A 144,179-nucleotide genomic window follows, 5' to 3' on the forward strand; every position below is an offset into this window, starting at 1 on the left:
AGAATGCCCCACACCAAAATGACAAAGAGAAGCACTAACACAGTCAACAAAACCCACAACACCTGATGCACAGACAGAGAATACATATACCCCCACCCACATAACACCATTGGCATGCACACCTATTAGCCATGTCCCATGTCTGTTAGAAGTGCACAATCATGCATGCATCTGATTGTAATTCGAAATGGTTTTCAGTACATATCTATGAATCAGTGCCATGGACATAATGGTATTATTGCATTGTAACACAATAATGACACATAGACCAGTTCCACTTGTGTTAGTTGTACTAAAACGGTCAGAGGTCATGTTGGCTGTGAATGGGCCATGTCAAAGCCACTGCACACCACATACGCATCGCACATTCTCACAATGTGCATTTCTGAAAATAGGACATATGCTAGCCTAACTGCATTTTGCATGCACATTTTTGTTTTCTTAAGTGAACACTAAACAGCATGTACCAACATGATATGGGCCGAAATATGACATTGTACACTTTCTGTTGCTCCTGTGCAGGTAATGCTGGTAATCCCCTGATGCCATGGTTGATGACCCCTGTGAGGCAACCACACAACCTTCATGAGCAGGCATACAGCCATGCCCATGTACATACTCGGTGCAAAATACAACAGAAATTTGGCCTGTTAAAGGTGAGGTTCCGCTGCCTGAGCAGATCTGGGGGATCACTAATGTACAGCCCTGCAGAGGTGGGAAATATCGTCCTTGCCTATGCCATGTTGCACAATGTGAGTATCAGGCGCAAAGTCCCACTGCCCCCCGACATGGACATGCACACAGCAGTGGCAGAGGAGAACAGTGATGAGGAGCTGCCAATTGCACAGCGCTGTGATGGCATGGACGGACGTGTCGCACAAGATTAACTTATACACCAATACTTCTGATCACCTGACAGACACGTGGCACAGGCCAACTAGCGCACTGGGCACTACACATTAATAAAATCACTCACTTACACTTCAGTCATGATTTACACTTCAGACCATCTCCCTCCCCTCCCTTACCTCCCTACCCTCACCTTCCCCTTCCCTCCTCCTACTCCCCTTCACCCCTTCGCCCCCACCCCGCCCTATTCCACTACTCTCCCTATTCCCCTCAGTTAACTGCTCTTCTTGCTGTTTTGTTGATTGATTCATAGTGTTATTTGCTTCTACCGTTACTGTTTATGTTTATGTATTAAGTTGTTCAATTGTACAGCGCTTTGGTGTAAAGTGCTTTATAAACCAATAAATACAAATACAAATTTGTTTGCTACACCAACTGTAATTTGTGCTATGAAAATATATGCAAATGTGTAACAGGTGAACTCGCTAAACTATCCCCCCCAACTATCCCTCCCCAACTATCTCTCCCCACTCCCCCTCCCCAATTATCTCTCCCCACTCCCCCTCCGCAAATATCCCTCCCCACTCCCCCTCCCCAACTGTCTCTAGGCAACTCCTGTCATGTTTGGCAATGTTTTTTTGCACGAGTCACAGACAGGGCACAAGTGTCTACATGGCCTATTTTCTTCCCCTTTTTGAGTGGGGTGTGCTGCTGTGTTCTGAGCCTGACGGCCGCATGAAACGCTACCTTGGGCTGCTCTGCACCAAACTCACAGGTGTTGTGCTTGTCGATGGTGCAGGGGGGGTGCCATGGCAGTCGGTCCAGGAAAGCCTGGAGTAGCATAGCTATTGCCTCTGCGATGGATGACATCACACTGTACCCTGCTTGACATCTGCAAGATGGCATGCGTACAGTGATCAAATGCATGTGTATTACAGCATCCATTGGCCTGGATGCTCTCACACATGTGCTGCACCTCCTGAAGGTGCTGCTGCACCAGGGATGTCAGGGCATCCTGCCATTTTTCCATCCTGGTGAGCCATCCATCAATATCCCTCACACTAAGAAAGGGGGGACTCATTGCTAATTGGGCCCAAGGGGCTGAATAGCAAGGGCTCCTCAATGCTGTGGTCGGTGCTATCTCCAGTTTCCACAGCACCGTCATCACCTGTGTCCTCTCCAATGCAAGCATGTGCACGGCCTTGTGGCTGTGGTGGTGGTGGCGGCACTGCAGCATCTGGGACTGCCAGGGTCGTTGCAGCTTGTGGGGCCTGAGAGGGCTGTGCAGGTGGCACCACTGTGGCCTGAGGCAGCTGTGCTGGTGGAACCACTGCAGCCTGAGGTGGCTGTGCTGGTGGCACCACTGCAGCCTGAGGCGGCTGTGCTGGTGGCACCACCAGGGCCTGAGGTTGATCGACAGATGCAGCTAGGGTTGCAGTTGCAGTTGTGCCTGTAGAGGCTGTGGAGTCCTGAGTTGAGGTGGTGGTGGTGGTCCTTGGGTTCCTCAGCGTCGACGCCTGGTGCCCCTTGAGGTGCTGGTATGGGCATCCTCATTGTCAGATGATGTGCTTGAGGGAGTCAGAAAGGCAGGTCGTCAGTGATGTGTGTGGATTGATGAGGCAGAGATTAATGTTTTGGCTTTTGAATGACAGTGCTGAGTCAGGGACATGGCGGGGGACATGGCATGGTGCACACATGCTTGTGTCATGCATACTGTGCAGGTGGATGTGTGATGTACATACATGGTGTGTGGTGTGCTGGCAATTGCTGGCTAGGGTGTTAGGGGTGTGCCACACATGCTGTGTGATGTTGTGTTGGGGAGGGTTGTGCCATGGATGGGGTCGCCATGCGCCTGCTGTCTGTAGCACTTACAGGGATAGATGGCAATTTGTGCTCATTGGTCGGGCTGACTGGGACGAGGGAGTCGCATGTTTCCTTGGTGTGTAACGCTAGTCATTTGTGGGTGGTGAAGGTGCTTGGCACTGACGTGACTTTGTGCCAGGGCTAGCACGGCGGACCCACAGCAATATTGATGTGGCAGATGGATGTGTGTCTCAGTTGCAGCAGGAGCATGTTCTGTTGGCGATACAGGGTGCCTGTGCTATGTTCTATGTGTATTTTGGGCATGAGTGAGGTTTTGGGTGAAGGTGTTTGTTGTTGTGTGCACCCGGGTTGCAGGTCAGGGAGGCGGGGGGCGGAAGGGCTGTATTGGTGTTGTGCATGGAACACTTGACATATTTTGCTGCTGTAGTGGATGCAGGCTTGACAGGGAGGTTGATGTGACATTGGGGTTAAGTGTACTCACCAGCCTCCTCAGATGTCATGGCTCCGACCTCCACAGCACTTGCCCCTATTATAGCCTCGAGGTGCAGCACACTACTGCACGTCTCATCCTAGGGCTGCAGGTGGATAGGGGATGCACTGCCACCACCTGTGGCCATACCCTGCCTGCGCTGGGCCACCAGGAGGCTGCGCACCCTCAAGCGTGGTCACCTCAACTCTTGTGGCAGTCACGCACAGTGTGGGTGGTTGTTCCAACTGCTGTCACTTTCTGGGCAACCTCCTCCCAGATGGTCTTCTTACACAGCTGGGCCTGCCGGCGTTGGTCGGTGGAGAAGAGTTCATCTGCATGTTGGACAATGGTGTCCACCTACATGTTGAGCTCCGCCTTGCAGAAGCGTATCTTGCGCCTCCGGGTTGCACAGACTCTTGATGCCATGTTTTTTTAATAGATTCTGTGCTCAGGATTTTGGTCTGTAGCCTGTGCTCTCAGGATTTCAATGGATTGTGTTTTAGTAATGGCCGCCGGTCATTTTCCTGTTCCGGCGATCACTGTATTTCTGGTCACGGTAATTGCAGCACCGTTGTTACCGGTGCCGGTGGTCAGAGGAACGTGATGCTGGAATCAGAGTTACCAGCACCGATGACACCAGTGTTGGCATTTTGGAGGGGTGGGGAGTTGTTGGAATTACCGGCATGCCGGTGCCAATGTTTCCCGAATGCCGGAATGAGCGTGCACGCCAACACAGAATCATCCGGTGTTTCCGGCATCATGGGTTGACGGACACGGCGGCACCGGCATGCCAGTAATTGGGATCTTTTACCGGCATACTTGTAACGAGGCCCTATATCATTTGTGTACTTTCCAAGCCAGTTCTACAAAACCAGTATTATTTTAGATCATGACAGTCAAAAACATTGACAAATAATTTCGGCATACTCTATGATAAGAACTGTGAAACAATGCATTAAGTGTAGGAAGTGCAGATTCAGGCAAATCCCAATTTCACCTCTCATGTGTGTGATCCTGGGCATCTGATTTAATCTTGTGGTGTCTAACTTGTCAACCTTACCATTCTCTAAAGATTCGAAATTGTTAGCCGCTAAGAGTAGGTACAGTTTGGTTCACGAAATGTAGAAAGGTAGAGTTTGCTTCACCAAAGAGAATGACGTGGCCCATATGGTGTCCGATTCTAGCAGTAAATTGATAACTATACAATTACACCTCATTACAGACACAAGGAATTGCTGACCCCTCACAGTTCAAACCTGACCATGACCAATGGTGATCTATGCTGCCTGCAGAACCCCTTACATTGCACCTTTTCTGGGGTATGGCAGTGGAGGATGGACACCAGGACCCCCGCTCCTGGTATATTGTAAACCTCCATGCTTAATGCACTGCTGACAGGCCTTTCTAGTGAGCCTCGCTATTAATTAATCTTTTATAACGCACTTGATCCTTCAAAGAACTGAAGGACTCAAAAAAAGAAATTGTGGGTGCACGACCCCCTGGACATGAGGCTGCGGCCCCCTAGGGGGGGTCATGCCCGCAGTTTGAATACTGCTGCCCTAAGGCATAGGGACTCACCTTAACCTATGCAGCTAGTTACCTTGAGCCGCATGAACTTAAATCTCTCCAAGTTAAAAATAGTGGGTTTTGGCAATGGTGGCTCTAAATACACATGGTCAATTAAAATGTTAAAATTGAGGAAGTGAACCCTTACTGTTATTGGCCCACTGTGTTCTCAAGTAACTGTTCTTTCTTAATATGGTGGGAAAAAAGGCTCCGAGGAGGCCTGGGTGGCCTGTCCAGGTTTTATCACAAGTTCGGCAGCTGCCAGCTTGACAAATGTATCCAGGTGATGGAAGCCGAAGTCTATTCAGCAGTCCTGTATAGTTGTGAAATCTGGGGGCACACGCATTGTGTGTACTGAGGAAGATGCTGGGTCTTGGTCCGGGTGCCTCAAGCGAAGCGCGCCATATGGAGGGGGGGGCACCCCATGTATGAGGCGACGTGTGAACAGAAATGTTTAGAATGCTTCTGGAAAGTATCCACAGAGACCCCAGGACACCTTAATATTATGAATGCTATGGGGGTGATGGAGCCCCAGTTCCCCAAGTACATTATCCATGGTTTAGCAAGTGTTCCGCCCTGTGTCAGCGTTGCAGAGTCCACTTTATACAGCTTAGGAAGGGAGCTAGAAATAAGTTAGATTTCAAAAAAGAGGGCCAAAGTGCTAGAATATGACCAAGCCATGAGCTGTGTTGCCAAGTTCAGCCCCCTGAAAAAGCCGCCGCCCGTAGTTTCGCCCCTGTAGGAAATGTAGTAAGTTATATAAGATCTCCCGAACAGAGGCTAATTATTTCAGTGGCAAGACTTAATATTTTACCTTTAAGGGATTGCATGCCTTGGCTGTTTAGAAATGGGACATGCTCCTGTGGCTATGGGGCTGATGAAGACCTATGCCATTTTCTGTTGATCTGCAAACTGTTCATGGATTTAAGGAGGCAGTGGCTGCATAGGCATTCTATATATCCTAATATTAGAGCAGTTTCCGATGCAGTCTTTTATGTTGTGTTGTAAAGATAGTTGCTTCATTTTTGACCTTTATGAATATGCGAAAGCCTCTTTTAAAAGTTTGTGTAGACAAGTTTGACTAAGGTTTTAGTAAATGTTTTATTTCTATTTAAGACTGGTGAGCTGATTTTAATTCTGTTCTTAAGTCACACATGCTTTATTTTTTGTATTTGTTTATTATTTATATCGAGCACCGAACCCTAAGGCAACTGGGCGCTTAAGAGAAGTTACATACATGGTGAGGCAATGAACATTGAAGGCAAATCTAGAGACAGAGATTGGGACCCTGGTTACAGGTGGGTAAGAAAACCGGAGACATTGTACAAAAGCATATGTAAACAGTGGTCTGATAAACATAACTGTATCATCTTAATGTACAGGCTTTATATCTACTTAATATAGTTGTGTGTATAATTGTGTAGTTGTGGCTTATTGACACTGTTTTTATGTAAATGGTGTAAAGCTGAATACAAATAATCTGTCTGTCTCCTAAGAGTGATTACTTTTTCAGGGTATGCTCTTCAAAAACTCTCACTTAGGGTCTAACTAGCTTTAGTGTTGCCCTATGTATAATAATAGTGACTTTGATATATTGCAGACCACAAAGTATTTTTCTTCTTCACTGTCTAACATCAAAATCACTTTAAAACCATAGCTATATTGTAATCTCAGTCTATGTTAGCATACATGCATCTTTCCGGTGGTTTCTAATATATACCCACTATCTAAGCTATGCAATGGTATTGTGTACCTTTGCCATTGCTTCCAAGTTGTCTTCATGCTTGAGCACTTTTACATTCTGCTAATGAGTCCCCTGTCTATGTTGGGTTATATATATCTTTTTTCATACGACCACTGATCTATGCCTTGCACCTGAAATTACTTCCATCTACTGACTTCTATTTTTAGGTTTGGCCATTAGATGGTGGTAAAGCACCACCTACAAACTAAAACGATTGAATTGGAGTACAGCAGGAAAAGCGATGGGATGTGAGGAGAGATGCACAGCCTGTGGGTGTTTGGATTTTTACCAACCCATTGTCTGCCCTTGGCCAGGCTAATCCATACAGCCACCCACCGGCCCCTCCCAGCCCACAACCCATCCTCCTAGGATCTCTTTGAGCTAGCTTTATTAAGCAGTAACATCAAACCTTCCCCTGCCAGTGTTCTTGCTAAATAGTCCTCCGAGAGTTAACGGCTTAATTGCAGTTGTCAGTGTGGTGCTGGTGCAATACACTTGTCTTGCCAAGTGTGCCTTCATACACTTGATTTATAAGCAGGAAGCATGTCCTTGCTCTTAAGGCCTGTTAAAAAAAGCTTTGGCAAAGCCAACAGTTTTGGCTTGTGTGTAGTTATTCTAACATCACTGCTATGAAAAGCCCAGGACTCTCACCATGTCCCACCTGTGTGCATCTATGGCCAGGTGGTTCGATTATTCCAATGCGTGACAAATGTCTATCTCACGGCTACACAATAGCCAAAAATGTTGGTTCTGTATATGCTTGTTAAAATGTGTCCTGTACCTTTGTCGTGGGCTGCTGATGTTTCCCTTGAAATGACACTTGTTTATTATTCTGATTCCAGCACGTCTGAAGAGGGTAAGGGACTGGAAGGGAGTACTTTGCCTATTTAAATTGCTGCAGGCAACATCTGCTATGCTGACGACACTCAGTTCTCCTTTAAGCTTCACTCCTCTTCCTCCTCTTCCTCCTCTCCTTCCTCTCTCATTCCTGACTGTCTGTCTGTTATTCAGGCACGGTGTGCTTCTAATGATCTCTGCCTTAATGCCAGTAAGACTGAGATCCTTCTCATTGGGACTCCTAGACCCTTGTTCCACCCTACTCTATGTCTGCCCTCCTTTAGCCCTCTCCCCTCACCCTCCTGTGAGGCAAAAAACCTGGGTGTCATCTTTGAGTCCTCGCTCTCCTTCTCATCTCACATCACTGACCTTGTTAAGAAATCTGCCTTTCAGCTTCACCTCCTCAGAGGCATTCTTGCTTAACTCACCTTCCGCCAGAAACTCAATTTCTCCAGAGCTCTGGTTCTCTAGGCTTGACTAGTGCAGCAGCCTCCTCCTTAATTTTCCTTTTTCCTCCATCCGCCCTCTTCGACTAATCCATACTAGGACTGAAAGACATATCGACAGCACCTGTAAAATGCACTGCGGGGCGAACCCAGAAGGTGTGCCTGCCATCGACATCCCTGATTGGTTAGCTTGTAGCCGAACACCTGGGCTTACTTGAAGTAGGCATTGTCCTCTGGCGAAGGCCACTGAGAAAGTCTGAGGCTTGGTTGGGCCTGGCAAGCGGTCCGACATACGTCCTTCCTTCCTTGCATCTTGGTATACATTACTATACCCTGACATTCCTAACCTAAATCATTCCTGTTTTCACATCAGAAATGGTAGTCACCCATCGACCACCCAGGATGATGCCCCAAGCCCCAGTTTTTTTTCTTTGACTATCCTCATTTGGCTGTAACTGCAGTCGGTGCCTTCGCCCTCGCCGACGTATCGCCCAGCAAACTGCACGCATTTTACCACACGACATCAAAAACAAACCAACAACACATAAACGGCACCAATAGCACACAAGGTCTTGCCCCCGTCCAATACTTACACCAAAGCTCAGTACACAGTTTATACCGAACTGAAGCCGCCAACAGCACACCACCTCTCTTACTCTCCTACTCCATTTTCTCCCGACTAACACAACCCGCACGCCTTCTTGTTTTTATCAGATCCGCCAGGGTGCCTGGGGACCAACTCCGTTGGTGACTGTGTGCAATACAAATACCTTTAACATTGACTTTCAACCTATAGCTCGAACAGCTGATGAAGTCCCCCGCCTCGTGGGGTGAGGCTTTCCTGATTTGTGCCAGGCTATCTTCATTGAATCACTGCTCCCCTTTTGACTGTTGGGTTCCCAACCGCTCCCCCCCCATGTTCAATTCGAACCCGGTGGACGGGGTTCACTGTTTAAACTTGTACTTGCTAATTTATAGTGTACATGTCTCTGTAACTGCCTGCGATGACTTGGCGGGGTAGCAGTTATTCACACTGAGCGCGTCCCGCTGGTTCTAACCGCAGGCCCTCCCTTTCATATTCCCTGTAACCATACTTCTGTGTATCTTGCACACCTGGCCTAAGCCTGTACATCTGACCCACATGAACCTATTCCCAGCTACTAGGGCCATTGCATTGGCTGTTGAATGAGAGATTCTCTGTGTCTGCTCTAGTTGTAAGTGGCTACACTTTCATTGTCCCACGCCTGCAATTCCTCATTTCACCTGCCCTTCTCTCCAGCCCTGCACTGCTGATGTACTGCCTGCATCACCGAATCTCAAGTATCCTTGATTCCTTAGCCTGCATGGTTGTGGTATTGCCTTTTAACACCAAATCTATTGATTTTAACACCTATCGTACGTAACATTGACATCCCAGCCTATTGCTGCTGCATTGCTTGCAACACTATGATTACCATCACATATGTTAACTACTTCGCCTATCGGCTCACCGGATGTAGCCCCCGCACCATGAGGTGAGGCTTTACCAGAATGTGCAATCATGTGTTTATTGACTGTTTTGCATGCCTGTACACCAGTTGTAGCTCCTGCGCCATGAGGTGAGACTTTACTGGATTGTGCACTCATCCACTGTATGCTGTAATTTGTTATGCTTGGTCCTGCACTATGTCAACTGTGCTTTTGAACTTGTACTGTAACTCTTTAACTAGTGCCTAGATGCCTCAGGGTTTTGTGTGCTGCTATAAATGTAAACATAATAAAAGAAATCCTTGGCCTCAAGCCCAGGGACCGCATCTCCCCAGCACTAACATCTCTGCTGTGGCTGCAAGGATCAAATGCCAGACCCTCTGCATGATCCACAAGGCTTTCTGTGGCCTCGGACCACACTACACCCACTTCTCTCTCTCTAAATACCTCCCTGCTAGAATTCTTTGGTCTTCAAGCTCTAACTCTCTGCAAGTCAGACGCTTCTCTAAGCAGAGAGTGGGTGATAGATCTCTTTCTTCGGCAAGAGACTCCCTCTGGAATGGCCTTCCTGCCCCTCTATGTCTTAAGCTGGATCTCCTTAAATTCAAGAAGCTTCACAAGACCTTGCTTATCCTCTCCTCCTTCGCCCTCCCGTGCTAGTTCCACTTGCCTCTATGTCTGGTGGGCTGTATCCCTCATGAGCCTTATTGTGGCAGGCCCTCCTTCAACCAGCCTCCCCCTTCCCCTTTATCAGCACTTGCCCCTGCCCCAACCAGCCTACTGAGCCTTGTCCACCCCCCCTCCCTCGCAATAGTTTACCACTATCCCTTTTGCCTAAGCACTTGGCCTACTGGGCCTCCCTTAGAACTTGCCCAGTCTCTTGGCTCCCCTCGCCCTTGCACTCCGCCCTCTTCCCCTTTCCCTGCACTTCCTGTTATGCACTTGCATGATCTGAATGTCACAAGGCATTGGAGGACTGTTACTGTTATTTTCTCCCCTGAGTGATGTTGCGGAGCTCCGTTGTTGCGGAAGCTCAGCTGGGGCCTGGGCCTGCCTAGGCCTAAGGTTGGAACGCAGCGCTGCAGAAAAGACAGAACCACTCGGTTCACTGCATAAACCCGAAATGGCACCAGTTCCGGCGATTCCTTTATTTCCTGGCTCCCGCCCACTGACACGTGACCGGCTATTCCCCGGCACGTGACATCACATTCCTCCCAAACTTAGAATGCTTTTCTCTAGGTCATAAACAATAACATATAAACAGGTACACTCCATTCCAGGCTGTTAGGATCACGCTCTAGGCATGGTCAATCGCTAATAGATTCCTTCTACAACATAGCCTTGGAGGCGGGATGACAGTTGCAGCTTTTCCCTCAGATGGTATTGGGGATGAGTCCTCTCAGCTTCCTCTGCTGGTGGGGTCTCTGGCCTGGCCTCACTCGCATACAATGTCAGTGTTCCGGGTTCGTAGGGAGTATCGTGAGCTTCGGGTGGCTCAGTGTCATTTTGTCAGATGGCCGATCAGTGTTCTTCCCTCAGGGTCTTTGGGCTTTCCCCCCACATGGCGGCCGGGACCTTCCGGAAGTGCGATATGTTCCTGGTCACCGTTTCACTACCTCTAGTGGCTGTGATCATGCTGTGGTTTGCGGCACTGACTGTCCAGGGCCTGAACTCGAAGTGTAGAGACATCTTCTTGGGCGGGGCCCAGGTCTTGACAAGTACTGTGTCCCCTGGCAGCAGTTCCCGATGGCTGGCACGTCGAGTCTGACTTTCTTGTTCGTTCCACTTGATTCGTCTTGCCTCTATGGCGGGGACGTCGGGATCGGGTGCTATCCAGTCGGTGGATGGGGAGCTCAGCTTGTATTGGCACTCCGAACATGAGGGCCGCAGGACTGATCCCTGTCGATGAGTGCGGGGCTGGCGATGAGTCCTCAGAAACCGGTATACTGCGCTCAGCCAGGACTGGCCTTGCTCTTTTGCAATGCGGATTACCTTGTTGAGCGATCCCATGAATGGCTCGGCATCGCCGTTTGCTTGTGGCCATCTTGCGGTGATCCTTTTGTATTTTACGTTGAGGTTTTGGAAAAACTGTCATAGTTCTTAACTGGTGAACGGTGGGTCATTGTCACTCTTGATTTTGGACGGGATGCCGTGTATTGTGAATATCTTTTCTAGTGCTAGAGTCATTGTCTCTGCGTTTGTGGATGCGACGTGTTTGACCTTGGGGTATCGGCTGAACTTGTCCACCAGGACTAATAGGTAGCCCTCCCCTGCGATGGTGCAGTAGTCTATGCTGACGGATTCCCACCGTTTGTTGCTCCTCGGGGCGCTGATCATGGGTTACGGGCTCTCAGCTCGCCTGGTGGCTTGGCAGGCTGCGCAGGATCCTATGAGGTCCACAACTCGCTGTTGCATGTGGGGCATCTACATCCGGGACTGCAAGTAGGATGTTGTCTTTATGATTCCTTGGTGTCCACTGTGGGCAAGCTTGAGGCTACTTTCTTTGAGCGCTGTTGGTAGCACAATTCAGTATCCTTTAAGTATCAACCCGTTCGGGGGCTACGATGAGTTTGTGGTGGATTCCGAGGATAGCTTGCACCTTCTCCTGAGCGGACTTTGTGCGTTGGGCCATGGATGTTAGGAAGTTCTTCCAGTTTCCAGATTGTATCGCAAGTGTTGTGTGAGTGAGGATAGCATCAGCTTCAGTCTCGTCGGCTAATTCCTGTAGTGTGAGGGCTCGCCACCGGGCACATGCGACTACGTGACACATGTGTTCATCGGTCTCTGTCACGTGTTGTTCCTGCTGGTCTTTAGCGGGCCGCGGGTGGCGGGACAGATAATCTGCTGGGTTGTCTCCCCCTGCCCGGTACTCCACTTCTATGTTGTAGTGCTGGAGTTGTAGCATCCATTTTTTAATGCGTGCCGGGGTGTGTGGTGCTGAGCCCTTGAAAATTGGAATGAGTGGTTTATGGCCCGAAAATAATTTCGCTTGCTTACACAGGAGATATACTTTGAAATGTCTGCACCCCAAGAGGATTGCGAGGGCTTCTTTCTCTATGCGCGCGTAGTTTTGTTCAGTTTTGGTCAGCGCGCGACTGGCAAATGCGATAGGGTGTATGTTGCCTTCTTTGTCGATTTGGGTCAGCACTGCCCCTAAGCCTGCTGGGCTAGCGTAGACCAGGAGTTTTGTGTGTCTTTCAATGTCAAAGAACGCCATGGTCGTGGAGGCAGACAGCGAGTCCTTGATTAGTTGGAAGGCTTGTTGGTGGGTGGGTGACCACTCCCACTTCTGGTCCTTTTTCATGAGTTAGCGGAGGGGGCTTGTTATGGTGGCGAGATCTGGGATGAATCTCCTCAGGCCGAGGTGGGAGGAGAAGGTGGTGATGTATCTCGACTCCTTTGCCAGTTTGAGTTGGTGGTATCCTGACCTGAGGTCCAGCTTGCTGAATATTGGCGCCCCTGTCAGATTAACAATGAGCTCATCTATGGTCGGCATGATATGTTGTTCCCTTCCGATGGCTGCATTGGGGAGTGTCATATCGATGCAGATACGTACTGCGTTGGGCTGTTTGGGTTTTTGCGCCACTAGCATGGGTGACACCCACGGGGATGGCCAAAGAAGTCTTCTCTATTATTCCTGCTTTTTCAAGCTTCTCTTGCTCCTTTTTACGGCCTCCCTCATGTGGAATGGTACTCTGCGATGACGCACTGCTTTCGGTTCAATGGTAGGGTCAATGTGTAAATTGATGGACCTGCCTTTCAGGCAGCCGATTCCCTGGAATATTTTTTGATTAAGTCATTGATTTCTACGTGTTGAATGCTGAATGCAAATTGTACTAGCTGCAGTTTTTCAGCTGTTTTGCAGCTTAGCAGGGTCTCGCAGCCGGCATCGACTACATAGATCCTAGCTCTGCACGTGGTGTTGTTGTGTGACAGGTTTGATCTGAATGATCCTTGCACCGGCAGAGGTTTCTTGCAGCCGTAGGTATATAATCTGACTTCTGTCTTGGAGTCTCAGCTTCGGGTGAAGTTTGTCAAATGCAGTTATTGTCATGACGTTGACTGTTGCATCGGTGTTGATAACTACTATTATGGGCTTTCCATCTGATACAACTGTGCAGGACGGTCTTTTCTGTTGCTTGGATCTCCTGGGTTCCACTGCTGATATGAGATGTATCCGGCGTACTCTCTTGCTGGGCTTCCTTTGCCTCTCTTTTTCCCCATCTATCGGGGGGATGTGCTGTCCTCAATCTCTTCACTTTCGCTCATATCCGGTGACCTCTGTGTGTGGTCTACTGCTCTTGCTTTTCCCCTCCTGCTTGGTTGACAAGAGGTTTCTCGAGGAGCAAACTTCTTTCTGTTTTCTTGTGGTCGTTGCAGTGGTTGTTCTCGGTCTCCTCTGCTTGGTGGGTGCAGGCAGACTGCTGCATAGTGGTTGAGGCGCTTGCACTTGCGTCAGGATGACCCCCATGCAGGACATATTTCTCCTCTGTGCCATGGGCCGCCGCACCACTTGCATGAGTCCTCTCGTCCTTGGGCATTTGAGGCTTGGAGGGGTTTGTCCCTCTGTCTCCTGGTTCTCGTGTGTTTTGACGCCTTGAGACAGCTGCAACTTCCTCTGTCTTTCTGGGCTTGTCTAGTGGTAGCCGTTGGATATCGGCCTCAAGAACTGCCACCTGGTCATCTGTGCTTTCACGAAGACGCCCCATCTCGAGGATGCAGGATAGTGATATGTTCTTTTCTGACTGGATAGCCCTCCTTAGCTTTTCTGATGAGATCCGTTGATTATTTGGAGGCGGATAGCGAATTCCTTGTTGGGGAACTCGCACCCGACTGCCATCTCTCTTAGGCAGGCATGGAAATTGTCCACTGTCTCACTCTCCCGCTGCCTGGCCATACAGAAGTGGAATCGTTCATAGTCGGGATTGAGGTCAGGTCTGAAGTTGTTTGTAAGCGCATTCTTGGCGGCGTTGTAATCATTTGCGTCCCCGTTGTTTGGGATGGCGTTGAATAGCCGTAGTGCCGCTGCTCCTATGTTGAGAAGGAGGAAGGTGCATTTTTTCCTGTCTGCAGTGATTTCTCTGGCATTGAGGTGCATCTCAAATTGTTCTAGCCAGATGCCCCAGCAAATGGCTGCCCGTGTGGTGAATGGGTCGAAGGGCACCATGAAAGTGGTGAGTGCCGGGTCTAGGTGTTCTGGATTGATGCTTTTTCTCACAGATGGGCTTGCACTCACCCTTGAGGGGCTTGTGTTTGTGCTCGACATGGCTGGTGTTGTGAGGAGGGCTGCGGTTTGTGCATGTGAAGTGTTGTCCCTTGTTGGTGCAGGTGCGAACATGTGCTACTGGTGGTGCTGCACGCATGGATGTTGCATTCTTTTCCCTTGGTGGGTGTGCCCCTTGGGTGCACTGACAGAGGACCCCTGCCACTGTGTTTTGCTGGGGGTGGAGGAAGTCACTCAGCGGTATACACAATGGTCATTGTTTGGTTCCATGAAGCGTGTGCTGTAGTAGGCTTTAGGGCGTTGAAAACGCTGTGTGTGAATGGTTGTATGAGCGGGTTTGGTATTCTGCCTCCGGAGCGTTCGAAACTCCAGTGCGCAATGTTGTTGGGAGGCTGGGACTCGTGAAACGTTGGGGGTGTGAAAGCGAGGCTCCTGCTTCCGCATCCATTCATACGCGATGTCAATCGAGTGCGGGAGCTTCCTTCAGAACGTTGGGGGCACGAAAAAAACGAGGCTCGCTATCCTGTATGAGGCGTATGCTGGAGATCTGCGTAAGAGACCCGTAAGCTGGTGTGCTGGAAAAGTGAGGAGCGGAATGTTCGTTCTGATATTGGCCCTCTTGAAATGCAGCGCTCAGGTAAGTGTGCGATTGGCAGGAGATTCACACCTCTCCATGAGAGTGTAAAAGTTTATGCCTGGGCGCATGGGTTCGGTGCCGCCTCATCGCCAGTGTGATGTTGCGGAGCTCCGTTGTTGTGGAAGCTCAGTTGGGGCCTGGGCCTGACTAGGCCTAAGGTTGGAATGCAGCACTGCAAAAAGACAGGACCACGCAGTTCGCTGCATAAACCAGGACTGGCGCCAAAACGCCAGTTCTGGTGATTCCTTTATTTCCTTGCTCCCACCCCCTGACACGTGACCGGCTATTCCCCGGCATGTGACATCACACCCTGTAACACCCCCACCCCCAACGTGTCTGGTGGCGCCTGGAAACACTTTTTCATACAAAGGCTCAATAAATAAATACATAAAATATTAAGTTATGGGTTGTGATCGCATTGAAGGCAGGGGGTTGGGGCATTACGAGAGATTCTGCATCCCTTCATTTCTTTGGTTAGGGAGGGAGGGTAACATTGTCTTGCCCGGGGCCCAACATTTCTTAAGATGGCCCTGGGTGGTTTTCTATTTTGTAACACTTTTCAACCTGCAGAAATCGGCCTCCTCCTCAGTCACTGGCACATGGTGCTCGCGATGCAAAAGATTTTTTTTTCTTCTTTTTCTAAATATCTTTAAATCCATCCGCAGTCTTGATCCAAACTATCTTGTCGAATGCATCGCTCTACTCCCCGGCCCAAACCTATCTGTCACCTGGCTCCCCCGTTTTAGAACCTCCTCCCATTTTTGCTCCTTTACTTTGCTGGCCCCACTCCACTGGAATACGTTCTCAGAAATGAAAGCCAGTTCATTAGTGGAACACTTCAAAGCAAGACTCAGCTTTGACCTGATAGAGTCTAAAATAGGCCCTGCTATGCACCAGCCTACACAATTCGAGGCTCTGCCTAATCCACTCCTCGCGAGATCATGTGTACATTGCCACCATGCGTTACGGGACCTTGCCCCTCTTGTGTCAGTTTATTTATGTCATGTTCCCCTGTCCATGTTCTCGGTATTGTTTAAAAAATATACCTGCTTTACATTCAGTACTGCATACATTATTGCTAAGGCGCCCTACACAGGAATGGCTCGTCCCGCTTGTTGGTTAATATGTACGTAATTGACAGTCGAAATGACACCCCAAAGCTCAAATAAATCCCAATAAATTCAACAATGGAGCTGAAACAGCTTCTTTCGAAGGGATTGATTCCTCCGACGTATTCCACATCTATGACAGGTAATCACCACAGCTGTGCTGCTTACCTGTCATAGATGTGGAATAAGTCGTCAGAACATCCCATCGAAAAACGTTACCAGGTAAGAAAGTAACTTGTTCTTTGGTATCACGTCAAAAAAAACGAATGGCAAAACAAAGAGGGCAAAACACTGCATTTTTGTAATCTAATTTGTTGGTATTTTATCACATTTTTACAAATTAAATAGATGGGGGTTGGGTTATGGAATGAAAAGTTACTAAAAGAAATAAAAAGGAAAAATAAGTTAAAAAAACGAAAAAAAGTTTTCGAAATTAAAAGGAAAAAATAGTAGGCTTGGGCCTCGTTTTTTGACGTTATTTTAACTTAGATCCCTTCTATTAGCTCCAAAAATCTAACAAAGTAAATAATACAGATTGCAGTTTACAAAAAGCCAAATACAGGTCTGCATACATGTTATAAGCATCACTATGGTTCATGTTGTTTGCATTTGTACCACATCTGCGGCACTGCATAATATCAATAAACATTACACATTATTTCACATTGCAGCACAGAAACCTCCAATACCAACATCAGACTTGTTGACAATCGCTATGACAACGAGGCGGATACCAGGCATGAAATCCTGCATACCACCACACAAATTAAATATGTCCCAATTAAAAATGGCGCCGACACAAAAAGTAGCATTAACCTTGTGCACATTTACAGAGATAAATGGCAACATCCGTCGAGAGACCTTTCTGCTCTCCATAGTGTTACCGGGGCTGCTACTTATGGTATGGCAGCAACGGGAGACAGTGGAGTTGAGGGCATTGAACCGGATAAAAGTATGGTGTATGCAGTGCTTTAAGTGGGCTGGGGCTAGCTGGGGCCGAGCCCCAGCAGTCTCCAGAAAAGGCTCCCGAGCCGGGGCCCTGCCGGGGCCCACCCCCGACTAGCCCCAGCCATGCTGACTGCTGAGGCAGCCTGTGTAGCGGCTGCACGGTTACACAAGCTGCCTGCAGGTGTCACCTTTTCTTTTTTTCTAAACCAAAGTGAGGACACCTGCAAGCAGGAGGTGCAACCGTGCAGTGCGGGCTGCCTGATAGCTCTGTTCTCTGAAACAGGAGGAGGGCTGGACTTGCCAGCCCTCCTTTTGTTTCTGAGTAAATAGCCATCACCCAGCATGAAACCCATGGGCTCCTCACACTGGCTGATGGCCATTTACTCAGAAACAAAAGGAGAACTGGGCAGTCCAGCCCTCCGGCTGTTTCAGAGTACAGAGCAATCAGGAGAAGGCAGCACTTTCATTCAAGGAGCCCATGTCAAAGCATTACACCACGTGGCTCCTTGCATGAAAAGGCTGCCTGCTGAGTGTGAGCTGGGCACACTGGTGTCACTTCTTTGACGCAATGCCAGTGTGCTGCAGCTGCGCTTCTTTTAGCAGCCCCCACCCCTTAGGCGAGGGGGGGGGTTCTCGACAGGGGGCATGGCCTAAGCACACATATACATAGGCCCCACCCCTTAATGAGAGCCCCCCTCAATTTCTAATCCCACTTAAAGCACTGGGTGTATGCACTGATTCTGTGCCTCGTCCAGAATCAGGTCCTGAATCCATAGAACAGTTAGTCTCCAATTGCACTGATGGGAACACGAACATTCACACTTCTGTGGAAATCTTTCTCATCAATGCAATTTTCCATTTTACCACAAGGCCGATTCTGAGGTGCGTGCAAACGTAAGAAAGTGTTCTTCCATGACGGAGGAACACTTTACTTACAAACACTATATTCTGATAAAGAATGTGGTGCAGCGACATGAAACAAAAAATCTGAAAAGGGCAGGGAAACTCTAGCCTCTGGACCAGAGTATTACAATTGCATAGAACAACAGAAAAAGATTGTCCAGAGAAACAAATCAATTTGAAAAAATGTGTATCAAAATTTATTGAAAGTGATACCAACAATTTAAACAATGGTGAGTCAATCACAAATAATTAAACACTGATCACTTTAATACAGCAAAACAGCAGCAACCGTATGCCTAAAGTCGGCTAAAACATTGTCACACATACTTGCCATTCATAGTGCACTCATTCAAACCCAACTCAACATACCGTGACATACATCCAAAAGCTTATAAGACAAAAGAATCATGCTAAAAACCTGTGGGGAGAAGGAATTCATGACTGGTCCCCATCAAACAGACATCATTTTTATATTGATAATCAATAGAATGAATTAATAAATAATCTATTGTCAAGGTGGATTGGAAGGAAAAGTGCAAAAGATCACATCCCTGTAGGATTTATCTCTCGACCGGTTTCGACGTGTAGTGGTAGTAAACACAACGTCTTCCTCAGGAGGTGGGTGTTACCATTCTGATGAATGCCAAATTGCTATGGTGGCCGTAACGAAGTGATATGGTCAGTCACGGTGGGGGAAGCCAGGACCAAATCCTAACCTAAAAAGGCACCCTATTGAATTAGGGAAAGCCAAAGTTGCAGATGTTGGAAGTTGGGAAAGCAGCACAGCTCAACCCGAAACACCAGTGTCGTCTGTAGATCACTCCATCAAACAATTATCCATCTCTGTCAAGTGGATAATAGAGGTCAAAAAGGTTGACTCCTCGAACCGAAATAGATTTCCTCACTCGAAACGCCACGCATGCGTGTAGGCAGTCTGCACAAAAGAGGCTGGCTCAGCTTTTGCATGTCCCTGATTTATGGCTTGACAACAGCGCTGGCAACCATCAGGAATGCAGGGCAGCCACGTGGGCGGGATTCTCCTCCGTGTCTTAGCAGAAATGTAGTTAAAATACGGCACCTTTGAGGAGCCATTAAACTCCACTGAACGCTTTTTCCCATTATAATATACCATTTCTTAGACTGCAGCACCACTTTTCTAGTTTAATGAAAGTTTAAGAAAACGTTCCCAAATTGGAAAAGTGACAGTTTTTTAAGATATGCTCGCAATGTTTCCCTCACAAATAGTGATTTAAGCTGCTTTTTCTGCTGGAAAGCACAACATCTGCGCTCCAATACTTCCTACTTCAGCATGGTGGTAGTATTTCCACCCTCTTTTGATCATGAGCTCAGAATCTCCTGAATGGTAAAACAGCTGTTCAAACAGGTGAAATTGCTTGAATGCCAAACCGTGTAAATGACACCTGCTGTTATCAATTGCAGGAGGCATCTACAATGTATTCCTTCAGAATCCGTCTGCTTTTAGGAGGAAGATTCCTTACGAATCTATTGGTTTTTCGACATCTGTTGCGTAACACCCAAATGCTTGTGCAGGTGGAGCATAAATGGACTGCAAGAATGTGCACACTCTTCTGTGCCCTCACTTCACCTGCAAACAAATGATGAACATTGCACAAATCAAAAGCAAAGGTGTTCAGACAGGAATTCAACTTAATGCCTGTCTTTAGCACATTTTTTCCCAATGCCTGTTGACCTGAATGTTATTGACTGAACCATTATTTCACACTGTAAACAGAATCAGCACCTGGATGTAAAGTTAAAGGAGAGTCATTTTCCAGATGAAGTGGATTGTAAAAAGTGTAGGAAAACACTATTTGTACCTCTTATTATGTTCCGCATGATGTCCCTGCGTTTGTCAGGCGGTGTTGGGGAGTTGGGCAGATATACCTTGTCCACCTCTATTTCCCACTCCACCGGCCAAATGATGCTCATCAACGACCACCAACATGGACGTTGATGCTGACAGTAATACAATGGATTCCTATGGAATTCGCCTGGCAAAAGAAGACTGATTCCATAGGAATCCATTATAAAAAAGCCTCCTGCAATCGTTAATTGAGAGGCATTTACATTTTTCCAACAATATATGATATGATAGTTTATTTATATAGCGCCTATACACAATGTATTTCAAAGCGCTTCAAGGCAAGGGAGGGAACAAGGGAAAATACAGTGACATTCTTACAGGCCATGAACAGTAAGGATGTGAAATTAACTATCGTACTCGGCCTGATGACATTTCAGATAGTGCAAGAGCTAAGACATAGATAAGTAAGGGAGGGGGAGAGTGGGAAGGAAATGGAAACAGACAGGCGACTATCGTACTGGGCCTGGTGACATTTCTGGTAGAGCCGGAGAAAAACAAAAGGTGAGGAAGAGGGGTGCAGAAAGGTAGGGGAGGAACAAAACAAGCGACTATCATACTAGACCTGATGACATTTTTGGTAGAGCCGGAGGAAAAAAAGTGAGGGAGAGGGGTGCAGAAAGGGAGGGGAGGAACAAAACAAGCGACTGGAGGGAGGGGGGGAACAACTAAAAGGAGGGGGGGGGAGACAGACGAGGTTGCTATCATAATATTTACAGGGAAAATTCTGATAGAGTAAGTGCACAGAAGAAAGTAAGGGAAGGAGAGGAGGACATAGGAAAAGGGAGAAAGGGAGAGGAGGAGAGAACAGAGCAGTCAAAAAGAGTGGAGAAGCAAGAGGGCAGAGCCAAGACAATTGCAGAAGTCAGTAGTAACACATAATGTTGCAAGCCAGCATACAAGATGAAGATGGGAACACACAGTGAATCAATGAAGTCCATAAAAGTCAAATTGAGCATTGGCCACAAGACGGTGATGGTGAAACCAAAATGTATCAGGACAGACTCCTGCAGAAGTAGGCTGGAGGGGGGGAAGGGGATCAGGGTAGAAGTATCGAGCAAAACAACCAACACCTGTGTGCGAGAAGGGTGGGGGGCACAAGGGAACATCACAGGGGGACGACAGGGGGTGGGGATGGCCTGTGGGGACAGAGGGAGTAAACACATGTTGGTGCATGCTTACCTGCTGTCTAAGCAGGGGGTCGGGCCCTGGGTCCTCCTGGTCCGAACAGGCCCAAACAGGAATTGCCCTTTTCTTCCTCAGCCAGGTCCAAACAGGAATTACCCTTTTCTTCCTCAGCCAGGTCCAAACAGGAATTGCCCTTTTCTTCCTCAGCCAGGTCCAAACAGGAATTGCCCTTTTCTTCCTCAGCCAGGTCCAAACAGGAATTGCCCTTTTCTTCGTCAGCCAGGTCCAAACAGGACGCCTTCTAACGCCCGGGCGAAAGATGCCCTTGATCTAAGAGTTAAGAGCAGGAAGGAAGAGGCAGGGCTAAGAAGGTGGGCGGTGCTTAGACCAGGTGACCTAGATCCACTTACACCTGCTCCCCATCTGCAATGGGAAAGCGGCTGGAGGGCTCCTTAAGTAGGGAAAAAGAGCAGCAACCACGAAGGCACCAGGTGGGCGGGGCTTACTAAGTGGGGGAAAAGTGCGGCAACCTGGAAGGCACCAGGTGGGCAGGGCTTAGGCCAGGTGACCTAGATCCACCTGCTCCCCATCTGCCTTCCCATAGTTCAAAAGTGAAGAGTAAAGGGGATTTTTCCTATGCTCTACTCTTCATTTTTCCAAAAAGTAGTGAAAAAGTAAAATATCAAGCAGAGCTGGCCTTTTGCACTTTTGTGAAAATGGTCCCCTTTGTGCAATTTAAATTTTGACGTAACCAGCCTAAAAAGAAGACGTTTATTGTCCTCAACAAAGGGAGGGACTTATAACTCTGTTTTAAGCGTGCACAGTCGGGGGCTCACACATTAAAGAAATCATTATCTCCAGAGCTGCCATCTGCTTTTTATCACTGCCAAGGAAAGGAAATTAAATGGAACTAAATTGAGCAAGGCCGATTTACAAGGATGGGCAAAGTTGGAGAGCATCTTGGCAGGACCTGGTCCAGTCTCTGCCAAAACATGATTGAGGGAAGCAGCAGGAGATGATGCCACAAGGTTCCCAAGGATGTGAATGTTATTGCAAGGTCGAAGGGCACGCATGAAGACTAAAGAAATCATCCTGGACGAGCAGAGTGATTTATGTTTTCTCAAATATATTATGCACACTGAATTGTATCCAACCACTTGCAAGATTTGTGGGTGCCCACTTGATGCTGAGAATGTGTTTTTAGACAGTGGAAAACGAGTAATTAGGACCCCGAATCTAGATTGGAACTTTAAACCTTCCTATTGGTCACTCAAATGTTTACCCACAATGCACTTCAGTTGGGCGGTATCCCAGCCGGGATACCGCCCAACTTTATTTGTGTTAGAGTCCACCCGTCCGGCGGTATTACCGCCGATCACGGGTTGGGCACTAACCTTTACTCCCCATTGGGCCAATTGGACCCAATGGGGAATTTTCGGCGCAATTATCAAGCAGTAATACCACTGAAAATGGGCATTTTTCCGGCGTGTTTACCCTCATCTCTGAGCTGGTGGTAAACACGCCAGACTCGAGATTGGGTGGACCCTTAAAAGCAGCAGTAACACCTTTACATTTGCATTTAAGGGCTGCAGCCCTACTCGTGATGACGGCTTGTGACTTTTTCTCACATTTGACAGCTGGGGTTGGAAGGTCACTCTTCTTGAGTTTTTATAGGCTGTGTGCTGATAGTGCTTTTGGTGGGAGGTTGTGTGCTCCCAAATAATGTAGTTATTCTTTGCCCAGATTCCCTTTCTTCAGGAATTATCGGATGTCCGGAACAACATGGGGAACACTCAGAGTACCCTTTTGCTCACATTACCTTATGTTATAGGCTCTTACAGAGCACTAAGATCCTAAAGGCATTGGAGCAGTAATAGCAGATTAGAGCCATCACTGAGCAACAATACTTTAGCACTGGCATGAAAATGTGATGCTGGCTTTGTTAGATTACTACATTTTTGTACTACACCGAATCACCACCATAGTAGTTTCAAAGCACCACTCCTAGTACATGGCTTTTATTATGCACCTGCTTGGGAAAGTCAGGCCTTAGACTGCTGGGAAGGAGAGCAAGAGTGAATTAGGGGAGGACAAGGGAGGAAGGAAGTTGCTGACGCAGAGAATGAGTAATGCCGCAGGGAAATGCTTTGGATTGATATGGATGTATATTTGTCCACTATATAGGCACAATCTTCTAGAGAGATAAGGCATATACAAGTATATGTTCTCTTAATATATGCATTATATGAAGAGCCAGCAATGAGACGCGGACAGAGAGGACTCCTTGTTTTTGGTTATAAACTTTTGTTCAAATCAAGAAGAGGTTGGAAAAGGCCTCACTATCCCTAAGCTAGGAGGTATTTCCCTACCTCAACCAAAAACTAAGGGGTCTGTCCTTTGTCAAGATGTCCAAAGCAAAATATGTCCTGTGCTTATAACCCTATTCTGGCCCTCACACTCTAAATGAACACTAAGGTGCAAATGATATTGTGCCTCATTATAAGTCTGCCGGTCTGGAAACAACGAGTTCTGCAAGCGGGTGCTTTTCAGCCTGCCAGGTCTGACCTGGTGGGCGGAACGGCATCCGCGCGCGGCACTCAATGGTGCCGGTGCATCCGGCCTCCCCATTCCCATTGAGTCCAATGGGACTCGAATGGGAATGGGGAGTAATATTTTCCAGCCCCCGGGAATGGGCAATTACCGGGTCCACCAGGGCTGTAATGCCCCGGTAATTGCCCATTCCCAGGCACCGGAAAATTCATGACTCCGGCGGCAGCCGTGCCGGGCTACCGCCAGAGTCATAATGAGGCCCTATGATTCGCAAAGAAGTAACAAGGACTAACTCTGACTTAATCCTGACATACTGTTGTAAATAGACTCTCTCCAGGTTTGAGTCAAGAAAGTCCGTTACTGCCGGCTATTTCTTTGTATATCAGGCCCTTTTTTTTGTTATTTGCATTCTCCCTTTCACAGGTGCCTAGATAGACCGCCTCTGAATATGAGTCAATTGCCTTGGATCTGCTTCACCTTTTAAAATGCTCCCAAACGAGCTGCCACTGAAGACGGTCGTCTATTTGACAACAAAAGAACTGCAACATTTTTTTTTTCATTTTTGTTCTCTTTTTTTTTTTGTAACTGTAAGAAGCACAGATGTATTAATAGATGGAAACATTTGAACATCGCTTTTAAAAGTTATGAATCATTTCACTTCCCACACACACAGTCAGTAGGGACACCGTGCACTTCGTACAATAACAAGATTACTCGCAGTGTGTGAGATCAAAACTAAATAGATTTATTTTGCAGATTTCAGAAAGGAAGGACGAAATAGTACTTTAAAACAAGGGCATTTTACTCTCTGGGATTTTATTGCGGGCAAAAGGAGCCCTCGACCCCTGGCGGCCCGAATCTCTGCAGGAGAGAAGGCGAACCCATGACTCAGACTAGCAAAAGTCAGAAAAATACTTATTACAGCGGTTCTAAGGAAGTGAGTGCAAAGTGCGGCCTCACCCTTTTTGCTCGAGGATACTTTTCCTAGAATGGAAAAAAATGGAAATCCCTAACAGTGGTCAACATTTCCAGATACTTAATCCTCCTCCATACGTGTGTGGGGACGAGTAGATATTTTGAGGGGCGGATAGTTCAGAGATGGACTTAGCGTCAGATGTTCAATTGGTTAAATAGTTTGTGTTTTTTCAAGTGGGAAACTGGGATCCGAACCAGTGGCAGATTTTAGGCAAAGAGCCCTGTTTGCAAAAATGACAGAGCCCTGTTTGTAAAAATTACAGAGGACACCAGGTGGGCGGGTAATGGAGGTGGAGCCTAGAGTGGGCAGAGTTGCACAATGAGGAACTTTAGAGAAACATTTTGAATTTTTTTAAGTTGTCTTTTTTAACAGTTTTCTGTGTTTTGTGGTCTGGCTCTAGCTAGAGACAGCTGGGCCTCCTCGCCAGGTTTTGCTGTCAATGGTGATACGATTGAATGATGAAGCCTGAACCTAATGTTGGAAATGATAGGGTCCAAGGCAATGGGCAATAACTTGGGCAACAGGAAGTGATATCACAGGAGGTGATATCACAGGATCATTCCTAAAGCATGCAGAACCATTTTGTGCATGTCCCTGGTGTTCTTACCCCACACATCTATACCAAGTTGGCAGCTAAACAAGCCCAGTTCGGGACAGGAATACGGCTTGACATTTCTCCTCTGAAGCAGGGTCAGCTGTCCAAAGTACAAAGCGCGCCCAGGTTCAGCATTGTGTCACCTCATTTCAAAAAACCGATTAGAGGTTGATGACCCAAACACAGGTGTACCTGGGTAAGGTCTGTTGTCCCTTAGAATGTGCAATTGGTAGGTGATAATAAATGGCCGGGGAGTATAATGCTGCATGCTGTGTAAAATAGTGGCCCTCATTCCGAGGTTCCGCTATTAGCGCCATGACTAGCACCACTACCGGTACCGCCACCGACTTGGTGGTATGGGGATTTACCAGTCTATTCCGACCTATGCCGGACCGGTAAGTCCCCATTTGAAAAGACATTCCCCATTCCCATTTGAGCCCCCATAGGGCTCAATGGGAAAGGGGAAGGCGTCAATAACTGTACCGCAATTTGCGGTACCGTTATAGACCCCGGTATCCCTTTGCGGGTCCCGTCCATAACCCCTGGTAAAACCAGGCATTAAGGGAGGGACCCGCAAAGGGATTACCGGCACCGGTGTCATTACCGGTGCCCGGTATCCCTTTGCGCCCAGGTCGTAATGAGCCACAATGTCTCAAGCTGATTACATTATATTGAATTCTTTCACTGTGAATACATTTTTTTAAATGAAATGATATTGTTATTAGGTCCACTTTCCTTTGCAGCCTGCTACTGCAATCATGCATTCAGGGTGGCAAATATAAAGCTAAACATGTCTTTTTACTTGACCTATTTCTATAACAATGTATAAAATATCAGTTTGGTTCCTTATGTGTATTGTGCACTTTTCAAGTCATTGATAGAAAAACTAATTGTTTTGTTTTTGGAAATGCAACCTTAAAAAATATTTGTGGGAGAGCCACCAGGGGTGCTGAGATGTTGTGAAGCATCTTCGTCGGTCTCCTCCTCTGGGTCAGACTAAAAGGGACTGAGTCTCCTCCAGACCCCCAGGAACGGGGACCTAGCCCCCCCTGAGGTCATCTGAATCAACGGGGCACCGAAGGAATCCACTCCGACTTCTCGAGGTTCTGTGGATTCAGAGATACGAGCATCTGGAGAAAAAAAAGGAGGCAGAGTCCCCCAGCGCTTCTCTCTCTGCTCGGCGGCCCTGCCAGAGCCTGCCCGTGCACCCCGAGGACTGGAAAGGCTCTCCGCCCCTTACTGCTGCTGTGCTGCAGTGCCTCCTCTCTACACAAGGCCCAGAGTTGGGCACGAGTGCCCGGTGCGTCTCCCCCCGAGCCCAGCCTCAGTGGACCGCTCGCCGCATGTCCATCCCCTGTGCTGGCAACGGTAGGCCCCGGGCTGCGAGACGACCTGCCGGGATCTTCCAGAGAAGTAGCGGGTGAGGAGGAACTGCCCGCGGAGAGGAGCAGAGCTGGAGCGCTCCTCTGGTCCGCCCCTGCCACCCCCAGCTGGCCCCTACGACTCCCCCTCCCCCAGGGAGGGAGCACCGGCCCCAAAAAGACAACAACAAAAAAGTGACGGCGGCTTGGGGGGCTACAGGAGGGTGCGCAGTCCGATTACCCCCCACTTGCCTAATACCTCTTGCTGAGGGAGCCCTGGGGCCTGTACTTTGAAAGCACCCCTCGCAGCCTGGGGGTGCTCTGTTCCTCCTTGAATTGCGGACCGGATCCAGGCCGCTTCTCACCCCTTCAAACAGGCCACAGATACGGGAATATACTTGGTGGGAACCCGCACTCAAGACTTCTATGCCATCTGCCCGCAGTGCGCCACTGCCCCGTGGTGACAACCCACGCCCTGGCGACGCAGAGCAACCTGAATTCCTACTTTGGAGCACAGAAGCGCACATGAACCGCATTGACCCGTCGCTGGGGAGCCCGCCCCAACTGCTTCTCCCCCAACCTCTGCTCCTGTGGCCTTCTGCTCGCTGCACCTTTGCAGAGCTCTCTAGCTGCATCCTGTGAAGTGCCTATCTAGTCCCTGGACCCCATGCTATGGGGCTCGCTTTTGCTCCTCTACAGTGGTAGGTCACTTTCAACGGCACCATCCCACTGGGCCTGGCACGCCTGCTATCAAATCCACGTGTCTTTGCAACAACTGTCCTCTGCCCGGTGCAGCCCGCAACGGACAGAGGGTTTTGCCTTCCATGAGGATTGTTCTTAGAGCAAGAGGAGGCCTGCCCCCCCCCGGCAACCTGTGGTAGGGATACTCCACCCCCACTGTACACTTCTGATTGGGGACAGGTGTGATCTCTTTGCCATTCTCCGTCCGAGGGGAATGGGAAGGGGTATGTTAACTGCTGCAACAATCGCCTGACCGCAAGACACCAGGTGTGACTTCCCCAGTCACCTCAACTTCTGCGCCTGGCTGAGATCGATGGTTGGTCCCCCCAGAGGATCCCTCAACACCTCACTGCCACATTCACTAGCGGTCTCGGTGTCCTCTTCCTGACATAATGCACAAGCTACCTGGAATAAGCCCTGGTGCCGGCGGTGTCTTCATGGACTAGGCTGAATCCCACCAAATATTTCAGCACATGCCAGCTTTTCGCCCTCTGTCCTCCAACATGTCCGCCCGATGCAATCAGAACCACTGGATACTAACTCCGTTTCTAAAGGTATGGCAGTATTGGGGGAGGAAATCCGTGGATTCAGAGCGGACATTGGCAAAAGGCTAGACATCCTGGATAAGAAAGTGGACACCATGGTTGACCGAGTTCAGGCTCTGGAAGCAAATGCCTCCTTAGACCTCCTTGAGACTCAGATTGATATGCGCCTTGCCTAATTGGAAAGGAGAGAAGAGAAGTGCACTCGAAAGTTAGATGACTTAGATAACAGGGAGCGCCGATGTAACCTGAGATTCCTTGGCTTTCCAGAACAAGAAGGCGAGAAACTCTTCGAGGGAAGGCAATACCAATGAACCGACGATCGACAGAGCGCATAAGGCGGAGGCCTCCAGTAGGGACCCCAGATCTGTTTTGGTGAGGTTCCACTATTTTTCTGAAAAGAACAAGATCCTGGAACTCTCACGGAGGAAGAGCCCAATCAATTGGGAAAGTGCACAAATCTCGATATACCAGGACTTGTCGGCCTTCACCCTGGCAAGACGTTGGCTTTGTGCCTCCCCTGACAGAGATGCTTCAATCCAAGGCTGTGAGATACAGGTGGGGATATCCTTTTTCGCTCTCATTTGATCTTGAAGGCTACAAATACGCCCTGGTCATAGAGGACGACATACATAGTTTCCCAGGAACTCTTGGGTGAAGCCTCCACAGAGGCGGCACGAGCTGAGTGGGGGAAAGAGCTAAGCGGCCCCAAAAGGCCAAGGACTTCATTGAGAGACGCAGGGTTTGTGGTAACAAAGTTCAGAAGGGCCGCCCCAGCCTCCCTCAGATCCTCCAATGCCTGACGAGAACCTAAGCTTGTCCTGAGTTGATTTGCTGGGTTGGAGGGTTCCGGTTTGGATTCGCACAACGGTGGCCCCTTGTGGGGTCTTCCAGATCTTGTCTATCTTTGCTTCTGTTAGTGTGGAAATGAATATGTCGATAGGCCCCTCTCGTACGCTGGGGAGGTGAATGGCTATGCTTGATGTTTTAGTTTAAGGGGGGGCTCTCGAAATCACTATGCAGTGTTTGAAAGCCCGGAGGGGGTAGGCAATGGTGGCCTGGCCCAGCAGCAACCTTTATGCCACAGACAGTCCAGGAGCTCAGTGGGGGAGGAGGGTGTTAGAGGGGCTATGTTCAGCTTTGTTCTTAGTTACTGTGTTTTTCTACTACCAAGCGATGATCGGAATTGCAAGTGGATAGGTTCTTTTATGTGTAGCCGCTGCTTATGGAGGCAAAGCGGGGAAGTAGGTACAATGTGCACCCCGAGAGGAGTTTTAAGAGATTCTCACTCCCCTAATGGATGACACAAACCATACACTGATGCTGGGGTCATTAAACATGCAGGGTTTAAACTCTCCTAATAAAAGATCACTGGTGATGAGGGAGTTTAACAGGCTCCAGTTGCACTTCCTTTTCCTCCAGGAGACGCACTGGGTAAAGGGGGAAAGAACCAGTGCTCAAGGCGAAATCCACACAATACACGTTTCATACTTAACAAAAAAACAAGGAGTAGCGCTCCTAGTATCTCCCAAGGCCCACTGCACTGACTCTGAAGGGTGTTATATTATGGTTAAGGGGGAAGTGAGAGGCAGTATGCTAACAGCAGTGTCTATCTATGACCCAAACGAGGATCAAGATCCCTTTTTTTATTTTTTTATTGTTGCATTGTTAGTTTACATAAAACCTTATACAACATTTCGCACACAATACAAATATACAATTCATTTTATAAAACAGCATATAAAATATACAAAAATTTCATCAAAATCACAAACATTATCATAAAATTTTCATAAAATATCTCTCCCAGCCCTTTATTAGTATTGTAATTATATTCCTTTTCTTTTCCATTTTCTTTCCATTCCTGTTATTCCTCTGTAGCAACCTTACACATGAAGTTCCTTTTTTCCAATTCCTCCGTTATATTTTGGAGCATTAGATTTAATGCAAGAATTAAAGAAATATTTACACCCCACATACAGCGGCTCCAAAACAAATGGATAGACATTTCAAGATCCCTGTTAAATCTGTCTTTAAGATAGAGCGCTCGTTTAGACTCGAAATGGGTACATGTTAAGACAAGGTGCTTGAGAGTTTCTAACATGTCAGTTCCTCCACAGAAGCGACATGTGAAGCTGATTTGATCTTGATTAGGCACCTCTTCTTTATGTCCTCAGTGCCGAATCCTTTCTAAAGTTGGCATCTGATTGAGTCTAAAGCGCATAAATGTTAATCTCGCCCTATAACAAGAGCATCTTTGTATATAAAGGGGAATACATTCCATTGCGTGTCCAAAATTAGCATACGCCTTGTAGGAAGAGTAAGACTCTACGCCATTTACTGTGTCCACCCAATCGGTCTTAAATAAAAGTCTCTTGACTAATCCCGGTCGTTGTACAAGATCTTCTAAACAAAGACCTAGAGTATCTAATAGAAGATTCATTTTGTCACAGAATCCTCTAATGGATTTTACTGACCTGGATTTAGCGACCTTATTTAACAACTCATATACGGTGTTTGCTGGTGGATCATTCATCTTTCTAAACAAGGATAATTGTCTCCACAAGTATCTTGCTTTGAGTGAAATAAGACATAACTCTTGGCGGATAATGGCGTTGGGGACTGCCATGGATAGGCCCAATACTTCTTTCCACATTTTCCCCTGAACCACATTCAGGTATGAGCTCATATCATGGGTACAAATGGCCAGACCATACAAAAGAACCGGCTCACCTTTCGCAAGATAAAAACGTCTGATCGATAGGAGCGAACATTTACATACCCTAACCTTCAAAAATTTCATTTGAATCATTAGTTTAGACGCTTTTTCTACTAGGCTCAGTTTCCACATCTTAAGGCTAGATTTGTTAGTAAAGTTATAGCCTAGATATGTTATGGCCTGGACCTGTTCCACCCAATCATCTCCCATCTTCCAAATATATGATTTGATAGTTCTTTTCTTAGTGACCACAATCATTCGAGATTTAGATGCATTAGGGGAGAGATTGTTCACCATTGCATACTGAAAGAAAATATCCATCTTTCTCCGAAGGCCACGTGGAGTGCGGTCAAATAGAATAAAATCATCAGCAAAGGCCATCCATTGAATAGCCAAACTCCCCAACCTAACCGGCGCAATGGAAGGACCCTGCCACATGTCCTCCACATCGCTTACGTATAGGTTGAAGAGCGTGGGTGCAAGGGAACAGCCCTGCTTGACCCCAACTTTAGTGTCAATGGCATCGGATAGCAAGCCTTCCTGAGTTAAACGAACCCTGACCGAGGTGTTCCTATGCAACAGAGCCAAGAGTTGGACAATCTTTCGCGGAAAGTTCATTGCTAACATTTTAGTCCACAATCTTGCTCTGATTACCCTGTCAAAGGCATTGGAAAGGTCTAAAGACGCCATAAAGACTTCACCCATGTTAGATTGATGGACTGTATCTCTTAAATGGGCCAAAATATAACCATTCAAGTCGGTTCCCAACCCCTCTCTAAAGCCAACCTGAAATTTACTAAAGCAAGCATTCCTCTTAATCACTTTATTAAGATCCCTTGAAAGTAGAATACCGAAGACCTTACTAGCTGCATCTAAAAGTGCTATGGGTCTATAATTCTGGGGGTTGAGGACATCACCTTTTTTTAAATATTGGTACAATAATACTTTGAGCCCAGGATTTAGGGATGATATGATTTTTGAAGATATCATCAAATATGGGTTTGAGCAACTCAGCCCACATTTCAGTGGCCGCCTTTATGACGAATGGAGGGATGCCATCGGGGCCCGGCACTCTAGATGGTTTAAGTTTATTAATGACCCACATGATATCTTCAATATCCCACAAGCAATCACCCACCACTGGAGGACCTAAGTCCACATCCTGTTCCCTAGAGAAGGCTGAAGGCAATGAACATTTTCCTTGTAATAGGAGCACCACGCCTTTGCTTGGATAGGGCAATCAAGTCTATCTTTTGCCAGTGTGAGTGCATTGTTGACAGTAGCCCAAAATTTAACATCTATACCCTTGCAGAGATTATACATCATCAATTGGTGTACTTCGAGATATTGATCCATTCTCAGGGACTTAATCAATTTTTTGTGTTTCAAGAAAAAATGTTTCTTCCTAAACTGTAATTCAGAAAAGGATATGGGTAAGTTCTTTAGAATTTTTAAAGCCCTATATTTGATACGCTTGGATTTTTGGATTCTGGAGTCACCAACCTTCCCCCTAGACTTCAGCACCTCCATATTGCCTGTCCTACTGATTTTATAAACACATGACAATATAATATTATAGTAGTAAGATCCCCCCAATACGATGTCCTCTTCCCTACTAATTCGATGCGACAATAGGGTCAGGTTCTCCAAAACCAAGGTATTGAATTTCATAATCGTTTTCTTATTCCATACAATCCTTCTCCCATCATTTGCCGCCTTTAAGCCCAAAAACATAGGATTAATGTGATTACCACAATTAGGAATTGATAAAGAAAAGCATAGGAGAATGTGATCACCCAACTCTACCTCCATGAGTGTCAATTGTCCACATGCTTGCTTCCAGCTATTGGATACATAGAAAACATGAATTCTGGAGCTGTTACTTCCACTTTTCCAGGTATATTTGGGTAAATTCCAATCTGAGGCATGGTCTAAGAGCCCCAAATCCCAATGGTCAAGGAACTTATCCCACCATATACCTCTCTTAAGACTAGGGTGAAGCAGTTTAGGGATCACCCCTCTTTCATTTAACATAGAGCCCTCAGCACAGGCCGAATTAAAATCACCTCCCAAGATAATGCGAGTTCCAAACCCCCTCTCAAACCAACCTCCCAGAATTTCTCCAAGAGAGTCTTCCACTGTATCGATGCTCACTTTTAGTGGATTCCAATATAAGTTCAACAGGAGGATTGGATCTACATTATTTTCTGACGATAGGACAATATCCAGAAGACAATCACTCCTAAAAATAACATTGCCATGAAACCCCAAATTACGATCAATAGCAATAATCAAACCGCCACTAGGCCGACCAGCAAGCCCCCTAGATGCTAAAGAAGAGAAGGTATAGAATCCTTCGATATACGTATCAGACAACATCATGGTTTCCTGGAAAAAATTGATATGGGGACAGGTGTAAGTTTCACCTTTAGTCAAAAATGTGTTCAAGTGTAGTCCCCCACATGAATTCCAGGAAATATCATCAATATTAGAGCTATTAGGAGCACCCCTTACCTTGTGTAAGGGTCTCTAAAGTGTTGAGCACTGGTTGCAACTATGACCAATCTTGACCACTATTAAGAAGGCTGGAAATTAAAACCATCCCTGGATCTGAATTTTCTGATTTTTTGTTACCCAATTGTGCGATTTGTTGCGTTTGGATGTTAATCGATTCCTTATATTGAAGGAAATGATTGGCCTCTTTGTCATCTGCTAATGTAGATAGATCATATCCCAAAGAATTAAGATTTTTTTCTTGTGCCCGCACCATGTCTGCCACCATCACCGAGTAAAAGCAACTTACCATGCGATGATTATTATGATTGGGTAAAGAGATAGCATCTATATCATCTGTTGTTATAGCCCGCAGTAAAGGAATTTTTTTGAATAGATTTAAAAGATGTGTTCTATTTAAACTAGCCTGTTTTATTATTATTAATCCAACCCAGAATCTTCCCTGTATGGATCTTTGAAAGGGGCTGGCCCTAAGTAGATTGCTTCTTTGTATTATCGACAAAAGGTTTGGCCAATACATTTCCTTGAAAGTCCTGGATTTTAGAAGACTGAATATCTAGGGGGCTTTCCCCTATATTATTAGTAGTACAACCACTCCCACTCTCAACCATGGCAATCGGCCCATTAAGGGAGGGCTTGTTGGAATATACTATCGTCGTTATAACTTGGGCCGCAGGGAGAAGTTTAATTTGTTGTGTGCCTATAGATGTTCTGCCATGTTTGGTACTGGTTATTTTACCAAAGGCTGTCATCTTAGTTTGTTTAGTTTGGGGGCGATCTTGCCCAATTTTCAGTAAATTACTCTCATCCATGTTAGGGTTGGTGTTTTTTTTCTCCCCCAGCTGAAGAGCCTTTGTTAGAGACCTCCCCCCCACACTTTACCCTCTTCCCTGTTAGGGCCATTCGCTACCCCACTATCATCACACTCTTCTTGAACAGGAATATATCTAATTGTGTTAAGATTAGATTTTCTGCCTTTAATTTTAGTATTAGGCATATTTTTAGTTTTTTTGAGCATCCTAACCTGTTTTTTTGCTTTTTTACGTCTATACACTGGAGATTGGGGTACCTCATTAATATCTTAGTCCGAATTGTTAACAGGACCTATTTCGTCAGGATTTGTCATTCCACCTGTTTCTAATGCTGGGTCTACTAGTTTTTTCTCTATATGTTTTGTCTTTTGTTTACATTTTTACCTCTTTTTAGGTGGAGTTAGTTGGATAATTATCGCATCTTCACTGCTGATATTCAAGCATTCCCCCTCCTTAGATAATTCACTCCCGTGCTCTTGGGCACTAGAGTTTTCCAAAACCTGTTCTTGATTAAGCCCCTCTGTTGCTCTTACAATAGCGTCCAAAAGGACAGAAGGACTATCTGGACAGCTAAATTCATTTCCATATTTATTATTATTGGATTTTTTACCTCCTTGGTCAAGGAGGTCTGGGTCCACTATCCCTTTATCTGAAGAGGTTGGCCGATCCACTGAAAGCATAATTTCCAACAAAGTGGTGATTTTTGCATCCATAGTTGTTAACCTTATATCTTGTTCCTCTCTATATTTATCATATATATTCTGTTCTTTAATATTGTGATCATTATGGGTCTTACCCTCCACTCGGCCCTCCAAAAATGCCAAGCGAGTGACTAATTGTTTAAAGGCAGCTTGTTGGCCTACCATGGAGCCACCTAGCATCTCTTGGGACTCACCCATAGTTTTCAGAGCCACATTTAAACTAACATGTAGGTTAGATAGGAGGGGTAGGAGATAATCTCCTCTATCCTCCCTACCCGAACAGGGTATTTCGTATTTGTCCTTAGCTACAGAATGACTTTCCAATATTGTTTGATGGGGTTCAGTGGCACTATCCACTGTTCTAGGTCGATGGTACCCTTCCTTATCCGTTTGAGTACAAGCTGTCTTCCTATGTATAAAAGTTTTTGGTGTCTCTAATGCCGGTCTAGTGGGGGTTAGATGCTTGCCCTCTTGTTGTTTCCCCATCATAGTAGTACCTCTAGTAGTACCACTCGGCGCCCCCTCAGATAGTCTCCTCACATCTTTACCCTTGGATAGAAATCTCCCTGTCGGTATCTTCAAATCAATAATTTCTTTGAGCAAGTCACCCGTAGCATCTGCCATAAGCAGAAAGGAATCGCCCAAATCGCCCCCCCCCCCCCGATAGGTAGATTAAGATTATGATTAGAACAGACAGGTGTCCCTTTAAATTGTTCTCCCCAATTGGCATGCTTAGACTGGGGAGGGCTAGTAGCACATTGCATCTTATCCTGTTCACCCCTCCCAAAAATAAACACTGCTGGCGAGATATGAGTAGAATGCTTAGTGCCAAATGGGTATTTACCCTTATTATTTCCCATTATATTCAATTTGGATAAATTTGAGCAGTTAATTTCCCCAGCTTGCATTTTTCCACTTAAATACATCTTCTGAAGTGGAGTGGATGCATGAAAACGGACCACCCTTTTAGTACCAAATAGACTTTGTTCAAGACATTCTTCATCCGTAAGTTCCTGTCTAGGATCCAGCATATCCCTATGAGCCCCAGAGGCCCTATATCTAATATGTCTAGATTTCCCCCCATAGGAGCTTGAACCTCCAAAGCTGCAGAATCAATAATGGATGGTCCTTCCACACTCACTTCAGGTGTGTGATTTGACTTTTCATCATTAATTTCAGCAGATAAATTAGAAGCAACCTTATTTTCCATATGATCTATATTAACAGGCGCCTCACAATGTATCGGAGAGCCCAATTGAACTTCTACTATCTTCTAACGTTCCAAACAAACAAGCGGTCCTTCAGAGGGCAGCAAAATATGCCGCTCGAGCGGCAGGACCTTCAATAAATGAAGGAAACGTGTCACATGATCAGTCACGTGTCCTTGTCAGGCTCTGCCTCTTCCAGGAAGCGAGGACAACCACAGCAAGAGCTCTTGAATGCTCGCAGTGCTGTGCAATGATGCAAAAGGAAGGTAACGTTCCAAACAAACAAGCGGTCCTTCAGAGGGCAGCAAAATACGCCGCTCTAGCGGCTGGACCTTCAATAAATGAAGGAAGCGTGTCACGTGATCAGTCACGTGTCCTTGTCAGGCTCTGCCTCCTCGAGGAAGCGAGGACAACCACAGCAAGAGCTCTTGAACGCTCGCAGTGCTGTGCAACGATGCAAAATGAAGGTAACGTTCCAAACAAACAAGCAGTCCTACAGAGGGCCGCAAAATACCTCAGGATCCCTTTTGGGAAGAAATAAAAATAAAAATGATAGTCTTTACGAAGGCACCCTACTGGTGGCTGGCGACTTTAACATGGTTCTCAACCCCGAGAGCGACAGAAGGTCAGCAAACCCGCATACGGAGACCCATGCACAGAGGAAGGTGGCTGCCACTTTCCAAATGGTTAATGAGGAACTAGGTCTCTCTGACTCACATACAACGCAGCAGGGCCACAACCCCTTCTCCACATTCTTCTCCAAACCACATGCAACATTCTCCAGGATAGATTATATTCTGGTGGACACCTCGCTTCGGGAACGAATCTTTGACTTTAACGTTGAGCCTATCCCGTGGTTGGACCATGACTTGGTCAGAACCAGTATAGGAGTCACTCCGCGCCCCTCTGACAGATCGCGTTGGTCGTGTAACAACCTCCTGCTGCAGGATAAAGAGCTCTCCCAGAGTCTCCTGTCTGCCATAAAAGAGTATTTTGCAGTTAACAACAACGGGAAGGTGGGCATAATGGGGGTCTGGGACGTGTTTAATGTTTATTGTTATTATGTTATGCTTTTTAAACCCAATAAACAGAGTTATAAAAAAAAGAAAAAAAAGCTACAATCAGGGGTGTCCTTAAAGGGATGGGCTCGAGGAGGAAGAGAGAACGAGAAAGAGAGGAGAAACGATTAAGAGAGAAAATAGACGCTATCTGGCAGGGGGGGATTAAAATCCCGAATGTTCCCGGTCAAATGGGCAGAGCTCCAACAGCTTAATGCTAAACTGGCAGCTCTCCTGTGGGGTCAGACAGAAAGGAAACTTGCCTTTTTAAAACAAAGGTATATGGAAAAGGGGGAAAAGGCGGATAAGATACTTGCTTGGAGGCTGAGGGAACTTAGAAACAGCAGGAGGGTGGACCCTCTCTGCTCCCCTGAAGGAGAGAAATGCATAAGTGATGCCTCGATAGCAGAACAGTTCTGGCAGTACTACGAGCGGCTATATACATCGGAATATTCTGGGGGTGGGACTGATGTTGACCTTTTCTTGAACTCCCCATTACTCCCCAAGAAATAATAGACACCATTGGCATCCTGAAAGGAGGCACTACACCGGGGGATGATGGTTTCACGGTTTGCTTCTACAAGTCCTTCCATTCCACCCTGGCCCTGTTTATGGCCAAACTATTCAACGCTGCTCTTGAAACAGGATCCCTCCCCAATCCATGATGTTAGGCCTTATCATGGTTATACCTAAAGAAGGGAAATACCCTACTCAGTGCCAATCCTATTGCCCCATTTCCCATCTAAACACAGATGTCAAGATCCTGGCGAAGCTCCTCGCCAACAGGTTAGCCAAACATCTTCACTCCCCGGTGCATGGTGACCAGGTCGGATTTATCCCTGGCAGACAAGGGTCAGATAATATAAGAAAGACCCTTGACCTCATGCACGAATCTTCAAACCAGGACTTGGAGGCCTATTTGTTTTCGTTAGATTCGGAAAAGGCCTTCGACCGAGTCGAATGGCCCTGCATGTGCAAGATCCTCCAAAAGATGGGACTGGGTCATACATTCTGTGGGTGGATTGCAGCATTATATAATGGCTCATCAGCGAGAATATCGGTGAACGGCGGTGTCTCAACACCCCTAAGCCTCTCCAGAGGTACCCGACAGGGGTGTCCCATCACTACTCTTTTATACGCCTTGGCGATGGAGCTTCTAGCCATTGCAATCAGGCTAAATCAGAAAATCACTGGAGTTTGTTGTGGAGACCACGACTTTAAACTATCACTTTTTGTCGACAATATATGACCAATCTGTGTGACTCCCTCCCGAACCTTCTTGATTTAATTTGCACCTTTGGAATTTTTTCTGGTCTCAAGATTAATCTGTCCAAGTCATGCATAATGCCCATGGGTGGGAAGGTCCAAGAATTTAGGGGGAAAAAGAACTGGGGGGAATGAGAATCGAGCGTAAAACCACCCCTTACTTGGGGATATCCCTCCCTAGCAACCTAGGAGCCTTATTTGAATTGAACTTCTCCCCGGTCCTGGCAAAGATAAGAAGAGATCTCTTACAATGGGCCCCTCTCACTCTTTAATGGTTTGGCCGCATGGTCATGATCAAAATTAATATTTCACCCTGTCTCCTCTACCTCTTCTCTGCCTTCCCTACTGTCATTCCAGAAGCTTTCTTCACGACACTGCATGGCCTGGTCCAATGCTTCATTTGGAAGGGGAAAAAGCCACGGGTTAAGCATTCAACCTTGACTCTACCAAAATCCTTTGGAGGTTTTGGGCTCCCTGACTTTAGGCAATACCACAAGGCAGCCCAGCTCAGGGTAATGTTGGAGCACATGAGGGATGATATGGGCACTTATTGGACTTATATCGAGGACACTCACACCCACCCCAAGAAAGTCAGGGATCTCCTATGGGCCCCCATTAAGACCCTCCCAGCCCACCTCAAGACACACCAAACCTTGGCCGTGCTTTGGGCCTCCTGGAAAAATGCTAAGGAAAACAAAATCCTATTCTCCTGGCCGTCCTCCTTAACCTCCCTATGAGTTTCCCCTTTCGATCTGGGCAACAAGGGCCTACGAGACACCCAGTCATGGTCGGATATGGGTCTGGAGAGAGCCGCCCAATCATTCTGCCAGAATGCCTTCATTGAATATGATCAATTAGCTGAAGCTATGGGGGATAAACCACGCACAGTATTTGAATATCTTGGCCTCAAAGGGATCCTTACTAACCCCAAATGGTGTTCTGACTTGGCCCGTCCCCTCAAACCATTTGAGAAAATTATGGTGGTATCAACTACGAGGAAGGGGTCTCTCTAAGATCTGCAGAGTTCTTATTATAGCGAACCTAGAGGGTAGACAAACTTTTAGATGCTTCTGCGAGGAGAGATTGGGGATGGTTCTCGGGGAGGCAACATGGGGGGGGTGGTTTATAAAACCCTCTTTTGAGGGACTTTGTATACGTCGGCGATGGAGCATAACTTTAAGATTCAACACAACTGACATCTTCCCCCAGTTAGGCTCTCAATGATTATTTGGGGGGACGTCTCCTCTTTGTCCTAGGGAGTGTGCACAGCGTGGAACTTGGTATCACATGTGGTGGGGTTGTCCGTCTACTGGTCTGAGCTTTTGAGTTGGATTAAGGACATTGGGCCTCATTACACGGTAGGCGGAGGACCAAGGTGCTATTAGCACCTTGGTCCATGCCGGTAAAATACCGGCACCGCCTCGGAGGAAAGGGGAATTACCGCCCTATTCCAAGGTTGGCGGGGCGGTAATTCCCCCTTCCCCCATTGCCCTTCCCCATTCCCATTTTTGCCCCATAGGGCTCTATGGGAAATGGGAAGGTGCTAATTACGGTGCCGCAAATTGCGGTACCGTAATTAGCACCCTGGTCCCTTTGCAGGTTGGTTTTTAACGCCTGCTAAACAGCAGGCGTTAAAGTACCAACCCGCAAAGGGACCTCGTAGTAAGGCGGTAAGGGTTTACTGGTACCGGTGCCCTTACCGGTACCGCTAAACCCTTACCGGCGTCCGTGTAATGAGGCCCATTGTGTGCGCCATGCCCTCCCTGCATCACCTTGAACTCCTCCTGGGCACTCCTGCCCCTGATGCCGAGGTGAGGGCCTTTCCGAAGATGATTGAGGCAATGCTGAGAGCCGGAAGACTGGCCCTCGCCCAAAAATGGAAACACCCCTCTACCCCGACCAAAGCGGAGTGGCTCACTAAGTTATGGGCCATTTTTACATATGAGAAAAACTCCACAATCACCCATAACAAAATTGACTCCTTCTTGTTGAACTGGACGGTGGTCCTCTTGAGCGAGGAATGGGGTGCTTTGAGACTTTAATGCCTTGCCCCTGTAGGAGCCACCGTGCGTCTTTAACATCTGGAGACCTGTACCTACCTTGGTTGTACTTGTCGACCTCAACACGTCAGTCATGAGTGATTAACATGCCTCATTGTTTCGATGTTACTTGTCCCCAACAAATGGTTGGGCTTGGTAGTGTTAAAAGCAGGAGGAGGGGAGGGGTTGGGGAGACAAGGCTCAGCATTTTTCTTCTGTATTTCGAATTGTTGATAAAAGGGTCTCCCTGCTAATCTTTGTAGTTGTCAAAAAGTTTAATAAAAACAAAGTGGAAAAAAAATATTTGTCTCCCATCACTAGGAAGACATGTAGTCAAGTGCTTAAATCATTGCCTTTGCCCAAATACTGATGTGACCACTTTCGCGAAATGTGTGATCCTGGGCAAATAATGTTATCTCACTGTGCCTGATCAGCTCAAATTGGGTGTCACTAGAAGTGATTTAGTTTGCAATTTTCGCTATGAAGAAAAAAAACTCATGGTTTACTAAACTATTGAGTTGATGCAAATTAATAGTGCATGTTTATATATTGCACAGCAAATGATTCTCTTGGATTACATGTGAAAACCTCTTTTAATGTCTTTACCAATGGCGTCCTAGAGTAAGACTAATGCCACTGGATGCAATGTTATTTACTGTGATGTCGCTTCTGACCATGTCAATCCATATTGTGCAAATTAGGGTTCTGCTTATCTTTTGCTGGACAGGTCCGGAAGAAAAGTTAGAACCTATCAGTGCCTTGCATGCCTAACAGTCCCACAGTGTTGTGATTTGTTGCTCTGTGTATGTGTTCGGGAGCCCTACAGAAGTGGGAGGGCCCAAGCAGCTGTCCCTATTGTCTTTTGTGCATGTTAAAGGCTGCTGTTTTGCTGGCTGCTGTCACCTTAACTGAAGACTTTAAATGTTAAATGTGCGCTTTGCAGCAGTTACAGACTATTTGCCCTTTACTCTGGTTTCATGTGCATTAGCACCTTTCTGACAGAGCCATCACTAACTTTTCAGTGCAGTTTAGTGTTTCAGCTCCCCTCCTTCTGCCTGGCCCATGAGATTCAACAGCATTCCTTTGTATCCATTCTTATTTAAGCAACCCAAGGGTGCTACAGGCTGTGCCCAGCACCACTGACTGTAGGCAAGGGGGTCCCAATCATATTGAAATGGGCCCCCATGAACCGTGACAAATGTTTAGCCATGTCCTGTGAGCGAGCGCTAAGGCTGCTCTTTGTTATTCGACTGTGCCTGACTGCCAGCAAGCAGGGATGAGTGCATGTGTATTGTGCCTGGTGTCAGGAGATTGGCAAGGTGTCGGACCAGGACAAGGCAGAGCACGCTCGCCCTTTGGCTGTCATCCGAGTGCTAAATCTGCCTCTGATCCGAACCCAGCAAGTTAGAAGCAGTTCAGGACGACTTGAACATGGATAGGATGCCTGTGAAATCTGATAGTATTGCTCTCTGCAGGAAACATTAAAATGCAACTTTTTAATTTTAAAGGGTTTGTGTCTTTTATACTATGCACCCATCTCCCCCACACCCTTTTGGTCCGGTTTCCACAGTAAATAATTTCAATTTCCAGCACTCGGAAGGCGGGATTCAGTAGGAGTATGGGAGAGGAAACCCAGCACCCATGAAGAGGAAAAAGGAGAGTGGAAGAGAATAAGGCAAAAAAAAAAAAAGAATTTGGCGGAAACGGTCAGGAAAAACATAGATATTTGTATCCTCCTGGGACCCAAATTGTCTGACCCATGCACCTAATTGTAGAAAATAATGCCTCACTTCAACCGACTTTGAAGATCTCAACAGTGCACCAGGCACTGCATGTCTTTGGTGAACTGATAGAACAAGCTCAGTCGAGACATGGTGATGAGGGGCGACTCCAAACTGTGGTGAATGCCTGATTTCCCCCACCAATATGCTTTTTCCTTGAGTATTTAGCAGTCATCAGTACAACCTAACATAACTAATTCAACATAATCTCAGCCAGCCAGTGGCAGAAGATACAAGAAGGGGTCTCTTTGCAATAATGATGATGGAACCTTTAATACTCTTTAATTAACTAGGTGGCCATAGTTCATACTTTAAGAGTACTTTAAACATTTTTAAAAGTTTTTAAAATTGTACTAAAAATGTGGAAAGGTTTGTATTAACCAAAAACACAATTTAAAAAAGAGTACTTTAACACACGAACGCTGGGAACATCCTCTTTGTTGTTCCCTCAACAGACCTATGGACATCTCATATGGCCTCGGCTCTCTTTCCTATCTCTTCCCATCCTATCAATTGTGGCACTCAGTGGGAGGTTCTCTTGGCCTCCTTCCACTACTCTAAGACCATCATTATTGTCTATCTGAATGGTGCTGTCTTGTTCCAGGGCCCTCAGCCCAATCTCCTCCTTTTTGATAGGTGTCTTCCCCGTCTTATCAACCTCCTTCCTTCTCCTGCTACTCCTACTAGCACCTCGCTGGCTCCTCTGCCACCTCCTTCTTCTGCCGCCACCCTGGCACCTTCCTCCTCCTCTCTGGCTACTATGCCACCTCAGACTACCACCTCTGCCCTCTCTCATATCCCTCTATCACTTCTGCTGGGTATACCTCTAGGCTGTGCCCCACCCTGGAAGTCTTTCAAATTTGGCAATCTGCTCCACATAGATACTTTTAACTCTCGCTTTGCTGTCAAACACTCCTCTGACATCTGCCACCTCCTCGAAGAACTTGACCTTGATGTCCTCGCTCTCACCGAGACATGGCTCACGGCCAGCTCTGTCACAAGTTTTGACACTCTCACCATTGATGGCTACAACATCCTCTCCGAGCTAAGAACCAACCGACCCAGAGGGGGAGTAGCTCTTATCTTTCCGGAGTGGTTCCCTGCATCTGTTATTCCTGCGCAGGCCTACTCCTCATTTGAATGCCTCCCCTGCAGGCTCTCTATCTCTTCTGGAATCTCTCTGACTGTCACCACCATCTACAGGAAACCTGGCCAGGTTGCCCTCTTCCTCTCAGAGTGGGCTGACCTCTCCTCTTCTCTCCTTGTCTCTACCTCTCACCTTCTCCTACTCAGAGACCTCAATATCCACCTGGATGCTTCTAATCCCTCCTCTGGGCTCTTCCCAAACCTCTGCAACACTCTCTCTCTATTCTACCCTCCTGTCCGACACACTCTGCCAGACCCACCTTGAATGTTCTCATCTCCTCAGACATCCCCCTCTCTAACCCTCTAATCACTCCTCTCGTTTGGACTGACCACTTTCTGCTTTCCAAACAAATTCTCAGTCCCGCAGGCAAAGCCAACCCCAGCACTGCCAGCTACCTTCTCAGTCATTCGGCCCATGAAGGCCTTTGCCTCTACTTTCTTTGCTCTTTCTACTGCTGCGGCTGACAAACACTCTGACACAGCCCTCTCTAACCTGCATCTTTCTATCTCCAAAACTCTTGCCCCTTTCATGAGAATCCATCTGAACCCTCACCGCCCTGAAACCCAAGTGCAGCGTGGCTGAGAGGAAGTGGAGGGCTTCGGGCGCATCCTCTGACAAACTAGCCTGCTGCCTGCACCAAAGGCAATACAGACTCTCTATCCTGTCCAAGAAGAGAGTCCACATCCAAGTCTGTGTCGCTGTGGCCTCTAACAACACTGTCAAACTCTTTAAAAGCTGAAAGGGTTTGGCCAATCCTTCTGCCATTTCTACCTCTCCTGTTCCCTCCAGGCCCTCTGTATGGCTCTGGCTTCTCACTTCACCAATAAAACTCAGGACATCCTCTCCCCGCTCTCCTCTTCCTCTCCCTCTCCCTCTCATGGACCCCCTCTCCCCCTCCTCCTCCTTTCTCCTCTTTCTCTCTAACAACACCTGACAAGGTTTCTAGACAAGTCCGATTTATGAAAGTGATGTCCAAACAGGTGCTCCCTTGCTCCTCCGGAACCATCAAGGACCACTTCGCCACCCTAGCTCCAGCCTTGGTCGATTTATGCAATCACTCCTTTGCCACTGGATCTTTCCCCACTCTCCTCAAGCACTCCCTTGTGTACTCCCTCCTTAAAAAGCCTTCTGCCAATCCTACTTGTCAGGTAAATCTATCACCCAATCTCTATCACTCCTTTCCTGGGCAAACTCCTGGAAAAGCTGGCCATCACCCAGGTTACTCTCCACACTGAATCTGTTGGTTGTCTCCATGACCCTCAGTCTGGCTTCAGACCAGCCAGAGGCACAGAAACTGCTGTCCTGAACACCAGCGAAGATCTGCTCTCTAATCTTGACTCGAGCCTTTCTTCTGTCCTTGTCCTCCTAGACCTTTCCTCTGCTTTTGACGCAGTTAACCACTACATCCTGATCAAGTGACTCTGTGAGAACCTGGGAATCACCGATCAGGCCCTGGAGTGGTGGCCCTCTTTCCTCCTGGACCGACCCTCACAGGTCCAACTTGGGTCCTTTCTCTCCACCACCTCTTTCTCCACATGCAGTGTTTCCCAAGGCTCAAACCTCTCATCCTGGCTCTTCATTGTCTACTTGGCCCCTTTGGCCCACATGATCTCTACCTTCTCCTCTAACTTTCAGTGCTGCTCGGATGACACTCATCTCTCTTTCAGGACCCCCTCAGCTTTCTCTGCTCTCTCTCTCAATCGTAACTGTCTATCCGCAATTCAGGATTGGTGCACCACCAATGACCTCAGCCAAAATGTGACTAAGACAGAGATCCTTTTCTTTGGGACTCCTGCTCCCGCTTTCCCTTTCTCGCTCTGGCTGCCCTCCTTGGGTCCTCTTCCTTCACATTCTTGTGAGGCAAAAAACCTTGGTGTCATCTTTGACTCCACCCTCTCCTTCTCTCTGCACATCACAGAACTTACCAAGAAGGCCCACTACCAGCTGCACCTCCTCAGAGGTATTCTTCCTTTTCTCACTTTCCCCTAGAAGCTCACTGTCTCTAGAGCCCTGGTTCTCGCTAGGCTGGACCACTACAACAGTCTCTTTCTCCATCTGTCTTCTTCTACTCTCCGCCCTCTGCAACTAATCCAGAACAGGACTGCAAGACTTATCTTTGGCCTCAAGCCCAGGGACCATTTCTCTGCAGCTCTGAAATCACTCCACTGGCTCCCGCGGGCTGCAAGGATCCAGTTCAAGACCCTCTGCATCGTCCACAAGGCTTTCTGAGGCCAGCGCCTGCACTACACACAACTCTCTCTTCCAAATCACTTTCCTTCTCAAGCCCTTTGCTCAGCTACCTCCAACTCTCTGAGGGCCAGACGCTTCTCCAGGCAGAGAGTGGGGTAGGGGGTAGATCTCTCTCCTCTGCAGGTGCCTCCCTCTGGAATGGCCTCCCTGCCCCTCTCAAACTTGAGCCGGACCACCTGAATTTCTCGAAGCAGTTCAAGACCTTCCTTTCTTTCTCTGCTTTCTCTCTCTCCCTCCCCTGCTGACCTACCTGTCTGCGTCACCAACTGGTTGCATGGCTACACGCAGAGTCCCACTGAGTATAAGGCTCCTCCGTGATCAGTCTCCCCTGCACTGCCTCTGGGCCTTACATGCACTTAGGGGCTGTAACTGTAACCCCTAGAGTCCCCTTCCTCCTTGCACTCACCCAGAACTGCGCTGTCCTGGCTGCACTTACTCAGATCAATGCTGCCCTAATTGCACCCCCGGCCCAGGCCCTTCCCCCTCTCAGTTCCCCCAGCACTTTGCGTTGTCGCACTTGCACAATTTGTATGACACAAAGCCTAGTAAGATCGGTTGTCTTGTCCTCCATCTGTCTTCCCTCTCCTCCCTTGCCTTGTCGCGCCTAGAAACACTTGCGTACAGGCGCATTATAAATTACATATCATATCATTATCATTTAATTATGTACTTTATAAACTGAATGGTCTCAACGCAGTAGTAGTAGGTGGTGTTACTCAACAGTACGTATTATATCTACCCTGACTGTGCACATACCCAATAATTCTGCTCACCTGCCTGCAGGTTGTTTTAGAGAGTGCTCCAGTGGATGTATTAAGTGAAGTTGTCTGTAGGGTGACCAGATGTCCTGGTTTTGCTTAGACTGGTACCTCTGTACTGAAAGTTTTTCTTATTTAAACACCCTATCCCCATTTTGGAGATAGGTAGGGTGACACTGCCGGTTTTTAATGGCCAACAATTATAAACTAAATAAGAATGATTGGATGTTCTGAATTTTGTCTCCTCAGAATGGGCTCAAACCCCAAACCTCCAACCTTCCAGGAACCAGCCGTATGCATTAACTGCTTGCGCTACAACAGAGGAAGGGTGAGAAACATGTACATTTTGTATTTTTTATTGTGACAATGGTTTAAACAAGTAAACCTTACACAAAGTTGATACACAATATAACCAAGTAAAGTAGAGATATAGAATACATTAATAAAGTGCAAATGCTAGTATAAATAGTGCATAATACTAGAACATGGAAATCCACAAAGACTTTTACAATAAAATGTAATATTTAAGATTCAAATTTCATCCTAACTTTTTATAGTGCTAAGATTCATTCTATATAAAAAATGTAAACTTCAATTGTTAGTCGGGTTTTATTTCCACTAGACAAGAGTAGCAAAAATTCGGGCACCAACAACCATTCATCTGAACTAACGAAGGTCCTAAAAAAATTAACTCGTAAATTGCTCAATATCGGACACTGGATTTAGAAGTGTTCTCAGGATTGGGGGGTGTCCAATTGACCACAGAAACAACTAAGATTTTCCTGTGTTGATAAGTTGGAGCACTGGGCCAAAATGTCTCCCATAGGAATGAGGTTCAATCTAAATCACAGTAATTGTAACCTACAGTATGCGTTTGCAAATTCGATCAGATATAATTATAATTATCTATAAATATCTTGTCAGAATGCCCACAGGTTTATCAAGTCTTGGAATATGTCTGTAATTTGTATAAAGCCTATTGATTTCAATTGTGTCGCATCAATCTGTTATATAAAGCTTTTTAAAAAATTATATAGGATTGCAGACTAATGTGTCGGCAGATTCATAAATACTCTGTAAAATAGTTTAGCTCTTTATCATAAAATTATGTACAGTACCAGCTTTTCATTTTTAGAATACTATTTTTAAAATCACAGAACAACGAGTTATGAGGTGGAACCAGAAATGATCTATAAAAAGAGGAAATGTTCCAATTCAGCCATCCAATAAGTGATATTAGACCTAATTCATAACAAATAATCAAAATCAAACACTTTTTGGTAGGGCGAGAGACTTGTTCCAGATTTTACTTTAACGTTTTAACAGGAATGGGCCCGAAGATTGATGGCAAGATTCCACCATAAAGGAGTGAAGGTACTTTTTTTTTTTTTTAAATTATAATTCATGAGCGGGATGATTGAGAATTGGCAATACACTTTATTTATCCAAGTTATCTAAGAAAAGTAAACAGTAACTTTCACATGTAGCCTTTGCAAGATGACTTTTTTACATGGTGAGGAGTCAAGAAAAAACCCCACATACTTTAATTGTGTGACATGGTCTAGTGTTGTTGTACCAATTTTCCAAGTATATTTATAAGGCATAGTGGACCTACCCTGAAATCGTTTTGTTCACATTTAAAGTTAGATTATTGGTATTTGAAAATAAAATAGTGCCATTAGTAAGGCGCTGTAGACCCAATTTTCTATGATCCAGTAAAATTACATCATCGGCGTATGCTAGCCAATGGATTTTAAATTCACTGAGCTTGGGAGCGGCAAAAGGAGAAGGAGCAAACATTGTCTCCCATGCCGGGCATGTATAAATTAAAAAGACAGAAACCTAGCACACATCAATGTCTAAGGCCTCTAAATGTTGGAAACTTGAGAGAGGGTGCCTTGTAGATCCAGCCTTACTTGTCCGTATGTAAATGGATTCACATGGTCAGCTGTGGTTTGGGAATAGACCAGCCGGCTAATTTTTGCCCTAGTACATTTCTATTGACTGTGTTGAAAGCTAAAGAAATGTCAATGCCGGCTGCATATATAGGAGGGGTACCTTTGCACCAAACCTTATGGTGAATTCAGTCCATAATGAACCCATTTAGGGATGTAATGATCCTTTTCCTGAAGCCAGTTTGGAATTTACTCAGACGGCCGTAGCCACCACCCATTGCTTTAGTTCGTGTAATATTAATGATGCAAACATTTTGCTTTCCGCATCAAAGAGAGCAATGGGTCGGTATTTTGCAGGGTTCAGACAATCCCCTTTATTGCATATCGGAAATTATGAAAGAAAGCTTCCTGGAATTAGGGGTGGATTGGAATAAAATTATATTTTTCAAGAACAAGTAACGTATTGCAGGCCATTGATCTGGTTGGCTTTTTAGAACATAATTACTTAGGCCATTAGGATCAGGGGTCCTGGAATTCAATGCTTTTTTAAATAAAGAATTACACATCAACCAAAATGAAATCCATTTCCCATGTTGGTGAATAATCACAGGGGCAATCAGATATTGACGAGTTATGAAGCGATAAAAAACACGATCCCCACCTTTCTTCAGATTCTGGATTTCATCGAGGATCAGTCTGTTTAGTAGAGATAACTATAGTCCAAGAATTGAGAGTGTGTTTAGTAGTCACAGTTTCTAGAATTGGCTCCCCGTACTTTTGTAAAAGCAAATGCTGGTGACTTTGATGCAACTGTTTGTAATGCTGACGAGAGAGACAAATTTGTTCCACCTTCGCTGAATCATAGCAGTCTAATTTATTAATTAGTTTCGGGTGTGCTCTTAGTTCACGTTTCCTGAGCGGAGCTTTGTGATTATAAGCATGCGCCTTGGACTTCAGAGTGAGTCTCTTCCTATTATTAGTAAAATGATCATGAATACAAGTTGGAAAATGAACAGGAGTAAGAATATATTTTTTTCTGGAGCCTTGTACTCTCAAAGATAAACCAATGTGCATGTTCTAGAGGTAAATGTTGCTGATCCTGCAAGCAAGTTCGTTTCTTGGTGTTCTCAATGAATAATGCTCCTTATAATTTAGGTGAGCAAGACACCCCTGTTCAACTAACCTTATACTATACTCTTTCATTGTACTTACCATGTCTGCAACCTCACCTAAATGCCCAGGGCTTTGCATGCTTCTACAAATGTAAAATTAAAATCATTAAAAACAATTAACTGTGAAATTTCCCCAAAGTTCAAAAGGTTTTGGAGTTAAAAAAATGTAGTCAACACAGGACTCAAGGTGTTGATTACTCTAAGAGTTTTTTCTAGGTGTATCTCCTGATACATTCCTATTATTCAGCTGGAGGTGCCATACCAACATTAAATCTAACCACTTTTTCCCATTTCTATATTTATCAGTTGGTGAATATAGAGGTCAATGGGGCTGTGCAACATTCTCTTCTGATGCGGCTCTACAGTCAGAGTTCAAGTCCCATGCAATTAAAAATGTCTGGATTCTCAAGGTGTTTGCCATATTGCTCCAAGATAGAGCCTATCGAAAACAGAAAAGAATCTATTATGGTAATCAATGGGTTCCATTAAAGATGAGGAGAGATTTCACAAAGGTACCGTACAGTGTTACTTTTATTGCAAGAATTCTATATACTGAGTCTGAAATGATGTGTTTAACCAAATCAGATGTATGGTTTTAAAACAATTTTTATTAACCTTTTGTTGCAACAATTACATGAGGAAGTTAGTCACTTCATAAAACTGGACAGATGCAAGAAACTTCCCAGCACTGCATGTATGTACAATCTGAACACCGCACAACCACAAACAGTGGCTTTGTGTTCCGTCCAAACCTTCAAGTTCCATGAAGTATATATTACATTACTCTGCAGAAAATCAGGTCTGTTTATTGCAATAATTAGACTGCTTCATGGGCGGCCACCACTATAACAGGTCGTAAATTGTTGAATGATTTGATATCCATCCAATACCACCGGGGAACAAATTCATGAGTCCTGTAAAATCAAAATTGTGTGTTTTTGAGATATTGACAGAGTTCTACATTTCTATAAAGTTTATTGAGATCTCTCGAATTCCATGACAGAATAGTGAATTTGCGATACACTTCTGTTACCTAGAGGCCGGTTCCTTTGTCCACCAGCCAGTTCTCCTTGGAAGAAAGGGCAGTTGCTAGCCATGACCAGTCATCCAAGGTAATACCAACATTAAGTGGGCCGTTTATTATTTGTACCAAGCGTTTAGTGTGAGCATCGTTCGAACATCGCATCTAAGATTTCCTCCCCATCACCATACAAGACTCCTTTTTTAAATTGGGGGACTTGATTACAACTTGATGTCGTATTACAGCCCTGAGGTGAAAGGTCATAACCCATTTGTCAATTCAGATTAATGTAAAAGCATTTTAGACACCATTTTGGTGTCTACAATATCTGTTCTATTGCGATCAATGAAATAAACCAGTTCAATATCTTTTGACATTAACAGAAGTAAGCAAGGAATTTCATGAAAAAGTTTAAGGATTTTTGAACCTTTTAAAATATAATGTTTGTAGATGGAAGTACAAATTCAAATATCAATTTATCGGAATAAGAAGTGGTGTACTGCAAATAAAGACTTATCATGTGACTCCGAATTTCAAGAGTTAAAATTAGATTGCATAGGTATAGATAAGTTGGAGGAGGGCAGCAGTTCTCCCGCAATGAGAGTGAATCAGTTTGACATTTGACAGCCTTTACAATCCTGGTACCCTCCATCGATTTAGGCAACGGTAGAGTTGGTGGCAGTAGACAGCTGACCATATTCAAATCGAAGTGTCCACTGTTGAGGCATTAGACAAACATATTTGTCACTTGACTAGTGTGGGTGACTAGGGCCCACTCCTCCAGCCTTATTAGATATTTTCTGGGATGGAACAGAAATCTCTTTGACAATGTTGTCGATTCAGATAGTTCTATTGATGAGTTGGCCTGTGCTGCTTCTTCAGTCGGATGCAGACAACAAAGAAACATCCTAGAATGTCTTTTGTTAAAGCCTGCTTCCTTCTATTTATTGATTTTTCAGAGTGGTTCCCTTTTCACTCTGCAGGTACATTCTCAGTTGGGGTGCTGATGATGGGGATGTCATCCATTGCCACATTAGCATTAGTTTTGTTGAGTAAGCACAGGACTCTGAGGCTTAGTATCCTTGGAATGATCATGATGAAGTTTAAGCTGGATTCAAGCATTTCCACTTACAATTTGATCTCACTCACATTGCATGTGATTTTAACTCCAAACTGATACTGTCATATAAGTTGACAAAAGGGCTTAAAACCATGTTTAGCGCTGAAATTGATGGGGGCAGTATGTTTCACTTGTCTGGTGCAATTGAGAATGATGAGAAGAAATACAAGTCGACAAGTCACTGACAGGCATAGCCCTGGATTCACCACAATCTAACAGTTAAGATAAGTTGTCTAAGAAGGAGGCCAACTGTGGGTCTCACTCAGATCTGACATGCCCGTTAAGATTTGGATATGATGAACTATTATCATTCATCCGATCTAAGTCCAAGAGGCTTCCATCATTAATATAGTTAGAGACACTGGTAGTAGAAACGTGTTGTGCTTTTGGTACAATCCTTGCCCTAGTACTTGGGCCTAGTAGTTGAAATAAATCCTTGATTTTTGCGGGAGACTACATTAGGGACCGCGCTTGCAACTTTTGGAATTATTAAAGATGTAGATGGAGCCGAAGATGTAAATGTTTCAACAGCCTCGGATGGTATTGGCCTCACTGGAGAAGTCCGGATTGGACTAATCAAAGCAACAACAATTGGAACCGTGTCAGGGATTTCCGTTAGGTATGGCTCGGGAGATAATACGGCAGGACCGGAGATAAAACGACAGGACTGATTGAGCGTTGTAGAAAGGGAGGACTGCTGGTTAAATGAGAATCGGCGTGAACAGTAGATTGTTGAATAGGCTACATGCTCGTTATAAATATGTTCATGATACAGCTTGCTAAGGAGCTTTACTCCGTAAGTCATACATCTCGACTAAATGAACGAGATAGGCAGATATAATAGTAGTGTAAGGAGAGATCACTCGCCACTTTATGGCTACCACAAACGGCCAATAACTGCAGACGCTCTGCAGCAATCTGCTGTGCTCACGCTATCACGCTGGGCCTCATCACGAGTTGGGCGGTAACGGCGGCCCTATTAGCACTGGCGTTAATAGCCCTACCGCCAAACCCGCCGGCGCTAATAGCGCCGGATCACGGGTTTTGCGGAACGGGTATTGCCCATTCCCCACTGAGCCCATTCGGGAATTCCCCATTCCCCATTGGGCTCAATGGGGAATTCTCGCGCTGTAACCACCGGCGGATTTCCCTCCGGTGGTAAGAGCGTGAAATTTTGGCAGATTTCCCCCCAGCTTAGAGCTGGGGGGAAATCTGCCAAGCCTGTGATGTGGCGGACCCTTAAATGCAGTGGTAATAGCGCTACCGCCGCATTTAAGGGTTACCGCCAAACTTGTGATGAGGCCTGCTGTCTTAATTCCAAAGCACGTCACGTTGAAAGCAGCCCCTCTGAAACTCACCACAACAAAGATCTGTGGACCGTCGGAGAACCAACACTGCCAATAACTGCAGACACTCTGCAGCACTCCTCTGTGCTCCATGCTATCACACAGTCTTTCTCCCAAAACGGGTCATGTTAAAAGCAGCCCCTCTGAAACAGCATATTGCCACAACAAAGATCCGGGACTATCAGAGAATCAACACTGCCAATAACTGCAGACACTCTGCAGCACTCCTCTGTGCTCCATGCTATTACGCAGTCTTTCTCCCAAAGCGGGTCACGTTAAAAGCAGCCTCTCTGAAACAGCATCTTGCCACAACAAAGATCCGGGACTGTCAGAGATTCAACACTGCTAATAACTGCAGACACTCTGCTGCACTCCGCCATGTGAATAGCAAAGCATGTCATGCCAAACAGAGCAACAGCTCCTTTGTTATTTTGGCATGTTTTTTTAAATTAAAAGCGTTAGGGGCGGGGGCTAGGTCAGGCTAAGGGGGAGAAGAGAGAGGTGAGTGGGTTAGCTCTTTTATATGCTTGGCTGTCCAGGTTGAATACTTAGTGCTGTTACAAATGTTTAGGTCTACTGAAATTTGGTGCAGGAGCACAGTCATTACCCCAGCTGTAAAGTTAAAGGGGCCTTAACAGGGGAACTTGAGCAAAAGTGAAGATAACATATGTGACGAGATCCACTGCTTGGCTATAGGTGTTGTCAGTGCTTTGATGGTAAGAGCCAGGGATCCCCCTATGCTCCAGGATGGTGGCCTGGAGAAGCTATTTTTGGGATTCCGTCAGACTGTGCACTGTGGCCTGTTTGCTTAGCAAGGGAGAGTCACATGAACATGACTAATCCCACAATCCCCTGGTCCCATGACCAGTCCACTAGAACAGACTCTTTGGGCCACATTATGAGTGCAGTGGTAACCCTGACAGTGTTATCGGCAGGTTGCCCTTGGACTCGTAATATTTTACCAGCGCCTGACTTCCCGGTGCCATCGGGCTATGTAAGATTCCCATAGGACTCTATGGGAATCGGGACTCAGAAGCACCGGCACTGTTGCTAACGGTGCCGGTGCTTCTATGAATGGTCTGCCTAACACGGCTGCACGGCCCCGGCAGGGTCAGACCTGTTGGGCATAGCGGTCACGGCAGGCAGACACATAGTTTGCCGGTCCAGAAACAAGAGTGCCAGTGAGCTTACCGGCACCCTTGTTTCTGGACTGGCAAACCTATAATGAGGCCCTTTGACTCCTTAGTAACTAAACCCCTTTAGGTTTTAGGTTAGGGCACAGAGGTACCTTGATGCCCCTCTGAAAAATGTACCTGCCAGCTTTAAGTGGGGAGAAAATGCTCGTGGACACCAACACTCTCTGGCAGCATCCCCAATGCCTCCCACGGATTTGTCTATGCTGTGCAGGCTCCAGAGTCCAGCTGCTTCATCCACAAACTTACAATCACAAACAACCAAGAAGTTCAGGTGCTGCGAGATCCACAAACCTGACACTGCATCCAACAGTTGCAGAAGGCCCAAATGCTTTCCCAATAACCAGACAAAAACAATCCTGGCCTCAAAATGCCCGCAGCAGCACACAGATGCCCCAGGAGAATATTACATTGACATACCTCTACCATAACATTACTTGTTTAATAGAGCACCCGTTCACCCTCAGAGGAGCATCTTGGTGCTATTGACAGATAACAGATATTTATTGTTGCCCAACTTAATGGTACTCATTTTATCTACTTGGGATTGATGAAGGGCTGAGTGGACCTGCTCTATCATTAATCACAAGAGACTGCAATATTCAGGCATGCAGGGCAGATTAAACTGGTTGAATAGAAATAGATATGGCCGCCCCTTACTTATAGCCTCTACCTCACTAGGCCCTAGAGGAAGGTATTATAAAATAGGCAGTCACAACAAGTCCCCGCCCCTACCCTCCTTGTGAAAGCCAAGGGGAGTGGAATCGACCCTATAAAAAGCCCAGGTGGGGGGTTTCAGGCAAGAGGATGGATGGCATTTGGAGGGAGTTAGTGGGTGGATGGAGGATGTGGCACAGAGAGTGGAGGAGGAGATTGGAGGAGAAAAGAATTATAAAGGAGGAAGTGTGCAGAATGAGAGCGTGAGAAAGAATTGGAAGAGGTTGGGGAGCGGCGGAAGGAAGAGATAAAGAGGTGTTGGGGAGGTGTGGATGGGGCATCTTTGTGTCCTCTGACAACTAGTTTTAGTCCAGAGCCCATAGTTTTTGAAAGAAGAGTTTTGGTTGAATTAGAAGCATTCGAAATAAAAAGCAAAAAAGAAAATGTATTAAAAAATCGATCGAATAAAGAATGGAAAGCGGTACAATCATTGAAGGATAACAAGACCATAGTGATTAGAAAGGCTGATAAAGGAGAGGTGTACATTACAGAATATGACCGCCAATTGAGTGACAGTTCCTTCTACCAAGTAATCGATCTAGACCCCACTGAAAGGTTACAATCTATTATAAATATGAAAGTGGAGAAAGCAAGTGAACGGCAGTGGATAACAAAAAGGGAAGCAGAATATCTGATCACAACAAATACAATAGTACCCAAATTCTACACGTTACCTAAGGTTCATAAAACCTTTGACAACCCTCCTGGGAGACAGATCAATTTTGAATTCGGTTCTTTTGAATTTTTTGTGTACAAAATATGTGTAATTAGGTATTTTTGTCAGTTGTATCTTGAAAAATGAATTGGAGTTTTACTGTAATTAGGACAATGCTTTTTTGTATATTAATAAATCCTCAATTGAGATTGTGTATAGCGAGTGAATTGAATTCTTTTGCTCTCTACATTAATTATTCCTTAGGCTGGCGTGATATCCTGTGAAAGTGAATTTCTACACCCCATTCCCCCACCCGCCCCGGTCTTTATATTTTGCATGTTGTGCTTGTTATAACCTGGGTCGACCGGAGAGCGTTTAGTCCTAGTGTCCCTAATTTCTTAAGAAGGAGGTTGCGGGACATCAGAAGATAGGTGGTAAGAGGTGCTGGAGCAGACTGGAAGAGTTTTGAGGGGTGTCGTTGTAGAGCTGATTTTAGAAAGTGGTGGCTTCTTTGAGGTGGCTGGGAGACATCAGGTGAGGAAGGGTGTACAGCTTTTGGAGGGAGCTGGAAAGTTATTGGAGGAGGTTGGGAAAGATCAAAAGGACGTTGGGGAATGATTGGAGGTGGTGAGGAAATATCAGCAGTGGAAACAGATATGGAGGAGGAGTGGTGGAGAGAAACCAAGGTGAAGCAGGGGTGGTGGGGACAAAGGAAGTGTGCTGAGCAAGTGTGAACATGGAACTCAGAAAGTATGGTACTAGGTTAGGGAGAACCCCCGATCTAAAGGAGTGAATCCCAAGGAGGGTGGGGGAACAAGTACTGGCATGGCGGTGAGGAGGGTAGGCTGGATCGTGGGCCAGATCTACTTGCAGGAATTATTTCTTAAGTAGAGGAACTCTGAATCATCTGACCTAATCATCTGAAGAGCTTGCACACTTCCACTTGTAAACAGTAGGTTTTCTGGACAACTGGGTGGAAAACACCGGTGGCCATGCTGTCTGGGTGGAGAGGGTGAAAAGCTTGTAAGAACTATAAATTAGATGAGCAGTCCAGGAGCATTCTAACCAGAGACTGAAACCTGTTGGGAGGGAAAAGCATGGTTTATATGGAGGCTTGGACTTTTGTGGGTTCCCAATAAATCAATGGTAGAGAATTAGAGAGCATATCTGGTTGTCTGTAAATTTGTGCTTCCCAATTGGCTTTACATGATAGATACTAAATGGGGATAGTTTCAGTATTTATTTCTAGCTCTTCTTTGCGTGGCTGGAGTGTCTTAACTGTTTATTTTTATGATAAAAATGCAAACAAAATAAATACATTTTAAACAAAAGCTGGAAAAGATTCTCAAAAACCTGCACATCTCCAATGGCATGCACATACCATATGTACCCAGAAACAAATACAACACAAAATATGTGTGATGCACATGTTTCTGGCACATCCCTAACAGAAAATGTTGTCACAGACATAAACAATGGCCCTCATTACGACCCTGGCGGAAATCAACCGACCGGACCGCCATAGCGTAAATAGCGTTTCCGCCATTGCACGCGGAGCAAAGTGCGGCTCATTCCGACCCATCGGGCACGAGCACCACGCCATGGCGGAAGTGCAAAGTCCGCGATGGCGGAAATGACCCCAAAACGGCCCACACCGCCGCCGTACGGCGCCCTAGGTGCAATACCGCCACCCATCTTAGCGGACACCGCAGTGAGCGCCAACCGGAAAGTACGGTGACCGGAAATATACGGAAACGGAAGTAAAAGCATGGTCCCGGAACGGGAAACATCACGCCGTACACCTATAAAACCACAAATTAGACACAACCATTAAAAATACTACCCTGAGACACATCCCAACCCGTCATCCACCCTAGTGAAACCAAGAAAAATGGGAAAAGTAGCGAAGAAAGCGTGCGACCGCAAGCGGCAGGTCCACTTCTCCCATGAGGAACTCACCGTGCTCACAGAGACCCTCCAGGAGAATGCTGCCGCCGTCTTCTCCACGCAAATGACCAGGACGGCACTTGCGAACAAGAAGGCCATATGGGCCCTGGTGGCACAGCGGGTAAGTGCGGTGGGGACCGCACCCCGCAACCCACAGCAATGCAGAAAGCGATGGGACGACCTGCGGATATGCGTCCGTAGCATACTTTCTGCCAACCGCAACATTGCCACAGCTACCGGGGGAGGATCGGAATCACCCATCAAGTTGACCCCCTGGGAAGAAATCTGTGCCTCCACCATTGGAATGGAGAGCATAGAGGGAGTCGGAGGGATGGAGAAAGGAGTGCAGACATCCGAAGAATCAGGTAGGTGTCCCAAATAAAACAATGCCAAAACCACAATGTCCAATCATGTGAAGTACCACGTGTCCACATAGTGCAACAGTAACACATGTCCAGGAGAACGTCCACATACATAGGCCTGATAGCACACTTTAAAACTCACATCAAATACATAAATAATTAAAAATCCTAAAAACACCCTCTACACGTGCAGCAGGCACACCCTAACTGCAGGCTGCAAAACAACTGCACCCTCACTCCACACACAAATGAAACCACCTCCAAGGCCCCGACCCAAATCACCCTCAGGTACCACCCCAATGCATGTGATACATTGCCATTCCAATTCCCACAGACCCATTAATAACGCTCGCCCTCCTTTACTCCACCACAGGGTCCGATCCAAACGACGAGCTCCAGGACACCCCTACCAGCACACCTGCAAAGAGGGCCAAGACCAACTGCCAAAGACCCTCCACCTCAGCTGCACGCATCAAGACACGGAAGCAGCACAAATCAAGTGGCAGCACAGAGGAGGGAACTCCAACAGGCACCCCAGCAGCCAGCATGCCCACAACAGCACCACCACAGGTCCCCCCAATGGATGCCACAGTAGGCACTGCTTCTGGTGGCAGCAGCACCATAGGTGACACTGCATTAATGGCAGCATGCTCCGACACAGAAAACGGGGATGTCGAAGTTAGATCCATCCATGACCTGTCTCAATCCCCCTGTCTGTTCCATCCCGTACACCATGAGGATACCACGCAGGGGCACCCACAAGACGACGACTGGCCATCCCCCACAAGCCCTGTGGCAAGGCAACATGAGGTGATCAGCCACTCTGTGACACCACCGCAAATGGCCATGGCCCAGCAGAGGCAACAGTCCCTCGACCAGGTAATCGTGCAACAGCAGCAACTGGCCACGCTCCTCAAGGACCATGCCGATGAATGTGGGGGCACTAAGGCAGACATAGAAACATCAACTGAGACACTTAGGGCAGAAATGGAGAGAAGTACAGAGACACTAAGGGCACAAATGGAGAGTAGCACCGAGAGCCTGAGAGTACAAATGGAGAGTAGCACCGAGAGCCTGAGAGTACAAATGGAGAGAAGCACCGAGAGCCTGAGGGGGGAACTGCATGCGACGTCCAAAGACGTATGTGCCGAACTTGCCGCAGTGCGCCGTGTGCTCACTGAGCTCTCACAAACCCTTAGGGACATGCATGGACGTGAGCAGGCAGAGACATCATCCGTTGCAAGTTCCGTCCAGGGCAGCCCCCAACGTAGATCTGGGAGGAACCTGCGCTCCACAGGCAGGGGTGCCCCTGATACCCGGAGAGGGGGCTTGCAATAGCGACTGCCCACTGACAATGAGCATCTTTGGACACTGGTGTTCGGGGGGGAGGTAGGAGGGTGGAGGGGGTGTGTTGGGCTCACTTGGGTGGCGGGTCGATAGGGTGTTTAACATGATATCACATATGCCATAAACAATGCACGATCATCCAATGAGATGTGTGGACATTGATCTTTGTGTACGAGGCCATTATAGGCGTACAGTCCATATTGTGCATGTTCCAGACACACACAGTGCCACGAGTCCCGTGTCCATGTATCAGCCACCAGGCGTGAGTGCTAGAAGCATGCATCTATGAGATGCTGACGAATGTCACGGCCCTCCTGTGCCTCGCGGACTCCTTGAGGTGCTGCCACATCCCCACCCTCATCATGACCATCTTCAGGTGCTTGCAGTTCTGCGTCAGGGGGCATGGGCACATTTCTACGTACGCACATGTTGTGGAGCATGACACATGCCATGACCATCTTTGCAACCTTCACATGGCGGTACAGGAGTGCCCCGCCAGACCTGCTGAGGCAGCGGAAACGAGTCTTCAGTAGGCCGAATGCCTGTTCTATGACTACACGGGTACGTGAGTGGGCATGGTTGTAGTCCTCCTCATGCTGGTCCCGTGGGTTCCGGACTGGTGTGAGGAGCCATCTCTTCAGTGGATACCCGGCATCACCTGTATGTGGACAATAAAGGAATTTTGAGGAATGCCATTGCTACGTACGCACCCCCCCCCCTTCCTGCCAGGTCATTGCCGCATCACATACCCCACATCATCATGCATGAAATGAGACTCACCGAGTAGCCAGGATCTGTTCCCTGCGTGTCGCTCCATGTAGCGTGGTATTGTAGAGTTCCTCAAGACCATAGAATCATGGGTTGATCCAGGGAATCGGGCACAACAATGTGTAATGATCCTGTTGGAGTCACACACCATTTGTACATTCAGAGAATGAAATTGTTTTCGGTTGCGGTACTGGGCCTCCATGGCATGTGGGACGACCAATTCCACATGGGTGCAGTCGATGGCACCAATGCAACCCGGTATGCCGGCAAGTGCATGGAATCCCACTTTTGTGTTGGTAATTTCCTGCTCCGAGCGTGGTAGAGAGATGTAGTCGTCTGCGTGCTGCAGGAGGGCATCGAGCACTTGCAATAGTGTCCGTGAGAACAGTGGCTGTGAAATGCCATGCAACTGTCCGACTGTGTGCTGGTAGGTGCCTGTGGCCAGGAAGTGGAGTACAGACACCACCTTCAGTAGGGGTGGGATGGCGGTTGGGCTATCTATCATGCTGACAAGGTCAGCCTGTGTCATGTCCACAATGGCGGTTATGGTGTCCCGGTCCAAACGGTAGAGGGTGTGGATCCGCTCATCAGTGAGGTTGAACGGATGTGCTCGGAGGCGTGGGATTGCGGGCTGCCTGCGTGGTGGTAGTGGCTGTGCTGGCGGCCCTTGCTGGCCCTGCCTTGCCCTCCTCCTCCTCCTGCGTCTCCTCCGTGCGGCCGGTTGTAGTTGGTGTTCGTCTTCTTCTTGAAGTTGGAGTACTTGCAGTGCTATCAGGTCCCCCAGGGCCAACATAGCTAGTCCTGCCGGTAGCATTTCGGAGTGGGTGTGGTTGTGGGAGGAGACTGGGTGTGCAATTTATGTGTTTTCAGGCTGTATGGCCTCCACCTGTGGTGATTCATTCCACCTGTGCAAGCTGCTCTCCCCTTTGGGCGAGCACGTCCCGCACACAACGCTGCAATTCGACGAATGGCATCTTGCTATTACAATCATGTATTTGTACCCGATGGCAGTGTAACATTGGTTGATATGTTCATTCGGCTATGGTCCCATTGTTTCACATACTATCTTTGCAGTCGCGAACAGACTTGTGAAGGGTCAGTGGAACGTAGTACTCGAGTAACGGTGGACCCTCATGCAACACTGTACCGAGGTTCACCGACGGGCGGGGCGTCCCATTTGTGAGTGAAGGCAGTTGCCATTTTCACACACAGCCGCACTAGATGGATTAATTTGTGATTTCAAGCGGCCACAGATGCCTTTTCGACGTGATGTTGCAAATGAGGAATTCGAAGGGCGGCGCTTTCGGTTTTCAGCTAGCGGCGAGGAGATGCCCACAGGTCTGACTGCAAATATAACGTTCTATTGTTCAATGTCCTTGGGACAGGGGCCATGGCGAGGATGCAATGATTGATATGAATAGTTTGGGATGCGCAATAGCGAAGTGGGCGATAAGGCCGGACGTTCCCAAATACATGTTACTTCACAACACTGGAATTACGGGCTGGGGCACAGTGGATTTTGCAGGCTGCATAACGCACAGACTCAATGGAAATTTCACATGTTATGTGAGTATGGAAACAGGCGTTTTCATTACGGGATGAGGGAATGATGTATGGATGCATGGACAGATGATTTGATACAGAGTTTGCCATGTACAGGGCTTCTTGGAATCTATCCGCCTCCCCTGCGCTATGTGGTGCAGGGCTGCCATAGTGGGACCATCGTCTATCTGGCCTTGTTGAGCCCTCCCTGTCTCGACGCGCCTTCAGACACTTGTGTCTATGCACGTTACCAATCCCATCTGATGGATTCTGTTTTAACAGACGCATGCACAGGTACACTCGTTTGTGATAGTGTTTTCACCTCGATATAGATAGTTATGATTCGCAAGTGGTTTTTGGGTGGTGATGATCCTTTGGAGTGGGCTAGCATGCATATGGCTGTGGATTTGGTGTGATCATTGAAGTGAGTAATTCAAATGTAGTTCTGATGGCCATACTATTCTTTTTCATTTCATTTGGGTGACAGGTATCTCCTCCCCTTTTGCCACTGCCATCTGTATGCCACTCCTGCAGATGGATTTTACTCCCGACACCTGCTGCTTCGTGTTAATCAGTGGAGCAGCATTACGATCTTATGGGACGATCGCCAATGGGCCACATGCCCTTACGCAGTACTAGTGGCTAGGAGCAACATTTCGGCCTTTCAGCTGGACTAGTGCCTCCCTATTGGGACGGCCCTGCGGTTCTAGGCGCTTCCATGTTGCCTTTTCGTACGAGAATGTAGCCCCTGTGTACCAAGAAGGAACAGGGCGTCACACAAGAAGTAGCTGGTCATTTATTGCGGATGCAGCCCACAATGGTGAAATGTATTTTGGAGTTCATGGCCTAATGGCTGTATGGGCTTGGTGAATTTGTTGTGCATTAAATTTCTATTCTGATATGAACCGTGTAGCGTTCTTCTTTGCAAGTGATGTGGCATATTCCTATTTGGGGAGCGATGTATTGTGAGGAGATCTGCATTGGGTTCCAGCTTCGGAGTATAGTTGCGTGGTACTGTGCTGGGCGCGTTTGCCTACGAAGCCCAGTGAGGTCAGGGATAAGGGCTGCCAATATGACTGTTTTGATGATGTCATGCTCAGGGGCGGGGGATTAGCTTTTGTGTGACAGATGCCGGTCAGCCAGTTGGATTGGTGGAATGATGTGATTATCGGAATATGGCTGGTCACAGGTGCCTGTGTTTGCGTGCGTTTCTTGGTGGGAGACTGAGGTCATGTCCATTTGTATAGCTTCTGTATTCGTGCCATCTGTGCCCTGCAGCTCCCATTGGCCCCTCTTGAGATTCATTTGTTCGTTGGCAGGCATAGATGACTAGTACATTTCACTGGTTGCATTGTGTGACTTCATTGCACCTACGGGGAGTTGTACAATGTGGCCAGGGAGCGGTGTACAGGCACTCAGTAGGGCCGTTTACGGTTGGTTCGCGATGCCGTACTTCTCACCATGGCGGAATGGTACTTTCCGCCGTGCTTGATGGCGTTAGGTGCATGTCCGCTAGGGTCAGAATTCGCGTACCGTTGCGCCATGGTGGTAATTACGGTTTGGCATGGCGCGCGCGCGCGTACTTGGTGCAGTTAGCGTTCACTACGGTGTCGCTAATGGCATCGTACTTTGCGGTGACGGGTCATGATCGCACCGAGCGCTATTCGATGGCGGTATTGCATTTCCGCCATCGTTTTTCGATTTCCGCCAGGGTCGTAATGAGGCCCAATGTGTGCATCATATTCGAAGTTGCAAAAACATGCACAATTACCTTTTAAAAGCACGCCAAACTAGGACACAGCCTCCAAATAACTGTTAGCACTTGTGGATCAGTTGAATAGGGGAAAACGGCGCTCTGGAGTTGGAGAATGATCTCCAAAGACAACCAGGGTGGTGAGAGAGGCAGAAGGGCAAATAATGCTAGCCAAGCAGAGGTGGAGCATGTCGTAGTGTACATGGCCAAGCACAAGGACACCCTGGTACACCGGATTGGCCCACGGGCCAGCATCGCAGTCAGTGAGGAACGCACTCTGGGTGGTGCTTCCCACAAACATTAATGTTGTTATGAAGGAAGTTCAAGCTAGGACCCGGAAAGGGCCTGATCCCATGCTTCATGCATCCCAGGTAAGTCAGCAAAATATGCTCCATACATCACACTCATTTTCCCAACCACACCCTCACCTACACATGCTAACATCCAGTCTACACCTCGCTTCCACACACCTTCAATGCACAGAATCCCATCCACTTCCCACTCATCACACCCAAGCACCACCTCCACAACACAGACACAACCTCATGCTCATCAATGCTTTCTCTGCAGTACTACATAGAGCAGATATTGCTGACCTCATCACCATGTGCAACATAGATACACTTTTTATTATCACAGAGATGTCACACCCCCATTTCTGCACCGTCCCGGTTTCCCTCTTCCCACCAGGCTACAGCATCCAATACAAGTACTGCAGAGTGAACACTGGTAAATGTCTCACTATTACCTAAAGGACCTAATGGGTGTGCACACTCAGTAGCAATGATACCTGCATAGAAAGAACTTCTCACTTGCCACTTCCTGCTCAACCATGCTCAGACAACTACCTCCCACGTGATCTACCGACTACCCCAAACCAAAAATACTTTTCTTGACAACAGCACAGATCTTATCACAACAGCATCCCTCATCTACACAACTAAAAGCTTCCCCTGAGGCCTCAACCTGCCCTGGTGCCACACTACCAAGAAAAAGATTGACAGATTATTCAAACTGCTTGATTGGCATCAAGCAACTCACCACAGAACCAACCGCAACAAAGGCAAAACACTTGACCACATATTCACCACCTTTTGAGCCATGATGTGCCCCCCTAACTTTGAATTGAACACGTGATACAACAGTATCGATCACACTCCAACACACCCTACCCTCACTGGCAGTCAACCCAAACCAACCAAGAAATCTGACCACTCGTAAAAACGTCCCCCTGGACTCACACGTAGGAAGCCTAATCACCTTGGCATCCACATGTGGCCCCTAAGCGAATGTCAATATCGCACACAGCTCAATCAACCACAACATAACTGAGACCACCAACACCCATGCATCATTGAAATATTGACTCAAAAACATAAACCGCAAACCACTCACACCTTAGTACGAACAGGAACTCATCGACAGTAAGTGTGCCATGCGCAGACAAGAAATGTTCTGTAGAAAATTACCTGGCTTAAAAAAACCTGATCACCCTGAAAACCCATTGTTCAACATTCAGGACAATCAACAAAGCCAAAGCACACTACTGCACAACAATTATCCTAGAAGCATTCAACAAGAACAGAGTGATCTCCCAAGACATGAAGTGCTGCATCAACCCTGTGCCAGAACCCACAATGCTACAATCCACTGACAAATGCAAGTCGCAGCTCCAAACACACCACATACAACCACTCATTCCAGCCCACAACCTATCAAGATGGACAGAATTGAGGACAATTACTCTAGAAGACCTCACCAACTCTCTTGCAGGACTCAACCCCACCAAAATCCAACACCTACAAAGACAAAATCCACCCTCCTCCACTGTGAGGTTTATCACATGTGAAGCACTCAAACCACTTCTCAACATCCAACCTGAACTGCTAGGTCACATCCATTCTACACGAGCCCACAAGCACTCCCAGAAATGTTGCCGCCCTGTTGGGCATCATGAGTCATCCGTGTGGTATAGCTTTGGTCTCTAGCACAGTAGGTTTAGGACTCACCTCTGAGCATACCCTATCCACTCGGGGGAATAATTTAAACACTGAAAGTTGATGGCTGGAAGGGAATGAATGAATCTTAGCAGCTGACAATTGCTCTGAGCAACCCTCCACACCATTGATTTTCAGCCTGCCATGCCAATAAAGAAGAGAAAGGGCCACCTGCAAATCGGGCTTGCTTCCCTTCTGTAATGAAGTACCAGTCTGAACAGCAGTGATCTGGAGGGTTGCCTGGAGCAATGCATGTGGTTTAGGTTAATTCAAACCCTTCCTGCCATCACCTTTCTGTTTTGCCCAAGGGGAGACCAGTCACAGGAAGTGACTGCACAGCTGTAGAGGAGATAGATTCAGGGTTCCTGCACAAAGCTGCGATTGTTAGCATCGATGGACCTGGCATAGCAGCTAAAGAGCTAGATGAGACTTCAAAAAATCCCACTGTACCGTCTGTGTGCATTGGCAAAGTGCTGTTTTTATTTATTTATTTGAACTTATATAGTGCACTTACAGCCATGGGCATCTAGGCACTGTTACGACATGGTACGGCATTGCTTACTGGTTACATTGGGCGTAGCAATGTAATTGCATGACATGGAGTTGCATACTGGTTGCAATAGGGATGTTGTGGAAAGTTACAGAGGTGATGATCAGGTTTACAAGCGTAAATGAAGCAGGCTTGAAACAGGCGTTTTAATTAAACAAACGCGTTTTGATTTCCTTGCGGAATGCTAGGTGGGATGATATATTTCTCGGGCTAGGGGGAAGGGTGTTCCATTGAGTTGCTGCAATGAATGTGAAGCTTGAGCCTCCAGCCCGCGCTCTAAAGACCTTGGTCACAACGAGGAGGTTGGCACAAGGGGTTCTGGTAGGTCTGTCGGTGGTGGCTCTAGTGATTCTCTGTGAGAGATAGTCCAGTGCTGTGTGGTGAAAACACTTGTGAGTGAGAGTGTTTTGAAGAGAATGCGTTCTTTTACGGGGAGCCAGTGGACTTGTCTTCTGTCGGCTGAGATATGGTCTCTTCTGGGAATGATAGTGGCAGTCGTCCCGAGAGCGTTATTTTGGACCGTTTGTAGTTTGTCTATGTTCTTAGTAGATGTACCTGCTAGGAGGGCATTACAATAATGTAGCCGCGAGACGATTATAGCTCTGGCTATAGTAAGGCAATTTGCCTTCGTCAGGTAGGGTCTAGCTGCATTAATGAGTTTGGAATAGTAAGTGCAGTATGAGGAAATGGAGTTGACTTGCTTTGTCATGGAAAGGTTGGAGTCTAGGTATGCTCCAAATGTTTTCACAGCCTGTGAGACTGGGATTAGATGTTATCAATGGTAAACACTGTGCATTGGTTATCTAATTTTTTTAGGGTTTATGGCGTCCCAACTATAAGTAGTTCTGTTTTGTCTCCATTGAGACAGAGCCAGTTTTGGGCCATCCAGGTTTGGATTGTAGAGTAGACGGAATTGAGTGATTTGGAATTGGATTCGTAGTTGCCTGTGAGTGTTAGAAGGACCTGTGCATCATCAGCGTAATTGGTATACGTGATGCCTAACGCGTCTGGGATGGAGAAAAGGGGTCTTGTAAAAATGTTATAGAGTGTAGGTGATATGCATGAGCCTTGAGGGACTCCACATTTAATGGTGTTGGGGTGTGCAGAGGCTAGATCGGGGAACACTCTCATGGCTCTGCCTTTGAGGAATGAGGTGGTCTATGTTGTGGCCATGGGTGGGAAATGTGTGGAGGAAGATAAGTATTTACATAAGGTCTCGTGGTCGACGAGATCGAAGGCCGCTGTGACGTCAAGGAGGAGTAACAGGGCTGGTTTGCCCATGTCTCTGATGTCGTCTATTTGGTTTTTTAGGTCTAATAGGGCTGTCTCAGTTCCTTGACGGGAGCAGAAACCCCGCTGTCGGAGGCCAACAAGGTTATTGGTTTCGAGGAACTGCTGGTCTTGCAAGTAGGCTGCTTTGTCTATTATCCTAAGGAGAAAGGGGGCAGTGGTGATGGGCCTGTAATTGCCTGGGGTGGAGGGATCTAGTGATGTTTTCTTAAAAAGGGGGCAGACCCATGCTTCTTTGAGAGATGTTGGAACTGTGCCTGTTGAGAACGAGGTGTTGATGAAGGCCGTGAGGAAGGGGGCAAGGGTGGGTGCGCATTCATTAATGGGTTTGGCTGGGCAGATGTCACCTTTGCAATTCGATGGTTTGATGGACTTCATGAGTGCTAAGACTTCCTTTTCGGTGACTTCTCTGAAGGAGAATATGGGGAAATTCTCTGGGGTGTCAGTGTGGGTTTTGAAGGTCGGGATGTGGGGTACTGGGTTGTTGAGGGCTTGTTGGCTAGTTTGGATTTTTTTATGCAAAAGGTCGAGTTTGCTGAGCATGGCATTTTGGAGATTGTTGCACCATGCTTGATCCTTATCAATGACTTGGGGGGATGTGGGGGTGAGGATGTTTCTAGCTCTCTGAAGATGGAGAAAATCTCTTTGGTGTTGGAGCTTGCTGAGTCTATCCTGGCATTAAATGAGGTTGCTTTCGCTTCAGGCATGTATTTTTTGTATATTTTGGAAATTCTGTTGAATTTGCTTTTATTGTCATGGCAGGGGGTTGCTTTCCGTTTGGAAAGTGCTTCCCTTTTTTTCCGCAGTTCGAGGAGTTCAGGGGTGAACCAGGCATTGGCGTGTTTAGTACGCTTGGCTTTTCTGAGAGTGAGTGGGGCAATGGTGTCAATGGCTTGGGAGATGATAGTGTTGTATGTATGTATGTATGTATTTAGTTTTTGTAGAGCGCCGGTAGCCCACGGGCATCAGGGCGCTTAAACATACGCAACAGATACTACGTAAACGTTTGGATGAGTGATTCTGGTTATGTTACAGAAGGGTGGTCTTAAGGCAGGGACTGCGGTGTGTGGTAGGAGTCTCTCTTTGGTTAATTGGCAGACACTTCTGGTGCGAGTAGGCAGGAGGGGGATAGTAGGGTGGTGGGCTGTAATGGATGTGGTGATATTGAAGAGGATGGCGTGGTGATCAGTCCAGGGCAAGGGTAGGTTAGCTTGTATGGTGATTTGGCAATTGTGCTGGGCTTTCCAATCAAGGGTGTGTCCTTTGATATGCATGGGGTCTGAGCTGACTTGTTTGAACCCTGCTTTTTGAGTGCTTTGTTCAGATTTTTGGCTGCCTGATCTTTTTGGTCATTCAGGCCAAGGTTTGGGTTCGCCTAGGAGGATGGTCTGGGTGGAATTTCTTAGGTTATCTGAAAGAAGGTGGGTCAGGGAGGCTTGGAAGTCAGATATGGGTCCTGGAGGGCGGTAAACTATGTGTAAGGAGCCGGTGCACTTTGGGGATGGGTTAAGCTTGAGGAATAAGTGGTCACAGTTGTTTCTGGTGGTTTTCTCTACCTTTCTGATGAGGATGGAGTCTTTGACAATCAAGGCGACTCCCCTGCCTTTGCGCTTTGGGAGCGATCTTGTCTAAAGATGGTATAGCCAGAGGGAGGGCGAGTGAAAGGGCAGGGCCAGATGCTTCGTGGAGCCAAGTTTCACTGATGGCTAGTAGGTTGAGGTTGTTGGAGGTAATGAGGTCTTGAATGCCGAGGGTGTGGGCTGGGAGTGAGTGTGCATTTATGAGGGCTCAGTTAAATAGATGGGGTAGTTTATTGTGTGCCTTGAGGATGTGAGAATCCTGCTTGATGGTGTTGCGGGTTCCGGTTCTGCGAGAGTGGTTTAGTGGTTGTGTTGGTTGCAAGGGTGCTTGGGATGTCAGTTGGCTGGTTTTGTGCTTGTTGTTGGTGGCATTAGATGTAGGCTTCTGCGAGGTGCGAGTGGTGGGTCGGTTGCGAGTGGGAAGGGCAGGTGCGACCAGTCTGGGTGTTTGTGGGCCAGTGCGGAGTGCTGCGTGGCTTTCCGTCGCAGGTGGCGGCTGTGGTGGATGTGTCCCAGCGGGGTGGAGTGGATTGAGGAGGCAGATAGGCTTTCTTCATGTGTGATCTGGTTGTCTGTTGAGATTGGGTGACCCTGGATTGGGTATGGACAGGGTGGTAAGAGTGAAGGTCCTAGATCTGAGGTGAGAGATTCTATTTTGGCCTAAATGGGGGATGGTCAGGCTGGGCTGGTGGTCATGTTGATAGTGGTCGGAGTGGAGGGTAAGGTTCGGGTGGTGGGGGGTATGAGGTTCGGATGGAAGGGGGTGGGACAAGGGAGCGGGTGGTGGTGAGGGTACCCTAGGCGGGTAAGGCCATTACCTAAATAGGCATATGTGCCTGCTGAGGAGGCCAGGGTGTGGGCAATGGTCGGGGTTTTAGATGAGTGAGTAGGTGAATAGGTGAGAGTAGAGAGTATAGTGCACATTTGGGTAGCTAGCCTGGGATATGTGGCTGGGGTCGGCATGCTGTATGTCATAGCTCTCAACTCACACGCTTTTGGCGGGTGTCACCCGCCTTGTAAAGGGCTGACTCACCCGCCAAGCCTCGTGCACGCCCATTCATTTCAATGGGCGTCTCACCCGGCAAAAACAAAATCGGGTGATTTCACCCGCCTTTGCAACAGAAATGGTTGAGAGCTATGTTGGTGCAGATGGGCTGATGCTGCAGCCGTGTTGTGTTATGTGGGCAGTGATGGTAGGCAGGTCGAGTTGTTAGGTGCAGGACGAGGCTGACATGCGTGGGGCGAAATGAAAGTAACTATGCAAACAGCAGTAACATTAGCAGCATGAATGTACACCAAAATGGGGATACGCAATTAAGCTGCAAGCAGCATTAACATTAGCAGCATGAGTGTACACCAATTTGGGGTTGCGCAATTAGGCTGGTAAAATGAATGTTCAGCAGTTACACAAGGTGTAGTGAGACAAAGGCGACTGCATGTACAGTGCTTGGTAGTGGATATGGCAAAAAGCAATACAGATTTAGATATAGGTTAGCAGAAGGAAGTCAGGGTGTTCCCCACTATTGTAGTGCACAGAGCGTCACACTAGGAGGGCATGGGCCAGTGTGTAGTACGGTAAATGGCATGTTTCTCACAGATCATTACAATGGCACAGCACGTGCAACATTGAGCATAGGTTAATGTTAACAATGCTGTTCAGGTGCTTAGTGCTTACCATGAGGTAGTAGTTGGAACAGGAAGATGTGCTAGAAGTCCTCGGGGCGTTTGAAGTTTTGACTGAAATGGATTGATAATTCAGGCTCACAGTGTACAAGTCTTAGGATAGTTAGTGCGAGGGGCAGTGCGTCTGGCCGATGGCACTCAGCGTCTCGGACTGGTTCAGACTGGTCCTTTTAACAACGGGCCTTAGAATAATTAGCTCTGATCAGTGTGTTTTACAGGCGTCGAGGTGGTGCAGCGGCCATTTTGATGGTTGCTATGGCAGCAATAAACAAAGGCGCAATGGTGGCTCTTGCAGATGCCGTGTGTGGACTGTATGCGAGGACTTCAGCAGTGGATGATCACAGGCACAAGGTGATTGCTGATGCAGGATGAGAGAGAGCAGATTCAGTACAGCTCTCTCTTCTCACTTTTGGTGCTGGGGAAGTCCTCCGGGGCCACGCTTCTCAGTTGTGGTGTGCTCGAAGCAGGTGAGAGGGCTCCTGCCCTCTCACGAGTGGAGCTGGGGGTTTGGATGCAGGCCGTGGGTCAGACTGGGCCTTTTAACAATGGTCCTTAGAACAATTAGGGCCGGCTTCCACCTCTGGTGCAGGTGCTCCAGAGATGTAGACATGGCTGACCAATCGGCTGTGTTCCGCTGTGAGTAAACCTGGCAGGCACAGTGTGTAGGTAAAAAATGAATACATCTAATTTAATACCAATCCCCCTTACAACAATCCCACTTCACAATAAGGCTGTTTCAACATTAATTAATTTTTCCTTTTATTTAAAACAATACATCTAGGAATTAAAGCTGGTCTTCTAACTTTAAATGCTAGTGATGCCCCACACAATACATCAAATACAAGCATCTTGTATACAGAAAGAACAATGCAAAATTGCCTGCTATTGGCTAGCTAATGTTTTTACTACAACACATACTAACAAATAAGAATGACTATTCTGGATAATAAGATGATATAGTTCGCAATATAGATGCTCAAATTGGCATTGATCAAACAATTCTTCAAATAAACCGAAGACATTGTCTTAGCTTTCTTTGAAACCATTGACAAGTATTGGCATCAGAGAAAACCATTTACTCTAACATGTGGTTCTCTGATTCTTGGGTTAATTAAATCTAAAATGTTGGACACTATCTGTGAAACACTATCAGTTCCTAGACAACATATTGTGGACACTAGTGTTGATCTTTGTAGGGTTGAATTGGTTGGAATTGTGTATCTTATTTAAATGCTGGGGATCAGGAATTCTGTTTATTTTTGAATTGTCGGTACACTAGCACCTAACTATCCCATTGGTGCCAAGGAATCAGCTCCAACCTCACAACACCCCAGTTCAACGTGTAAATTAAGGACTAGATTTCAATTACATTATTGACCTTGACCAACATAATAATGAAGGCTTAACATTCAACATTTCAGTTTAGGATAGCTAAGACCTCCAAAGACCCCACATTGCTGTAGAAACGATGTATTTTGGTGAATCTACCAAGGGTTCCAATGATACGTATTGATCATAATGCATATACACCTTGTACTCTAGTCTGCATTTCAGTGATATAGCTTGTAGACAAGGAACCCCCACAATATGTTTAGGTGCTATCTGAGATTTAATAAATTATTGGGACATTTGTGTACTTCCTCTGGGATTATTGTAATCACTTTTGGTTTCTCTTTCAAAGGACAGATGGGGACATCACCGGCTTCAGGCTGCATCACCAAATAAGCTCTTTCTTAGTACATGCTCCTAAAATCCCTCACAGATAATCTGGTTCTGCATTGGGAAAGGCCTCGACATTCAGTCCCATCTGGAAAAAGCCTTCTTAAAGAGAATTTCTATCAGCTGCTTCAAGTTAGAGCCCCCAATCTGCTCCTCCCCTGTCGCCTGGGCTCTCTTGCTTTTCGTTCCTCCCAAAACTCTCCTCTCTTCCTCTGTGTTTGGGTATTAAATACCCACCAAACGCCACACATTCAAAATCATTTGATAGAGCAAGTTCCCTTTACATACTCACTCCCTCAGGATCCTACTCCTTGCTTTTGTTAGCTCATTGAATTTGTTGTCATAAGTAGATGTATTAGCTATGAGTTAGCCCTCCCCTCAGGAGTGAGGAATCAAAATTGGATTGGAATGCATATTTTTCTTACAATTCCAATTATAGACAGGTGATACAAATTATATATTAAGATGTGCAAGACTATTCTGAATCCTAAAACATATATTATGTTTTTGTCAATGCAAGCAAAACAGTTATTAAAATATGCAAATGTATCATAATTCAAACATTTTAAAATATCATTTTAATATGCATGTGGTTCTTGTTTTGCACTGAATATGAATGTGTATCCGTTTTTTTAAAGTGACCAAGGGCTCCAGTGTTAGAATTAAACATGTATTTCTCCTGGTCACTTAACATAACATTTTTCTGTTGTACATTTTGCTGTCCAATGTTTGCTTGAATTGCATAAGTGCCTTGCCCCTCATAGCCACAGAGCCATCTGCTGTCTTTGAACAAAGGACCAATTTAATAGGCAGCTTTAACAAAATAGATATATCCTTCATACAGCCCTATTGCTCCGCCAGGGTCAGAGGTCAGGGCGTGTTTGAGGCATACACTAATAAGAATGCACTAACTGATCCATCAGACAATTAACTTATTGAACTTTTGATCAGCCTAAAAATGCAATTACATGGATTTGAGTGGAATTTCCAATATAACGCTCACACTTAGTATATGTTTGTACTTGGACAACAAGGCCTTTGCCTTCAAGGAAAGTCACATGTCCCATTAGCCTTTTAAATGACTTCATTAAAGTGAATATGATGGGGTATACATTCCTGCTTTCAAGAGATCTGACACTTAAACAAGCATTCAGATGAGCCAAAGTTCACAGCTTAGGTTCACAGAGTGTAATATCTACATGAGATAAATGATGTCCCATGTAACAGGAATGTGCTCTTTACATTGTTTTTCCTCATAATGCCAATCTGCCAATATGTGTGTTGTGTTCATAAATATACTAGACAATGCATGTGATTTGTAATATCTTTGTGTGTATCATTTCCTTATAGAATAATGAAATACAAGTTGCACAGTTTATTATAGTCCATTTCAACAAACATGCACACACACACCTTTACATTCCCCTTCGCTTTCATTGCATCCTACAAAACAAGCATGTTTTGCTGAATATTCTATTTTGACTGGTCAACATTAATTGCATGATAATTCATTCGCATTTTTTAATTGTGAGCATCACAGTTAAACAAATACCATGTAACGCATATAACATTGACTTTTCCCTCTCTCACACAGATTCTACTGCTTAAGATGTCAACTATGAGAAAATGGATCCTGACATGCCATTTCCTGGGAATGGATGGGTGGGTGGATGTGATTTGAAGAGGCGTCTGTATTAGCAGGACCAGCCACAGCAGCAGAGGCTTAAGTAAGCACCCAGGTTGGGGCTAGCATAGCAGTCTACCTTGAAGGGCCATTTCTGCTGCAGGAGTCAAGGTTTGTAGGTGCAACACCTATCCCAACTGAGACCCTCTTCTTGAACCCAGAGACACACAGCTGCGTGCCAAGTCAGGCACCAAATAAACCACTACACAGACTGGGAAGAAGGCCTTAAATCTATCCTTGCCACTCTAGGGTAGGGTACCTAGGGATTCAGCAACCAGGTTAGGCCTAGCAGCAAAGGCCATATAGACCATGTATGTAATAGTGGAGAAGCTGGGTTATATGTGCAATGCCCAGCAGCAGACTTCCAGAGGGAAGTGAGGATGATGACCCACTACCATGATGGTTGGCATTGCTGCTGCTAATAGGATTGCCACTGCCATACATCCACACACAGAATAGCTTTTCAGCCACAGTGTGTCCAGAATCTGCCTTACCGGTCAGAAATACCAGTGGGGAAACAGATGGCAGAGATGATTGCAGCAGAGATGGGTAAAGTCTGTGGTGAAGCAAGAGGCATACCTGCAAATGACTATATACACATTCACTAAAAAAAACTTTAGTTAACGTGTAGTTAAATTGAGCAGATTTAACACAACAAAACCCTTGAAATTCAGTTGATGTGGGAAGTCAGCTTTAAAAGCTGGTCATCTCCCAGCTTAATTCTCCCCCTTCTGTCTTTGCATACTCTGACCCTCCTGCAACCATCTCCCCTCCCTCTTTCTCTTCCTTTCCTCTGTTCTCCCCTGACAAGGTTTCCAGCCAAGTCCTATCTATGACCGTCTCATCAAAACAGGTTCTTCCCTGTTCGTCTAAAACCTTCAAGGACCACCTTGACACCCTTGCTCCTACTCTGGACGACTTCTGCAACAACTCCTTCGCCTCCAGATCCTCCCTCTCCTCCTCCCCTCTGAAGCACTCCCTTGTGCGTCCTTTTCTGAAGAAACCCACAGCCGACCCCTCATGCACAGCTAACTATCGCCCGATCTCCATCACTCCTTTCCTGGGCAAACTCCTGGAAAAGCTGTCCATCTCCCAGCTTAATCTTCACACTGACTCTGTTTGTTGTCTCCACGACCATCAGTCTGGCTTTAGAGCTGCCAGAAGCATGGAAACTGCTCTCCTGAACATCTGTGAAGACCTGCTCTCCAACTTTGATGCTAACATGCCTTCTGTCCTCATCCTACCCGATCTCTCTTCTTTCTTTGACATGGTCAACTATGCCACCCTACTCAACCATCTCCGTGATAACCTGGGTATCACCGTGCAGGCCCTGGCTTGGCTGACTGCTTTCCCCTCTGATCGACCCTTCCAGGTCCAACTTGGGGCCTTCCTTTCCTCTATCTCACTTTCTACCTGTGGTGTTCCCCATAATCTCCCTGGCTGTTCAACCAATACCTGGCATTCCTTGCCCACCGCATTGCTGCTCTCTGCACCACCTTTCAGTGCTATGAAGATGACATGTCGGTTAGGGTGTGTTTAGCTGTAGTAGTGCATTCTCTTTCCTGGTGGCATTCAAGTTTCTGACACTGGTGCGTCCCTGTACATGTTTGTATTACAGTGTCAATGATTGGCATGTGAGTACCTATCTTATCCTCTGCTAGAGTGTGCTTTTCTGATGTTAGTGTAGAGAAACAGATGTACATATCATTTATAGAGCCCACCCCCTCACCTCTGCCATACTGGAAGAACAGCATGAAAGCACTGTGTTTGACACCTGGTATCATCCAAATACCACATCGAAGGTATGAGAGATGTTATGCACTCAGACAACCGTATCGAATGTACCCTCGAACTGATGCGGTAGACAAGACTCTGCAGACACCACTAGACAGAAGGACTATGAGTAAAGCCTGACAGATGTCAAGTGACGCCACTAAAGAGAGACGATACGTGGATGCACATAAATCTATGTATGGATAGCTAAAGAATGAAGATGTAATTAAAGCAACGAAGTAAACATATATGCAAATGAAAAGGAAAACTATATACACTACGAAGACAAGTGACAAGGGATAGGTATATGCAGAAATGCAAGGTAGATAAGGCAACATAGAAGCGTGCTAAAGTAGGAAATAGAATGCGAGTAAAGCAGCCATGCTAAGAAAACGAAAATGGAAAACAAGGCTGAAATGCTGACAGGCACTGGAATACAAATTCATGCAAGAACAAAGGATATTTGGTTGACTCAGAATCAAGGATGCCACAGCAAGAGCAACTACATGGCTCGAAAGGAGTCAAAGAAGATAAGCCATGTATGTAGAACGTATTTCTATTAGATTAAGTAAAGGAGTGAACAGTTGCGAGTGCTAAGTATTGTTCAATTAAAGATGCCGAAAGCTCATGCAGGATGGAGCAACCAAGTCTCCAGAGGCCAAGAAGGGTAATAGCACCCAATATAATTGAATAAAATAGTACTAAATAGAAAGGCAAAATGGAGAATATCATGGTCTCCTCATACGTGATTCAGGACTGGAAAACAAGGCCTATTCATAAAGCTCCAGACGAAGATAGCAATGCACCTTCCCTCCCTTTAAGGTTCTGAGGAAGAGAAAAGTCAGCAAGATCAACTACAAATAAGAAGCCCTGTCTTAGGGCCTAACTGATGAGAGATGGTAGGCTATTTAGCTAAGAAAGGCAGTTGTCTGACGTTGTTCCCTTCCAGCTGGGTTTAGTTGTTTACGTGCTGCTAACGAGCCCAATGTCTAAGATTGGTAAGATGGTGTCAACCAATCATGAGGGTCTATGTAATGGTGGACCATACATTGTTACACTGGCCTATCTGATGCTGGTATTCCGTTATTATCTGTATTTTATGTAGTTAGTTGTGGTTCAAGGCGTGCCTACCAGATAAGAGGCATCCAACGATGATACTAGCACTTATACAAACTAAATGTTTACATGTCCCCTAACCAATGGCATCACCTAGTTGGTTTTTACGGTTAGCCACATAGGATAACATCATAGCTGATGTATGTCGAGCTTTAAAACCTTTTGTGTAACCGAAATGCATGGAGAGTGTGTGAACTGCAATCTGTTCGCCAGGTTTCCCTACTTTATTTAACTGATAATAAAATAGTATTTTGCCATATTCCTTGTGTCTGTCTGGTTATTTGGGCCTGAGATAATTTATTCTGATAATCCCATTCGGCACTTGGAACGCTCCAGTGCCACATGTGGTAGCGGTGCGGATGGTTCAGATCCAGACTCTCTGATTTTTTATGTCACCATCAACCGGAAGATTGCTGAGTTTCCTGTGGAAAGTTGAAATATCACGCGTGTAAATTGAGATGGTTAGAATGTGCCTCTTTGAAAAAAATCCTGTCCCCACAAGCGCACCACGAAGGCAAAGTGGTCGGTTGGGGAAAAGTCAATACCAAAGGGCTCGAACTGAGCAACGGATGTAAGTAGAGCATCGAAAGTGACAAATAAAAGGGCAGGGATTGTATTGCTTGTGTAAATATAAATAGTGGGGAAATGTAACAAGATTTGTTTAGCGAGAAACAATACCTAGATACCTATTGTCAAGGAGATAGAAGGAAACGTATCACACTCCAAAATGCAGTATTAAGGTAGGGGATTCCTGCTGCAAGGCCAAGGAAGGATGCGTTTCACACTCCAAAATGAAGTAAAATGGAGATCAGATACTTTTACTAGAGAGAGTAAAAAAGACAATCGTAGAAATTGTTGTGCACATTTGTTTGAGGTTATGAATATGTTAGTATAAGAATTTGATTTGTTTAAATAAGACACACATTTTTGTTAGTTGTGATAATTTAGGTTGTAGACTGAAAATATAGAACAATAGTAATAATTTTACCGTTTATCATACCCTAAAAAGAAGCGATTGGGGCCAATCATAGGAGGATAACAGTTGAGGGAAGAAATATAGCAAAATAAGATTCTTAGATTGTCAATAATAAAACAGCAGGACAGTGAGAATCAATAGAACTGTAACAAAGAAGCAAAGGCTTGGAAATTGTTTGAAGAATCATTTTTGATTAATGGGCTGCGATTGATGGTGGTTGCACAAATTGATTGTTGTGGTATTTGAAGTATTGTGAAAAAAGGAAAGAATAGCGTTGATATAATATCAATTGAAGTAATAGCAGAAGAAAAGGTCTGGTAAGTATTGACAGTTAAAAATGATTTGTCATCTGTGAGAAACCTGAAGGTGTCTTACCCGCTAGTCCCTGGGGATCTGTCAGTGAGATTGCCAGGACACGGCCATTGCTATTGGATCCAGTTCCTGGGGGGGACCAGAGCAGGAAGATCAACTGGATGGGGGTCTTCGGGAGTGGGAGTGGGACACCGAAGGGTGAAACATGCTATTCCCTTCCTTATTACACTTTTTTCCCATCCTAGCAGGTACGATACCTAGAATCTCAACCCTCCCCCTTTTCCGACACAAACATTTTTTCACGGACAGTTCGTCGTGAGCAACAACGGACTAACATCAGAGCCGTATACCTGACATGTCCAAACACAAGAGTCAGTCAGTGTCAGGCAATTACTGATAATTACACACACCTGACTTCCATCAGACTTCCCCACACGGATAAAAGGCGGAGCACAAAAGTACACTCTGAGCAAGGCAAAACGCATGAGGAAGCAGCAAGTCTGAGACGGCAGGTTAAACCGAGAAGAAAGGCAGTGAGATCAGAGAGGATGACAAGGGGGGAATTACCCTTGCCCTTTTCAACACAGAACTGCAACTTTCAAGAAGCCTCAAGGAAACAAAACATAAGACCGGGCATTGCAGCTGACAAACGGTGTAGAATGTGTCAAAGGTACACTGGGCCCTCCCACATTGATAGCCAAGGCGGGGAGAAGCAATTGCCCTTTGGTACTGTCCTTGACTCCGACAGCAAAGTAATGCAAATGAGTTCAGCACTGCCAGTGAGTTAGAGAAACTGATAGCAGACTGGAATGTGTTATGCTCAATGTTGCAAGCGGCAACATTGTATGAAGAAAGAGAACTTGGATACAATTGAACTTTGAGAAAAACCAAGATAGGTACCAGGTACAGAGTGGTCCTGCACTATGCAGGTGCTCATTCAAAGGTCTCTGTTTGGTGCCCATTCCCCTGAACGGGGAAGAAGTATTGAACTGTCTAATAAAAGTGGTCCTGCAGCGGCTTACGTTAAATCCTGTGCATATTTGAAAGATTTCGATTGTCTAGAAACTGAAATTGGTCTGAGCCCGGCTGAGGGGGACTAATTGTAGAAAAGGGGTCTGATCCCGGAAGAGGGGGATCCTGAATGAGGAAAGACACCCGAGAAGATTGTTGAGGCAAATGTGAACCCGACTGAGGGATGCCCAAAAATTGAAGTTAGTCTGAACCCGACTGAGGGAAGCTAATGGTGAAAGAAGGATCGGAGCCCGGCTGCGAGGGATCCAGGGTGAAGAGTAAATCACCTGATGTGAATATTGAGAAAGGAACTTTTCTTTGTTGTTTGTGGTACATCAGATACTCTGAGGCAAGAGACTTTGCACAAAAGAGACTTGGGCACAGAAGGCCCTGATGTTGCTGAAACTGTGACCTTGTATCAAAGAAGCCCACGAGTGTGTTGTGCTTGAGTGACCCGCGTTGTCCTCTGCTAAAAACCTGTGGAAGGGAGGCCCAATGCCTAAACATCCTGATTTATCATTTTGTGAACACTTCTTTCTTTTTGCAAACATTATCCCACAATATTTTGTAGCATAGTGGTAAGGATTGGCAATAGTTATTTTTTAGTATAATCACTTTTTATTTGACTAGATACGACTATCTAGTATCTGTATTATTATTTGATAGTCGTAGCTTACTTCCATCTCAGATTTAGGTTTAAATAGGCATTTTTCACACCCCTGATAAAGTTCAATAAAAACCCTTGAACTGTGATGACTTGTGTCTGTCTTACTTTGATACCAGCCTTCCTTACACATCATGGAGGACACTCCTCTTCTACACTTGTGCAAAACATTACCTAGGTACACACCTAATGTTAGAAAATATCATGCTGAATGGGTAAAAGGCACAGCTGACCAAGTGTTCATGCCTTGGTTTCAAGAGGGTTCCCTATGAAGAACAGTATTGCAACACATGACAACATACGTACATGCTGAATGTACATGGAAAAGGTTACAAAAAAAGGTTGGCTATTTTAAAGCTATGGAAAATGTATCAGAGCGAGAAAGAGACCCACCCGAGAAGGAGTGGATGCTTAATCAGCATGAAGTGGAAGGTACAGTGCCCTCGGCCCCTCTTTTTCCTTGTGAAGACAATAGTACAACCACTGAGAAACAGGGATTTGATCCTCTAAAGGTGTTAAAAGCAGTAGCGTAGTATAATAATCTGATATATACACCCCTTGCTTATAGTAGTGAAGATAGTACAGAAGAAAGTAAAATTAAAGAATGCAAATATATGTCTGGATGTAGTAAATATGAGGAGCATAATGAGAGAAGGGACAAACTAATAGAGAAAGGAAAGAACTCTAGGGCCAGTGAAGCAGCAATTGTCCAGAAGGAGTGGATGGGAGGATAAATATTACTCAAATTGGACGGAAAGGGTATTGATGATGTCAAAAAAGAGAAGACAGGAAAGAAAGGAAAAGGAATGACAAAGGGCATACAAAGGTGACAAGGAAAAAGAGAGGAAACAAAAGGAAAAAACGAAGAAGGTATGAAGATCAGGTAAATGAGAGAGAGAGATAAGATGGGGAGGAGAAGAAACATGAGGAAATAGAAGCACAGAGATTAAAAGAAAGTAGGTTACAGAGAAGAAGGGAAGAGGAAGAGAAGAAGGAAATGAGGAGTAAAGGACAAAGGGATGAAGAAATAGATCATATTGTTAATAGATGTGTAATAGCAGTTAAAGAAAGAGAACAATGGGAGGAAAGAAGAAGGCCGCAACAGCCTGCAGGGAGCTTCACTAGATACCTGGAGCACTGACATGGGCTGATGAGCATGAGGCAGAAGGCATAGAGAAAAGGTTTGGGGAATTATAGGCAGATGTGGAATAAAGATGGTTATGAGACCAGAGGGATTATTGAAGGATCTCCACTGAGAGGAACAAGAACTAGATCGGATGACATAATGATTAACAAGCATAGAACGCTGTCTCTAAGCAAATTAGATCTTGATGGTGAGGAAAGGGATAACAAGTGTGTGGCTGGGTTGGTTGTCCCAGCCGGCTGGAAGGACCCACGTGGTATCCCACTATTGGTTGTTCCTTACTTTTTGTTGTATAATATTTATGCTTGTTCATATAAAGGTACTTCAAGACTTTATGAGAGTTCAATTGTAATTTTTTTTATTAGTTTGAAATTATTTTGTAATAGGCTTGCTGCAATAATTGCTTGTTTGTCCAATGCATTTTGGTCATTCACTTGACCTTATACAGGGACTGTTACAAAGAAATCACCAAATAAGAGTAACTAAATAGTAAAAATAAAATAAAGCATGTATTTCTATTTATCTGGTACTGTTTTGAAAAACTTTTAATTTTTCACATCATTACTGATAATACCTGTATGTGCAGTTTTCTTTGACTTGTTGGCCTTGTGCTTCTATTCTGTATTTTGGATGGTAAATCCAAAGATATTATTATCTGCTTTTGGGGACCTACCCTTCCGAATCTGTATGAGGGTTAAACAAAAACACCTGCTCTAATTTCATTCTGCAACGTTCTTATTCTGTTTCTACATTTCTCAATATATTGATTGGCATTTTATTCAACTCCCACCTTGATGTTGGTCTATTTGCTTTCTTCCCTTTTTTTCTTTTTTTGCTTGCCAACCTGCGTAACAAAAGATATTCAATGTTCTAAGTGTTGTCCCTTAGTGTATAGCTCCATGAGTAAATATCAAAAGGATAACGTTTCTTCTCCCTAAATAGGGAATCTTACCTCATTCTGGCCAATTCTGAGACATCAGGGCACCTCGCTCACGCAGATGCGCGTTGCTGGTAGCCCTGTCTGTCTTTATACTTTTCAAAATGGCGTCGGCACGCAATGACGTGACGTCATCAACGTGATGATGTCATTGTGTGCCGGTGGCCATTTTGAATGTGTTTTGTTAATGTAACGATCTGTAATTACAATTTGCTTACAAGTGTAGCTATTGCTGATTGTTATTGTTTTTACATGTCATCATGTCATATTCATATTTTGTTGGAACCAATTCGGTTGGAGCAAACATTTCTCTACAACAATGATATACAATAATAAACCAAATATAATGTTAAATCAATGGTAAAAGCATGCACTTTGCTTTACATTGTAACCTCCTTCTTTCTTACATGTCGCTGATCACAGTCAATGTTCAGAGATATGGTAATAGATGATTTCAATTCTTACAATATACCATCCATAGAGCTCAAATGTTATTCTTATTGTGTTGTTAATGGGTCAAAGATGGAAAGAAAGAGTTGAGTCTCTCAATCCAATAGGTTTATTTTTGACTCTTTATACCCAGGAGAACTCAACGAAGAATGCAACTACACATGTTTCCTTTAATTTTTGGAACTTTCTGATGAATCAAAGAAAGAAGAACTGGATCTTGAAGACTCCAGAAGAGTTATCCAAAGCATTAAAGATTGGTGTACCAAGGATATGTTTGTAACCAAACAGAAACTTTGTTACTCAGTATGTCTTCTATTTCCAAGGCCAAGGGAGAAAGGTGACACCTGAGTGAGCAGAAGCAATTATGAAAACTCTAAGTCCTGAGACAGTGAGGGAAATGCAGCAATTTGTAGGCCTATGTAATTATTGTAGGGCCTGGGTTTTTTATTACAGTACATATATTAGACTACTAAAAGGACTGACGCATAAGCAGCTGCTGCATTTGCAATTGAATAAGTTTCAAGTATTACAAAAAACAATGGGGTGCTCAATGAGGTTATACGTCGAGCATGCCTTATTCACCATTTTGGACATGTCCAATAGCACGTTGACTACACAAAGAACATCAGAATATGAAGTAATTATTTCAAACGCAACAATCAAAATTGTTAGATGTAGAGTAGTGAGTCCAGTGACATTCATAGCAGAACCAGTGATAAGCTATTGTACGTGATCGCACAACGTATAATGAGTTTTATGATGATATTCCCCACGTTAAAGAAAACGCTCTTGCAGGGGGGAAATTCTATTAATTGATGGTTCTTTGAAAATTGATCAAATAACAGGAAAGACAAACAGGATCGGCAGTAGTGAAGTTAAAACAGAATGGTGAATTTGAAGTAGTAACAAGTGCAAGATAGCCTTCACATTGTGCAGCACAGGCTGCAGAATTAATGGTGCTTATCGCCACATTTCAGAGATATGAGGATGCGGAAGTGACAGTGAACTCTGACTCCACCTATGTGACGTCAACCGTACACACAGGATTGTCACGCTGGAAAAAGAGGGGTTTCCTCCACGCAGACAGCACACCAGTGCAACATGTGTCGCTATTGGACAAACTTATTAAGGTACTAAAGCCACCATTGGCTATCGCTGTGGTGAAGTGCACAGCCCATACTAAGAGGGCAGACATGATTTGTCTATGTAACTAAGCTGCAGACATTGAAGCAAAAAGAACAGCATATTTTCACAACATTTCTACTTTTGAAGTAGAAAGTGTTAAGCAAATGTCAAAATGATGCATGATGATGAAAGAAGGCTTTAATGTGTTATCCATTGTACAGTTAATTGAGCTGCAAGGTTGTGCTCCACAAGAAGAACAAGATTTATGGAAAATACAGGGATGCTCTTTATCCCCCACCAAGGCTATCTTGAGACAAAATAGTACTGGAAAGCCAGTTATGCCTTTAGCATTATTGAAAGTTGTGCTGGAACAGCTTCACTATACTTAGCATATAGCCAGAGAGAGTCTTGCTGCCATGATCGCAGAAGACTGGTTTTTGCCAAATTTATTAGAACATGTTGCACAATTTATTGTGAACTGTATTGTTTGTCAGAAATTCACAGCAGGGAATACCTTGCGTACAGTGGATGAGCAATCCCCCGTCCCAATGGTCCTTTTCAGCATCCACATATAGATTGTGTGGTATGTTGCAAACATGCAATGGCTACATATATTTTAGTAGTAGTGAGTCCCTTTTCTCGATTAATTGAGGCAGGCCCATGCACGCACCCCAATGCCACACGTCCTGCCAAGTTTCTCGTACGTAAGGTATTGCCTAGATAGGGTGTATGTGAAGTCCTACATTCTGATAATATGCCGAATTTTGTAAATTAGATATTTGAGGAAATAACTTTTCTATTAGACATAAAGCATACGTTTTCATCTCCTTCTCACCCACAGGCATATTATATTTTTGATCATGTTAACTCCTCAAAGAGAGGATAGCAAAGATAAAGATGACTTTGAAGAAGGGATGGCTATTTAGCCTACCCCTTGCCCTATTTGCATTAAGAAACCAGCCTGGCTAAGATCACCACCTGACTCCTCATGAGTTGGTGACTGGACGCCACATGAGAGTACCCCTTGCTCCTCCCACTCAAATAAAAACTGATGCCCATAGCGTAGCAAAAACATTAGGGGATGAGATGCATGATTATTTGACAAATATGACCACTAGTGTTTCTTTTATATCCCAACAGATCAAAAATCAGAGGGAATGGTCGAAGAAGATTGAAGAAGACAGCCACGCGATGAACCCTACTGAATTGTTGAAACCACCTAGTTTGTATCCTGGAGACCAAGTGCTCATCAAATGTTTTGTCCGCACTTGACATAAGCCCCGTTATGAAGGACTGTACCTGGTAGAGGAGGTCACTCCCACTGCCGTGAAGATTCAAGGAAGACGCGCTTGGCTGCATCTGAATGATGTAAAGCTCTCGAAAGAAGAGACCCGTACACGTCCGGCAACCGTTGATTAGTGAAGCAAGAGAATAAGTTCTGCGTATGCAGACCAGATCGTCTACCAAGAGCCAACAGGTGTCATCAAATAAAAACAATTCAGAATTGCTATCATTCCTGAGTTTTAAGGGAAACAAATAACTTTTCAGTGTTCCCAAATTCATCCCTGTAAGGTAAAAAGAGACAATGGGCCTCATTACAGGTCCAGCGGTGTAAAGACTGGAGAGAGGTATCTGCACTCCTGCCCTCCATATGGCAAAGTAGAAGCACAGAGCACCCCAGCCAAGATTCTGTATAGGGTAGCGAAGGTCGAGTATTCAAGGCTTAAGCTCTCAGGAGGTGATGCATGCTGGTTCTTAAGTACAGTGTAGTCCAAGAGCACCCACAAAGGAATGTCCAAACACTATGTTAGTGAAAACACAGTTCTTTATATAAATAAGGTTTTGATTATGTACACATACAATAACACACTTTGTGCTCAGGCAATGGTAAAATGATAAATATATACAGTCTCTATGTGGTACCACAATTACCTCTTTGACTCCATTAAAATGCATCAACTGTAGACAGTTTCAAATGGCATACAAATCAATTAATAAAGTGAACCCACAATAGACTTGAGGAGGAAAACAAGCTGGTTAAGCAATTGGCAGAATACTGGCACTGTTACCTAGACACAGTTCTGTGTGAGGATCCCATCCCCCCACCTGGGAAACCTGTAAATAAGATAATAAACAAGCCCAGTGCATATATTGTTTTAGCAGAGTCTTATTTCCTCCTATAATTGTTCTACCACCCCAATGCATCTGGTGTAGCAGATTTCAACGTCGGGTCATCGACTGATCCTTCTTAAGTGAACTCCCTTTAAGCCAGGAGCCATGGATCATCGGATCCCTCAAAGAAAAGGTGAACAATGGCATTGAGGCAGCAGCTTCGGTCCTGGTGGTGCTCGTCGACGATCAGTCGTCGACGTCCTGCGAAGATGAGGTGTGTGGTGCACCTCGGCGATGATAGTTTGTTGCCATAAAGAGTCAATGAAGAACTTTGGCCCAGCAAGGGCGTCGGGTCGTCAGCGTATTTGTGGTCTTCGGGTGACAGGAAACCCACCGGCGGATTCTCCTCGGTTCATCAGTGACCTTGACTTTCTCCGGCGGGACACAGTGGTCAACTGTGATGAGCAAGGGAGTCCTTGATTCAAAGTGTTCTTAGGCAATGGAGTGTTGCAGCTCCGGTCTTCGGTGGCACAGTGTCAAGCTGTCCCTGCTTCTGGGCAACACTGCTTCGACGGGCTTCCAGCGGTTACTGCAATCCTCCGAACCTTGCTCGACGGCAATGGACTTTGATAGCCTCGATGTCCAGGTACTTACTTTGAGATTCCTCGGCGGACCCTGACTCCGGTCGACAGTCTTTCAAAGGCTGGCTTCCCTGGCGCTTCGACAAAGGTTAGCGGTCTGCACAATGTTCCCTCATAGCTCGGTAAGAGGTCTCGTAGCCAGGTCCTCTCTCGGATCATTCCTCAACAAACTCGACAGCTTTTGCATCAGGTTGAAGCAAATGCAGCAGCAAATCTTCTTCTTCCAGCTGGGCTTCAAGGATAAGCCGCAAGTTTCAAATTCAGCTTCTCAATAATTTCCATAAGTGAGAGGTCCCCAGATATACTCTTTGGTCTCTCATTAATTCTGCTGGGTCACACTTAGGAAACCAATCCCTTAGAAGGGCATTCAGGCAGGCAGGAAGGCAGGCAGGCATGCAATCAGGCTCACAGTGCATTCAGGCTATTCTTCTCCCTCCAGGCACTCACAAGGAATGTGGATTGGGAAAACCACGCTGCTATTCAGCACTCCACACTGCATTCATACCAGTTTCGGGCAGGGCTGTCTCCGTCTTTGTGTCACATACCAGAAACCAGACACATATAACATGAAATGCATATTGGTCACACACTCCATTCACCTAGGTCCCATTTCAAGGGTGTACCCACAACATACAGTCACTGGTAAGGCTCCAGCCAAACTGGCCTGGACTTCCTCAAAATCCCATATATGGAACTTCCACCCAACAGCCAGTCAGGGGAAAGTACAGAGTCAGGGCTTCCCAGGACTTTGGGAAAAAAAGGTAACAGGCAATAGAAAGCAAGAGGCCGCAGGGCCATCTTGTCTCCTATCAGGAATCAACTGATTCCAACGGCAGGGCCTGGGTATCCCAAAATGGAGGATCCTCTGAGCACCTGTCAAATCCAGCATGGAGCTGCCACCAGTCCATACTCTGCTCTGGGGGCACAGGGTTGTACCCCACCCATGGGTGCCATAAAGGTATCCCAAGGGTCTGTTCACCAAAACAAAAAGAGGAAGAGCTGCACTGCCAAGCGTCCCAAATGGACTCCTGTGCAGAAAATAACACAGAACACACATGATAAAAGAACTCCAGGACAAGGACATGGAGGCCCTGTCCCTCCAATGCATTTCCAGCATCACATGCAGTAACCCTGCCGGTGCTACTGGCGGGTTGCCGCCAGACCCGTAAGAAATTACTGACACCTGACTTCCAGGTGCCACTGGGCTATTCCAAGTCCGGGGCCGTGAAGTCAGGTGCCGGTAATTTTGTTAGTCCCCATTCCCATAGAGTTCCATAGGACTCTATGGGAATGGGAACATGGGAGCACGGGCACCGTTGCTAAGAGTGCCGGTGCTCCCATGAAACCTTTGCAGGAGGGCACCCGCTCGGCAGAGTTGTAGTGTGCCAGTCCAGAAACAACGGTGCCGGTAAGCTTACCGGCACCGTTGTTTCTGAACCGACACACTTATCATGAGGCCCAATATTTTGAATAAAAGAAGAGCACACAACACTTTGTTGCCTATAACGTTGCACACATTTCTGTATGCTATTTTTACACACATGCTTCGATCCTTTTCAGCTCTAGTGAGACAAAATTTTGATATTGTCACCTTTTTTGGAAATCCTTAGACAGCCCCCATTATCCGCAGGATCATCATTGCAACACTGTTACACATTTATTTTTTATAAAAAAGTGTAGTTATTTTAAAGAGTAACAGGAATTACATGTTGATAAAGGAGAATTGGTATCTTCCATTATGTGGGACACACATTGCTAACGATAAGGCTGATTAATGCGCAAAACACAGTATGGCATGTGAATTATTTAGCAATATTTCCTACGTTTTGTACAATGCGTTCTCTTTATTTCCTTATTCTTATAGCATTCCATCAAATGATTTTTTATAATATATATGGAGTGTCAAATAATGACACATCTATATCTATTCCTAACATTTTCCCTGATATTTCCAAACATATTAACCAGTTTAGGGGGGATGCTGGAGATGATTAGCAGGATATAAATGTAAATCTTGAGAAGCCAGCCCATTTAAAAAACAACCTATGGTACCAACACATGAGTTAGGTGAGGAGAGGAATGTGAGATGAGAGCTGCTATGTATGTTCTCTCATCCCTTATGCCATGAGCAATGCCAGAACATTTATAGCAAGAGCAATACCTACACACGGTGCAAACGTGCTTAGCCATCTAGCAGCATGCATGATAAGAGGACAATTTGAAGGGAAGTGGGCAACCCTGCGATGGATGTCCAAAAGAACGATCCCATATGAAGATGCTTACATAAAAACACAGAAGATGATAAAAGACAAGAACTCGAAGAGCAAAATGATCCGGTACACGTTGAATGGTCCAAAAAGAGGAGAGGTGAAGTTTATTGAACAAAAGAGACTGGACTGTGCAGATGCATGGGAAACACCAGGATTGCCAGGATGCTGGGAAAGACCTCAGCTATTGGTATATGGACAAGTAGCCACCAGTACAGGGTGGGAAAAAGGAAGGATGGGGTGCAGCGCATACTTATTGATGACAGCACCAGTGAAGAAAGTGCAAGTAGTGAATGACGAATGTCTAAGGAATGGGCCAAGTGTTTGAAGGTATTAACATGTGTCAAAGATGAAACAGGACCCGTTTCCATATTGCCAATGAAGAATGCAACACTGTGCTTCAGAAACAGTGGTCAGACCAAGGTTGGAGAAAACAAAGGATGTAGGCATGTAATCGATGTGCCAGGAATGAAAGGAGGAACTGCTGTGCTAATGGATCACTATTAGGCCTGTGGATCCAGAGGTTACATGAAGTTGCCCCTAAACTGGTGAGGAATATGCTCTATTGTGGTAATACATTTTCCTGCTTTCCTGGTCCCGCAAAGTGACCTCCACATGGACAGCTTTCCAAAAATGGAAGAAGAGGTTGCTTAACCGCACCCGACAGAAGAGAGAAAATTTCTTTTCGGCAAAATCAATAGCAGATTATCACGACATTCCAGATGAGTACAAATTGTTCAGTAGGACGGTAGTGATATTTACAACCATATTCACGTCAGGAATTCAAGCTGCAGCAAACACCAAGTGGTTACAAATAACAAGGCGGGAACTGCTACAAATAATTAACGCAACAATAAAAGCATTTAATTTGATTCAATAATTTTAAAGAAGAAATGAGGGCCATCAGACTCATGACCCTCCAAAACAGGACTTAATTACAGCAATGGAAGGAGGTGTTTGCACAAAGATCTGTTTTTTTGCTGTACATACACTCACAGAAGCTAATTATCGACCTTGCATACGAAAATGGAAAATGGTAGAAGAAGTAGATGAAAACGAAGATGATGAAGATTGGTTTTCATACCTGTTCTCATGGAGTCCAACCTGGATGGCAAATGCATTTAAGATACTAATAGAAATACTTGTGTTAGTGTTACTGGGATTCTGTCTCCTCAGTGTAATCATGGGATAATGTAAGAAAACGGTGAAGAAAGTTGTTGGGATGAAGATAATGATCAATGTATATGCTGTGGCTGACGAGTGCACAGATAAAAAACACCACCCGTTAACATCTGAAAGGAAGCCCCTAGGTACAAAGTTTTATTATCCCAAGGATCATTCGAACTATGTGGGACGTTGGGTGTTCTGTACACCAACTGGGGAATGCTGCCATATGACCTGGAATGTGGATGAACATATAAAGAATGCAGGTGACCTGAGGGTGGGGGGGAAGGGGAGGGCTGGTGACAAAGACAGTGTGAAGAAAAGGTGAAGAAAATTGAGGAGGTGATTGAGGACTAGACCAGAGGAAGACATGTAGAGAGGCAGATGTCCACTTAATTTTATGGAGCCCACCCCCTCGCCTCCATCATACTGGAAGACCAGCAAGAAAGCACTGTGTTTGACACCTGGTATCATCCCAATACCACATTGAAGCTATGAGAGACATTATGCGCTCAGACAACTTTATCGAATGTACTCCTATGATGTGGTAGACATTAGTCTGCACTGGACATAGAAGAACTATAAGTAAAGGCTGACAGATGTAAAGGGCGCTACTAAAGAGAGCACAGAAATCTATGTATAGATATCTAAAAAATGAATATGTAATTGAAGCAACAAAGTGAACATATACGCAAATGAAAAGGATATTTGGTTGTCTCAGAATCAAGGGAGCGGCAGCAACAACAACTACTTGGCTTGAAAGGAGTGGAAGTGGATAAGCCATGTACGTAGGACATATTTTTCTTAGATTAAGCAAAGGAGTGAGCAGTTGTGAGTGCCAAGTATTGTTCAATTAAAGATGCAGCAAGCACATGCAGGATGGAGCAATCAAGTCTCTGAGGCCAATATTATTAAATCAAATAGTACTAAACAGAAAGGCAGAAAGGAAAAATTGCCAAAATCATGGTCTCCACACGTGTGATTCAGGGCCAGAAAACCAGGCCTATTCATAAAGCTCCAGACGAAGATAGCAATGTACCTTCACTCTCTTTAAAGTTCTGAGGAAGAGAACAGTCAGCAAGGTCAACTACAAAGAAGAAGCCTCACTAACAGGAGACACAACTCTATGCCCGCAACTTCCAGTTTTGGGAAGGTGAGTTGGCCCTCCCACTCGGTTGCCTTGGAATAGGATGGAGTACCTGAAGGAATTCTAATGGCTTATGGCGGCATGCCGATTGAGTGAACAAACAAAGAGATAAATACACATCCCGGATTGGATTATAGCGCTCCGGTGACTGAAGATTGACAGTTTGAGATTTACGTGGTCTAGGAATTGGCAAGTTACTAATGTGATTGAGCGGTTCGGTTTGGGCAGAAAATATAGCAATTGAGCCCCCACCGTGTGGTTATGGAACATTGGGGGGTCGAAGGAAAATGTTACCTCTAACCCTCTGGAAGGTGATGTGCCCGGAGGAAGTCTGGGTCATGAAAAAGTATTAGTTGACCCACAAAGCCAAAACTATATTTGGCAGTTGTTGAATGCATTACACGTTACATTAAAAAAGATTTTATACGAAATATACAAAATAAGCCCTTGTATATTGCTATTTGGCTTACGTAGATGTCATATTATTGTTTCACGTAGCATAGAGTAGTGGCACACAACATTAGGTATATCAGTGCCGGGTGATAACCAGTTGTATCAATTACTATTTTTCTATGGTTTGATATTATGTTATTTCTTATTTGTATGAAGAGAGACTGTTTGGTGCTTGACCATTGTGGTTAGATTGTTGATGTATGCTTTGAGATTGCGTTGTGTGGTGGGTTAGAGAGGGTTGATATGCAGAATTATTTATGTCTTTTGAATGTAATTGCCTGTACTATTATTGATGTGTAAAAAGAAAAAAAGAAAGAAATATATGTTTTGATTAACACTACAACAGTTTGTAGCCTTTTGAATGTTGTCTGTGTTCTATGCTAAAAATGGGTTCCCACGTTATGATGAAGAGATTACATTCTGGAGCTAGGACTTTGCCTTTCTTAGCTAACTAGCACAAACTGTGTAGTTGTCTGATGTTCTTCCCTTGCACTTGGGTTTTGTTGTGTACATATTGCTAATGAGCCAAATGTCCAAGGTTGGTAAGAGAGTGCCAACCAATCACGAGGGTCTACGGGTCTATCCGCTGCTGCTATTACGTTATTATGTGTATTTTACGTAGTTAGAGGTGGTTCAAGGCGTGCCTACCAGATGAGAGGCATCCAGTGATGATACTAACACTTATACAAACTATATGTGTACATTTTCCCTAACCAATCCCTCACCTAGTAGGTTGTTACTGTTAGCCACGTAGGATGATGTCATAGCTGACGTATGACGAGGTATAAAAACTTTTGTGTAACTGAGTCTGTCTGGTTATTTGGGCCTGCGATCATTTATTTTGCTAATCCCATTCGGCACTTGGAACGCTGCAGGTGCTATTGCACATCAGAGTTGCTCATAGACTATGCTCATGCATGTGCTTGTCTCTGGAATCATTGACCTCTTCCAGGAGCTTTGTTGCAAGAAGCTTATTTTTGTGGGTGGATCTTATGATGCTTTGCTTCTTAATTTCTGTTTGATTCCGTGGGTTGCTTGAGTCAACATTGCATGTTCTGCATATACTTTATGCAATCTTCTTTGGATATGGCAGAGTGGTTTGATTGCTATGATGGTCCGCATGCTCTCTGCAAATCCTGCAGTTGGTCATTGGTGACACATACGTTTTACTGAGTTTCATGTTTCTTGCAATATGCGCTTCTAGCAGGGAACTGCTTTGGTATCATGTGGATTTAGTGTTTTACACATTTGCCTTAGCATTGCATAGTATGCTCTATTTTGGTCAATATGCATGTGGTTTCAGTGTTCTGGAGAAATCCTTATTTTCATCTCCAGTAAGACTTGATTATCAGCCTCTATGACCTTGGTATGTCAAGTCGTTGGTCCCTGGCATGGCCAAGTTGTGAAGCCTCCTTTAGATCATGCAAGCTTTGTCTGTGTTAGGTTCTTCAAAAAGCTAGAGGGATCCTCGTTCTCTCAACTGGCAGCAAAACATGGAACCACCCTCCCGAAAGACATACGAAATACAAAGAACCACCTAAAATTCAGGAAACTATTCGAAACCTGGCTCTTTGCCACAGAACCAGAATTAATCTGGTACCTCCAAAGCCAAACCCCATCGCTAGGCTAGACCCAACAAACACAGACTGTTGCTAGAGACGAAGGAGTATTAAACACGAACACCCGACAGGACAGGGAGCGCTTAGAAATCATAGGGAGGGGACCATCCCCTAGGAGCTCAGGGAGACAATGCTAGACAGAGCCCTCTTATGACCAAAATAACAAAACACCTGATAACCTTAGCAATCTTAACCCTGGGTGGGGGAGGCCCTCACCTCCTGTCCCTCCCATAGACCCCTAGACTGCCTTAGAGATAGGCCAGGGCCTCGCGCAGAACCAGGCGAATGAACCTCAGAGGAATGCTCCAGCAGACAGCAAGGCGAAAGACAACCAAGACAGGTGCCCGAAAGAATGACATAACCCCACTAGCCCATCCGCTAAAACATCAACTCTTGGTACACGTCTCTCAAATGCTAAACAAACACAACCACTGTCCTCCAGCGCAAACCGCAAGCACTTCACTAGACTGCAACAACAAAACAAAGCACACATAGGGCCTCATTAAGAGGTTGGTGGTAGCCATGTCGGTTTTACCGGCATGGCTACCCCCAAACTCGGCTCTGGCTCACGCAAAAGGGGAATGACTGGGCCATTTTGACCTCGGCGGACACAGTAATGCCCCTTGCGCGGGAACTGGAGCCGGCACGTCCCCATTCTCATTTAAGCCCCTATAGGGCTGAATGGGAATGGGGAGGATGGTAGCAGCGGTACCGTTCATAACGGTACGGTTGCTACCATCTAGTTCTGCTCGCGGGTGCCGGTACGGCCGCCTGGTCAGACCAGGTGGCTGCAAGGGCTCCCTCGAGCAGAACTCGTAATGTGGCGGTACGGTAACAACGGTGCCGGTAGCACTACCAGCGCCGTGTCACTGTACTGCCACAGTTGTAATGAGGCCCATAGTCTCACAGAACTGCACAAGGTAGCCCACAGATCCGGAAACCTCACCCATGCTCAGCGAACGGTGGTAACCGAACTGAAGCTGCCAACAGGACACCACAAATCTCGCTCCATGTTTTTAACTAGCTACACCCTACTAATCTTTCCTACCCTCTTAACTTCCAGATCCGTCAGAGCACCAGGGGACCACTCAGGTGGTGATAGTGCGCGGTATATTTATCCTTTAACATAACATAGCATGTTCCTGCAGTTCTTAGCTAGTGTTTTCTGGAATCTAGATTCTGGCCTCCTTTCAGCAGCATGTTGCCTCTGTGGGTGAGCAGCATCCTGCTGCCACTATATGACTTTACAGTAGCAATCCATCGGTGGCTGCCAATCTGATAGTGGTTCAAGCAGGCGTTCACTGTCCAAGCTTGCGTGCTGGGACCAGAGCTTCCACAGATGCCATGGTTGAGGCACGACCTACCCTTTGCTGCCGGATGGTGTAGGTTGAAGACTTGCCACTGCTTGAAGTAGCCTCATACTGTTAGCAATGCGAAAATAAATAGGGCAAAAGTGGTAATGCTATGATTTCATACTAGAAAACTTAATTTCACCGACTCTTACACTTATTACACTTCTTTGTCCTACTTTCCCCCCACCTGCTTCGCTCTATATCCTCTCTATCCCTATATGGCATGTATCTATGACCATTGAGGTGCAGCTCTGGGAATACAAAAGAGTTCTTGGGTGAAAGGTCAGCTTTTTCATATTTGTATGGCCTACAGAGTACTTCCAGTGTCTGTTGCATTTAATAATAATAATAATAATAATAATAATAATAATAATAATAATAATAATAATAATAATAATAATATCTTCATTTTGTTCAGCTCACAAGAACTTTTCACAATTATGAAACAAATCCATAAATCATCCAAATATAATATATTTACAAAACATCAATAAACAACAGCCATGTATCATTCATGTAGTCCATTTAAAGTGCCAGTGCGGGTGCCTGTTTCGAGCCACATTCGTCTTCATAGTTTTAGGACGGCAAGGACCATGCGAGAGCTCATGGTAATGAAGATGATCAGTTAAATTCAACCATGTGCACTCTTTGAACACATCAATCGCCCCGATACACTTCAATCGAGTTTGTCATTCCTCCATACACACAAAATTTAACATTAGATGAAGGCTGACATTTGCAGACATTGTGGCCATTTTATCGGCCTACACAACACACACGCACTCTCTCTCTCTCTGTGTCCCTGCAATATTGCTTACAGTTCCATATCTCTCCACCCGTATGCTCCAGCAGATCATTACACAAGTACCACGTCACAGACCATATACTAGTCCTGTGCCTCCTGTTGTGGGGGCACTCTGTACCCCATGATGTTCCGTGAGCCCCACACCCACCACAGACTCACACAAGACGTCTGTTCGGTTCAGGCTCCCCGGTCGCACTGACCATTGGGGCACGCCCCCTTTATTTAAAGGCACGTGGCGGAGTGCAACGTCACTCCGCCGTGTGCCGAATCCCTTAAACGGGCAGCACCACACTCCTCCTTTTCCATGAGGACAAACAATAAACAGTATAAACATCACACTCTAGAACCAACATAACATTAAACCACACAACTCTAACCCGCTGGACCCCTTTAATCACAGCCACCCGGGTCCCCAAATGACTGGCGCACCCCACCGGGGTCACTCAGGATTACTGGTCCAATACATAGTCACTGAGGTGAACAGGTTTTCCTCGCCCTGTCCTCAGGGGGTACCTCCTGCTCGCCTCCGGTAGGGGAGCTCCATCTGCGGCCATTACGCTGACCGGAAACCGAGGGAGCGGTCCCGCACCCCCTCCCTCGTCTGGGACCTCTACAATGTCCTGGTCCTGAGGTACTTCTGTCCTGGGTTCCCCCAGTCTTTTGAAGAAACTCACATTTCTCGTGACCGATGCCCTGCCATCCGAAGCCGTCACCATGGACCTTTTACCGCTATCACATCCAGTGGCTCAGGTATTACGTCAGGGTTACCTTCCCGTGTGGGTGCCTGTTTCTGATCAGCACCTCATCCCTGGGCACAAGATGCTGACGTCTGAGCCCTCTCCTCATGTTCTCTTGTCCGATCCTCAGCCTGCGGTCTTGCTCTACTTGATGGTCATCAATGACCCCCCGGTTACTTTTCTTCGACCTCCGGTAGCAGCCCCCTTGGGCACCGCTTGAATAGTGCTTGCGCCGGGGCCACTCCCGTAGAGGTGTGGTGGATGGTTCGATAGACACGCAGGAATTGATATAGTGCCCTTTCCAGGCATCACCCTTGCCCTTGCCCCTGTGCCATACCTTGTTTAAGGTGCGCATCAGTCTCTCCGCCTCCCCATTTGCCCAGGGCCAGAGCGGGGGGATTTTTCTGTGTTGAACATTATAATCTTCCATCAGGGCTGCAAACCGCTCGCCTTGGAATGGCGCCCCATTGTCCGAAGACAGGATTTTAGGGAGGCCATGAGCAGCGAAGACCTTTTCCATGGCCACCACCACATGCTCGAAGGCCACCCACTCAATAAATTTGACTTCCGGTACCTGGAGTATTCGTCCACCACCACCAGGAAGTGGGTACCCTGCGTTGTGGAGCCAGAATCGGCATATACCACCTCCCAGGGACGCGTGCCTCGGGCATGGCTTCAATGGAGAGCTCCCTCTGTGTGAGGGACACTGCCTGGCACCACTCACACACAAGGCCACAAACGCTTCTACTCGTCTCTCCAGCTCTGGGAACCACACCTTGAGACATAGGTGGGCCATGGTTTTGGCAGCACCTTGGTGACCCTGGTGGGCCAGACCAATAACCTCTTGGACCTTGGACTGAGGTTCCACCATTCGATCATCCCTCAATAGGAGGCCGGATGCGGAGGATGACAACTCATCCCTCACTTTCCGCAGGTGCTCCAGTGCTACCTTCGCATTGTGCGTACACATTGCTAGAGAGTCCAGTATGCTCTTCAAGGATCCCAGTTGCATCGCCACTCTAAGGATGCAAAAACATTCGTCCTGTGCCGCCGCTGCCTCCAGGTCTTCCAATGGCAAAGCGTTGGGGGTCACCCCCTCCACCACCAGTTGAACATGGTCGTCAGCCTCTTCCGCACAGGCATCCATCTCGACTCGATATCTCCCCTCGGATGGTGAGACAGATAGTCGGCCGCATTGTTGGAGCCTGGCCGGTAAACCAACGAGACCCCATATTCAAGCAGTGCGATCATCCACCTTTCGATCCTCGCTGGTGGTTTAGAGGATGAACCGGCCAAGATGGGGAGCAGAGGCTTGTGGTCGGTCACGACTGTCACTGGTCTGCCCAAAACGAACAACCAGAAATGCCTGTACCCCCACAGAACAGCGTAAGCCTCCTGCTCGATTTGGGAGTAGCGCTGCTCGGTCTCAGAAACCGCCTTGCTGGCATACGCCACCGGCGGACACTGGAATCGGGGCCAATCTGTGTCAATATGGTCCCTAGGCCAAACGGGCTAGCATCCACTATTATCTCAGACTGGAGGGCGGGATCAAAGAATGCCATAGTGTCCTCCACCGTGAGGGCGCTCTTGATGTCCTCGAAGGCTGCTTGTTCGAGCGGTTCCCACTGCCACACTGTCTCTTTCTTGGTGTGGGCCCGCAGGGGCTCCGACCTAGACGCCAAGTTCTTAATAAAGCGGCCAGAGTAGGTCAGCATGCCCAAGAACCTCTGTACCTCTGACACATTTTCTGGTGGGCATGCGTCCTTGATGTCCTTGACTTTCAAGGGATCGGGGGACACGCCTCCCTCTTTAAACATGGATCCAAAAAACTCAATGGTCGGTTTCGAAATTCACATTTCTCCCGATGGAGCGTCAGGCCCAGCAACTGCAGCCGTTCAAAGGTCTTGGCGAGATTGTGTAGATGGTCTATCTCTGATTTTGGGAACACAAGGATATCATTGCTAATGTTCAAAACACTGTCGAGGTCCGCCAAGGCACCCCGTATTATATTTTGAAAAACCTCAGCTGCCGGGGACACCCCAAAATGGAGTCTCTTATACCAGCACAGGCCTCTGTGAGTCGTGAATTTTGTAATGTACCTGGATTTCGGGTGTAACACGACCTGGTGGTACCCGGCCCTGAGGTCTAGTTTCGAAAAGAAACGGGCCCCCTGCAGCTCAGTGATGATATAGTCTATGGTTGGTGTTAGACGTTACTCCCTCCGGATTGCCTTGTTGGTGAGCCTCATGTCAACACAAATCCTCACCGAGTTTGGTTGCTTGGGTTTTCTTGAAACCACAATGGGGTTCACCCACGGTGTCGGGCCATCCACTTTCTCTATGATATTGAGGTTAACCAGGTTGTCCAATTCTTTGTCCACTAACTCCCTCAAGTGGAAAGGAACCCTGTGGTGCTTGAGAGCAGTGGACTGCACAGATTTGTCAATGTGCAGCCTCACTGGGTCGCCAGTCATCAGTCCAATCCCTTGGCATAATTGGGAGTATTTATCTAGTAGGGTTAGAATGTCCTCCACGTATACTGAATACGCAAAACCTGCAAACCCCAGGGCGTCCGCCGCAGCACAGCTCAGCAGTGTGTTGGTGCTGACAGGTGTTACATAGAAGCATGCTCTTAGTTTCGAACCACCATGTCCCACCTCCGCTACAAATGCACCATCTAGGGGAATTGGCTGAGAACCCCCAAATGTGAAGATGCGAGGCCTGGGAGCGGCAAGTTTTGGGGGGCACTCCATGGCATCATAGTGTTCTCTGGCCATCCTATTGATGGATGCCCCGGTGTCCACCATTACCGGGATAGAAGATTCATTGACTGCGACAATGCACCGCAGTTGCCGTCTGCTCTTGGATTTGAGGGCCTCAACACTAGATACCAAGAAAATGTTCTCTTCTTCCTCCTCTTCCTCGTTGTCCAGTTGTGCACCATCCTCACCCTGATCGACCTGGGCAACGTTGGGCGGGCGAGATTGACAAAAAAAGCCAGACCGCATCGGACCCCTCGGCACCATCACCAGCAGGGACGCCCGCATACCCGGGCATAGTGGTCGGCCAGGCTGCATCGGCCGCAGGTCTTTCCTGCCGGTGGGCACTCAGTAGGGTGGGGCAGGTGATCCCTGCACTTCAGGCACACCTCCCTTGGCTTTCCGCCTCTGTATCAGAAGTTGCCTGTCAGCCTCCTGGCACCTCTGCCGCCACGACCCATGGCACAGACGTCCTCTGTCTTGACTGGACGTGTACCCACTTCCATTCTGGATGCACGTACCTCAGAAACATCTTCGCAGCGACCCAGTTCCAGGATGCGGGGCAAAGTGATCCCAGGTTCCCTCAGCACCTGTCTCCGTAGCGTCCCTGACGAACACCCTTGTATTAGCTTGTTCCTGACCATGTCGTCAGGGTTGTCCCAGGCACAAGCCACTGATAGCCGCCTGAGACAGCCATAGAATGTGTCCAGTGTCTCATCCTCTTTTTGGAGGGTGGAGAGCATTACAAAACGTTCATAGTCTGCATTTGCTAAGGGAAGAAAGTAGTTGTGGAGAACTGTCTTCGCTGCACCATGGGAGGCATCTGTAGGCTGGAGAGAGTCTAAGATTTCATGTACCGCAAGCCCTGCAGCATACAATAAGGTCGCCAAATTGCTGTCGTTGTTGGTCTCCATTGTGGCCCTGAAATACATGTCGAGGCGATCAATCCATCGCTTCCACCTAGGCCCCAGGCTGGATGGAGGGCCAGACACATTGGGCCTCATTACGACTCAGGCGGTAAGGGTTTTACGGCAGCGTAAACAGCGCCGACCCTTACCGCCTGATTCCGAGGTCCCTTAGCGCCATGGAGGTTTTAACACCTGCTTTTAGCAGGTGTTAAAATCCATGGCGCTAAGGGACCTTGATGTTAATTACGCCACCGTAATTTACGGTGGCGTAATTAACGCCTTCCCCATTCCCATTATGCCCTATGGGGCAAAATGGGAATGGGGAAGGGAAAATGGGAAAATGGGGATTTACCGCCCCGCCAAGGTTGGAATGGGGCGGTAAATCCGCCAACCACCATGGCGTAAACGTAGTTTACGCCATGGTGGTAAAGTCACGGCCCAGGCAGTAACTTACCGCCTGGGTCGTAATGAGGCCAATTGAATTCAGGGATTGGCTAAAGTGCCCCTGGAGGCCTCATCTGGGCCATGGCTTGAGGCACAAGTGGGGGCACAGGCTGGACTGCAGGTGGAAGCTGGCCTTGAGGCAGTGGCTGAGCTCCTGGTTGCCCCCCGTCTTGATTAGCCAGATCACTCATGGGTCAAGCGCACAAGCACCCCTTTTGGGTGACACAGGGGCCGCAACTCACCCATACAAACTGACCTGTGCAGGCCTCCTTGATCTTCAAACTTCCACACCAGTACACAATGGGGCATACATGTGTAGGCCTTCTTGATCTTCCGACTTCCACACCAGTACAAAATTGGGACATAGGCTATGCAAATTTAGTCCAGTCACAAAACATCCAGCCACTAGGATGTAAATTGGACCACAGGCAAGCAGTAAGTGTCCAGAATTTGAGCCAAGGAGGTCTAGGGTATTCCCAGGGAACAGCAAGCTTCCACCATCATCTCACCTTCACTCGATGAAAATCACCTTAAAATCGAAAGATTTAAAGGTTTGTGTGAGCAGAGATAGCTGCCCGCTACAATCATGTCCAAAAATTAGGCCTGGATGGCATACATGGGCCCCTCCGGAGCGCCGCGATCATCCTGGGCTTCAAAAGCAAAATGGTCGCCAGCCGCGCAGTCCACACCCTCTCCGTGGCATAGAACGAGATGATTCCATCACTTGTTCAACATAAAAATTGTAATTGGGTTCATCGCCGGGCCTGGATGTGTCTCCGGTCTCGTTGCCACTGTTGTGGGGCACTCTGTACCCCTGCGATGTTACGTGAGCCCCACACCCGCCACATACTCACACAATGAGACGTCCGTTCGGTTCGGGTTCCCCGGTCTCACTGACCGTTGGGGCACGCCCCCTTTATTTAAAGGCACGCGGCGGAGTGCAACATCACTCCGCCGCGTGCGGAAGCCCTTAAAGGGGCAGCACCACACTTCCTAACCGATTTCATGTTTCAGAGGTCTGAAACACACCATGACAGTGACCCCCAGATCGGCTTCTATAGAAGTGGCCAGCTCTTGGCAGTCAAGTCAGAAATATTTATTTGTGAACTGGCATATTTAAGAAAAAAAAAATAAAGAGCCCTTGCTCGAGCACAGTTGCCTCTCTTCTGGTAGGAAGTGACATGCGGAACAATTCGCCAGGGATAACCCTAGGTCGTTCCTGCCCCCACTCTCTGTTCTCCCGGTCGTTCTATTTTTGATACAAACACAAAGAAGCTGACTTATTCCTAAGGGGTGGAATCGGGACTTGGAACAAGACCGCCACTGCTGTTACTTAAGGACAAAGATGAGGGGTCACTTCCAACGCTTGATGATCATCACTAGAAAATTGCAATTTATGGGACCGTTGATGGCTCAGATTTTCTGTGAGAACGTTTTGGACACAGCAGCGGGCTGTTTACATGTATGCCCAGAATGTACCAACAATATTTGTTTCCTGCAGGCTTTCCACTCCGCTGGTGGCATTGCCAGTTCTGCTCTTGCTGTGTAATTGCACTGATTCATGTTGCATTTTTGACACCGTGTAACTCCAAATCGAAGGGTCATTCAGAGCGAAAGTATTACGCATCCAGTCGAGGATGTTATTGACAGTTATTTTGCTTTAGCTTGTTTTAAACAGATGTGTTTAAAAAACGGTGTCGTAGTTTATTTCCCACAAACTATGTTGGGAGTAGGCTGACAAATTCTACTGCCCATCACATGGGAAATGTGTGCTTTTAGGAGATAGAGTAAGCAAGCCTCAGGCTAGCAGCACTGTGTTCTCGGTTAAGTGTATAGGGTTGGATATGTACATTAGCATGCAGTGACTTGATTGGCCAGGCTCCTGTGCATTGGGAATGAACCACAACCCTGACAGGGATCCTTCCAGACCCTGTTGCAAGGGACGTTTTTCAAAGTTGCCCTGTGGTTGCTGGAGGGCGCAAAGCACTGGCCAGTTGTCAGCGACAGGCCTTACCTATGTTGCGTTAGATGGCTTAGGTTCTAAGAGGTAAGGCCTGTCCCCCCAAGTAGCCACTCCGCCGACTGATTGGCTACACAGGAGGGCAGAGAGGCTCACCTGTGGTGCAAGTCCGAAAATGAGGGGAAAAAACAATAAATGTGAAAAAACCTTATGGTGGCTCTCAAGGTCCAGATAAGGGAGTCCACGGAAAGATGGCAACAATGTAGATCTTGGCTGGAGACAAGCAGGTATGTCCTAGGTAACACAGCCCCTGGTAGCGCTAAGGCGAGTCCACCTAGGATAAGCAGAGGAGGAGCAAGGTTTCAATCGGATTTGAATGCACAGACGGTTGCTCCGTGATAAGAAAGCAGAGGCAAAGCGAAGCGTAGGAGAGCAAGAAAGAGCACCAAAAGCATTGGAGGTGAGCGAAGCAGTAGAAGAGCTGAAAGCGGAGAAGGAATAGAGGGGCCAGGGCCGAAGTGAAAACCTCGTCGGTGCAATATGAATAGGGGCCGATATTGTGAGCAGGGCTTTCTGCGTCTCTCCACGCTTTATGGGAGTGTTGGCTTTCCGGGTTGCCGAAATGCCTGACGTCACTGCGTTACGATGCTGTAATGGGGGGCACCATCTTGGGTGAGGCAAAATACCTTTCCAGCGTTGCCATACTGATATGCATGCTTGTAACGTTCAGTTACGGGCCCAGCGGCAGCGATTCCTAACACCAGTCCACACAGATAATAACGGTAATATACGGCAATGTGTACTTTGATCAATCAACACATCAGTGCGTATTCCACTGAGGAGGAGGAGGAAAATACTAGCATTCTGAGATGTCGAGGAGGAAGCAGAGAAAATGATCTGAAGTTTGCTTCTGTATTGTTGCCCATCTCTGTGATTTTATGTGATCTCACAATCATTTTCATTTTTTTTTTTTTTTGGTTAATCAAATTTAAACCTTTAACACTCCTTCATGTCAGTTCATCAATATTAGATGAGTGCATGTCCAAAGTTACGTAGATGCAGTGACTTTTCCCAAAACCAATTCTCTTGGTCTGTCCAGTTTAGTCAATTTAGCTCACACTTCAGGATCGTCAACCTCCTGGTCCAGTTTTAGTGCTTTGACAAATTTCAATGCATCTAAGGTCTTACCGACCTTTTCGACTGTCATTAGCCGCTCACAGTACTCCTCTTCCATCTCCTCAGTAATATTGATGGTATAGCTTCCCATGTATACTTGTCGTTTCAGTGCGAGCGTCGGACAAACTAGCATCACATGTCTGATAGACTCTATTTGGGTCCTGTTTTTACAGAACCTGCAGTATGTCATCGATTTGTCAATAAGTCGTCTTCTCCATTTTACCTCTCGGGAATACCATACATTAAGCCTGCAACGCATGAGCAAGTCTCTGTAATGGGCAGATGGAAATTTCAGCAAGTATGGTGGGAGCATATTTAAACCCTTTCTTTCCCAGATGATGTTGTGGCACAGATTCCTTGACAGGCTTTTCTCCTGTGTTTCTTCCCAATCCTTTTCCCGAACAGATCTTTTGGCCTTATCTGGATTACACTTTAAGGTCTCTTCAGAGATGTCTAGCTTTTCCAAAGTCGCTTCACACCTTATCTTCCATTCGTGTAAGATCTTATCTCCATTTTGCGTCTTGGTCTGTATTAAGATTTTAAACGGCTGGGCTGTCAAGGATGCACTTTCTATAGAGGGACAAGGTTTTCCATATTGCGATTGAAGCCATAGATTGGAGCCTTAATTCTGTCCTTATGATCTCTATCGGGAGAGAGTTCGGGAGGCGTAAGATCTTTCGCCAAAAGTAGGCTTCGCATAAATTCCAAACTTCCCATCTTAGGGCTAGAAGTACCTCTGCTCCATACGTGATTACTGCCACCACCTTTTGTTTATAAAAAGTTGTTACCGGAGCCAGTGAGAATTTGCCATATCTGCGGTGTAGAAGTATTCCTTGGTTGGTCAAGGCTGATAGTTTTTCTGGGATCAGCATGTAATGTGCCTGTTCATTGCTGTTTTTATTAATCCTTATCCCAAGGTATATTGTGGTATCCACCTCCTCCAGTTTTTCCTTGTCTAAGGTCCACGTCTGGATTTTTCCTGATGATTTTTTTCCAGGGCAGGCCCTCATGGCTAGAATCATCAATTTTTTTACATTGATCTTCATGTCGTTGTTTTTTAGATGCTTATTAAAGGCTACAATCCGTCGCTGCAGTCCTATCGGCGTTTGATCTGCGAATACCGCGTCATCCGCATACATCATCCATGGTACCTCAGTTCCGTTGATCTTCGGAGGGAAAGCCCGGATCTGATCCTGGGTGGTCTTCATGTCTGCCATATATAGGACAAAGAGGAAGGGGGCTAGAGCACATCCTTGTTTTATGCCTCGAAAAGTTTTTATCTTCCTCGAAAGTCCTCCATTAGCAGTAATTTGGATCTGTATCGAGGTGTCGGTGTATAGGGCTTGGATAGCTTCCAGCAGATCCTTTGGGCACCCCCAATTCCTCAATTTTGACCACAGGCCCTCTCTATTTATACCGTCAAACGCCTGTTCGAGGTCAATGAAGGCCAGGTAGGTCGTTTTTTTCCCTTCCAAAGCCTTTACCTTCAGTAAGTTGATCAGAAATAAGTTGAGGGCGGTGCCAACACCGCTTACGAAAGCTGTTTGTCTCTCATCCAGGATGTTGATCTGGGTAGCCCATTTTTTTAGATCCCTTAAGAGGATATACGCGAATAGCTTGCCGATTGAATCTAACAACGCTATCGGTCTGTAATTCCTGGGATTCCCTCGATCCCCCTTTTTGTAGATAGGCACAATATAAGCCTCAGTCCACGTGGTTGGAATTTGCCTTGCTTTTATTATTTGTTCGAAGAGCGCATGTATTAAATCGGACCAGTCTTCACAGTTGTCTTTCAGCATTTTATTCGAAATGCCATCTGGGCCTGCCGCCCGAGAAGGGCTAAGTTTTTTAATTAGCATAAGGATGTCATCTCTATCGAATATCAAGGCCCACGGGGTAGCAGCCGGGATCTTCTCTATGGTTTTTCCTTGGGTTTTCCCTTCATATAATGAGGTATAGTGCTGAAACCACTTTTCTTCCGAGACTTGGTTCACACCTATAGCCGATTGATTCAGGTCCCTGTTGTTAATTAGGTCCCACATACTTCTTGTGTTATTAGTTGTTAGTGCAGCCAGCATCTTCTCTGCATCTCTTTGTAGTCTCAGATGTCTATTTGAGCGCAGCCAGTTTTTATATCTTTGCCGGCATTTTCTCAGAAGTTCACATTTCTCAATGCTGTTGGTCTGGTGTATGAGTCTGAGGTCTGCTCTATATTGTTTTTGCCTGGCAACTACAAGTTCATCAAAGGCATGCTTTTTTTCAATTTGTTTTACTTTAGTTGGATCGTGCTTCACCACAAAGGCTTCCAATAGCCATTTGTATTCGACCCTCTCGTCTCGTAGCTCTGTAGCTTCCTTATATTCCTGTACCAATTTTGGTATGATCTGATTTTTCAGCCTTAGTCGGTTTCTTCCCCACGATACTTCAGTTTCCATCATTCTTTTGTTCCCTGTGATCACTCGTTTTTCCCAAGCAAGTTCTGTTGCAAGCAAGCTATGATCACTATTTGCTTGTTTGATTATTGTAAACAAGTTTATCCAGGCGAGTGTGTTGCCACCCACGAAGCAGTAGTCGAGGCATGCTCCAGATTTTCCGCTGTGCCATGTATTAGCGCCCGTTAGGTCTCCTCTTGTTTGGCTATTTAACATCCTCATATCTCTAATTTGCATTTCCTTCATCCATATTTTTTCTTTTCCCAGTAGATTTTCTATTTCTTTAATTTTTCCCTCTTTGTCCAACAATTCGATATTTAAATCCCCATTTAGCAATATCAATTGATCTTTTTCCTCGATCATAGATTTGTCAATTTCATTCATGATGGATTTTAAGTAGGTTGCCTCGCTCCAGTAGGTGTTTATCAGGAGCATTTTTGCCGGCTCCACCTTTTCATCTATTTTATATGCTATTTTTAGTATTTGCACATAGGGATTTGGGATGGAGTGTTCGAGGATTTGCAAGGGGCTATCCAATCTCTTCATTATCATGAGGCCTGCATATGGTCTTCCTTTTGGACCCTTTTTGGCCGGATTAATGTAGACTTCATAACCTTCACATACAGGTGGCTCACGAAGCCAAGATTCCTGTATGGAAATAAGGTCATATTTGGCCAGGAAGCTACTATCCTTTGTGAACAAATGTTGGAAGCCTCTGGTGTTCCAAGAGGCACAATGGATGGGTCCAAGTTGGCCCTCCTTATTCTATTGTTTCTTCTTAGCGTTTAAGGGATTCGCCATCCATGACTGATCCTTTCCTTTGTTACTTGCTTTGTTCAGTTTGAGTTCGTCTTTCTTTGGGTTCTGTGAATTGTCGATCGTAAACCTCAAGGTTTTCAGTTTGTTATCGATTTCCTTTGTTGCAGATGACTTTGCATTTTGACCTTCTTTCCCATTTTTTTCCTTTTCGGTTGAATCCTTTTTTACGACATCCTTATTAGTTGGTCTGTCTTTTTTACCGATGTTTTTCCCAGTTGCTTTATCCTTAGCGCCTACAGAGATCAGCTCGTTGGGTTCCCCTCCCTCTCTCATTGTTGATTTTGGTGCATCTTGCTTGGAACCATCATCAAGATCCACGATTCGGAAGCCCTTTTTCCTAAGAATATCGCTTGCCTCTAAAAATTTCAGCTTGATCCTCTTAGAAGTTAAGTGTAGTATAACTTGATCCAACCTCTGTTCCCTTGGGAATTCCACTACTTTTATATCATCCGTTGATATCGAACGTAGGGCTGAGGTTTGGTTACACAGTGACATTACAAAACTTCTATTTAACAGTGCCCGTCTGGGGCCATTGGATGCCGTTTCTAGTTTTAAGTAGAATCCTTTTGGTAGGCTAAATTTGTTTGGGCTTAGGGCAGACATTCTTTGCCTTTTCTTGGAGGCATTAGGTTATTTTTCTCTGTTATTATTATTTTCTTTTTGCTGGCTTGGTCCGAGGTTTTCCTGATGTGTTTTTGGATTGTTCTTTTTGTTGGCCAGCTCCTGCCTTTTTTGTTCAAGAGTTCTAAAGGGGGTAAGCTCTCTTTCATCCTCATTCACCAACTTACTTTCTGTCAAATCAGTCCTTTTTGCTGATTTTCTGGGGGTCTTAAGAAAGGCCTCTCTTTGAGAGGTCTTACAATCTCTAGGTTTTGAGGCCAATTCAGCAGTATCCCAGTTATCAATGGTTTGCCACTCCGATATGCTAATACTTTCCCAATCCTCATCTTCACTATTTTCACCTATACATTCAATCAAATTGCTTAAATCAGTTGGGTGTTCCCATTCATCCCAATCTTCATCTACTGATTGAGCAGTATTGCCTAGGGCGAGTTCCCCCTCAACCTCTAAGCTTTCCACATTGTCCATTATCAGTTCTCTTCTGGGCTTCTTCGCGGGCTGTATGGTTTCTCTTCTGGGCGGTGTTCTTAGATTTCTCAGGAATGCTGTTGAGCCATTTACCTTGCGTTTTAAGGCTTCATTTTTTGGTTTCTTCTCATTATCATGTTTTTTTTGTCCCACCTTTGTCTTCTGCTGGACTTGCGGCTTTGGCCTCCAGCAAAGATGGCAAAATTGGATTGTTCCGACTGAGGTTTTTGATCATGTTTCAACCCCCTCTCTTTCCTCGGGGAGATCACGATTACTTCCTCGCATGGTAGCTCAGTTTGTTTGGGTTTGATGACATTCCCTTGTTTCAATTTCATAGGACCTTTTCCTCCTTTGTGGTTTTCTCCCACAAGGTCACCTTCGTTGTTTTGTTTATGCTGGGCCCTCATCCATTTGCAGTCCTCAAGAACAGCCTCCATCAATAATGATTTGTCATTGGCATCTCTTCTTGCTAGTTTGTCCAATCGTTTATGCCAAATTTGCGATTTCTCAGCTTCTTTATTCATTCGTGTATTCAAACCCTGCAAAGACAGATCCATTTGCACAGAAGCCTCCTTTATTTGTATGTTAGTGGTAGTCACTTCTTGGATCGAGTCTTTGATCACTTCATAAAGTTTGAGAAAGGGGGCCATTGCAATGTTTAGTGCGGCCATTATCACAGTTTGTATGTGTTCCATATCTTTTCCTCTTTCTAGTTTACAGGTTTCGCTAATTATAGATGCAACTTGATCTTTCGACCAGTCATCTGGATGTACAGCTGCATCATTCATGATTGTAGTCTGAGTCATTTTCCTTGCCGTTTGCACCTTACAAGCTGACAATTGCGGGCTTAGCTCCCTCAATGGATTTCCAGATCTTAAGTTTCCCTCATCAGAGGTTAGAGGCATTTTCGATGGTAAATGTCCTCCCTGATGGTTTGTTGATATTTATCGGGGGGTCTTCGCCTCAAAAGATCTCCCTGTTGTTTGTTTTTTGTCCAATGCTGCCATCCGCTTGTTTATTAGAGAGAAGCTCTTTCTTTTCTCTCTTTCAATTTTTCCCGTTAATAATGTTATGTCTTGCATGATTTTATTTGCTAGACATGAGTTGCTTAGACTGGCAGGTGTCGGTACGATCTTTTCATTAGATGCTAGACTCCCCAGTGAAGATGCCATCTCCGAGTGACTCTTAGGTAGCTTTTCCCCTAGGCTCTTGGCGGCCTTATCCAGATCTTCACTCCTGTATGGCTGGAAGATATCGAAGTTTTCTGGGGCCACCTCCTTAGGGATTAGCTGTTGCAATGTCTTCTCTGTGTCAATAGATGGGTTCTGTAGGGCTTTATCCCATTGAGTCAGCTCATTCACATCCCACTGATCTTCCAGATCTTCACTTCTGTATGGCTGGAAGATATCGAAGTTTTCTGGGGCCACCTCCTTAGGAATTAGCTGTTGCAATGTCTTCCCTGTGTCGATAGATGCGTTCTGTAGGGCTTTATCCCATTGAGTCGGCTCATTCACATCCCACTGATCTCCCTGTTCCCAAGAGGTCTCCGGAGCTGGGTGGCATCTTGGGATTTGATTAAGGGGAGCCAACACATGGTTCGAGTCCTTTAGGTGTCTCTTTGGGCTCTCCCTTACTCTGCTTTCTTTTTCCACCTCTGGAGGGTAGTCATGGTGCTCCGTCATGGACTCACTTATTTCGGGGGTATCGAGATTAGTACTCCCGACTAATTCACATTCTGTCTTGTCCAGTGAGTGCTGTTCTCCACTTGAAGGCATCAAGGGTGGTACAGAATTAATCCAATCATCTCTCACATCAGTTTGATCACTTAATTCTGCCCTCTCGGTATCCAAGTCAGAGTTCTGATTCTCTGGGATTTTCTCAACGGATTCCCCCAAGAGTGCGGTAGTTTGCTCCAGGGTTCTCTCCAGCTTCTTTGAGGGAGCAGGGCAGCTTGTGGGGGTAGTTACATCCAATTCCCCAACCTTTGAGCCAACCACATTTTCCTGTTCAGACAGCTTGGATGGCATAGGGTTTTTGGGTGGTTCATTAAATGGCCCTACTACAGCAGGTATTGTACACGGCATGGGTAGTTCAGGGGATTTTGGGGCCAGCCGTACTGTGTCCTCTTTTCCCAAGAATAGTGATTGATTTGTGTCCATTTCCATACTAGCAGTGTTAGCTCCCACTGAAACGCTCTTGCGCTTTTCAGCACAAAAGGGCAAGCGGGACTGTTTATACATTGTTATTTTTGATGCATGATCAGGACTTCCATTTGCCTCTGGAAGTGAGGCGAATCTTTGCCTTACCTGGAGGCGAGTTCTCAAACTTGGTGCTGATGGATCTTGAGGGGCTGGGACTGTCTTCATGGTGTCGTGCAGCTCCTCTGTTTGGTACGTTATTAATTTTGACGGGTTCTGGGGACTGACTGGTTAGATTACTATCACATCCACATCCAAGCAGCCAAACAGCACAACAGTGCAGTAATCCACAGTTCTGATGCCCTTTGCGCGCTCGGACTTAGCGCCGCAAGGGTGTCTGGGTAGCTGTTAAATAGGACTTCCTGAAGGGGGCGGTTGAATCAGGGGGCGGGCAGGGGGTGTGGCCAACCAGCGCAATGGCGCGGTTCTCTTCCCTTCGTCCACACCTTCCTGTCCTTCGTATTCTCGCGGCTTTCAACCGCTGAAAAAGACAAAAAGAGAAAGGCCTCAGCAGGTGAAGGGGTCGCAGCCACAGCACAACAGTGCAGTAGTCCACAGTTCCGATGACCTTCGCGCGCTTAATGCTGCATTTCTGGTGTATTTTTATGTGTTGGCTTTTATGGTAAAATTACCGAAGTAAAGCATGAACGAAGGAAGCAGAGAAAAGGCAGTGAAGGTCACAAAGCATAAGGAAGACTGTAATCAAGAGGAGGTAATCAAAGATCTAAATAAGGCGAGACGCAGCTTGTCCGGGACCTGGTCGCGAGGAACACACCTGGATTGGCTCAGTTCCAGGGCCCACTGCCATTCTACCAATCATTTCAGGGATTCAGACAAGTGGCCTCTGTCTACACCACCCAAGGTACAAGGGCAGATGGTGGTGTTGGTGTTACTTGACGACAAGCCCAACATTCTGATACCTATGAAAGACCAAATCATGACAGCTGCTGCCAAGAAATAAGTGCTGGGCACTTAAAGTTCCAGAGACAGAGTGCGACATTTGGTTTCCCACCAAAAAGGCAGAGCCAGAGGGGGAGCATGAAGGCTGAGGTCTGCGTTCCATTAGAGACGCCTACTTCATTCTGTTGTGTTCAATTCTCATTTGATGACCTTGGGTAAACTTACACCTTTGTTTTCTGTTCTTTTAATAAAGACCCATGCTCCTTAACATCATCTGTGTATTGCTCGCCCCTGACGAAGGACAGGAGCAGTGCAATCGTTAGTCACACTTTTTAGACCAGCAAGTTCAAAGATCATCGAGGCTTCCCTAACTTGAAGAAGGATGGAAGGGACATTTCAAAGTTCACTCTCATATGGAATTCATCCAGGGGCATTGCTAAATCTGGAAAAGAGCCAGGGCTAAGCTAATGTTGGGACGGTCGGGACTTGGGGCTAGCTAGACTTTTGGTTGTAGTCTCTGAGCTTTTATCCGGGACTATAGCCCCCTCAGCCCCCTACGCCCCCACTAGCCACGCCTGCTCAAACCTACGTAATACACGTACAACACAGATACGGATAGCGCAAACTTCCCCACAGCATACATTATATGGCACGCAGCAAAAGCAAAGCAATTGCAAACCTGACTCACACGCATAACATACATGCAGCATGGGAAGGGCCGATCATTTGAAAAATACATGTTCACCTCAGGCTGGGTCAGTGCATGCTTCTCTCATATGTATAACATCTTTACAGCATGGCAGGTCCTTTGCACGTTTCCAACATCTGCAGAATATGTGTAAAGGAACAACAGGGCCAGTGCAAGTCTGCATCACAATACAGCACTGACAGGGTCAGGGTACAGCGCTCTTACTTTCGAAATATACATTCGCAGCACAACAAAGGTGAGGCCAGAGCAAGTTTCCCTCACATGCATATTTATATGCATATCATGAGCAGAGGAGATGCACGCTGGCCTTAACACTGCATAATATATCCAAAGCATTCACTACACAATGGCAAGGCGTCGTCACGTATGCCAAGTGTGCACAGCACACGCAAAGCTAGTGCACGAGTCCATCCCATTCAGAATACGTGTACAGGTGGCAGGGGAGGGGCTGGAAGCTGCCTTCCCATACTGATGACACACACATCATGCATGGCAAGCCCTGCAGCCTCCCTCTCATGCATACCCTACCATAGCACTCGGGCTTTTTCCACATGCAGCATGATTCGTGCTATGTTGATGTTGCTCAATACATATGCAGTTTCTGTCATTTGTTTGCATGTATCCAGGCTCCAGACATAGCCTCAAAATAATTAAATTAAATGATGCCAAAGTGAAAGGACAGGCGCATCTCCTAAACAGCTAAGAAGACTGTGGCTGCAAGTCCCACATAAGGCATAGTATAGATATGAATAGTAAAATACAAAATAACTAAGTTACAAGACTAATGGCAGGCCAGGCAGCCTCTTCAGAGTGCCACTCTCATTAAGGGCTAGCACACAACATGGCGGACACAAGGGGGTCTTCAGGAAGGAAATTGGTTGCTTAAGGTGGTTACCCTCTGTATCACCAATAAGCTAGGAACCAGGCCGGTGTATAGAAATAACAGTGTACATTTATTTACATTTCTTCACTGAATAACAAACGAACACAAGCACAGCAGCCACCAACTCCGTGGCCCAACACAATAATCACAAATTCAAATTTCTGGCATCTATTACTGACACGTATTTCTTGATAGACTTTCACTTACCACAACAAACACAGGTTGAATTTGAAGATTTGAAATCAAAACACAAATAGGATTTCTTTGCACATTAACAGATAGGAGTTCTTAAAAACAACACCCAGTGATTGCTCAGTTTATCACAATGCTCTTCTCTCCCTGCAACCCCCGCCCCCAAGCATCAGTTATTTATGACCCCTTAGTTTGAAGGCAAGGTTCAGGGAGTGGGAATACAGTAGGAACATCGTATTGGTTTTTTATTAGAAAGGCAGGGTTTGGGAAAGGAACATCATTTTGCAAGTGAATAAATGAGACATTTCATTTTGCGCACTCTACATTCACTTGAATGGCAGAGTTTTAGGGTTACTTATTTGGGATTATGGACACCCCCTTCTTTAATGAAATCAGGGGTTTCAGAAAGGTAGTCACCCAAGTACTTTTTTGAATATGATGCTATAACACACTGGGTATGAAATTTGCTAGATTCGAATTGTAACAAAACGTGATCTTTTTTATATGGGATTACATTTAATTAACTTTAATTAAATGTGGTAAGGGTCTCAACAGGTTTCCCCCTGACCCACAATTAAATGGGCAGGATTAAGGCAGGTAGTTCCCAACACGATTCAATTTAAATGGATAGGGTTTTTTTCTATGAGGAATTAATTGAGTTATCTTTTTAGTCAAATGCGGTCAGGGTCTACCCAGTTTTGCACCCCCCACCCCACTAATGGAAAGGGATTAAGGCAGGTAGCTCCCCACACAATTGACTGCTTTGGGCTCTATCTACTAACATGGGAGATCTCTGTTCTTAGCTCAGGAGGCCAGCCGGATTTCCGACCCTCTTTCAGGAATTGTAATTGTTTATTTGTAAAGCGCTTATACACAAGTGAAGTGCTTCAAAGTGCTTCAAGGCGGGAAGGGAACAAGGGAACACAGTTGTGATCTAACAAAAAAAGCTAGCATACTAGGCCAGAGGCATAACTACTAGTAAGTGCTTGACCAAAAGGAGAAAAAGGGGGGCTAGCGGGAGCATACAGATCAATAAACTACAGTACTGTCTGGTGACATTTCCAACTGCTTGGTAGTTGGTCATCCAATGCGCTTATACATGAGAATATCAAGCATGACAAAGCTAGGGAGGGGAGACAGAGGAAGGACGGGACAGACTTGCAAGGTATAGAACATTCAGGGTCAAGGTTGTGCAAGTGCGCAGAACAGGAAGTGCAAGGGAGGGGGAAGTGGATAAGTGTGCCCAGTCCAGCAGGGGTCTGGGTTAAATGCAGAGTGGTTGCTTCTCTCATGGACATAATGCAGTAATGACAAGCAGAGAGCAGAGGCCCGGAGGCAAGTGCAGGACTGGGGCGTGGGGGTGTGTGGAGCCTGGGACCTGTGGTGCTCTGGAGATGCTCTGGAGATTTCACTCGAGCAACCCACACTGCCTTGTCCTTCCTGCCCTCCTTTATCCTTTCCTTCCCCTTCCATTGGCTCTACAAGTGTTCTGGTTCCCAGGCCAATGGCTGACTTTCTTCCCCCCTAGGGCCGTGTTACACGCATCAGAGAACATAAAAAGGCATTAGGCCTGAGCCTTTAACGTATGTGGGTGTTCTGGCTTTCGTCAATGGCAGCCTGCTGCAGTTGCAGTACATTTCAGAGTTCATCTCTGAAATACACAGAGTGTCTGGATTGCTAGTGTCATCTGTGTAACATTTTTCAACTGTCTGCTCATTTCTGCTCTTCCTGGTTAGCTGCAGGATCGGGTCTCTGCCTGAAGGGATCCTGACATCATTGGTCCTACGGGACAAGATAAAGAACACTGGCCAGCATATTGTATGGCAGCATGGGGCAAGTAAAAGTGGTACTTTGTTGTTTCATCCTGACACATACAGAAGGGACTGAGAGTCGGATCCACCCAACTCAATTGACCCGCCTCTGGTGTATGACTGGCTATGGTAGACCTTGTGCGGTTGAGGAAGGGTTACTACCTCCTCTTCACACTGGCAGGTCTGTGACTCAGACACAAGCTTTACGTGCCAATGGATACACATACATTTTTATGCCAGACTCTGTTCAGTTATTTGGTATGTACATTCGGTAGCATATGTTACTAAGACAGTGTTAATGGAATACAAACGATTCCAGGAAATTGGCGAGACCCCAGCCAATCATTAGGCTTTTATTGGCCCCTTTCCTTACAGCCTTCATCAAGTCTGGCCATATCCCAACTGGTCTTAAGGAAGCTTGGGTATGCCCCCTTCTTAAGAAATCCACCCTTGACCCAATGGTCCCAGCGAATTATAGACCTATCACCACAGTTCAATTTCTCTTAAAAATCCTGGACAAAGCAGCTTCTCTAACCATCTTCTCGTCTTCTGACAGTCTGGATTCCGTCCAGGTCACGGGACCAAAACTGCACTGCTAGATCTAAAAAATCAAATGAACGATTTCAGAGATGCAGGCAAACCTGTGCTCCTTCTGCTTCTTAATTTGTCCAAAGCATTTGACCTGGTGGATCATAAGACACTCTGCCACCATCTCGCCGCGGCGGCTAACTTCTCCCCGAAGGCCTGTGCTTGGATCACCTTGTTTCTTCAGGAAAGGGTTATGAAAGTCTTTTCTGACTCAGCCTGTGCCCACCCAAGTGACATACAATGTGGAGTCCCACAGGGCTCATGCATCTCACCCACCCTATACAACCTTTTCACGAGGCCACTGTTTAACATCCTGGATGCATTGGGCATCTCATACACCAATTATGCGGATGACATGCAGGTGCTTATCCCCCTTACTGGTGATTACAAGTCCGACATGAATACCCTTAATAGCCTTAATTTAATATACTCAATGATCCAAACTTGGATGGCTGAAAACTGGTTATGTCTCAATGGTGAGAAAACCAAACTTCTGCTGATTGGTCACCTGCCACCCTTAGGAAATTAGACAAACAATATATCTCCTTTATGATTGACAACATGCCTATCACTGTATCCCAGCCCGTCAAGACGTTGGGTGTATATCTGGACTCTAAACTCACCACGAATAGGCAGGTCAACGCCATCGCCTCCACCTCAGCTTACCATTCTAAATTACTCAATGCAGCTAGACCCTTTCTGTCTGACCAGAACTGCCTCACCATTGCAAGAGCAATAATTGAATCTCGTTTGGACTACCGTAATGCCCTATTTGTAGAGACATCGGGGAAAAATATCTCCAAACTCCAAACGGTACAAAACAATGCCTTCAGGGCTGCTACCAGTATTTCCAAAGGGGACCACATCTCCGAGACTAGGAAGCAGGTTCACTGGCTCCCCATTAAAGAGCAGATCATCTTTAAAACTCTCGCCCTAACGCATAAATGCGCCCATAACCTTGCTCCTCTCTACCTAGCTCAAAGAATAGCTAAGCCAATCTCAGCCAGACCCACTAGATCAGCCTAAACCAACCGTAGCGCCACTCCCAAGACTCGTAGAGTTCCCGCAGGAGGTGCTAGCTTCCTCACCTTGGCCGCCACTCAATGGAACACTCTACCATCCCCCATTAGAGGGATAGATTCGCACATAGCATTGTTTTTATCGCTTTGCGGAAGGCTATTTGTGTAACATAGTACTACCTGTACAGTTGCCAAACCATTGCATCCTTCTAGGCCCTACGTTATTACTATCTATGTTGAAACCCTCACTGTACTGTATGATACACCTAATCTGTAACCAACTAGTTATGTATTCAACTTTACTCACTGTCAGGTTAAAACGTACACTGCAACTCTGAGTTAAGCTTGTCACCTGTGTATGTAACCTAGGAAATTCCTATTGCTGGGCTACACGTTCAGTGTAACTCTGAACCAATCCTTCTTAATTTAACCCCCTGTGTATGTAACCTAAGAAATTCCTATTGTTGGGCTACACGTTCAATGCAACCCTAAACAAGCCTTCTTAATTGTAACCAAGACCTTCTCATGCAATAGCGCCTCGATGCCTCTGGGCTGTCCAAATACATAAATAAATAAAATAAATAAATAAATAAATTGAAGTCCTTTTTCTGAGAGAGGGCAGTAATGAACATGACTGGATTTCAGGTGGACGGGAATAGGATTGCCTCCAGTTTAGGATAATAAGATTGATGCAAGATTGTTAGTCATTGCTGCAAAAAGAAAGACTACCATTTTGGCACCAAGTGTCCTCAGAACTGAGAATAGCATTATAGGTAGATGCAATGCACACATAGGTTTGCGGGTAGTGGACGTCAGATCACTATCTTAGCCTTGGCATGTAGTCACACACTGCTCAATGCTGTTGAATAGTACTGAGCTCTTATGCCTTCGATGCCCACATTCCCTTGTGTTATAGACCCAAATTCAAAGTGCGTCAGTGCCATGCAGCAAACAATTCGTTTGTGGTTGCCCTGAAAGTCTAACAGGCAGCAAAGGCAGACAGTCTGAGTTGTCATGCAATGACAGACCTCGGAAATCCTGCAGTCTACTTTGTGGCTCCTTATTATTGAGCTGCGGAATCTGTCAGAAAGTGCCCAACCGCATCTGCCTTGGCCACCGAGGTAGGCCTTCTCTGTTGGATTCTATCCACAAGAAGTGGTATCAAGCACAGGAATCGGGCAGTTCCCGAGTCCGCAAGCATTTCCTCCACTTCACACAGGGAAGCCGTTGCCGTACACACCTTTGCGAATGGTAGAACTTGCTAATGGTGGCCACCATGAAAAACATGGCCGCCGACATTACCTTTCATCTCTTTAGACTGTGATTGCTTTTAAGCAGCTGCAATAAATGCCATCACAGTCCACAGGAATCAAGCTTCTCTGCAGGCATCAAAATGCAGACCTCGCAGAGAGAGAGACGGAGACTTCCCACACTGTACGTAAAAAACCCTGGGGACCTCTGATAGTTTCCTCACAGGATACACTCCCATCGAAAATGGGGCACATATAGCAAAGTCATTCAGTGCCTTTTTCTGTGAATTTTCCCCAAGTCTGTGTTCATTAGCATGAGCCTGTTTGTGTGTTGTCCACCCTATTATATAATAGCTGAGAGAAATTGTATCCAGTACAGTGCCCTGCACCCCTGGAACATCTGATGAGTGAACACAATAGTTCTGAAGGAAACAGGGGAAAGTAATGTCGTCTGTAACATTTGTTGCTCGGTTGGTAAATTGATATGTTGGTCCTGATCACAGGTGGCAGGTCCTTCCCACTATTGCACGATTAGGGATGAGGTCAGATGCAAGTATTTTGTTTATAAGAATCAAATAAAACAGACCTTCTGCGAATTAACAAACTTAATAAAAATGACTGCTTTCATTTCCATAATAAATATCTAGGGAATGTGAGCAACTTTCTCATGGCAATGGGCCCATCAAAAGCAGATGATTGTGAGGCTGGCCAAATCCAGTGCTAGAGTGATGCATTTCCTTTTATAGTTGCAACAAAAGAACAAGGTCAGGACAAGGAACCGCCTAAAAGAAACCAGACTGTAAATGTATGTTATGACTAATTCATTTTCGGATAACCCCATGCAGGCCTTCCCTCCCACTGCCACAGAGGAAACGGCGAAACGTGCCAGGCTGAGCCGCCCTGCAGAACCATGTTAACCAGGTCAGTGTTCTGGTTGTTGGATAGGGAGTAGCCTCGGCGTAGGCAGACTCCACTAACATTTCAGAAATAGAAGTGTTTAACACCGCTCAATTAATCTGTGGCAGAAAGCAATGGGAATTGTTTAATGCAGATACATAGAGAGATGTTTAACATACCAGAAAAAAAGTGTATATAAACTGTGAAAAAGTCACTGTGGATTCACCAGAAAAAGGAAATTGGGAAACTCTTTGGGGCTGAGGGAGCCACCCGATCCGTGATGCGACCCATGGAGGTGGTAAACGTGTGATCCCCTAGAGGTTCCCAGAAATACCTCTTCTGCCAAGAGAGACCTAGCAAACATTTTCCTCCTACAGATTTCTAGCAGTGACTCCATAGCGGTGGTAGACATCTCTGACCCAAACGCAGGCAGGAAAAGAGACAAGGAAACACATGCCTCCTAGCCTGAACGGCCGGCCGAGTATGTGTCTTATACATTCCGGCCATCTGTTCATTTGTGGGTTTTTGGGGTTGGAGGATCTGGATGCTTTTTGGTCTGAATGTGCATATCTTTTAATTGTAAATTTGTGTTTTTCCTTTTGGAAAATTTAAGGCTGCGTTACGCATGACAGAGGTACCAAGTCTGGTCTGGATCTGTGACCGGGCATCAGAGAAAATCACATGGATGAAAGAAGAATCAGACGCTCATGCTTGGCATGTGACGGTAAACCGCAGCTCTCAATCAACTGCGTCCGAACAGAGAGGCGTAAGGCAATTCATAATGAACCAGGCAGGTGGAACACCAGCATGGATTCTGCCATGATCATGCCTGATTCTAAAATGGCAGATTGGAGCTGCGGGCCGAACATCAACTGTCTACAGACTCCAAAATGCTTACTTTTATCAGCAGGTCCGGAAAGGACCTCCGTAGGTCACCAAGAGGGCATTCAGTTCCATCCAAGACAAGCTCTGAGATTTCACAGGAGCACTTGCCAAGATTTGGGATACTGTCCAAGGGGCCAACGACCCTGGAGATTCTGTGTATCCCGAAATGCTTACAGGTTGGACTTCAAGAAAAGTTTGTCTCTTGGACAATACCAACTGTGCCTTATCAGTAGAAAGAGAGAAAGGCAATCTGCTGAGAATATACTTATGTCTGGTGGCTCTGGCTTCCTTAGAGGCAGGTCCAGACACACAAGGCCTGTCATTGGGAGAGGCCCGGCAAAGAAGCAGTCATAGTTTGTCAGCACATGTGCTGCCTTGGACAAGGCAGAGTCTTCTATGACTAGTCTGTTTGCCCCCAAGGTTTATGCACAGGTGGCTGATGTAGAGGCTGCTCTGTCAGCGACAGTTCGGTGGACAGGTGGTCTAATAACAGCATCAGAGCTTATAGTTGCTGGCAGGAGCCCTCCTGAAGATAGGTAGCACGTGGACAGTGATGGAGATGAGCTGCCACACAGCATAACCTATCCACAGGTGAGTCTGTCAAATATTGTGCTGTGGGAAGGCTGCTACACAGCATTGTTTGCGCACAACTGGGACATACTCTCAGGCAATGCTTGGGTTTGGCAGACACTGATGGGGCTCCGTATGGAACTATTTTCTAATCCCAGCCAGGACAGGGATCACAGCCCCATTATTTCCTCCTGAGCAGAACAGGTTGTACTGTCAGTGGCAGTGAAAGAAAGCATCCGTGTGAAAGGGGGCAGTAGTGCCCACAACTTGGCATCCGAGAGAGTTTATCAGCAACCCTGCGAAGAAAGAAAATGGTCGGGCACCTCATAAACATCCAATGCTCAGTGACTGGGTAGTCTCTCGCCACCTCAAAATGGAGGACATATGATATGATATGATATGATATGATATGGCATTTGTAACGCGCCTATACACAAGTGTTTCAAGGCGCGACGAGGCAGGGAGGGGGGAACAAGGGGAGACAGACAAACGATTCTACTAGGCCAGGTGTCATTCAGATCGCGCAAGTGCATGGGTAGGGGGGACGGGAAAAGTGCAAGGGGGAAAGGGAGAGGGGAAAGTGCAGTACAAAGTGATTAGTAAAATACAAGATAAATAATAAGGGCCAGCTGGTGGCAAGTGCAGGATAAGTGCAGGCAAGTGCTGGGAAGGGGGGCTGTAAGGATACAGAGACAGTCCCGGAGTGCAGGGGTTGCCAGGGAGGCAGTGAAGGGGAGAGTAGCTGGGCCAAGGGCCAGATTGGTGAGTGGCCCAGTTGCTGATTCAGTACAGTTTCAGTGATTTAGCAGGGGAGAGGGGGAGAGAAAGCAGAAGGAAAGAGGAAGGTTTTGAGGTGCTTCCGGAACCGGAGATGGTTCTCCTCAAGTTTCAGGGAGGCAGGAAGGCTGTTCGAGAGGGAGGCCCCTGCTGCAGAGAGAGATCTCCCCCCAACTCGTTGCTTGGAGAAGCGGCTGACCCTGAGGGAGTTGGAGGCGGATGAGCGAAGAGCTCGAGAAGGAAGATATTTAGGAAGAGAGAGTTGAAGGTGTTTTGGCCCAAGGCCCCAGAAGGCCTTGTGGACAATGCAGAGGGTTTTGAACTTAATCCTCGCAGCCACAGGGAGCCAGTGTAGCGATTTCAGTCCTGGAGAGATACAGTCCCTGGGCTTGAGGCCAAGGACAAGTCTCGCAGTCCTGTTCTGGATGAGTTGCAGCGGGCGGAGAGTAGAGGCAGGCAGATTTAGATAGAGGCTGTTACAGTAGTCCAGCTTCGAGAGAACCAGGGCTCTGGAGACAGTGAGCTTCTGGGGGAAGGAGAGGAAAGGAAGGATACCTCTGAGGAGGTGCAGCTGGTAGTGTGACTTCTTAGAAACGTCAGAAATGTGAGGAGAGAAGGAGAGTGTGGAGTCGAAGATGACCCCGAGGTTTTTTGCCTTGCAGGTAGGAGCAGGAAGAGGGCCAAGAGAGGCCGGCCAGAGAGCTGCAGGGAAGGAGGGAGTGGGTGTGCCGATGAGTAGAATCTCAGTCTTACTGGCATTAAGGCAGAGGTCGTTGGCGGCACCCCATTCCTGGATAGCAGAAAGACAATCAGAGATGAGGGAAGGAGAAGAGGAGGCTGAGGGTAGCCTGAAAATGAGCTGGGTATCATCCGCATAGCACTGAAAGTTGGGGCAGAGAGCAGCGATGCGGTGGGCAAGAAGTGCCAGATACTGGTTGAGCAGCCAGGGAGAGAGGTTAGAACCCTGGGGGACACCACAGGTAGAGAAAAAATGTCAGAGAGGAAAGACCCCAGTTGGACCTGGGAGGGTCGATTTGAGAGGAAAGAGGTCAGCCAAGCCAGAGCCTGTCCAGAGATACCCTGGTTATCACGGAGAGGGTTGAGCAGGATGGTATGGTTGACAGTATCAAAGGCAGAAGAGAGATCAAGCAAGATGAGAACACATGAAATGTTAGAGTCAAGGTTCGAGAGTAGATCCTCACGGATGTTCAGGAGAGCATTTTCCGTGCTTCTGGCGGCTCTGAAGCCAGACTGATGGTCATGAAGGCTACCAACAGATTCAGCATGGAGATTAAGCTGGGAGATGGCCAGTTTCTCCAGGAGCTTGCCCAGGAAGGGAGTGATAGAGATTGGGTGATAGTTAGCTGGGCAGGAAGGGTCGGAAGAGGGTTTCTTAAGAAGGGGGTGCACAAGGGAGTGCTTGAGAGGGGATGGGAAGACTCCAGAGGCGAAGGAGTGGTTGCAGAAGTCAGCAAGGGCAGGAGCCAAGGAGTCGATGTGGTCCTTGATAGTTTTGGAGGAACAGGGGTGGACCTGTTTTGACGAGACTTTCATAGATCGGACTTGTCTCGAAACCTCGTCAGCAGAAAAAAGGGGAAAGGCAGAGAAGGAGAGAGGAGGGGTGGCTGCAGAGGGGCCAGAGGACGGGCAGGGAGTAGAGGGGGGGAGGTGATAGGAGGAGAGTGAGGACAAGATGTCCTGAGTTTTTGAAATGAAGTGGGAGGCCAGTGCCGTACAGAGGGCCTGGGAGGGGATAGGAGAGGTAGATACTGCAGCAGGATTGGCCAGCTCCTTGGAGATTTTAAAGAGTTCGGCTGAATTGTTAGATGCCGCAGTGATGCGGGCTTGGATAAGGGCTCTCTTCTTGGTGAGAACGGAGAGCCGGTATTGCCTTTGGAGCAGGCGACAGGCCAGTTTGTCAGAGGATGAACATGAAGCACGCCATTTCCTCTCTGCCACCCTGCACTTGCGTTTAAGGGTAACGAGATCAGAGTCATACCAGGAGTTGCATTTGGCTTTGGGCTTCAGGCGGATTCTCATGACAGGGGCAAGGATATCAAGAGTATCAGATATAGCAGAGTGGAGAGAGGAGAGGGCTGTGTCAGGATGGGAGTCAGCCGAGGGGGGAAAAGGGGGCGAGAAGGTGGCAGTGAAAGCCTCAACTGACACACGCTTCATGGGTCGGATGACCGAGAAGGAAGGTGGCAATGATGAGGGTGGCTTTGTCAGTGGGGTAGGGAGGGTGAGGTGGGAAGAAAGTGATCACTCCAGGAGAGAGGAGTGGAGAGAGGGACAGAGAGGGGAAGGTCAGAAGAGATCAGGGCATCTAGAGTGTGCCCTGCAGAATGGGTTGGCCCGGATGGGAGAATAGAGAGTGAGAGAGAGTCGCAGAGGTCGCGAAAGAGTCCAGAGGGGGGACAGGAGGCATCCAGGTGGATGTTGAAGTCTCCAAGAATGAGGAGTTGAGTGGTTGAGGACAGGAGTGAGGAGGAGAGGGCCGCCCACTCGGAGAGGAAGGAGGAAATTTGACCAGGTGGCCGATAGATAGTAGCCACGGTGAGGGAATGGCTAGGAGAGAGAGAGAGTCGGTAGACAAGACATTCGAAAGAGGAGTAGGTCTGCGTGGGAATAGCCGTGGCAGGAATCCACTCAGGGAAGATAAGGGCCACACCCCCCCAGCACGGCTGGGCCTGGGCACGGAGAGGATCTTGTAGCCGTCAGGTAGGAGTGTGTCAAAGCTGGTGACAGAGCTGGCCGTGAACCATGTCTCAGTGAGACCGAGTACGTCAAGGTCCAGTTCCTCAAGAAGGCGGCAGATATCAGAGGAATGTTTGACGGCAGAGCGAGAGTTAAGAGTGGCAATGTGGAGAAGGTTGCCATCTTTAAAGGACTTCCGGGGAGGGGTACAGATCAGAGGTACGCCCTGCAGAGGTGAAGAAGGAGCAAGGGAGGGTGCACGGAGGGAGGGTAGAGGCAAGGTAGCCGAGGACAGAGAAGGGGGGACAGCAGGAGAGGAAAGGAAGTTGATGAGGCGCGGGAAGCGTCTATCAAAGAGGTGAAGGTTGGCCTGAGGGCTTTGGACCAAGACAGTCCCATTAGTGTAGACATTAATGATGGCCTTAGAGGAGTGGAAGGAGGCCAGGAGGACATCCCAACGGGTACCGCCATTAATGGGAGAAGAGGAGAAAGGAGAGAGCACAGAGACCATATGAAGGGTCCATAGGTCAGGTGAAGCCACGAAAAAGAGGATGTCAGTGAGAGTTTCCTTAGATGAGGCACTGGTGTAGTTGTCAGCGATAGGGAGGCCTGGGTTGGAGACCAGGGTGTCCTTTTTAAACTTTTTCCTACCAGTTTTAGTGAGGAGAGCAGGATAGTCAATGGAGAAGCAGTTAGAAAAAATAGGAGAGATAGAGAGCACCATGGGATAGGAGGGGGGGAGGACAGGACAAGCGCAAGCAGACAGGAAGAGAGCGACAAGCCCTGGTTTACAACAAATTCAGGACACAGTGAACACAGTAAAGCATAACAGGTACCCGGTGGAGAGGCCACCTAAGTTTTCAGGGAGATCCTGGTCCCAGGAGACTAGTTGGTGAGCTTGAACGTCTAGGATGCCTACCTCTTTATTCCCATCATCAAACCACATAGGTCTCTGCGGTTCCAATTGGCGGGCCAGCTTTGGGGTTTTGCTAGATTGCCCTTTGGCATTTCCTCTGCACCTTTATCCTTCACAAAGTTCATGAAGCCTGTTGCAGCAGCCCAGAGGGAACCAGGCATGTGTATGGTAGTGTATGGTGATCTAGCTAGGCTATGTGATGATCAACGCTTAGCACAAAGGAACCTTGGAGAGTCTGGTGCAGATGACAGTGTCTCTTCTCCAGGAGATAGGGTTCCTGCTTGTGAGAAATCAGAGTTGGGTGTGGCAAAGGGGATGCAATTCCTGGGGTTCTCTGAGGACACGTTTGTGGCTACCTTTAAGCTACCCCAGGAGAAGGTTTGCATGAATAAGAGGGATATTCCACTCCTGTTATGGAAGGGATCATTTTCTCTCAGGCAACTAGCGGGAGAGATTGGCCTACTGTCGTCTTTCATTATTGCCTTTGTCCCTGGACCTCCACATTATCTGACTCTACAGAGGCTTAAGGAATCACACTTCTGAAGACATGTCTACTATTTGCACAAATTGTTTCTCCCCTAGAATAGAGCTACTCTGGTGGCTTCAGCAGATGGAGGTCTAAAATGTCAGAGCCATCTTAGGTTCCTTGCTGGGCACCATGATCGAAATGTTTGCAGGCAGATCAGGCTGGGGGAGTGCAGAGGATAACATCAATTGCTTAGACCTTTTGCCTCGTTTCTTTGCAGTGGCCAGAGATCGAGATTCCTGCCGCATTCTGCTGAAAATAGACAATATATCAGATGTCTAATAAATAAATCACTAAGAATAAATGAAGTCCAGAATGCTCACAGAGATGGCGATTAGAGTGAGATATCCAACGTGATTGCAGACTGTAACTCCAGAAATCCAACAAACTTCACTGATGGGATGCTGGATCAAGAAGTCCTGAGTTGACTGTTGCAGAGTTGGTGTCTCTTTTAGATGAACATCTTTGCTTCATGTCTGAAGCCCAGCTTCCACATTTCTTCAGTTGGAGGCCAGATCCTGCAGTGGTCACTTCACATGTGTTCTTGCAGGCCTTTGGCCCAGGGACAGGATATGCTTTTCGCACCTTTGAGATTATTGCATCAACATTGGTGAAAGTCAGGAGGGAATGAACAGAACTGGTGCTGTTGCGACTGCCTGAATAATACAAGCATTGATTCCAGTTCTACTGGAACATTCTGTGGATTTTCCAATCCACCCACCCCAACACGGTTCACCGCTGAGGAGTGCAGGGGATCATCCACACCTTTTATTATTGGAAAGGTAAAAAAAAAACAAAACACACACACACACACACACACACACACACACACACACACACACACACACACACACACACACACACACACACACACACACACACACACACACACACACACACACACACACACACACACACACACACACACACACACACACACACACACACACACACACACACACACACACACACACACACACACACACACACACACACACACACACACACACACACACACACACACACACACACACACACACACACACTCTCTCTCTCTCTCTCTCTCTCTCTCTCTCTCTCTCTCTCTCTCTCTCTCTCTCTCTCTCTCTCTCTCTCTCTCTCTCTCTCTCTCTCCTTTCGATAACTCCTTGCATGCGTGCATACATAAACAAACATGCACACATTCACACACCCATTCACACACAGCCCCATGTATACACAGCATACTCAGACAATCCCCCCCCTTACACATTAACATTCACTTACCTGCTTGCACCCTCTGCACACTGTCACGCAGGAGGCACAACACCGGATGGCCAACCCTCTTCACACAAAACGCTGGCTGACAGAAGTTGCCTTTCCTGTCAAATAAGAAGAGGCGGTGTGCCCAGACTTCCTATGCCACGTCGGCATCTCGTTATTGGGCGCTGCATAATTTGCGGAGCTCATGGGGTTTCAGATTGAAAATGAAAATATGAAAAACATAGCAGGGAGATGCGCTCCCTCCAGTGATGAGGCTGACAGCCTGGTCCCTCTTGTAAATAAAGCACGCGAGTGGACTGCGCTGCCTAGGACTGTTCTTCTGCTTTGGACTAGGATTCCCATTCCAAAGCAGTAGCGCAGTGCCAGAGAGATGTACATCTATCACACAAAGCGAAGGGGCAGTGCCCGAGGCCTGAGAAAGGACCCACCACTGCTTAAGGACTACTTTTTGGCTCTATCAAATTTCCCATGGGATGTCTCCGCTTTTTCTTGATTTTTCTCTTTTGGTTCTTTTCTATATCCTTCTGCTACACCATTCTTCTGATGATCACTAGCTGGGGACATATAGCTAGCTGATACTATGCCTCCAAATGGGAGTTTTATTTCGTGGTCATTGGGAAGGAAAGCCACTCTCCATGTGGCATGTACTCTAGGAGGTTATATTTCAGCAGTGACATTTTTGGCCCTTGCGCCGGGTTAGGCTCATTGTTGTGGTTTCCCCTTGGGGGTTTATTGGGGTTTTATTATTTCCTCTGGATATTGGTCGATGCTATGATTGATGGAGTGCATAATAACTCCAAATATACCCAACTGAAAAATAAAACCCTGCTATTGCAGTTTTCCAATAGCAGCATGCACCCTGTTGGGATGCTCATGTCTAGTGATCAATGTCTTTTTTTATGTAGTGACCCTAAGAAGTGCTACCTCAAGTTAACTCGATTTAGTGGAGCACCATCTGGGTAGCTCCTCTTATTTTGTAGGGCATGAACCCATCAGAGGTTTGAGGGTACGGAATGGAAGTCCCCCCTTCCTCACTAGTAAAGTCATGTCCTGGTGCAGGAGCAACTCTGAAATATGCTACCACCATAGTACATTCTCTGACTATGTCAGTGTCTCCTTAAGATTATGTAGCTTTTGTTAACATAAGGATCACCTAACTTTGTGTTTGGGTGGTACCTGACTATGTCTGGATCTTCTGATGTGAAGGTCCAATGTGTAGCACAATTAGTCAACAAACCAATTTTGAGGGGTCAATGGGCCTCATTACACGGATGGCGGTAAGGGTTTACCGGTACCGGTATTTTACTGGTACCGGTAAATCCTTACCGCCTTACTACGAGGTCCCTTTGCGGGTTGGGGGATTTAACACCTGCTTTTTGCAGGCGTTAAAAACCAACCCGCAAAGGGACCCAGGGAGCTAATTACGGTACCGCAATTTGCGGTACCGTAAATAGCGCCTTCCCCATAAATGGGAATGGGGAAGGGCAATGGTGGAAGGGGGAATTACCGCCCCGCCAACCTTGGAATGGGGCCGTAATTCCCCTTTCCGCCAAGGCGGTGCCAGTATTTTACCGGCAAGAACCATGGCGCTAATAGCGCCATGGTTCTCCGCCATCCGTGTAATGAGGCCCAATGTGTTCTAAGGCTAATTCGGACTAGTGCCAAATAAACCTCCTATTTTTCATGAAAGTGACTATCTTCCTAGGCAGACCTCCTGGTTGTGCCAAAGCCACAGTATTAGTATTATGATTTGTAACATCTCCTTGCATCAACTTATCTGCTGCTTGATGGCATTAAGCAGGTATTTGAACATCGATATATTGTGGTGGATTATCAATTGTAGTATCTTTCTAATAAATAGATGCCTCTTTTTTATTAGTCAAGCTTAACAACCCTAGTAGCCTTTCTTCAGTGACTAAATAGGGGGAGTTCTCAAACCCTCACCCCCATTTTGGGAAAGGAAATGGTATTTTTATTATATGTATAGATTTTAAGATTTAGAGACTGTTATTATAGTTAACGAGGTCCAAAGGTCAAGTCTACCTCGATCTGCACCGATAGTCATGGTGACTCGCATCCCTTAAATGCAACGGGTGACAACTGTCAGGGAAATCTACAATAGCTAATAAATGGAAGGATGCCAACTGCAATAGCTACTAGAGCTGAAATTAAACATCATGGGAGCCAGCTTTCATGGTGACCTACAGCAGCATTAAGTGGAAGGGTGCCTAGTGATATCTTTCCTTCTCACACGAACTAAAGAAGTGTATTTTTTCGTGTCATGAGTTTTTAATATTGATTAATGCAACGGTAACAAATAAAAAACTAATAATAGACTAGTTGTGAATTGAAAAGACTTTAGAAGCAGTCTAGATAGGGACAGTCTCTTTGTCTTTCACTTAGATAAGCGCCCACCACCGTCGTCTAGGGGCAGCGACACTAGCACATAGAGGGAAAGTTGGGGGTCTGTGCAGGGACGTGTAGCTGCTATTAGTTAGGCTGATAAAATAAAATTATATTTCCTCTCTCAATAAGTGTATTCAGAGTATATTGCTGTACAGGATGCAAGGCTCTAGAGAGAGTTGGATATCTGTGCTTAGTGCAAGAGAAACCATCCCCCCGCAGCACCTCAAAGCTTTACCTTTGGACAGCAATATTGTTGTGGGTCTACCTCTAGAGTACCTAAGACCCACTTCTTATTACTATTGTACGCATGAGAAACATTACATATTATTGTCTTCCCTTTACAATTTTGTCTCAAAACCAACAAGTATTTACACAAACTCTTTTGTTTAGCATGTATGTATTCTATTGAAGGGATAATATATGAAAATGAAACCTAGTATAGTCAAAGAATAGGCAATTTTGCTTGTGGCTTTAGTGTCATACTCTTCTCTTATTCACTCCCAGAGTGTTAAAGGAACCTACAACTGAACAGCAATGTTGGTGTAACTATTGGGGCCGATTAACATTTCAAACCCACTTACAGGTGAGATTATACATAACAACTTCTGTAATTATCCTTAAGTGGAAAGGGTTAAAACAACTCTGTCAAAGTCCATGACTTCAAAGGGAATTTTACCTAAAATAACCTACAAGCAATCGAAAGCAGTGGATAGAAAATACAGGTAAAACATTTTAAATCCCCCTGCATAGCTTCCTCTCTTTCGAACATCTGTGCTTTGATGGATCCACTTATACTGACCAAAGAAATATGAGGATTTGCAGCGGCTGCTATTTGGTATTGTGCCGAAACTCGGTTCGCAATAAACTTAGTTTGCCACCCGCATAATTGTAGCTGAAAGGCTATCTGGCAAAAATCAGCATTGTGTCTATTAATTGTGTAACTATGGAAAAGAAAAATATGTTGCCAACAAGGTAAAATGGCTTATATCAGCCCCAGAAATATTGAAACAGTCTAAAAAATTATACTTTGGAAAAATTGCCAAACATGTAGGACCATAGACAGATCTACTGTTAAGTCCCTTGCATTAAAATTAACTGCTTGTTTTCTCTTACCCAGACAGTCAAGACACGAGAATCAGCTAGGCCTCAGGCTCATCCTCTTTTGGCTTCTCCATGATTCTGGTTGACTCTCTGGTCTGTGTGTCTCTGCTATTACGCACAGCTACTTACAACAGGTATAGGCCTATCCCACAGGCCCATCTGATCCATCCTTATTTTCCTGCCAGCCAATCATGACTTGTAGGTATTTTTGTCTTATCCTTGCCATTATGGAAGCTGGTGGCATTTTACTCCAAGGCCGTGGTCGTAGATGAGTCTTGGACCATTCAGAAAAGCAAACGTCATTGAGGTAATTATGTGGACGTCCCAACCATGCTAATGGGTGGTGGCACACATCAAATATCATTTGAATGGCAAGCACATGTTCACCCACAAAGATGTGCAAGCATAAAGTATGCCACGGTCTGAGGCACAGGCACCCTTAACGACATGTCCCTTATTAGATCTTAAAGGTGGGCTTTATCACCATATCACCATAATGGTGACCAGGTGATTGCTAAGTCTGTGGTTATTGGTACCATTATGTCAATGGAAAACTCCAGAGAATGAGGTAGTCTGTGTCCTGTGGGTGGGCCAAGAAGCATTACATCGAGCTTGAATGGTCCTGTAAATCTTTGATCCCAGAATGCACCGTTAGGAAGTTCGTTGTTAATGTAACCGACTTTTCTCTATAGGGTTAACTGTATAAATGCTAGGGCTCTGCCGAATATTGAATTTACTATTTGGCAGAATGCCAAATAGTTTGCCCACATATTCAGCCACAGCAGAATAGTGAGCCAAATATTTTGACAAGACCAAACAATATGGAGTTCACAAGGGCAAGGCACTGCGACCACCACCATCCCACCAATTGTTGCATGGAGGGTCAATGGGCATTGCCCATGTAGCCCCCCATATTGTTTTGCATTTTAAAACTCTGTGCAACAGGGGTTACTAGTCCTTGCCCCAGCTGCTGCATATGCAGTAATTTTGAAAATTACCTGGGTGGCTGCCAGGGCATGGCCAGGCAACCCCTCCCTCCAGCAACAATTGCTGTGGTCGCCAGGTCTTGCCCTGGCAGCCCCCACTGCTATTTACTTTTTGTAAATGAGTTGGGGGAGGCCATCAGGACAAGGCCTGGTGACCCCCAGCACAATTGTGGGGGTTGCCAGATCTTGCCCTGACAGACCCTGCAGCTGCATTTTCTGTTCTAAATGGGAGCTGGGGGCTGCACAGGGCAAGGCCTAATGCCCCCCCAGCAACAATTGTGGGGTTCACTGGGACTTGCCCTGGTGGCCCATGCTGCTACTTTTTTGTTTAAACTGATTATGGGCTGCCCCGGTGAACCCCCAGCAAACAATGGCAGGTGTAACTGGGTCTTGAAGTGGTGGCTCCTGCTGCTGCTTGTGGGGGCAGCCAAGGATGCCCCAGAATACACCCAGCAACAATTGCAGAGCTTGCCAGATCTTGCCCTGGTGGCCCCGCAGCTGCACCTCTTTTCTAAATGGGAGGGGGGCCGCTAGGGCAAGGCAAGGCGACACCCCCATCAGCAACAATGGTGGGGTGTGCCGGGTCTTGCCCTGTTGGCCCCCTGCTGCTTTTCTTTTAATGAGTGGGGGGCTGCCAGCGAAAGCTCCAGTGAGCACCCAGCAATTATTCTGGGTGATGCTGCGTCTTGCTCCCACAACCCCCACAGCTGCATTAACGAGCTGGGAAACTGCCAGTGCAAGGTCCCGTGATCCCTCAGCACAATGGCAGGGGTCACTGGGTTTTGCCCTGGTGGTCCCCACAGCTACATTAAGTTGTGGGGCTGCCAGGGCAAGGCCTGATTACCCCTTAGACACAATTACAGGGGTCACCAGGTCTTACCCTGGCGGTCCCCGCTGCTGCATTAATGAGTGAGGGCTTCCAGGGCAAAGCCCAGTGACCCCCCTACAGCAACAATTATGGGGGTCACCAGGTCTTGTCCTGGTGGCCCTTGCAGCTGTATTAATGAGTTATCACAAAAATTGGATCAGTAGAACGGGATGACGCTGGTTATATTTAATACATATCAAATTTTATTCAATAAATTCATCACAAGGAAAATTCATCCTAATATCGTAAAATCTCATAAAAATAAGTCAATTCATACCATCACTCATAACCACATACAGGACTCATTCAAACATAGATAGAAAACACCCCAGTGTTCCCTACATCAATAGGTATTGGAAATGTTGTTACATCAAATATTTTCCATTATCATATTCAACAGAGACCCAGTCCATAGTATCAGGTGTCGTTGTATAACTGGTGTAAAGTTTAACCAGATATCTCTCGCAGAAAAAATGTTGACACGTGTTTCGGACAGAGACCTTCTTCAGGACGTCGGGCATGGAGCGAGTACTCTGCCCTATTCTTAGCGTATATGGGCCAGTAATCAATCTAAAAAACAATTAAAAAAACATGTCATCCCTATTTCTTAAAAGAGGTGACAAATAATGTCACAATGTGCTAGAAATCAATAAACACATGCGCCCTACTCACCCCCAAGTAATGACTCTCGGGACAGTGAACGGGACAGCGGAAATTAATCCTCCACTGGAATCAGTGTGTATGTTGAGCCTGTGGAACCAACAAAAAACACCACTCAATATACTCAACAGAACCCAGCACTAAGTGTGCATGCCTGTAACCATATATATATACAGAATAAAAAAGACAATTATAAAAGAAAGACACTTACAAGAACCGAAGTGCCGTTTGAAACTCCTCCAGAAGAAAGAGACTACCAGAGGATTCTCCTGGGACCTGCGTTATGTGTTAGCAGGATATTTTCTAGTGTATATTAATCACTAGACCCTCAGTGAAACCGCAAAAAAACCCATAATAGCAGTCCGTCAGTGGAGAATTTCCTATAGCATATATGTGACACTACACAAAATACCAGAAATGGTACCGTACAATAATGTCATCCTCTATACTCAAAATACCTTCATATTGAGAATACATGCGGCGATGAGAGCCATGGCCGCCTTCAGCACAATACCCATTGTTTATGCTTTGTATATATCAAAGGCAATGCCCAGATGATACATAGAAACCTATATCCCACTACACTGGCTATTGATAGTAGGAAATTCAACTCAGAAACCTGAGGCAAGCCACCAATCAAGTAAGCCGAGCAAAAAATGTATAGAAAGCCTAGATAATTAAAACCAAACCGGCAGCACGCCTGCATGTTAAATGTGTCGCTCATTAATGCGATCGTAGCGTGCCAAATGCCTCGTGTCTCTTGTCGCTTAATGGGCCATCTACAACAAGGCCTCAAACATACGTACATCACTAGCTTGTTGCTTACCTTATAATGGAACACACAGTCCCCTCAATCAGGAAAATACGGAACCAGCGCTTTCTTCATTCACTCGGCACCAAACGTAAAACTAGCAGCAAAGTCCATGCAGACTAAACATAGTCAAAGGACTATCTTTTATCAGGTCCAAAAAACACAAACAAGGGACTAGTACCTTCAAAGGTGTCGTTGCACAACCTATCACGTATAATATTACGAGCAGGTACAAAGTATCCACCCGCAGTTCAGCGGTGAACACTCCAGTTCAAAATTATTCCAAATTAGACTGAGCCGAAGAAACACGGCTAAGAACACCATAACAATATAACAACGAGGAGCCCTCTTGTTACGCTATAGCGAGAGATGAAAAAAATGGCAAGAAGATGGTAGGAAATGGTAAAAAACGATGAAAAAAATGAAAAAAATCCCGTATTATGGGTCTTGAAAAAGAAACCTATTTTACTTTACACCCTGATTTCAGGGACTGGGTCCTCTGGAAAAATGCTAAATGTGACCAAATGGACCAATGCAGCGGTTCACTACATACATATCCGTGGATTTAAATACATGTGTGTCCACAATGAATTCACTGTTTTTCACTCGCCGGATGTTTTACACAGTATAAGGAAACAGAATCAGTCACCATGTACAATAATTAGAGAAATAAGCAACAATTTGAACCAATAATGGAAAAATACCAATGAACATAGATTCTGCACAAATAAACACATCCAAGCTTGGCATAATTGTATATTTGATTGCTGGCATGATGGTATATTATTTCACACCAACTGCCAATAAGTATTGTTTTCGGTCTCATATTCGTCAATGGTATACTTGTGAGTGAAGGCAAACATATCCTATTACACCTCAGTTTTTCGTAACCAGATTGTTCCATTCCACTGAAACATGCAGTCCTTCCTGGACTGTACTGAGAGTGTGAATCCATTTTTGTTCAGTGCGATGTAATATTATACCAATATCGCCAGTCACCTTATTTGACTGCTGCAGCCTGTCCCTGCTGTCTATGATTATCTTTATCACTCAAACACAGAGAGAGAGATAGCTAATCATAGAAAGTGGACTGGACTTCGACTTCGAGTAAGTATTTCAGGAAGTTTTCGGCTGAAGTCAAATAGCTGGTTTTCTTCCAAAATGTAGCCAATTACTTAATTGAAGCTGAAATTCGGTACACCCCTAGTAAAAACCCTAATGTTTTTGTACTCAGGGACCACATTGTTGGGATAGGTGAGACTCTGTGCTGGTTTCCTGGCCCCCCTCTGTACATCTGTATTGAAATAAACCTTATATGTGCCTTTGCTCTCTGCATCCCCGTTGGAGTATTTGGTGATGAGCTGCAGGTTTCAGCCTTTGGTACTGTGACACCTCAGTCTTTCCATGTCCAGCTGAGATGGTAACAGAACTAGCTGACCTCCCCCCTCTACACTCCTGTGTGCCCAAACGATAGGCTAATTGAACATTCTAAAGGGATTCCGGATAAGAACTGCCCATGAAGGTTGGTGTATCTAATTGTACTGCACTAAAAGCTATGATTATTTCATTAAAAGGCATTGTGGGCATCTACACAATGGAAGATTCACTGTTCATAGGGGAATAGGTAACAGAAAGGGTAAGTAAGACTTTATAAATAAATAATACAGGAAATGCAAAACACAACACAAGAGATGAGAAAATAATGGAAGCAATGCAAATGGAGTAGATGGTAACTGAGGACGGGTGCAGGTCTGAATCCATGTTGCCTCCATAAAAGAACAATTGGCAGTCCATTCAGTACAGGATATAATAAAATATGATAAAATGGGAATAAATCAGTCAAAAGAACAAGAACCACCAGACAGAGCTACAGAAGCATACTGCACGTCTATATGCTTCTGCCCAGAACATGTAGACATCTGGGAACATGGACCATGCGAGCAAAGGGTGAAAGACATGGACAGTTTTGGTTAACGGGACGTTCAGGGTTTTTCACCTGAGGAGTATCCTGGAAAATCAAGCGTTCCACAATTCAACCAGCAGAATGGGAAGTCTTACAAAATTGCATGCAAAGGGGTTGAAAAGACTGGGGGGTTCAGCATTAAGAAACTTAGAAGAAAGAAACAAGATCTTACGCCATCAAATATAAAGGGTGTAGCAACACAGGAAGGGAATAACAGAAGGGGAAAGCCATATCTCATCCACATCGAGGACTACATTGGATCCACAGCTGATAAAAGTTAATCAGTGTCTGGAAACAAAGACATTATGGAGACTTTAGAAATGAACTGTATGGCACAAGCGAAGCAAGCTCAAGAAGTGTGTTCTATGCCAAATGCAACCGATGCAAGCACAACCCCCATATGCCACTACCCAGAGCGCAGCAAGCGTGCCACCCTTGCACCAAGATCTGGCTGGCCAAGCCGGCACCGTATCCACTACCCACTGATACCCCACCACAACTGTGACAATTTATGGTGCCAAGAATGCACCCCTTCAAGCCTGCCGAGAGAGTGGCCAGGCATGGGTGCTGACGAAACAAGCTGTGGTACATGCCATATGGACTCCTGGGGATTTGAGAAATGTATGCAAGGAATTTCCAAATGTTAGGTGGGGGTCAGAGAAATTCACTGCAGGGTTATGTGTGGTTACAGTGCTTCAATCCCTCATGTGCTTCATTGGTTCAGATTAGAGACGCTTTGGTACAAATGATTGCTGTGGTGTGCCCACGTCAGACATCCAATTTCAGCAGAGGAAAGATGAATCGCCATCTGATTTTCTGGATGGTTTAAAGGTTGTCTATAAGCATCCTTCAGGAATAAATACCCCAGCTGAGACAGCACAGCAAGCAATAGCAGCTGCATATGTACACGGACTGCTGCTTAATGTGTTGCAACAATTCAAGCTAGTATGTATTGGATGGCCTACCAAATCCTTTTCAGAGTTCATTGTGTTTCAGATCAGATGCAGAAAAAGGAGGCTAATGACGGAAATTCATCTCATACGTGTGGTGGTGGGGGGCAATACTAGGAAGAAGCACAGGATGTGCCCCGTTAAAGGGCAAAGGCTGTGGAGGTGCCACCTGTGGCCAACCACTAAACGTAAATGGATGTGTGACTAGTAATATCACTTGTGACTATTGTAAACAGGTAGAGCATTGGACGTGTGAGTGTCTGAATTAGCCTTAACTCTAAGCCATTGGGCCACAGAGGGATGGCCTGTGGTACCTTCCTCAGCCCCTTCTCCCCTCCTTTTCAAAATGTGACAACCAGAGCAGTCTCAAAGATGCAACAACATAATAATAGTAATTTATTTAATGTGATAGAATTGATGCAACAAAATAATGGTCGGGGTGGCTGACGTCATATTGCAAGCCTTATACCTGTAGTCTAAGAAGTTCATTATGCTGATTGAATAATTAATGGCAAAGCGGTATACAGTGTTTGAAAGATATAGGAGCACACACTCCACAATGAAGCCAAAGACTTTCAGTAAGTTGCATTATCCTCTGAAACTGTATGGGTGGGCTGCGTTTCTAATAAATCAAGAAATTAATCATGTGACTGGACAGTTTCCATTGGCCTCATTTCAGAGCAGCATCTTATTGAGGCCCCAGTCCTCAATGAATCTGTTGGGAAGAGATCTACAGTGCATATTGAGATGTGCAATTTCCTGTACCCCAGATGGAGTGTCTCTAGATAGCCACATTGATAGGATAGGTTATTTATAGCGCGCTTAATACCCAGATGTTTCTAAGCACAGACCTGGGATCGAACCTGTGTTGCTCCATGTCTGCTTGCTTCCAAGGCAAGCACGTTGCCCCTGAGCTATCCTCCCATTGAAAACGTAAATGAGGTCATTACAATGCTGCATTCAGAAGAAAAAAAAACATGAATCACACAGAAATGGCAAGGATATAAATGAACTGATGGCTCAAGTGCCCCAAGAGCTGATCTAGGCTTAATCTGTAATTGTAAACCAGTGCTAATCCAAATGGACTCAAGTAAACTCACACAGAAAGCCTCTGTATCCAATGAAAGCAGTGGTGGAGGCAGGAATATCTACAGTAATACATGAATGTTTGGATCAGGGAATATCTATGGCTAGCCCTTGTAATACCCAAATGTACCAATGAAAAAGTCAAAACAAAAATTGGGATGTGTATAGGTGTGCGCAGGATTTAAAAGCAGTACATTCATTAGTTTTGTCATCATTCCCAGTTATTCCAACCCCTGAAACGGTTCCATATTATGTACGGGTACCATATATATGGGGATAATATTACCTGATACCCCTGAAACTACATTGTTATGTATACCGCCCACTACCACATAGTTTACAGGGGTTCATTTATGCTCAACCTTCTTTTCTGTCCCCATACTCCGCGATAATCAATATCGATGTGCCTTTTCCCACCAAGGATGGCAAATGACATGGACCCTCCTCCCCAGGGATATCCTGAGAGCCTAGCCCTTTTCCAAACAACTTAAAGAAAGATCTATATGATATTAAACCACTGTATTCTCTACAGTAGTGCAAAATGCCAATGATATGTTAATCACATTTGCCATGTAGGAAGCATGCAATAGGTATACACTATTATTACTAACAGCCATAGCTGAAAAGAGACATAAGATATTGAATTACAGTTCTGGTGAGCAAAAGTGCATTATTTGGTTTATGACATATCAGCAGTTGAGGCTAACATAACTCAAGAGTGGAAGACGTAATGAAATTGCCCAAACTGGTAGCAATTAGCCAAATGAGATACATTTTAGGTGCAATTGAAAATTATTGGCAATGGGCCATGGGCTATGGGCTATACAAGCATAGTGAAGCCACTACAAGAAATTACGTATTTGAACATGCCCAAACCCCTCCAACGGACAGAGGAAGCTGACCATTCAGTTATAGAAATAAAACATCTACTAATATGCTCCCCAGCCCTCAAGCAGCCAGATTATAAAATGTCATACATTTTATATTGCTATGAAAAAGGGAGCTATGACCATACAGTGCTGACTTAGAAACCTGATGATAAACACTACCCAATTGTATACTATAGTACAGCACTGGACCCAGTAGAGGCTGGCTCCACCTTGCCTTCAATCAGTTGCAACAGCTGACCTGGTTTTCAATGTTCAGGAAATATAGCGTTAAGGACATCCCTCACTCTCTCAGTCACACCGGCCGTGACCGCTCTATTATTAAAAAGTAAAGGTGTGAGGTAATTATCAACCTACACTGATTTCAAATTAGGAGGACATACTATCGTCCAATCTAAAGTGAAATCACTGGGCTAGACTTTTGATTCCACTTTATCTGTGATTCCTCAAATTAACCACACATTGAAAAACTCCAATAATTTTCCAATGCTACTCCAACAAATCAGGCCCCTCCTTTCAGAGCAGCATTGTTGTCTTTTGGCTAGAGCTATGGTGGGATTCAAACTGAACTACTGCAATTCTTTGAATTGGTCAGTTTTAAAACATGCGTCCTCCTTGCCATACCCACAGATGGGAATGAGCACAATTTACAAAAATATAAGTGCTCTGCAGCGGATGTACAGGAAACCCCTTTATTCATCCCAGATGAGAAGCTCTTTGTGGATGGAATTTGTGTAAGAAATGAAAGGAGCAACAAAAGCAGTGTACTTAGTTTGATTCTTACTTTGCCTTTGAAATAGTGCACGACTATGACAGTTTGTGACAGGAGTGGTGCTATTGAACTGCAGCAGGAATCTCCATTAAAATGGAAATGATGTAAATGCACTCCTAGAATGAAGCTCCCAAAGGTATGAACAGTTGTAAAGTGTGCCACACACAAAGCCCAACAGGATTATGTCAGCAAAGGGAATGCGCTCTGTGATCATACAGTGAGGGGTACTGCTATTTCCCTTGAAACCTTTGCAGAGAAAATAATACCTCAGCAGCAAGTGCAGTCAGAAGAAACTCCATATGAAACCTTAGAGCAATTATCAGTGTTGCAAGAACAAGTGTCAGATACAGAAAATAGTGCATGGGGAGTGACAGGAAAGTCTCTTCACAGTGATAACTAGAGGTATTCTCGTTAAGGAGGTTTAATTTTTCCCAAAGAATTACACACGTTTTTCGCATGAATTCCAGTTCTTTCGCATGGTGTAGCATATGTATTGAAATGGGGAATGGCAAACAGCATAAAGAGGGAATAGTCTGCCCCAGGTTTTTCACAAATTACAGGATACATAATTTGGAAATGCTTGTAATGCTAGCATCAGAATATGGGACAACCAACTGATGTACATACAGCAAGGGAATACCCTGTCCCGGGGGCCCCATTTGCTCAACTCCAGTAGGATTTTATTCAGCTGCTGAGAGAGTGGCGCACTTGGAACATTTGTTGGTTATAGTCAAAGTATTCCCTAACTGAGTGGAAGCGTAGCCTACTCCTAAGGCAGATACACATGCAGTTCAGAAAGTGTTGATACCAGATTTAATTCCTAGGCTGGGAGAACCGTTGTTTAGCCAAAGTGGTATGGGGACCCCATTTGATGGGAAAACCAATCCAGGAGCTGTGCCAAATGTTGACTTTACAGAAAAGTCTCCACTGTCCTTGCCACCCACAGTTGGCAGGTTTAGTAGAACACCAAACAGTGGGACTCAAAGGCAAAATAGTGAACATATGTGCATAAACCAGCTTGAAGTGGCCACACACACTAAGATTATCTTTAATTAATATGAGGAGAATGGCCAGTAGAATATAGCAACAAAGTCCCTGTGACATGCTCACTGGTAGACTGATGGGTTTGATGCAAACTCCAATGGGGCCTTTGAATGGGGGCACAGTGTATTTGATGGATGATGTGGTGCTTAACTACTATAAAGGTTTAGTGAACACTGTTTGGCCCATCAGCAGGCCCAGGAAGACCTAGCCAAGAGACCAATTACTCCCTGCCATGCTTTCCAACCAGGACAATAGGTATTTATAAAGTAGAATAAGAGAAAGAATTGACTAGACAAATGGTGCATGGGCCTCTATGATATTTTGCTAATGACAAGAATGTATTTTTTGTGTAGTGGTGTACTCGCCTTGACACACACTGACACTGCCATACAGAAGCAGTGCCGGATAATGATGCAGGCGGAGAGGCCACTTCTGAATGTATTACTGTTTAGATTCATAATCTTACTCTTGCTTATCTGGGTTTCTGGGGAGGAATGATATTTTAAAACTCTTGTGTCAAGAATGTTTACCATAAAGATGGGAAAGAGCGTCCTTGTTCAGCAACAAATAACTAGTGTACAGATTAAGAATTGTCTGTGGTGGAAATGCAGGATCATAGTTACCTCAAAGGGTGTGACTTATTGGTCTCATTCTTAGGAGTGTAGCATCGATTAGTACATTGGGTTAAACCCCAGTGCAAAACAGTACGTATCTGGGCAAGTTTCCGCTGTACGTAAAACCCTGCCAGAGTACTTCTCTGAAGACTGGGAGAAAGAGATGTTGGCTAAGGCTCACCCATTTCAAAATAGTCTAAGGATAAATATACCCCCACAATAATTCAAAGTCCACATTTATGCCTAAACACACAGTGATGAATATAGACACATTTGAAATGCCAAGACCAACCTAGAAAACGAACTCAGCAGAATATTGTGCTAACTATGTCTGTTTCCCGGATATACATGGACAGGGGCAAGGCAGTACGATACTGTGGATGACCATTGGAAGGAGGATGACCAGAAGAGAACTGGTATACTTGTACGGGTGATTCAGAGGGGAGCTGTAGTACAACTGGGCATTGTTAGACAGAGTAGATACAGCAGTAGCGCCTCAGATTTGTTTACCTACGCACGAAGGATAAGCAATTTGAAGGAAGTATAATCATTTCCTTATAGAAGGACATACACAGTTACACATTGAGAAACATTATTTGCAAGAAAGATTTATAGACTGACAACCTAAGAATATATTGTTCTGTATTTCTAAACAAAAATATTACATCGAACCCAATTGTGCTACATCCGCAAATGCCATGATATCGAACATTTTGAGTGCCACCTTTGCCACAGTTGATTTTGTCTTACCATTTCTAAACCTCAAAATTAACTTCTAATTTTCCCATTTGCTCAAATGGTGCAGTGATCAGACCGGCTCAGCAGAAGGATATGCTGTCAAGCAAAAGACAGAATCAAAGAATGCTGTGTGGTCAAGTCATGGATGGACTTAATTCAGTGGCCTTGGAATGGTCTATTTATAGGGGGAATGAAAACAGAGAAAAGATCAGCGATTTAGGGGAAATACTATGCTTAGTGACTGATACGGATTGCCAACGAGGAGGTGCAAGACTATCTGAACAATCAGCTGAGATCCATTGGAGATGACGTCAACCATCATCCATAGCCTGAGGTGCTGAAGGAAGACGTTCAGTTGTGGCCATGGAGATGAGCATAAAGTACATATGTCGGCAGTGCAAAGTCGAGGAAGGCGTGTGCTCATTCAGCACATATGGGCCCATTAAAGGGATATGGGCCTGACATACACAATGCTTACCAGAATGTGGGCAGCATGTGTCTGGGATTGTGTTGTTCAGTGAGATATCTGCTAACTGCAGGTCCCAGGTGAGGAACATTCTTGCATACTAAGCATGCCTAAACTGAAGCCAGTCCTATGGATTGGCTTGGCCGTCACTTGCACTCTATGGCCTAGAGAAATCCACAAGTCCAATGTATGGAAATGACAAAGACTGGCCACATATAATGACTAGCACAGGAAGAGTTTGATTCCAAATGGTATACCTATTTTGCTTTTTCATGACAAGATAATCTCAAACTTGTCCTAAGATTCTCCCTCACTACACTCACTAAATGCCAGAACAGTAATTGGCCTGCAGCGTTCCGATACATACAACATTCAACTGAGATATGAGATGAGTGATGACTAGGTTAATATGGCCTCATACCGTTTTTTAAAATTTGAGAAAGTTATTGCCAGAAATCCATGTATTAACTGATGTTAAATAATGTTATACAAACAAAATATAACTAAGAAATTAATGTTTTTGAACTGTCTAAGACACTCACAATTTGCACACGTTTGCATGTAGTCTGTCCTGTCACTGAGAAGGTAAAGTCGGTTAGCCCGGCTAATTGGATTATGTTACCCTCAGTATTGCTGTTGTGATAATCATGTTCTCATTCTGTTTCTCTTGCTGTCATTGGAACTGTCGAGAAAGAGCGATCAGCAGTCACTATTTGTAATGACTGTTATGCTCCCCGTTGTTAGTAGCATTAAGTTGAAATATGTTAACTCCTTGGTAGAATGTAAAAATGAATCAGCCCAGATGAAAAGAAAATGTACAAATGATGCAGAGTATGTAAAATGAATTCATCTTCTTGTGTTCTAAATGTAACCGTGAAGGGTAAGCACACATAGCAACACTGAGCACACACTGATATGCTCGAATAAAGCTCCATAGCAAGCTGATGAGTATAAGAACCATGAGGAGCTATGCATGGGAGCACGAAGGGTGGAATAGAGGTGAACCACAGAAATGTGTCAATATAGGGGATGAACTAAGAAGTGAAATTAAAGTTGTTCTTCAAAGCGCAAAAGAGATGGCCGGTGGCATTTTACTTTAGCTCTGTGGATGTACATAATCCTTGGTTGGTGCAGAACAGCAGCCGCCATTGTGGCACGCCACAACCATGCTAACGGGTAGTGGCACGGATGAAATACCGGTTGGTTGAGAAGCACACAGGTGCCCATAAGGCTGTACAAGGATGATGTAAGCCACCACTGATGTACACGTACACCTACCCACAGGCCCCGTATTAGACCATGAACGTGGGAATAGTCACCTCAGAACTGGAATAGCGACCATGTGACTGCTGTGACCTCAGTTTGTGTTACCATTTGGTACAATAGTAAACTCCTAAGAAGGAGGTGGTCTGTGTCTCTTGGGTGGGCCGAGCAGCATTACATCATGCTCAGCTCGACCTGTCAAGCCATGTCTCTAGAATGTACCATTAGGAAGCTCATTGTTAATGTAACCAACAAATTACTGACTGTTCTGTATAATGTTAATTGTGTAGAACTATGTAAAAACCTGGGCGTTTTTGTGCCCGGTGGCCACAGTATTGGGGCGGTGTTACTATGCTGGTTTCCCAATCCTTTTCTGTACAGCTTTATGGAAATAGAACGTACCTCTACCTTTGCCTCCACGTTGGACTATTTAGTGGTGAGCTGTTTATTCAGCAGCAGCCTATGCTGGCTAGCGGGCGTTATTAATTTAATCACCAGTGTGGGTCAGAACCTTAAGTGCTAATGTCTGCCTCTCACTTCCAAGTGTTTTTTGCAACTGACTCATGTGTACTTCAATCAGCACCAAATGCAACTAAACAGGTTTAATACTGATTTGTGTGTGTGTTACGTGTTTGCAAGTAAAACATGTCAAATATAATAGGTCTGAAGTCTCATATGGACATTCATCCCTCTATGGAGGCCCTTTTAAATGCCTTGGAGTTCAAAAGTTAGGCGTAAGAGCAAGGTGTTGGCCACTTACTTTTATTTATTTATTTGACATTTGTAATGCGCACTTAGCCGAGGGGCATCAAGGCGCACGTGCTTAAGTATATGGTTACAGAGTACTTCTGGTATAGTCAACCAGTTTCATAAGACATATTACTTACATGGATGCAGTTGCATATTTACGCAATGTTATAGGTACAGGATATTGCTTACTGTGAACCTAAGCCCAGATTACTTACATGAATACAATTACATATTGACACAATGTTCTAGGTACACGTTATTGCTTACTGTGGACCTAAGCTGAATAATCTAGTTTTTAGACTTTTTCGGAAGGACCAAAGAGAGGTGTAATTTCTTATGTTAGGTGGTAGAGCGTTCAAGAGGTCAGCTGCGACTACCGGGAAGCTGGACCCGCCTGCTCTTACTCTCTTGAATCTTGGGACAGATACAGAATTGGTAAAGGAGGATCGGGCAGGCTGGGAGATTGTATGCTGTTGATCTGGCTGTTGAGATAGGCTGGTGCCTTGTTGGCTAGTCATTTACGAGTCAGTGTAAGTATTTTGAATTTAATTCTGTCATGGACCGGGAGCCAATGTAGACTTTGTCTAATGGAAGAGATGTGATCTTCCCTGCTTAAAGCTGCTCTAATAGCATTGTTTTGAACTACTTGAAGTTTCTTTATGTTCCTTGTACCAGTGCCTGCGAAGAGTGAGATGCAGTAATCTATCCTGGATAGGATCAGTGCTCTTGCTAAGGTGATGCTATTGTCAGTTGAGAGGAATGGTCTTCTGGATCTAATGAGTTTGGATGTATAGGCTGCAGACGAGACAATGGAATTGACTTGTCTGGAGAGGGAGAGTGAGGAGTCTTTGTAAACTCCCAGAGTTTTTATTTCTTTAGCGACTTGGATATTATTACTGTCGATGTTGAAATATTGGTATTTTTTAGGCAAGTTGTCCAGTTTAGTTTTGTTTCCTAATAGATGAGCTCTGTTTTGTCATCGTTAAGGCACAATTAATTGTGTGCCATCCAGGCCTGGATGGTAAGGTACATTTTGCTGATGTTGATGGTGTCAATGACATGACATCCTGTTATGGGGATTTGTATTTGCGTATCATCTGTGTAATTGGTATATGTAATGCTCATGTTGTCAAGTTTGTCAAATAGGAGCTTCGTGAAGGCATTGTATAGTGTTGGTGATACACATGAACCTTGTGGCACACCACATATCACTGGTGTAGGTATGGCAGCTGCTGTGGTTGAGAACACTCTCATTGTACGGTTGGAGAGAAAGGATTCAGTCCATCTGATGGCTTCTGGTGGAAAGTGTACTGCAGTTTCAAGATGGTGGCATAAAATGTTATGGTTGACCAAGTCGAAGGCTGCAGAGACGTCTAGTAAGAGGAGAATGCTCTTCTTACGCCTCACTTTTACAGCCCAGCGCATTTTTATACCCTTCCAAAGCATAGTAGAGAAACTAAGCAGAGTTTGCACCTCTGCTTTGCATTCCTCCACCATCTTGGAAGAGCACTAGGTTTTATGGTTGCCTGAGATTTTCATGCAGGTATCAAACAAATGAATTCTTATGGAACCTAGTTTGGAATTGTTCCTGCTTATGTATTTTATGCTAATGGATGTGCATTCCATAAGAATCCATTATAAAATACCTTCTGCAAAGTGTAATTAATTACGCTCTGCTGTGTAAATGTTGAAAATTGCATGCAGGAGCAACAACAGCCTGTAAGTGCTAACGCTGGCTGTCCCCGGTAGGCAATTTGCACTTCATTTAAAATGATCTGCATGTGTTTGTTAAATATATCTAAAATCAATAGGCATGAGTTCAAATAGGTCCCAGGCATGTATAGTTTACCTTGGTTTGTAAACTGTGCAACACAGGTAAATTTATATCATATGCGACAGTTTCATTTGAGGCTTTTATTCTTGGACTTTGAGGGGCTCGCACATTCAATG

At 45.8% G+C, this 144,179-nt stretch overlaps 1 long non-coding RNA gene across 2 annotated transcripts; it reads left to right on the forward strand.

The window, feature by feature from the left end:
• Nucleotides 1-520: 520 nt before the first annotated feature.
• On the forward strand, nt 521-76,525 carry LOC138581214 (uncharacterized). 2 transcript variants are annotated; one of them, XR_011304474.1, is made up of 5 exons: nt 521-656; nt 5,902-6,006; nt 46,301-46,379; nt 49,425-49,630; nt 73,303-76,525. It is a non-coding gene; the product is annotated as an uncharacterized lncRNA (long non-coding RNA). The 2 variants fall into 2 exon arrangements; XR_011304475.1 differs by lacking the exon at nt 49,425-49,630.
• Nucleotides 76,526-144,179: the final 67,654 nt, after the last annotated feature.

Source organism: Ambystoma mexicanum, chromosome 3p, assembly GCF_040938575.1.
Source record: "Ambystoma mexicanum isolate Mex_15411 chromosome 3p, UKY_AmexF1_1, whole genome shotgun sequence".
Classification (NCBI taxonomy): domain Eukaryota; kingdom Metazoa; phylum Chordata; class Amphibia; order Caudata; family Ambystomatidae; genus Ambystoma; species Ambystoma mexicanum.